Here is a 135,000-nt window from a genome sequence, read left to right as displayed (position 1 = left end):
CATCAGCCCCTGACCAGTTTTAAAGTGGGTGAGTATTTGCAGCAGTGTTTGAAATTATGTACAGATGGTGGTGAAGTTAGCTTCCAAGACACAAATCCATAAAGGATGATTCCACCGATTCTTTTAAGTCCTGCTGAAAACTTTAAGACTTAAACTCTTAAGTCTTCACTTATTTGAAAAAATGCAAATATGGGTCAGTTAGTAGGAATTTTGCCCATCCAGATCACCTGAGATCAGGTCATCCTGAATAATCCAGTCCTAATTTGAACTAAGTATTGTAGTTTTTTTTTGTTGTTTTGTTTTATTGATTTTCATATCCAGAAAATGAGCCTTATTTGCATTTTGACAAATAGAACAAATGTTTAATTAATTTTTAAAAAATGATTTATTCAGGAGCAGCAGGCAGGAACACTGATATCCATCAGTTTGTCATTTTCCCTTCCCCAAGGTTTATTTTTATCATTTCATTATGCAAACTGAAACTGGTTTATTTACTTTATTGTCTTACTTCATTAAAAAGTTTGTTTTTAAAGGTTTAACTTGTTTTCGTGTCCTGTCGGTGCCAGCCCACCAGTAGGTCAGGTCAGTTTTTAGTTAAACCAGGTTGTTACTCAGGACACTTTTCCTTTTACATTCAAATCAAAGCAACTTTATTTGTACAGCACAATTCAACAACATGGTGATTCAAAGGGCTTTACAAATACATTAAAAACATAAGAATATATGAAGCATAATTTAAAATAAAAAGACAAAAAGGGAAGAACATAAACTAAGCATGATCAAGTTAAATAAATACTTTTAAATACAAACCATTGAAATGAGAGTCCTGTCTGAAGGGATCTTTGGTGTCGTCTGCATCATGTCTTTGACTTTAAGTCCATACTGCTGGGACATTACATGCTACCACACTGCTGGCTTTAATAGATGAAAATAAGCTATAACAAGCTGATCATTTAACTTTACTAAAGTGAATTATAAGGACGGTTATCAGTAAGAAATATAGAGGCTAATGAGGACCATCATGTCTGATCTGTAATAAATGCTAGCTTGTTGGTTGAGATTAATCGTCTTTTATCTTGTCTTTTAGATCTCTCTCTCAAACTTTGTTCTTAAACCGTTTCAGTTAAAGAGACAGGAACTAGAAGGAATACTTTTAATTCTATGAAAAGAAGAGTGGCATCATCTGTTTGTGCTGTGTGTTGCGCGCTTGGGTGTGTGTGTGTGAATGTGTGTGAATGTGTGTGATTTCAAATGTAAAGTAGATAGCATTTGCATTATTCTACTCTTAGATTTTTAATATATGTTTTTACACTGTAAAGCACTTTGTATTGCATGACAATGTATGAAAAGGGCTATACAAATAAAGTTTGAATTTAATTGAATTGAATTAATATTTCCCTCCAAAAATGTATGAAATTATTGAGCTGGTTACACTTATTTAACCAGTTATAAAAGATGACTTGATCATCACTTAAATCAACATTAACATAATAATGCATTCAGTGCAAACGTGTATGTGTTTATTTGGTTTCCACCCTCATCGCTGCTGTCTGCTCCGTAGTAAAGTCTAGCAGCGCGGGCTTTGTTTGGAGGCTCCTTGACCCACGTGACCGCTCTTACAGCGAAGTCAACGGATGTCGCAACTCTGAGTTTATCGAGGGCTCTGGAACAGCCCTTTAAAACGAATCGGAAGCCAACTTCAGCGTCGGTACGTGGCCTGGTTTTATGTTGAAGGGCGGCATCGGAAGCTGCACGAGCTTAAATCCACCTCCCTGCTGAGCTGCAAGAGATTCCTCCGCCACAGAGTCGGTAAGTGGATGTGATGAATGTCTGCGCGCGTGAACTGAGCTTGTTGCGGCTCAGTTCTGGTTCTGTTAATGCAGCGGAGTCCTCCCACCTGAAGGGTGGCCAGGACGTGCCAGCTGCTGTGTTTCACTCACTGCTGCGTTTAGGTGCTGGTTTGTCTTTCACAGAAATAATTAAGATATGAAGAAAGTTTCAGATGTTTGTCACGTGAGCTTTGTGCGTGCCTCCAGGTGAGCCCATGGCGCTGCCAGGTGGGGAGTGTTAACTGTCAAATGTAAAAGCTGCATAAACTATCTGAGTTGAGACAAAGTTTGCAAGCAGAGCCCGAACTTAACGCGCTGTTTCTGAAGTTGAAAAGATTGGCCTCTTTTTGCGGGTTGAAACATCTGAGCTGAGCTTCTCCATCAGAAAAGAATAAAGCGCGTTTTTTCTTTCATGCACTTAACAGTTTTGTGACTTCACGTGAATTAATTATCTAGAAACTAGCCAGCTGAAGGACTTTAAAGAGGTGGTGCTGTCTAAACCCTGGTTTTTGAGCTGTGAGCGACGTATGGCTTTATTGTGGTGAAAACCAGCTTCTGCTGTTAAGTCTGTATTTTTAAAATTTCATTAATAATCGGGATTTTGTGGATCAAAAATTACTCAAAATGTGGACTACAGGGTACAACCAGTTTTTACAACTGAACCTGGTGCTCCTCTACGTCACCAGACCCCCCCCCCCCCCCCCCCCCACACACACACACACACAACTCAGCCCCCTCCCTCGCCTTGCAAACATAGAAAGGGGGGGGGGGGGGGGGGGGGGGGTTCACTGTTTAATCTATGCGATATGTGCCAATTCAGTTACGGTTTGTAAATGTTCAAAACGGGTTATTTTTGCTACTGTTTAACTGGCAGGAACGCTGCTGCTAGTTGTGGCAGGGCTTAAAGGTTGCACATGTTGCCCTGATACATCAGGTGTGTCTCCATTCAGGTGTGGACACTTCAAAGTCGAATTCGTCGGCCAGATGCTCCATCTTTTCCAACACTACTGTATTTAAATCCGGCTCCATCTGTGTACCAGGACTGTCCCACTACACTCGCCATCTTCTAAACCTCTGCCCTCCTTCCTCCAGTTGCATCTTGGTGTGATCCTAGTCTGTTCTCACATGCGATTGGCTGCATGCTGCGCCAACCAAAACCAAGTCCTGTCCCTGCCGGCATGGGTTCCTCAGCAGAGCTGAGAAAGTGGTGCTGCAGTTTCAGCTCTCCCTGACAGGAGTCGACTCTTCTTGTTCGCTACACAGAATCAGCTCTTGGAGCCGGCTTGTTCACAAACAACATGTCGCTGTCGATATCCATGATGTTCGCACATGACAGCCAACACCACGGCCCTCTGCAGAGGAAACTGCGTTTAAAATCTGCTAATGATTGAGCTTTGCCAGGCGACGGTCTTTTTAAGGTTTTCCTCTAGTTTTTTTTCCCCCGTTATTCAGTGTTCAGTGACAGCTGAGAAGTCATCCCAGTTTGGATCCATGGCGAATGAAGCAACACATGCAAGTCATGCACACTGCATGCCAGCGTTTCTGTTTCAGATTAAATGTTGAATAGATGCACATTTGGCCAAAATTATACAACACAGTTTACACAAAGGCATACCGCATGCAGACGCTCCGCATGCAGACGCTCCGCATGCAGACACTCCGCCTTCCCCCTCGTCTGGCAGGTAGTCCAATGTGCTGAAGCTGCTAAAATAAAGGACCTGTGGCTAATTAGGAGGGTTTCTTATGTCTTCTTTTTCCACTTTGGTTTGGAAGTGCACAGAGAGGCGACTAAGCAGCTCTCTCCTGCAGTAAACCATGAAGACTTAAGGTCAGTGAACCCGAGGAATTGTGGCAACACTGCTGCCTTGAACTTGATCAGTCTAATGGCCATGAAACAGATTTTACAGACTTATTCACTGGAAATGAGCTTTGTCTCTTTTTAACTCAAAACTGTCAACTTTGTTCAGTATGCCAGGGTTTGTCTGTTTTCCTTTACTGGTGCAGGTTTAATCAGAAATCAGAAATCAGAAATACTTTATTAATCCCTTGCAGGGAAATTCATGTTTTCAGTACAACCCACAGGCAGACTGACGGAGCAGCCGTTTCTACAGCGCTCCTTAATAGGACCTGCTGAGGACACTGATGCTTTGCAGATGTTTTCTTGTTAAGGATGTCATCTGGAAACCTTCCCACTCTGTCAGGATGCTGTTGGTTAGTTACAGGTTTGTCCAGTTTGTCTATTTTTGCTTGACATTGCATGTGCATGGTATTGGAAAGGTTGATCTATCAAACATTGTGTCCAACTTGATCAGGGCCCAGTTGTTTTAATTCGGATAAAAGCCACCTGGATTCGGGAATCCATTTTTCACAATGGAGGATAACCTAATCCATCTTACTTTTATCCTGGTTGTTCAAAGCAACATTGGATTAGATTACTCTGATCCAGATACTATACGATTAATCAAATTTTAATCACAATTACGATCTGGGTTTTCAACAATTATAAAAATGAAAGGATCCAATTATTTTTGTCCTTTGCAGTTTCCTCTTGTGCTGTTTTCAGTTGCAAATCGAGCGCAGCTGACATTGCAGTGCTCTGCTGCAGACTCCTCCCTCTGCTGCAGACTCCTCCCACTGCTGCAGACTCCTCCCACTGCTGCAGACTCCTCCCACAGCCCAGACCTCTAGCTTTATTCAGCGCGAGTTGCAAACACCTCGCCAGTTATGGGCTGGACACACGGGAGGCAACGTTGCTCCTTCATCATTTTCTATGGAACTTGTGCGATGAGGTGGAAATCATTGCCCTCCTCCAGCCAAGCAACAGGCGACATTCGTGCATGTAAAATTTTGCACTCATTCATGCAGACGAGCATATGGGGGCTTGCGACGCGACACAAGAAAATAGAAAAATGTTAAATTTTTGTGAGTCGCGACTAAATAATCCACCAGACTTATATGGGGTCAGTAAAAGATTTTATTTTAAGAGAGAGACAACTCAGACACTTTTTTTCTTTAAACAGCCAGCTGACCCATTAAAAATTAAGCTTTTTTAATGAATATATTTATAATTTTTCTTGTAAATACAACAAATGTGTTCAAAAGATAAAGTACATTTAAAACTCTTTGTTCATGATGACAGCAGCATGGTGAAGCTGTGCTTTACAAGCTGGATCTCTGGAGCCTGGCCTTGGTTTGCTCTAGCTTAGCAGTGATTTGTTCCTCTGCTACACAAATCTGACCTTCTGCTCTTGACTCATCATGTTTGGTTGGCAGTGGCGTGCGGTCAGGAGAGGCAGGTGAGGCCTCACCTGCCATGATAAAGAAAAAAAAAAACATAAAAGAAACTAATATTTTCCACTGATCTGTTTTAAATGCATTTTCAGTATGACTCTACAAAAATCGCAGAATATATTTCGCGATCAGATCCAGGGCAGAAACCCCGGGCGAGGCCGTGGCGAGCTGGGCCTCCTCTGACTGGTGATCCAATACAAACGGGGCTGCGTGGCGTCCGTTTCTGTTCCGCAGCATATCGCCAAGATGAACGTTACAGAAATGTGTTCTACACCATGACTCTCCACCGTCTGTGTGATGTCTTTAATGTGTGGGAGAATTATTCTTTATTGTACAATAAGGTGCAGAGAAAAGTCAGCAGGTGAGGCAGGCAGTACTCTGTCTCACCTGAAGGGGGCGAACTCGCACACCAACACTGTGTGAGCGTTGCCAACTTAGCGACAAGGTCGCTATATTTAGCGAGTTTTCAGACCGCTCTAAAGCGCCTAGCGACGAATCCAGCGACGTTTTCTGGTGTTACTGCAGACGTTTGGAGACGGACGTAATGAACGTCGTTTGCTGGGTAGGCGCCTCCCCGGACCCAAAGCAGCCAGAAGAGGCCTGGTCCTCACCAGCAGCAGCAGCAGGAGATGATCTGTTTCATAACCAGGCTGAAAATGAAACAGGAAAACTTTTAGAAAGTTAAAAGTGTTGTAAATGTTGCAGACTGCTAATTAGAAAACAACCTAATTAAACTTCCAAAAAAAGAAAAATAACCAAAGATTTTTCTATTATTATTATTTTTGTCTTTTTAAACATTCTCAGCTTGTCTTTTCGTCACTTTCTGCCTTTCCCACGACGTTCCCTCCATGACAACCTCCATTACAACTATATGTTCCAGGCTGTGATGCAGATTAGATGATGATGTCATTTAGTGACTTCTAGGACAGCCAATAGCTACGTTTCTCACTGAAGAGTTGGTAGCAGTGGGTGTGTGAGCGTTACTGAAAGAGGAATGCTGATGGGATATGAAGCATTACCAGTAGTTGTATGCTGGTGGATGAATAGTGAAATAAGACGCTTATTTCAGTTGGTACAGTGTAAAGGGGTATCTCGCCAGCCGTGAACCTCACCGCACGTCACTGTTGGTTGGCAAAGAACCTTTGAGCCTTTTTTCTGAGGTCCTGTTGCCCTGGCAACTGGCTCTCCCAGTGACGATCCACCTTCTTCTAATTAATCTTTGTAATGGCTGAAAAAACCAACTGCAAATTAATACCACCAGAAATCGCAGAGGCAGTGCTGAGCAGAATAGCTTCCATTCAAGCAGCTAAACAAACAAGCCAGCGAAGAAGAAGAGACTCAGGAGGGGAAGAAAAATGCAGATGAAGAACAAAGACGAGCAAGCTTTTGAATAAAGACTTTATGCAAGTGTTTGGGGAAGGTTGGGCTGTTGGAAATAACTTTACAGCGACACGTTACCCCTGCCAAAGTAGAGAAAGGAGATCCTAGACCTCCAGTCCTCACAAAGACCAGGAAAGTAGATCCTAGACCTCCAGTGCTCACAAAGACCAGGAAAGTAGATCCTAGACCTCCAGTGCTCACAAAGACCAGGAAAGTAGATCCTAGACATCCAGTCCTCACAAAGACCAGGAAAGTAGATCCTAGACCTCCAGTCCTCACAAAGACCAGGAAAGTAGATCCTAGACCTCCAGTCCTCACAAAGACCAGGAAAGTAGATCCTAGACCTCCAGTCCTCACAAAGACCAGGAAAGTAGATCCTAGACCTCCAGTGCTCACAAAGACCAGGAAAGTAGATCCTAGACCTCCAGTCCTCACAAAGACCAGGAAAGTAGATCCTAGACCTCCAGTCCTCACAAAGACCAGGAAAGTAGATCCTAGACCTCCAGTCCTCACTAAGACCAGGAAAGTAGATCCTAGACCTCCAGTCCTCACTAAGACCAGGAAAGTAGATCCTAGACCTCCAGTCCTCACTAAGACCAGGAAAGTAGATCCTAGACATCCAGTCCTCACTAAGACCAGGAAAGTAGATCCTAGACCTCCAGTCCTCACAAAGACCAGGAAAGTAGATCCTAGACATCCAGTCCTCACTAAGACCAGGAAAGTAGATCCTAGACATCCAGTCCTCACTAAGACTAGGAAAGTAGATCCTAGACATCCAGTCCTCACTAAGACCAGGAAAGTAGATCCTAGACATCCAGTCCTCACTAAGACCAGGAAAGTAGATCCTAGACCTCCAGTCCTCACTAAGACCAGGAAAGTAGATCCTAGACCTCCAGTCCTCACTAAGACCAGGAAAGTAGATCCTAGACCTCCAGTCCTCACAAAGACCAGGAAAGTAGATCCTAGACCTCCAGTCGTCACAAAGACCAGGAAAGTAGATCCTAGACCTCCAGTCGTCACAAAGACCAGGAAAGTAGATCCTAGACCTCCAGTCCTCACAAAGACCAGGAAAGTAGATCCTAGACCTCCAGTCCTCACTAAGACCAGGAAAGTAGATCCTAGAACTCCAATCCTCACTAAGACCAGGAAAGTAGATCCTAGACCTCCAGTCCTCACAAAGACCTGGAAAGTAGATCCTAGACCTCCAGTCCTCACTAAGACCAGGAAAGTAGATCCTAGACCTCCAGTCCTCACTAAGACCAGGAAAGTAGATCCTAGACCTCCAGTCCTCACAAAGACCAGGAAAGTAGATCCTAGACCTCCAGTCCTCACAAAGACCAGGAAAGTAGATCCTAGACCTCCAGTCCTCACAAAGACCAGGAAAGTAGATCCTAGACCTCCAGTCCTCACAAAGACCAGGAAAGTAGATCCTAGACCTCCAGTCCTCACTAAGACCAGGAAAGTAGATCCTAGACCTCCAGTCCTCACTAAGACCAGGAAAATAGATCCTAGACCTCCAGTCCTCACTAAGACCAGGAAAGTAGATCCTAGACCTCCAGTCCTCACTAAGACCAGGAAAGTAGATCCTAGACCTCCAGTCCTCACTAAGACCAGGAAAATAGATCCTAGACCTCCAGTCCTCACTAAGACCAGGAAAGTAGATCCTAGACCTCCAGTCCTCACTAAGACCAGGAAAGTAGATCCTAGAACTCCAGTCCTCACTAAGACCAGGAAAGTAGATCCTAGAACTCCAGTCCTCACTAAGACCAGGAAAGTAGATCCTAGAACTCCAGTCCTCACTAAGACCAGGAAAGTAGATCCTAGAACTCCAGTCCTCAGATCTTTACACTGTCTTCCTGTCTGTCATTTAAAGTCTGTTTTTAATGTGCTTGTTATTGCTTCCTGCACCCTGCTGTGTTGCTGTTAATGTTTTATGTAAAGCACTTCAAATTGTCTTGTACAAGAAATGTGCTGTACAGATAAACTTACGCATGTAAGGGAGCATAAATGGGTCTTTAGTTCTCTCTACTCTATTATTTCTGAGCTTCTTCTGCTGTCGCAGCATTGCTCCCAAAGGCAAACCAAACGTCATATTTCACGCTGGTTAGGTGATCCGTTCACGAACAGCTGGTTTAAATGAAAATCTAACCTCACATCATCTGAAAAACTTTAGAAGAAAAGATCAGACCGTGGCGGCGGTGTCAGTCACTAATCACTATTCTGATGGTCTATTAGTCACCAACTATTAAAACAACTAGTTGACCAATCAGATTATGTATCTCATAATTATTAAATGGATCTTATTTTAATTTCAGCTTTGAAATCTTGCATGAGGTTGTTATGTAAGTCCGATGTGCCTCGTCTTTAAATGTTTGAGCGTTGCAGACGTACTTGCGTGGTACACAAGGTCCGCTTTACAAATCTATTTACATGTATTTAATTTATTTTGTAAGTTTAATGTGAAGTTATTTCAGGCTTTTGACGTTGTCAGCTTTGCGTTTTGTTCCCTGGTTGGCCGCCTTATTTTTTCCCTGGCGGACTTTATTGAGCATGTGCAACTCTCAGCAGAGATAGGAAAGAAGACGATGTCTCTGTAGTATTTTTTATTTATTTATTTATTTATTTATTTTTTGCTGACAATAGAGTAAATTCATTGTTGACTATTTTCATTGTCAACTGTTGTCGACAACGTCGACTAATAGTTGCAGCCCTAGTGTCAGTGATGTTGTATTGCCGGTGCCTTGAGGCTAAATGGCTCAGAACATAACGGTGGTGACATAAACCACACAATTTAATGTACAGTGTTATGCCATTTCGATAGTATTACTAACACACGATGAAGGTTTCCTAAAACTTTACGGCTTTATAAAACAACTACCGAGCTCGTCTGAAATTGACAGGAAGAAATATATCCCGTGGTCACACATTAACATGTGGACCCCTAACCCTAGGCAGGGGCAAGAGGGGGCAATGCCCCTCAACACCTTACCCCTCAAATCAAATCCGCCAAAAAAGGCACAAGCTACCAAAACCCTCTCCCCTCCGCACCAAGCTGTGTACAGCATGTTTGCATTGCGGGACCCCCCTCTCTCCTCCCACTGAACACCCAATCAGCATTTAGTATGCAAATGAGTTGACAAGTAGCCCTGTCAGTGGGTGTCAGATTTCTGCCCCTCCCTGTGGCAGCTGGCTGAGCTGCAGCGGTAAAACTTTAAGGAAGTGAGGGAGTGAAGCTCTGTTTAATGCCTTGTAGTGATTTATGTCGTGAGATACTCATAAATGATTAACCATAAATAAAGAAGTGTATATAGCATCTGTTCTGTCAACGATTGGTGGTGTTCTAAGTGTGTGAGCCTGTCAATGGGAGCGTTGATCAATCGCACACCAGCACTGGATCGCTTCCACCAGGTGGATGCAGGTGTATAGCTCACTGCTAGATTCCTTCCCAAAGGCCTTGCTTGGTTCGGTACTGTGCCAAACTGCTCAAATCTTTACCTGAATAGCATAGATATTCAGGTGTGCTTGCTATAAATCTGGTTGTTTTAGCCAAGATTATGCAACAATATAATTTCCTGAACTATATTTAAGTCCTCCGTTAAGTGAATAAACCTTAAATTTAGTACATTTCCGGTTAATTCCAAAATATTCCCGTTAATTCCCACGGAAAGTTTCCAATTTGGAAAATTCCCAGAATTTTGCAACCCTACTTCTGAGTAGTGACAGACCTAACTCTTTCAGTTTTAGTTTAATATTTTAGTTCATTGTTCAATAGGACGCTTGTTATGTTGTTAAAACCTTGATGAAGGATATTTGATATTTTTATCTTTTTGTTTATTATATTTTCTGTTTTCCCCCTGAGGGATTGCCACCTTATTGTGGTCAGGAGGCAGATTCAGGTGCACACATTTCCAAGTCCTGTGTGATTTATAAAGGGGAGGTGCAGGTGTGCGTGGTTTTATCAGTTTTTGGCGTGCGCTATTTTCAGCTTTCTGGCATAAGTACACTTTTAGTGTAGGGTTATATGCATTTGTTTTAAGCGGTGGCGAACCATTGGACTCTAGTGACGTCCTTCACACCACCTTCATCACCCTCATCATCCAGGGCAGGAGACACGCCACTAACTTGGAGACCACATGGCAGTGATGCCGTTGGTCCAAAGTGGTGATGAGGTTCTTAAATCCAGGTTGTTCTCTGTGTTAACTGAGCGCTGGTCTTTGGCGAGAAAAAGTTCAGTTTGTTTGTAATGTTTGTCTCTCTGTGTCTCTGGGAGCTGCTGGATTATTTAATTGCGACTCTCAAAAATTGACCATTTTTCTATTTTCTTGTGTCGCATCGCCCTCGTATGCACGTCTATGTGAATGAGCGCAACATTTCACATGCATGACTGTCGCCTGGCTGGAGGAGGGCAGCCATTTTTGCCTCATCACCATACCATAGAAAATTAATGGAAAAGGAGCAACTCCGGCTCCAGTGTGTCCAGCCCATAAATTTGAAGTGTTGGCAACTTGCGTTGCCAAAGCAAAAAGCAAAGCAGGTGGGGCTGTGGGAGGAGTCTGCTGCAGAGCGCTGCGATGCCAGCGGCTCGATTCGCAGCTGAAAACAGCACAAAAGTAAACTGAGAAGGAGCAAATAATTGGATCATTTCACTTTTATGATCGTTGAAAACCCAGATTGTAATTCAGATGAAAATTCGAGTAATCGCCCAGCACTAACCAGAACTGTAACTTTGATGACGACCATACACAGAACTCCATTTAATTCCACTACATTGGTCAGATTTTGGCCTGTCGCGATAAGCAATAAGTCAATTAATTACATGGTAAGAAAAAATGACCATAAGTTTGCTGGCTGCGATAATTTTTTTTTCCATAGGTTGTATATGACAGTAGGTTTCACTATGGAGTATCCCGACTGAACGCTCTCGTTTTAGAGACATTATTTTCTATCATACTTATTGGTTTTAGTTGTGTTTGGTTTTCATTTGCTGTTAATGAGAGTAAGAGTCCGTTCTATTTATTGTTTTTGTTTTATTTTAAATTTCTTCCACTTCCAGTGTAAAATGTTCTTTAGAAATGAAAGTTTATTAATCTTTGAAAGGGTGTACTTGCATCATTATGTCATTGTCATTATATTAGTTAAAAATGGTCTCACTTTGCGCAATATTATCGCTTATCGCGAAATAATATAATTTCTGAGAATTTATCGCACAGCAAAATTTGTTATCGTGACAGGCCTAGTCAGATTGTTTGTAAAACATGACATTAGTTAAAGTGGAGCATTTAAATCTGAGGGCAATACTGTCATATTTGCTCCTACAAGGTTGTAGAATGTGTAGAATATTTTTCAGTTTGCTCATATCGGAGTTGTTGGATGCTCTAGCAGTAAAACTGTTGGGCTGGTCACTATTTTTGGGAAATGTCCTCCGGTCTATTATGTACTGAGACCACCAGCGATATGGCTGGGATCACGGTGTGGGGAGGGATGTGTCACAATACTGAGCTTATCACTGTAATGCCTGTCAGCCATTGTTGAGATGATAGAGATGAACGGATCGATTCTTTTGAACGACTCTTTTAAATGAACGGTGGGAACCGATTCACAGCTGTGAGCCGTTAATTTGTGAGCCATTCTTTTTATGTACAAATTTTTCACACTGCCTTCATCAAATCAAACTTTATTTATAAAGTGCTGTTCATGCCATAGGCAGCACAAAGTTCTCTACATGATTAAAAACATTTATGCATATTAGTTCATATCTCATTGTTCAATAAAACAAGCCTTTACTTACATCAAAGAAGAATTACATAAGAATAAAAACACTGAAATCTGTCAGTCACACACACACGTATAGACACACACACGCCAAGCACAATCTCCCCCCCCAGCTAAAAATGACTGAATGAATAAATAAATGAATAAATAATAAGTAGTACAGTTAAGTAAAATGAAAATAAAATAACATTTGTGACATCATAGAAGTCTGATGTCCAACACGCATCTATGGGCAGAGATTATTGTTTGGAAACAAATACTGTGAGTTCTATCCAAAAGCTGACTGCTCAGGTTTATCCTTTTTTTTTATCAATATTTTTCCTATAATTTTTTAATCTTGTATAGTAGATTTTATATATGTACATATTTTGATTGTTTGTCATTCTTATATATTGTGAAATTTTGTAAGATATTGTGACAACGAGCCAGTCTTTTATATGGCTCTTTGAAAGGAACCGCTCCTCAAGATCCGGCTCCCTTCAAAGAGCCATAAATCCCATCTATGAGATGATGGTATCATCAACCTATCATAAACGCTAAACAAACAGCTAGAGCAGCTGGTTGTGGATGACGTATGGTTGAATGAAGGATGAGCGTTTCCCTCCACTGGGTCATTTTATTTGAAAGTGCATGTGTTCACACTCTGGGTGCAGCACTTGTTTTTATTGAATTCTCATGTTCTCCACCCTCTGTTTCAGGGTGAGAAATTACCAGCAGAGGTTGCTTACATAAGCCTGTTGAATGTTGCATTATTGTTCTGGGGGCTCTGGTCCGGAGAGCTGGGGCTGGGCCTTCAGATGGGTCCGATGGGTCCTGCAGATTCTTCCTATTGGAAGCAGATGCTCTGTGAGTCTCCTGCTGAGGGACATGGCTCAGTTGTGCTGATGAAATGAGGCTCCACCTGTAGCAGAGATGGTTTTTTTGCATGTGTTTTTAGTCTATCTGTGTTTGGTGCAGCTCACTTGGAAGAATGGTTTGGATTGGGAGGGCTTGGTTGTCATGACATCAAATGGAAAACATGGAAAATGGGAATGATTTATAAATATCCAATCCTCAAGCCCACCTCTTTGCTCACCAACAGTGAAACAGTCACCCAGAATATTGTAAATATTCGTGAAAAACCTTGCATGTTGGTGAATTTGAAGTTAAACATGGTCATAACATTTCATAGTCAAAAGATTTACAGTGGATGTTTGTATTTTATCTGGAACGTGAAGAAAATGTGTCGCAGTAGGAAAAAAATCAGGAACAGCGAGCTATCATGTAACTGTTTCCTTTTTCAGTCTGTATTTATGTTCCAGGTCACATTCTGTTGCCTGACGTTTGTCCCCACATACTTGCTTACCTTTTTAGTCTTCAGATTTTTTTAAACTTCCACTCTAGATGGAACAGTCGTAACTCCCCATGCCCTTCTAGGGTTGTCAAAAAAAAAAAAAAAAAAAAATGAATACACCCACTGAATTTTCCAGGGACCCACTCAAATCACCACCTGTGGGTCTTAGGGTCTCTTTTCTGTGGCCACGGTTAGATGTTTTCTAACCACATTAGAATTTTTTTTTATGATTATTAATATTATTTTATTATTTTAATTTATTTATTTATTATTATGATTATTATTCAGAATTAATCAGAATTAATTATTTAGATTGCAATAATTCTGAATTAAAATATTCTCCTTTGCATTTACATTGAAAAAGTAATTCTAAATTGAGGTTTACATGAAAAACACACAAAACACACAAAAACCTATTATTCAGTTCTGGGGGTTTATTGAAAGATTTGGGGCTGGGAAGGGTTTTGATTGGATGGGGGCGGATGTGACGTATTTACATCTACCAGAAGAAAACAAACTCCAGTTCCTCCTTCTTTTCTTTGCGTTTTATAACATGAAAGACCACATAATAAGAACAATTTTAGCTCTGATTTTGATTCGGGTTTTGAAGCAGCAGCTCGACACCAGCATCCTACTTTACTTTGGTCAGCTGAGGAGGAGGAGGGAGGTAGAGGATCGTGTCGTCATGGCGACAGGACAAGGCAACAAGCATGCTTGGAATGACTGGATGTAATTTAAAGCGGAATGAACTTTTACATGATCAAGGAATTATTCAATTCGGATTTGAAGTGAGAATAAAGCAGGCACGTCGGATTTCAGTTTAATTAAGAATGCTCATTTTCATTCGGAATTAGGTGTTTACACGGCCATTTTTAAAGAGGATTTAAGTTTTTATTCTGAATTAAAGGGGAATTTAAACTCATGTAAACTTGGCCGTTGAAAACCTATCAACATCACTGCTAACCTCCTTTATTGTCTCCATGTCGTTTTGTTTATACCTTACCAATTTGGCAGCTTTGTCAAGTCTGAGTTCTCTAATGTGCCCCCTGGTGGAATCATCTGGTAACTAGTGTAGTACACGTGCAAGTATGTGTGTAATTACACACACAATTGCTTTAGTTGCCAATGCAAGCGTGAGGTTGAGAAGCATGCATTTTCCTTGATGAAAGCTGTCATTGTGCTGAATGCATTTCCATTTTCTTGGCCCTCGGGGTGCTCTGGACGCGCTGCAGTTTTCATGCTAAACATTAGAGGTCGCTAGTGAGACAATGATAGGCTGCAGGTGTACTGTAGAAGTCGCCCTACAAGTGGTACTTACAGAAAGCTAACTAAAGCCAAGCACATGTGGACAGTGTAGTGTTGTTGCTATGGAAACGCGTGAACTTTCACTGTTCCCCCTCAAAGTCCACTATATTTAACTGGGTAGATTAAATATTACTGTCAGGGATTGAGGCCAAGGATGAAGTGAGCACAGGAGTTAGGCACGAGGGCAACAGAAAACATCTTAAAAAAATGTATTTCATAACAGAACTTTAAACAATTTACTCATTAGGGAAACAGAAATCTAAATAATCACACTTCTACATAAAGAATAACAAAGTAATAAAAAAAAAAATAGAAAACCTAAACCCGTCTCCCACTACTCTCCTGTGGAATGAGTCCAGTTAGGCTGCAGCCTCGTTAAGGGAGATCCACATCCGCTGGGACTCTTTTCCTTAGCAGCTCCCATACACAGCAACTTTCTCCGGAACGGGCAACTCTGAGAAAACATGCATTAACTGACTGAAACCAAATTAACAAGGTGACAAGAATGAGCCAACTAAACGTGTGTACCCAGTTAACCACTCAGCCAAACCTGCTAATGAAAGGGTGAATCATGAAACAAATGATAAGTATTATAATCTGTTAACTGAAAAAGGAAAAAAGGAAACCAGAATGAACTCCGTGTGTGTGGCTGCCCAGACTTTGTCAGAATTGTGCTGAAACTGGAAAAATTGATAGAATTTTCAATTACTTGAATAATTATTTGCTCCTACCCTGAACACGGTAGTATTTCAGTTTTTACTGAGTCCGTGTAGAGTCCAAGTAGTCTGTGTAGAATCCATGTAGTCCGTGTAGAGTCCGTGTAGTCTGTGTAGAGTCCGTGTAGTCTGTGTAGAGTCCATGTAGTCTGTGTAGAGTCCATATAGTCTGTGTAGAGTCAATGTAGTCCGTGTAGTCTGTGTGGAGTCCGTGTAGTCTGTGTAGAGTCCGTGTAGTCTGTGTAGAGTCCATGTAGTCTGTGTAGAGTCCATATAGTCTGTGTAGAGTCAATGTAGTCCGTGTAGTCTGTGTATAGTCCGTGTAGTCCGTGTAGAGTCCATATAGTCTGTGTAGAGTCAATGTAGTCCGTGTAGAGTCCATGTAGTCCGTGTAGAGTCCGTGGAGTCCGTGTAGTCTGTGTAGAGTCCATGTAGTCCGTGTAGTCTGTGTAGAGTCCATATAGTCTGTGTAGAGTCCATGTAGTCCGTGCAGAGTCCAGTTTTTCAACTGGATTAATCTCTCCTGTCTGGACCCAGGCTGTTTTGAAGCTGCACCAGCAAACACGACCGTGTGTGATGCTCTTCTTAGATGATTTTGTACTCAGATCTTGTGTGTTAGCTGTGCGCTAAGCTTCTGCTTCTACTGGACGTGTCCGTCAGCATCAGGACATCTGTGTAGATGGACAGCTGCCTGAGACAGTCTGTCATGCCTGATTTCGCTCTGGTGCTTTAGAATTATAAAATGTGGTTTAACTTAGACATGTTGGTAGCTTCAAACAGAAGGAGCAGGTGAAGAACCAGGGCCGCGAACTGAAGGGAACGAACTTCGGAGTAAATGACCAATATCCCAGAGAGATTCTGGACCGACGGAGAGTCCTGTTTCCCATCAGGAGGAAATTTATCGCTGAAGGCGCTCGCGCTGTCATCGCGGTGGATAAATTATTTATTAATGGACAGCTGTACCGCGACCCGGACATCACTCCGTGGCTCTACTGACTTGGTATGTGCTTTAATTTTCCTGTTTTCTCACTAGATCATGTTATATCCATAAAACTGCCATAAAAGATAATTTAGTTAACAGTAAATCCACTGCCCGTCTCCACTACACTGCTCTCAGCACAGATGCGTTTTTTAAATGACTTTTTTCCTTTGGCACTGTCGCTCTTTTCACTCTTTACACTTCTTCTCTCCGACCCTTTAACGGTTAACGGTAACACTTGTCATTATATTATATACACATCAGCACTTTTCATGATTCACAGGAACACACACAGAACAGCACAAGCGCACATACATCCCTGTCACAACCAGCTGGCAGATATACATGCACGCAGAGAAGCAGTGGGATGCACGCACACACGCTTCAGTAATATGCATATAGCCTCATTTCTGTGGTTGGTTCATGAATGAACTCACATTTGTCACTTGGAATGTGCGTGGAGCTGGCACAAGGGAAAAGAGGTTAAACATTTTTAATCGTTTGTAAGAAATGAAAGCAGATATAATATTACTCCAAGAGACTCATTTATCAAACTCAACAATAGATCTTCTCTCAACAACCCACTTTCCACACATGTATTCAGCTTGTTATAATTCTAGGCAGAGAGGAGTAGCAACTCTTATTAATAGAAGGTTAAATTTTGACATAGATAATACAATCATAGATCCAGAAGGCAGATTTATAATAGTTACATTATCTATTAAAAATGTTAAGTTATGTATCGCAAATATATCTGGTCCAAATGTAGATGATCCCTCCTTCTTTCACTCCCTCTTCGCCTCTATGGTCACTCAGATAACACACTAATTATAGGAGGTGATTTTAACATTATACTGGACAAACAAAGTACCACAGGAGCTCATCGAGTCTGGAAATGCTCAGAAACTGTAAAACATGAAGGATTTTGGTCTCTGTGATGCTTGGCGCTCTCACCATCCCACACTAAGAGAATACACCTTCTCTTCAGTCCACCATTCCTATTCTAGATTAGATTATTTCTTAACTAGCAGCTCGCTGATGAATGACATGGCAGAAATCAGAATCCATCCTATTAGCATTAGTGATCACGCACCAGTATCATTCACTCTGAGAAGTAAGAGCAATAAACCAGCAACTAGAAACTGGAGATTTAATACGTCATTACTTAAAGATCCTGAGTTTATCAGCTACTTTAAAAGAGAATGGTCCTTCTATCTAGAAAATAACGACTTGCCAGAAACTTCAGCGTGTGTTCTCTGGGAAGCAGGAAAAGCAGTAATGAGAGGGGAAATAATGTCCTTTTCTTCTAATAAGAAAAAGAAGGAAACTTTGAGAATTTCAGAGTTAGAACTCAGAATTAAATCCTTAGAGGACGCTTACCATGTCTCCCCAGAAGAACACATACTAAATGCTATAAGGAAAGCTAAACTTGAACCTAATGAAATAATAGATAAAAAGACGCAATTCTTGGTGCAAAGACTTGGCTTGGAGAACTTTGAGCATGGCAACAAATCTGGAAGGTTCCTGGCTAATCAGTTAAAAACAAACAAGGAGAAAACAACCATCTCCTCTGTCAGAGATCCAGAAGGAAACATCAGCCACGACCCTGACAAGATAAATAACCCTTTCAAAGAATTCTATAAAACATTATATACATCACAACTAACTACAACAGATGACAATATTGATAAATTTCTTAGTAACATCAATCTTCCAAAATTAAAACATGAAAATAAAATGGTCTTGGATTCCCCCCTTTCAGTCTGCGAACTCCAAGAAGCTCTCCATTATATGCCCAGCAATAAAGCTCCAGCTTCAGATGGTCCAATTCCAGATGTTTACCCAGCAGAATTCTACAAAGAATTCTGGACAATGCTGGCACCCACTTTCTACAACATGATATTAGAAATAAAGGAAAAACAAAAAATACCTTCAGATATGAACCTAGCCAGTATTACTCTACTATTAAAACCAGGTAAAGACCCGACACTTCCATCCAGTTACCGTCCAATTTCATTAATAAATGTAGATCTCAAAATAATTAGCAAAGCTTTGGCCAGAAGGATAGAAAAAATAACCCCTCTAATAATACACCCTGACCAAACAGGCATTATTAAAGGTAGACATTCCTCTACTAACATGCGTAGATTAATTAACATCATAGATTATTCTACTCTACATAACCTGGAATCCACAGTCATTTCTTTAGATGCAGAAAAAGCGTTTGACCGAGTAAACTGGAAATTTTTATTTGCAACGTTAAACAAATTTGGGTTTGGGTCATCTTTCATAGATTGGATAAAGATATTATATAACAACCCAAATGCATGTGTGAAGACCAGTGATCAAACTTCTCCAAGCTTCTGTTTATAGAGAGGCACCAGACAGGGCTGCCCGCTTTCTCCATCACTCTTTGCTATTTTTATTGAACCCCTAGCTGCTGCCATAAGACAAAATGAAGAGATTAAAGGAATCCATGCCAAAAATATAGAACATAAGATAAGTCTTTATGCTGATGATGTATTACTTTTCCTCCAGAACTCACCGACGTCTCTCCCCCAGACAATCACACTTATTAACACATTCTCATCAATATCTGACTACTCTATTAACTGGTCTAAGACTATTGTTATGGCCATTAACTGTGACCTACAAAACACACCCAATACTACAATACAGTCTGGAAACATTAGATATCTATGCATAAACATTTCCCCCAGGTTATCAGAACTAACGAAGCTAAATTATGTCCAGCTACTTAAAGCAATAGAGGATGATCTCTCACGGTGGAGGCGCTTACCCATATCACTCATGGGGAGGGTTGCCACAGTTAAAATGATGGTTCTATCTAAAGTAAACTACCTGTTTTCATTGATACCCACTAAACCATCCTGCAGTTGTTTTAAGTCACTGGACTCACATATATCTAAATTTTTATGGAAAAAAATCCCGGGGTGTGCGGCTGGAACATCGGGGTGTGTGCTGGCCTACGTCGGGTGGCTGCCTGGGGGGGCCTGGTCCTCCTAGTCATGTTGCGGGCCCTCTGCCTTTGGGGGGTGGGGCGGCCGCCTCTGGGCTCCTGGGGGCCTGGGCCCTTCGCTTGGGCTTCCCTGGGCAGCCGGTCCCTGGCGGGGCCGCTGGAGTCGTCTTCGTGGTGGGGTGGCTTGGGTTGGTGCTCCGGGTCTGCTGCTGGGGGCCCGGGCCTCTGGCCCTGGCCTGCCTCTGGCCTCCGTGGAGGCTTGATCGCATTTGCATGATCTCACTCACCACTCTTCATCACTGATCACTCCTTGTTTCTCATGCTCTGCATGCTGACACAGTCACTGAGGGTCCAGTGGGTTTCTATACTAAGAGATAATTCTTCTTTTTAATTTTTTTTATTTTTCCTGTGAGTTAGTATCTGGTCGCTGTTATGTCTTTTTGATTTGGTTATTATTTAAAAACTCTTAATGACTAGCAACTCTGTTTTTTCTGTGTGTGTGTTTCTGTTTTTGTAAAAGTTGTAGGAAACTTTCTGGTGTGTTCATGTACAGGTGTAACAGTTTGTGGTCTGGTGATGGTGTGGATTGAAGGGTCGTTTCCTTCTGTCTGTGATCTTTTTGTCTCCTTTCTTCTTTCCCTTTTGCTCTTTTTGCTATTTTCCATCTTTTTCTGTCCCCTCCGGTCAGGTCCAGCAAGATTATATAAATTCCGTGATTCAAAGTAAATAAATAAATAAATTAATCAGATTATCAAGAAGAGCCTTACCCATAGGCCTCCCCGTGGCAGAGCAAATTTGTTCGGCATGATACAGCAACCAGATTATCATTTTGCTGCTATGATGCTGGACAGGACAAGTTAAAAAAAAAAAAAAAAAAAAAACTGCTATGATGCTGGACAGGACAGCTTTTTTTTTTTTAAAAAAAAAAAAAAAAAAAAAAAAAAAAAAAAAAGGAATCTCTTAGTTGACCACATCAGTAGTGAGACAATGTCTGCCTCCTCAAACAACCATTTAGCTGAATCTCATTCCCTCTGGTCCCCTGTGCTTAGCTCCATCACTTAGTGTAGGTGGAGGACTGTGACCTTGTTGCTATGGGGGTTGGGAAATGGCCGGGAGTGACTGGTGGTTGCGGGTTCTTTGTGGTTTCCCGTGGTGCGGGGCCGGGCTGCTCGGCGATGGGGGTGGCTTTGGGTCTGGCCCTGTCGGGGGTTGTGGGGGCCAGCGGTTGGAGTCGCCTCGTGGCGGGGGGTGAGGCCACTGGTGATGCCTGGGTTGGTGGGCGTCGGTCCTCGGCCGGGCTATTCTGGGGCGGGCTGGGCGGGGGTTCTGGACTCTGGTGCCTGGGGGTGGTCCTCCTCCCTCCGTGGTGGTGGGGTCCGTATGTGCCGGGGGTCTGGGCCTGCCCAGATGTGCTGCCGTGGTGTGGGTTTGGTTCATGCCCTGGTGTCTGGTTGCCGCCCTGGGACCCAGGGTATGGCCCGGGGGCAGGAGGGGTGTGGGGGTTGTAAGGAGGGCTGAGTGGAATTCGGGGGATTATAGGGGGAGGTGCTGGGGTGTGAGACAGGAATGCTGTTGTGTGTGTGTGTGTGTGTGTGTGTGTGTGTGTGTGTCTATACTTTGGATGATGTTTGTGTGTGTGTGTGTGTGTGTGTGTGTGTCTATACTTTGGATGATGTTTGTGTGGGTGTGGGGGTATGTTTGTGTGTGTGTGCGTATGCATGTGCTAGGATGCCAGGAGGTTCAGACAGGTGTGAGCCATGCTTATCCAGTCCTCATTTTTTCATATAAGACTTAATAATCTTTTAAAGCAGCTTTGGTCAATTGTTTTCAGCTTCATGAAGGTCTTTCAAAGGTTTTTTATTATTATTGTTATTATTATTATTATTATTATTATTATTATTATTTTATATTTTTATTTTATTTTATTTTATTTTATTTTTTGGACTTTTTCCACTTTTCTTCTCAGTTTTTTTTCAGTCCAGTCCTTGTAGCTGAAAGTTTTCATAACAATGCATGTTTTGTTTGTTAAAACAACAATATACAAGTTTCCAACCTTTAAACTCTTTGCTTCTGACTCATTTTGGTGGAGCACATTCCTGGAGCTGTCATTGCTCTGCAGCACCCTGAAACCAAAAAACTGCAAGATATTGGGCGTCATTCACCTATAAAGATCTTGAATCTTGAATCGAATGATTAGTTTTATGAGGACATCAAAGTTATGCCCTGGTCTCCTGGTTAATAATGATTTCATTTCATTCGAAGCAGCACTCGCTCCATCAGTGCACCACATCTTCAAATGAGGCCACAGCAGGTAGAAATTTGCTCTACAAGATGTAGAAGGTCCAGTGGGCCAGTGATTCCCAACCTTGGTCCTCAAGGCCCACTGTCCTGCTGGTCTTAGATGTCTCTCTGCTACGACACAGCTGATTCAGATTCATGGCTCATTAGCAGACTTGTACAGAGCTTGTCAGAGAACCATTTCATTTGAATTAGGTGTGTTGCAACAGGGAGACATCTAAGACCTGCAGGATAGTGTGACTTGAGGACCAGGAGTAGGCTATGTAATTAAAATGTACCTTTCCCTCCTTTAGCCACTACACCAAGATGATGTTGATCCTGACGTGCTTATGAGACCAGCTGCAGGTTACTCTCCAAGTTCAGGAGGAATTATTGACTCGTTTCTACAAAAAGCTGCTTTCATTTGATTTGAATCTCACCATGTGATTATTTATAATCGTGTATCACTTTAAAATGAGGGCAATCTGGTTTCAGTCCACATCTTTATAGTTTTATTTTATTCATTCTTGTGGCATTCAGCCTGAACACCAGCATTATTAAAACAGTGCTGGATCATCTGGACAGGGAACAGAACAAAAAACAGAAACATCCAAAGAAGCGTCTGGAGAAGGATTCCTAAAGGAGTGTGTTCAGCCCCAGACTACTGTCCCTGACCTGCTCCACCAACAGACTCAAAAACTCTTTCGTACCCCGGGCCATCCGGCTGTACAACATCTCGCTGAGGGCGCAGGGGTCACAACCACAACCATAGTCTGAATAGTTTTTATGGACATGTGCCTTTTTCTCATTTGGAAGCACATTTGCTCTTATCCCATTCTGTTAACACTGTCTCAGCAGTTTTTGCACATCCTGCACTTTTTCACTCATGCACCTTGTTTGGCTACCACCGTCAACATATGTACATACTTGATCACCTGTACAGTATATATGTACATAGACCATAATAATGGTCTTCTTTATCTACCGTTGCCTCTATTTAATTTTAAATTAGTCTAGTTATGCTTAACTACTAACCCCTAATGTCAAGTACTAACCTTTAATGTATGTATATGCTACTGGATGCTTGAATTTCCCTCGGGATCAATAAAGTATCTATCTATCTATCTATCTATCTATCTAAAGGTTACTTTCAGGCAGGTCTGAGAGAGTTCAGACTGCGTGAAATGCTGCTGCTTCAGACCTTCCTTCTGTTGGACCGTGTGCTCATGTAGGCCGCAGGAACAATGTTTCACTGTTGCTCGGTAATTGATGGGATTTGATATGTGGGGCCTCATTGGCTGAGATTTAAGGCTTGTTTTGTGTTTGGCAGCCACGAGTGCGGATACTCTGGAACAAAATCCCCTGCTGTTGATCAGAAGTGCAGAAAACTAAATATTTCAAGATTTGTTAATGAAAATGGAAAATATCATTTGGGTTTTTATTTGTCTTTTCTTAAACTATAATAGTTCATCTTTGAGTATTTGTCTTGTATTTGGTCTAAGAGGACAAAGCCAAACATGTTTTTGGACGTTGAAACACTAGTGACTGTTAATGATTTGCTACCTCAGGACAAGTTGGGTTAGAGGTGCAGGAGAAACACACACTCACACACACTGAGGGAGCCCTGAGGTGGTCCTGCTGTCTGGCCGGTCGGGCCCCTTCGGGTTCCTGGGCAGGGCTCTGCTGGGGGGAATGGGTGGCCCTTGGGCCTGTGGGATGCCTGCCCTCCGTGCGGCCCGCACCTGCTGGGCCTGCTCACTGTCGCCCTGCGCTGCCCGGTGCCCCTACCCCATCACGCTGGGGGGCTCCGGTCTGGGGGCCCCTCTGCTCTGGTCTGAGTGGCCGCTGCTCTGTCTGCTGTGGCCGTCCTGGGCTTGGTGCTCTGTGGACATGCTGGGCCTTTGGGGCCTCGGGCTCCCCCCGTCTCCCGCTGATGCTTCGGGGTGCGCCGTGATCACGGCCCCCTTGCAAGCACACATTTCTTCCTTGTTGCATGGCCACACACGCACGTTCACACGTGCACGCTCACAAACGTGCTCGTCTCTCCATCTGCTTCTGACTAGATGTTGCTGATGTTTGTGTGTTGGTACGTTTCTCTGCAGGTACGTTTGATGACTACTGTACTTTTTCATATCATCATTATCCTATTCTTCTTTATATATCATGTAGTACTGTAGTAGTTTATATAGTTTTTTGTGGTGTGTTCTAGGCTGCCTAGACAACTGTTATTTCCACATTTTAATTCTCTTCTTCTATCTCCCTGTCAGGTTCAGCACTGACATATAAAGACTAAAGAAAATAAGATTACAATAAAAATAATAAAAATATCAAGGGCAGCCATGTATATAACATGTCTTAGAGCAAATCTGTCAAGCAAAATATGGCACACACACCACCGTTCTGTATGTTAGTGGACAGGACAGGGTTAAAAAAAAAGTCGCAGGAGAAAGAAAACTGGAGTCATTTTGATGGATCTCTTTCTTTGGAGTCCCTCAGAAAGATGTTTGATGGGGCAGAGGGAATCATGGCGTCAGCTTGTAGCCAAGACGACATATTGTACATCACACAGAGACATATAAACGTCCACAGACGTGGGCTGACCTTTACTGGGCCTCTTGTTGCTTGGCTGGTCAGCCATGATGAGCTGAGTGAAAATGTGGTTCTGCAGACAGAATGCGTTCAGACAGCGTCTCATCTTCCACTTGTTATTTATTAACTATATTTCACTAACCTTTGTATTGTTAGTTGGGGTGTCCATTTTTCTGATGTTCTGCAAGGAACTCACTAAATGGTTTCTTTAATATAGTTCATTTTTTGCTGTTTTGTAAAGACATCAAAACTTTTCTTGCCAAGATTCTTAATCTTGCTTCAAGTAACATGACACATCACAGGTCCGCCTTGCTAGTACCAGGTTCAACCCCCTTTTATCTCCAGAACCACCTTAATCCTTGGTGTGATAGATGAAGCAGGTGGTGGAAACCTTTCTCAGAGGTTTTCTCCATATTGACATGACGGCATCACACAGTTGCTGCAGGTTTGTCGGCTGCATCCATGATGAGAATCTCCCGTTCCACCACATCCCAAAGCTGCTCTACTGGAGCAGTATATCTCTCAACAGTTCTAAGCACAGCTGAATTCTACCCAGCAGACATCAGGCTACTTTTAGCATTTACGGCTCAGTTACGGCACTAGCAGGTGTTGTGTGGGCCAGAAGTGAACCAGATGTCAGTTCTCAGCCTGGCTTGGATAATGGCAAGTCTTCTGTGGACCACATGTGGACCAGATGTCAGTTGTTGTCCTGGTTGTGTATTACATACAAGTATTTTGTGGGTCAGAAGGGGTCGTAATATGGGAAGCCTTTCTCTCCTTGTGGGCCTCGTGGCGGTCATGTGGCTGAGTTTTGGCAGCTACATTCACACTTAGTCAACTCTGTTGGTAAAGGCCAAATTTTTTTTTTTTTTTTTTTTTTTTTTTAAGTAAAAGCTAAATTTTTTTTTTCATATTTGAAAAAGAAAAAAAGTCTGCTTCCTGTATTTGGTCCCCTTGAAATGAACTGAGACCTGTGCTTGTAGGTGGACCGAGTCCACTTCTTTAATTCGAATCAGAATTTGTTTGCGCATTCATGTTCACAATTCCCCAAAACAAAGCAGATTTTCTGAGCCAACAGACTTAGATTTGAATGGAAAAGGCTTCTATCAGTTGGCCCTGAGTTTCCTGTTCTTAACTGGCAGGAGGCACCCTGTGTGGTCTTCTTCTGCAGCCCATCTGCTTCCAGGCTGGACGTATTGTGGTCCAGAGATGCTGTCCTGGTAGGAACCAGTGCTGATTGGACTTCCTGTTGGCTTTCTATCATCTCCAACCAGTCTGCCCATTCTCCTCTGACCTCTGACATCAACCAGACATCCTGGTCCAGACAACTGCTGCTCTGGATGTTTTCTCTTCTTCAAACCATTCTCTGGAAAGGGGAGATGGTTGTGGGTGGAAATCCCAGTAAATCTGGGATCTCAAACTCCGGTCCTGTGTTTTAGGAGGAGACATCTAAAACCTGCAGGACAGTAGCTCACGAGGACCGGAGTTGGAGGCCCCTGCAGTAAATACTCAGACCAACAACCATGCCACATTCAAAGTCTCTTAAACCCTCTTTCTTCCTCATTCTGATGCTCAGTTTGAACTTCAGCAGGTCGTCTTCACCACGTCTACATGACTAGATGTACTGAGTTGCTGCCACGTGATTGGCTGGTTAGATATTAACATGTTTTTTCTTTTCTTACTGCTGTTGGGCTCAGTTTAAGATGAAGAAAGATCTGCTGCTGAAGGCCTGGACATTTAGTCTGAATTGGTGGTCCTGGTTTGGGACATGGACTTACTGGGCTTGGATTTACTATTAACGCTGCTTTTCTTTGGCTCTCAGGAAGCTGATGTCCTGTCCTGTAAGGATGTCATGATGAATCAGAATTTGGCCCCATCGCTGTGAGAGAAGCTGATTTTGGGCATGTAGGTACCTTGCGACAGCAGTGAATAAAAAACCACTTCATCCTTATTTATGAAGTCTGAAAAAATGGAGCTGTGCGAGCAGCTGCGTGCTACGGCAGCTCTGCCTCCTCTATTCCTTTTTTTAGCGTTTTCTATGGTTTTTAGACGTGGTTTTCCTTTTTCCTTTACAGTAGTCAGTACCAAGTGCAATTCTGCTCATGGGAAGCCTACTTTCATTGATTTTCTATTTGGATTTCTGCTTCTTTTGGCACTTTTCCAAACTTCGGCGGGGAACACCTTTGGTTTCAGCCACGGCTCCATTGTTTACACCAGGGACCAGCTGTTAGCTCTGAGCGGCACTGCTCTTCTCTACGCGGAGAAGCCGGAGATTCCCGCGGAGATACGGAGAAAAAGAAGAGGCTGCAGAGCAGGAAGAAAGCTCCAGGAGAGGAAACGGAGGTACAGGCCATATTTACCCTCTGCGATTATGGGAAACGTTCGTTCCCTCTCTAACAAGACCAACGAGCTCACGGCGCTGACCCGGCTACAGTGGGAGTTCAGGGAATGTAGCCTCATGTGTCTAACGGAGACGTGGCTGAATGGACTTATTCCGGACTCTGTGGTTTCCCTGGATGGATTTAAACTTTCGCGCGCGGATAGGAGTGCGGCGGAGAGTGGTAAGAGGAAAGGCGGGGGACTCGCGGTGTATGTCAACGAGAGATGGTGCAACCCGGCGCACGTCTGTGTAAAGGAACAACTCTGCACCAGGGACATTGAGTTACTCGCTGTGGGCATGCGGCCGTATTACCTCCCGAGGGAGTTTTCACACGTTATACTGTTTAATGTGTACATCCCTCCCTCGGCTGATGCAGCAGCTGCTTGTGAGCTGCTCCACAGCGCAGTGACTCGGATGCAGACTCGCCACCCGCAGTCCCTCCTGCTCATCAGCGGGGATTTCAATCACACCTCGCTCTCTGCCACTCTCCCTACTTTCGTCCAGTACGTGAAGTGCCACACCAGGGAGAACAAGACGCTGGACCTACTGTATGCTAATGTGAAGGACGCATACACCTCCGCCCCCCTCCCCCCGCTTGGACGCTCTGATCACAACCTCGTACATCTGCTCCCTGAATACACACCCAGGGTGAGAAGACAGCTGGCACAGAAGAAGTCTGTGAAAGTGTGGACCAATGAGGCCAATGAGAGACTGAGAGACTGTTTCCAAACCACAGACTGGGAGACACTCTGCAGCTCTCATGGAAAGGACATTGATGGCCTGACCCACTGCATCACGGACTACATCAACTTCTGTGTGGAGAACACTGTGCCAACCCGGAGGGTGCGGTGTTTCTCCAACAACAAACCCTGGGTGACCCCTGAGCTTAAAGTCCTGCTGAACCAGAAGAAGAGGGCTTTCATTTCAGGGGACAGAGAGGAGCAGAGGAGAGTTCAGCATGAACTCCAGTACAAGATCAGGCGGGCCAAGGACAGCTACAGGAAGAAGCTGGAGGAGCGGCTGGAGCAGAAGAACACACGGGACGTGTGGAGAGGGCTGAAGGAGATCTCTGGATTTGGACAGAGTGGTGCCAGAGGGACAGTTGATGGAGACCAGCGCTGGGCCAATGATTTAAATCTGTTTTTTAACAGATTTGATTCTAACCCCACTCTCTCTGCCCCCCCCTCCCTCCTCTTCACACATCCCCAGTCCAGCGTCAACCATCCCCTTCCCCCGACCACCTTCATCTTCACCTCCACTTTCACCTACCCCCCATCTCCACTCCACATCAATGGACTCCACCACCAGCCCCCCACTGCCCTCCACCTCCCCCCTCTCCCTTACATCGGCCCAGGTGAGGAGAGAACTGAGGCGGCTGAAGAACAGGAAAGCTGCAGGACCAGACGGCATCAGCCCCAGGCTGCTCAGGACCTGTGCAGACCAGCTCTGTAAGGTGCTCAGGTACATCTTTAACCTGAGCCTCAGCCTGGAGAAGGTCCCTGTCCTGTGGAAGACCTCCTGTGTGGTTCCGGTTCCTAAGATATCACACGCTAAGGAACCGAACCATTACAGACCCGTCGCCCTGACCTCCCACCTGATGAAGACCATGGAGAGGCTCATCCTCGGTCACCTCCGCTCCGTGGTGTGCACCACGATGGACCCGCTGCAGTTTGCCTAAAGGCCAAACATCGGGGTGGATGATGCTGTCATCTACCTACTGCACAGGGCGCTGGCTCACCTGGAGACCTCTGGGAGCGTCGTGAGAGTCATGTTTTTTGACTTCTCCAGTGCGTTCAACACCATCCAGCCAGCGCTGCTGCGGGGGAAGCTGGATGGAGCTGGAGTGGATGGAAAGTTAGCTGCGTGGACCATCGTCTACCTCACCAACCAGCCACAGTACGTGCGTCTGCAGAACTGTGTGTCTGAGGTGGTAGTCTGCAGCACGGGGGCCCCTCAGGGAACAGTGCTCTCACCGTTCCTCTTCACCCTCTACACCTCAGACTTCACGTACAACACCAGCAGCTGTCATCTCCAGAAGTTCTCTGACGACTCAGCCATTGTGGGCTATGTGTCTGAGGGGAACGAGCTGGAGTACCGGTCAGTCATCATGGACTTTGTGGACTGGTGTGAGCGCAACCACCTGTGCTTAAACACCAGTAAGACCATGGAGATGGTGATTGACTTCCGGAGAAGGACACTACCCCACACACCGGTGAACATCCAGGGGAAGGACATTGACCGGGTGGACAGTTTCAAGTACCTGGGTGTTCACCTCAACAGTAAACTGGACTGGTCACACCACACAGACGCCCTGTACAAGAAGGGCCAGAGTCGCCTCCACCTCCTGAGGAGACTGAGGTCCTTTGGAGTATGCAGGCCTCTGCTAAGGACATTTTATGACTCTGTGGTAGCCTCTGCTGTCCTCTACGCCGTTGTCTGCTGGGGAGCGAGCAGCACTGACCGGGACAGGAAGAGACTGAACAAGCTGGTCAGGAGGGCCAGCTCTGTCCTGGGCTGCCCGCTGGACTCTGGAGGAGGTGGGTGAGAGGAGGATGTTGGCCAAGCTCACATCCATCATGGACAACACCTCTCACCCGCTGCACCACACTGTGGAGGGGCTGAGCAGCTCCTTCAGCAGCAGACTGAGACACCCTCAGTGTAGGAAGGAGCGCTACCTCAGGTCCTTCATTCCCACTGCTGTCAGACTGTACAACTTATCTGTATAGTCATAATACTGTGTAATATTTATTTATATTTTACTGTGCAATACCCCCCATTATCAATGTCATCATATTCTTCATATCCCACCATCACAATGTAAATATGTATATAGTCTGTGAAGTTGTTATATTTTATTTATATATATATATATATATATATATATATATATATATATATATATATATATATATATCTTTTATATTTATAATTTATAAATAATAATATAAATTGAATTTCCCTTTGGGATTAATAAAGTATTTTTCATTTTTCATTCATTCATAATGGTACATATTTTTGCTTTTCTTAGACTTTTTCTTGTAAATAATTTATATTGCACCTTCTTGCTGTGATGCATGTTCACCTTATTCTGTCTTTCTGCACTTTATTCTATAACAAGAGCTGCTGTAACAAGTGAATTTCTCCACTGTGAGATAAAGTCTAATCTAATCTAATCTAATCTAATCTAAGGTGGGGACAGCTTTCAGGCCTTACATTAAGATGATGGTAGCAGGATGACCCGTTTGTTTCTTTGTTCTGTGTGCGCTGATCAGCCCTTATGGTTCAGACATGATTTGTTATCTAAAGTGATGATATTGAGGAGTCTTTAAAGTTAATTAATCATGGTATTTAATACCGTCAGCATTTCTAGACTGAAATTAAAAAATGCTGTATGAAGAACTACAGGTGTAATTCCATCTGGAGCATAGCCTGACTTGACACACCGTCTATCTGCATTGATCTCCAGCCCCACGTTACCCAGCCGGTCCGGCCGAGCGTTCATGTACGTTCATGTGAAGCTCCGCCTCCTCCCTCCTCTCCAAGGCTCTGCCCTCCCTCCCTGTAAAAGGCTTCAGCCAGCGAGCAATGGCAGCGCATGTTTTTTAAACAAAATGGTGGAGAGCGGAATGATACATTGACCAGAAGACGACCAGGACATTCTTTCTAATTAAACAATGGCCATTGGTGAAGAAGTTTTTTGAAAGAAAGGGACAGAATTCTGATCGACCTTTTGTTTCCAGAGAGGAGAGCACTGCAAGAGCTAAATTTGACTCGGAGCTAGCGTCTTCTGGTCATGTAAGTAGCAGCATAAGTGTTATAAGTTACTTCGACATGTTACACATAATGGTGATATTGTTCTGCCCAGTGAAGGGGGGGGGGGGGGGGTATTACACCTGACCCATGTGGGTTAAAGCTAAATTTGGTTGTTTATTTAAACACTTTGGCAGGTGATGAATTAGTCGTGTGTTTTTTAATTGAATGAGAAAAGCTGACTTCCATCGGCGATGGAGCCTTCAACCAGTGTTGCTCATCACTTTAGTTTGATGCAGCCAATCGCATTCTAGGAATAGCAGGTATTCCATATGTAAAATAATGAAGGGGGCTGATGCTCCCGAGAAAGTGTGGTGGTACAGGCCAAGTTGACAGAGCAGCAGAGAAAACCTGGTTAGCTGGCCTACAAAGGATCATCACCAGCATAAAAAGACACCAGTGGGATTTAAGTAAACTCTGCTAAATTTAACTTTATTGTGATTTTTCTCTTTTTCTTCCAACTTTTTATTTTGAACCAGGAACCTGCTGTCATAAACTTAAAAACCAGTGTTTCCCCGACCTTTATGGTAGGGGGCGCCCCAATCCCATAACATTAATCCCTGCCACCCCCTAAAAGATTAGGTTTATTTTCTAATTATTCAATATCATATATTTTTTTAATTCAATTTTTTTGTATTCAAATATTATAAATTTTGTTCTATTTTCCACCCGATCACAACAGAAGTAATCTAAGGTCCTCTTTTTTTCCCTTTTTTATTGTAAAATTTAACAGCTAGAAATTTCTTTATTCTCATGTTGACATAATTTTTTCATGTCATGTCTCTACATGCTGCACTCGCATCAGCAGACAGAAAGACGTTAGAAAAAGTTGCAACAACCACCTGTAGAACTGTCAGAAACTTCTGCTTTAATAATGTCTGCTCGTATTTAATAAAAAGAGCAGCTGGAGAAGTTTTCTTGCTCTGGTGAACTAAGAACCTCATGTCCTTCGGGAAACATGCGGAGCTGAACAGTCGGTCTCCACATCATTGTCGTTATTTCTGTGGCAAATTACTGCTTAAAATAGACTTCTTGTATTTACTTCTATCTCTTAACGCTCATAACTCTGCTAGATGGCTAGCTGCATAAGCCTTGTGTCCACGCTTAAAACGCTGCTACAATACTCATTTAAATAAGGATGTGAAAAATCAAATATAAGAAAAACAATGTGCAAACTAACATGGAATTTAAAAAGTACAATAAAATGGCAGCTCAACTTTATTTATAAAGCCCTTTAAAACAACCACCGCTGAAACAAAGTGCTGGACATGGACGAAGCAACGCAACACAGAAAATACAACAATCAACAGGGAATAAATAACACAATAAAATAATTGTTTGAAATGGTTTAAAAACATCTTTAAAAGAATAAACAGACAAAAACAAATAAAAACAATGAAAACAAACCACAGCTCACTAAAACAGGAATGGGGTTTCATGCTGGGCTGATAGCCAGAGAATAAAAATGGGTTAAGAAGAGTTTTAAAACTGGACAAATGAGGAAGCTTGTCTGACGTGGATAAAAGCAGCAGAAAGCCTGGTGTCTAAGCAGACTCTTCCCAGTCTGCCAGTCCAGAGGTACCAGAGTTGGGTCACCGTTACCCGCTGCATCATAAGGGAGGTCTGGTTCCTCCCCTGAGGACTAGTTTGCCATGGGTGACCCTGAAGCATTAATCCCCTGACAACATAGCTCCTAGGATCTTCAGAACGCACAAACTTCGCCATCACGGTAAGGTGGCGGCTCAGGGAGGGGTCTGTTTAAATGTTAAACAAGTTAAAAAAAATGATTTAACAATTTTTTTTCTAGCAAAAATGTATAAAAATAAGGATGAACATGTACAGAATAATAATATAAAAAATCTTACCAGCACACAGACCTTTCACTGAATTAGACTAAAATAGAAGCGCGTAATACTAAACAAACAACCAGATATTTTTCCTTTTATTTTTCCAGATAAAGTTTTTAAGAACCATTTCTTATTGTCAAAAATGACCTGTACGGAGAAAAACAGACACGCATACATACGAGCATATAAACATATCAAACACAGTAGAAAAAACAGATCCTCTTAAGCTTGTAAAATTAACATAAAAATGGCACGACTAAGGAGAAAATGTGATAACCCTTCTATTATGTTACAGGTCGAATTGACCCGTTTTAAAGACTGAAGGTCTAGGAAAAATAGATTAAAGTATTTTTTTTCAGTATGAAACTTCTTCTGCTTATTTAGTGTAATCAACATATAAAATGAAAATGGTTCATCTCACATATTTTCATCCACCCTCTGCATGTTTATATCACATAGATACTGTTTGGGTCAGTTTGACCCAGCAGTCAAACTGGAGTTAAAAGGGTGTCAGAAATGTCAGACAAATTTTTTTCTTTGCAACTGTGAGACATCCACCCATATTTATTGGACTGGGGCAAAACATATAAAGGATTATCTGCATGGGAGTCCTACCAACATTACTCCTCCTTTACACCGGGTGCGTGTGCGTCACATTGCGGCTGCACCACGGTTTAGTTCCGACCTCCGTGGCACGGCAATTTTTATCGGTAGCATCCAGTGTGGAGCGCCCGCGAGTGCAGTCCACCTAGAAGGATCCGCGAGGTCACAAAACCACAAGATAAACGTCTCGTCATCTGACTGCTTAAAAATGTAATGTTTACATGGTTCAGCTGCGCAAATCTGCACGGGGACTTTTATCTTGAATAATACAGCATTTACACTGCTCCCGTGTCTGATTTCCTGTCTGCCCCTATCTGAACTGCAGAATTGAGGCACTCTGGGTACGTGAAGCGTCAAAAATAGACTCAGCGCTTGAATTTAGCGGAGCGCCATGACAACACACTTCGAACACGCTTCTGATATGTACTGCGGCGCACCCGGTGGAAACCAAACCGTTGACTAAAACGGCTGCGAAAATAGCAGCGGAGGTCGCGGCGCAGCCGTAATGCACCGCACACACATCCGGTGTAAAACGGCGGTTACACTCCGTCCGGCAGACCTTCACAAAATGAGCAGCAGAAGCAAAAAGATGACCGTCCAGGAGGCTCTGGAAGTCATCATGACAGTGAAATAGAGATGGATGTGTCTGAAGATGAAGACTATCTTGAGTGAAATTCTGATTCTAATTAATCTGATTTTGAACCAGATGAGATATTTGATATTCCTATTTCTCCAAGCAAGACATTCATGTCAAAAAATGGTGAAATACAGCGGTCTTCATTCCCAAATATGCTTCAGGAAAAACAGTGCAAAGAACATAAAGACAGCGCCAGAGCCGACCAGGATGGCAGTGACTCGTGTGACAGACATAAAGCATTTGAGCTGGTCATGCCTAATTCAATACGAAAATCATTCTGGAAATGAAAAATCTAGTAGGGAGGTGTGTTCATGAGAAGTGGAAGGAGCTGGACAAACACATTTAGTTTGAACATGTTTTTTTATTTTTTATTTATTCTTTTTGAAAAACAAGTAAATTATCCTCATTGAACCATTACCTGTGAGATGTAAGGAACACCATTGCACTAAATATTGATAGAATAGTTTGTGATGGAGTTAGTAATATTACCAATGTTTGTTAGGATTCTTTTGGTTTCTGACATCTTTTGGATAATTAAACATGCAACTCGTCAAATTGACCCAGGAACGTCATTGCTGTTCCTGACAAATGGACATAACAGGAGGGTTAAAGATGCACTGTATAACTTTCCTGCTCTACGTTCCTGCCTCAATTGATAGCTTTGTGATTTATTTTTTTACTTACATTTCTGGAGCTGTCCCTGCCCAGCAGCATCCTGAGGCTGAGAAACCACTTCTCAACTTTTTCTTTAGGGATGCTGCATCACTGCTTCACACACTAGCAAGCAGATAGAAACACAGCGCCCGTTTTGAAGTCCAGTGTGGCTGATTCAGCAAAGAAATGCAAGAAGACATTATCAGAGGCAGATAGCAAGAGAAAAGAGTCTAGATTAGACTGTCTTACTGTCTGGAGAGGTAGGGTGCTAGATATATGCTGGATTTAGCCGTTGATAGGGTCACTGAGAAAATCAGCAAAAGTTCTGCTGTGCATCTTTAAGTTAGAAGATGAAAACAAATGTCTGTATACACGGGTGTGTGTAATATGTGTGTGTGCTTGTATAAGTGTATATTTAGTTAAAAGTAGAATTTACCTACATGTATGTGTATGCATGCATGCATGCAGGATCTGGAATGATTAACAAGAGCCATGATCATTAATTCTTCCCATCACTGCGATAAGTAAAACACATTACTACATTTCCCAACAACTTTATTTCATGATGCATCAGCTGGCTGAGTGCTGACCTCAGTGTATGTAATTAATGAGCTACTGCCTGTACAAAGTGCAACTAAATAAGAGAAATTCAAATTAAATTAAAGCTGCAAACAGCGATGAAGGCCCTTGCACCTCTGGCGCTGCTCCGGCCTATTGCACCGCCCCATCAGCCGGCAACCTCCCTCCTACAGCGCGGCTGTATGCCCATTCTTCAGGAGGTGGTCTTTATTAAGGGGTGCTTTTCCTCATGAGAGGACCAACTTGCACCTCAGTCTGACCACTGATAACATCTGTGGCGTTCATGACCTTGTTTCTTACAAACTGTGTTGAAGTCTCACAAAACGGAGCATGGTTTTATCAAGAGGAAAATTCCACGTGGCCACTGGGTGGCGTTAGTCATTTTTCATGTAGGACCATGTTCAGTTTGGAACTTTAGTGAAAACAGGAAAATATCACCTCCATTGGTCAACAGACGGCAGGGTTTGATGAGACTACTAATGATCAGTAGATCATTTAGGCAGTGGACCCCAGAGACAATCAACACACTGAGCAGCTTCTTTGAATCTACAGATTGGAATATACTTGTGGACTCAGGGGGAGGAAACAGATAGAAAATGGGGCAAGGATCATACAACACAACCTGAAGAGGCCTTTGAGGCGGGCCAGGAGGGATTACACATTAAGCCTCAAGGGGAAATTTCAGAACAATAACACCCAGAAAGTATGGAGGAGTATGACAGCCATTACTGGCTGTGAGGAGAGGTGAAGTGTTGCACCTGTTAATGTGGACATGACAGTTGAGTTCAAGTGCTTCTAAAACAGGTTTGACTCTGTAACTGGCCACATACACACACCCACTGGCTGCTCCACCACCTCCTGCTCTGCCTTACCAGGCATCAGTTCCTCCTCTGCTGCTGTGACCTCCTGCACTGCTCCACCAGGCAACTTCTCCACCTCTGCTGCTGTGACCTCCTCCATCTCTGCCCCTCTCAGCGGCTAATAAACGGGGGCATGATTTTATCCAAAGGGTAATTCCACTTGGCCAGTAGGTGGTGCTATAGTCATTTCTCATGTACAGACCTGTTCAGGTTGAACGTCTAATGACAACAGAAAAATATCACCTCCATTGGTCAACTGACAACAGAGTTAGAGCAACTTCCTACTACATGGCGAAGGATTTAAACATCACAGGAAGTCATTTTAATTACAATGCTGCTAGAATTCGGTCACATTTTCAATCATGATTTCATGAAGGATGATACTGATGAGTTTGAATTGGTTTTACAGATATTAAAGGGTTAAAATGGGTGTTATGGCGTTGACAACATCTGGACATGAAGAGTCTTTTTGTTTGTCCTGGCATGTTATATAAATATGCCACATTTCATCAATGTCAGTCAAAGCAGTGGTTGGAGCTAATAGATTAAATATTTATTGGGGGCGCTATAGAGCCATATTACCAGCTTATGTCTATTTGAATCAGTTCCAGGCCTGACCACTGAGTTTAGTGGAGATCAGGAGTACACTGGGTCAGCTATAAGTACTTCCTGTTTCATGGCGGTGGACGCCATTCGCCATGGTTTTGCTTGACGAAGGAACTTGAGGGTTTTTTTCTGTAGTGTCATGAAAGGGTTTGACCTGATCTGAAGCACATTTGAGTGTATGAGGTTCACTCCTGAGGAGATGGCCCCCAGTGTCTGAAAAAGGCACTTCCTGCTGAAAGTGGGCGGGGATTAGGCCGAGACCAGAAGTGGTTATATGTATCTGTTCAGGAGCAGACCCTGATTAATCACTGTAAATGTGATGGTGATTGGATAAAAATTGAGGGATTTATACTGAATAATGATGTCATGGCGACTTATCCAAGTTCGCCATGGCGCCACGGTCTCGCCCTGCAGCGTAGAGCAACAGTTTTCACCTGGTATCATCATCAACTTGTTTTTTGCTGTCTGACCCAGTTTGGACCTGGTTGTGTCCAAAACGTCAAAGAAATGGGTCTTCGAGTAAAAACCATGACTTCCTGTCACCAAGGGGCGTGGCCAATTCATAATCCAAATATTGACATGTAGATGTGTTCAGGATGGGATTGGCATCATACATGGCCATTTTGTTTCCAAGATATTGTTTAATGTGGAAGTTATATCACTTTGTTTTTTTATCGCGAGACGTCAAAATTTGAGGCCCCGCCCCTTCTATGCCCTTTCTCCTATTAGAAATCTTTTGATAACTTTTAAAGACACATGCATTCTGAACATCCTGAGCCATTTTGGTGGTGGTACGATGAAATCTCTAGGAGGAGAATGAACATGTTGAGAGAGGGTTGTTATTGATCAGTGTTTTCATGAAAAAGCATTGAAAAAGAATTTAGAGAAACATAAGTAAATATTTTCAGTTGCACCTATAATCGTGGTTTTCCTTGAAATTAATGTTGGCTTATGGAAATTATGATTGACCAATAACTTAAGAAATCTACCAGCAACGCTGGCTGCTGATTATAAAAACCAAAAATGTTTAGAGTCCTTGGGACTCTGTATAAAATGTAAATTAAAAATAGAATGCAAGGATTTGTAAATCTCACAAACTCATATTTTATTCCCAGTAGAACATAAACAAGATCTCAGATGTTGAAACTGAAACATTTTACCATTTCATCGAAACACTATCTTGAATTTCATAGCAGCAACACAAATCATAAACAGCTGACGGAGCGTTTGACAACTAATCAGGCTAATTGGCATCAGGTCAGTAACATGAGGATATAAAAGGAGCATTTCATAGAGGGAAAGCCTCTCAGATATAAAGAGGGACAGATTTTCACCAATCAGACAAACTGGGTCTAAAAATTGTGGAATGATTTCAGAAAAATGTTCATCAACGTAAAATTTATCATCTGTAATATCAAGATTCGGAGAATCAGAAGGAATCTCTGCGTGTATGGGACAAGGCTGAAGGCCAGAATTGGATGCTGGTGACCTTGGGGTCCTCAGACACCACTGCATTAAATCAGACATGATTCTTTACTGGAAACCACTACAAGGACCCAGGAAGACTTCCAGAAACCACTGCAAGGACTCAGGAAGACTTCCAGGAACCAATGCAAGGACCCAGGAAGACTTCCAGAAACCACTGCAAGGACCCAGGAAGACTTCCAGGAACCACTGCAAGGACTCAGGAAGACTTCCAGAAACCACTGCATGGACTCAGGAAGACTTCCAGAAACCACTGCATGGACTCAGGAAGACTTCCAGAAACCACTGCAAGGACCCAGGAAGACTTCCAGAAACCACTGCATGGACTCAGGAAGACTTCCAGAAACCACTGCAAGGACCCAGGAAGACTTCAAGGAACCAATGCAAGGACCCAGGAAGACTTCCAGAAACCACTGCAAGGACTCAGGAAGACTTCCAGAAACCACTGCAAGGACTCAGGAAGACTTCCAGGAACCAATGCAAGGACCCAGGAAGACTTCCAGAAACCACTGCAAGGACTCAGGAGGACTTCCAGAAACCACTGCATGGACCCAGGAAGACTTCCAGAAACCACTGCAAGGACCCAGGAAGACTTCCAGAAACCACTGCATGGACTCAGGAAGACTTCCAGAAACCACTGCAAGGACTCAGAAAGACTTCCAGAAACCACTGCATGGACCCAGGAAGACTTCCAGAAACCACTGCATGGACCCAGGAAGACTTCCAGAAACCACTACATGGACTCAGGAAGACTTCCAGAAACCACTGCATGGACCCAGGAAGACTTCCAGAAACCACTGCAAGGACCCAGGAAGACTTCCAGAAACCACTGCATGGACTCAGGAAGACTTCCAGAAACCACTGCAAGGACTCAGAAAGACTTCCAGAAACCACTGCATGGACCCAGGAAGACTTCCAGAAACCACTGCATGGACCCAGGAAGACTTCCAGAAACCACTACATGGACCCAGGAAGACTTCCAGAAACCACTGCATGGACCCAGGAAGACTTCCAGAAACCACTGCATGGACCCAGGAAGACTTCCAGAAACCACTGCATGGACCCAGGAAGACTTCCAGAAACCACTGCATGGACCCAGGAAGACTTCCAGAAACCACTGCATGGACCCAGGAAGACTTCCAATAGCCAGGAAGACTTCCAGAAACCGCCGCAAGGACTCAGGAAGACTTCCAGAAACCACTGCATGGACCCAGGAAGACTTCCAGAAACCACTGCAAGGACTCAGGAAGACTTCCAGAAACCACTGCATGGCCCAGGAAGACTTCCAGTAGCCTGGAAGACTTCCAGGAACCACTGCATGGACTCAGGAAGACTTCCAGAAACCACTGAATGGACCCAGGAAGATGTCCAGTAGCCAGGAAGACTTCCAGAAACCACTGCATGGACCCAGGAAGACTTCCAGAAACCACTGCAAGGACTCAGGAAGACTTCCAGAAACCACTGTATGGACCCAGGAAGACTTCCAGTAGCCAGGAAGACTTCCAGAAACCACTGCATGGACCCAGGAAGACTTCCAGAAACCACTGTCTGTGAACACAGTTCACCATGGAATCCACAAATGCAGGTTAAAACTCCATCATGCAGAGAAAAAGCCATACGTGAACAGAATCCAGAAACGTCTTCTCTGGACCAAAGCTCATTTAAAATGGTCTGAGGCAAAGTGGATACCTGTTCTGTGCTGCTGTGATGCATGAAACCGGATACACTGACAGCAGGCCTGACTCAAACGGGTTACACATTTGATTGGAAGGTGTGTGCTGGTGAGAGAACCCCACCCATCTGTAGCCCCTCTTGGATTCAATCACTAAAAAGAAAATATCAATGTGACTAAGAAAACATTAACCCTCAGTGTGTGACATCATGCGGTGTTTCCAGGTGCTTACACCGCCGCCTCCTCAAGCTGACCTCCAGCTACATGAGTGTGGAGCTGACACACCTACACCTGCTGCTCCATCTGCCCCCATGCTGGAGCTTAACTCACCTTTTATAAGAAAGCATGCAGGATGCCTGAGATGGTCCGAGCACATGACCTTCGTTACTGAGCTGCTGAATGCTTGTCTCATCAGAGAAACCTCTGTTCTCCTTCTAGTCGGGTTTTTCTGTTGGACTTTGAGGATTTGTGTTTTTCCGTTCCTCTGAGTGGTCTTTGCTCATTGTTTTTATTCTGGTTTACTTATCCTTTCAGTACGTCTTACTTCCTGTTTTTTTTATTTTTTTTTTTAGCTGTAGCGGTTGCTCCCATGTGGATCAACCACACGTCATGACAACCAGCGAGGAAGCACGCTGCTACATCCAACCTGATTAGTCTCACAGGCATGACGAGCCCTGTGATATGAGTCAGTAATGGATGTTCTTCTGTTGGAAGTAAATATGAAGTCATTCTTCAGGCATTTGTGGCCTTTTATTGGCTCTGCCAGCTACATCTGCCCTCTCATCCTGATGCAATGAAGCTGCTTTTAGCTTTGAGATGATACAATTTTTCCCTTCACAAAATTCTTCTGTACAGCCACTTCCCCAAAAGGAGTCCCTCATTTTCATCTGGTAGATGTTGGTCATTTAAGTGTTGCACATCAGCATGTAGCTGTTTTTCTTCTTATTTTTGGATTGCCTTCTTAAGCTCGGCTGCATAAGAAGTCTTTAAAGACTGAAGTAAACTGGTCTCTGTACTGCTCAGGTTTCAGGATTTCCTTTCCTTTTTTTATGCTAAGAAAAAGGCAGCAATTTATTTTCCTTTTCTTTTTTCCTTTCCTTTGGACAATAATAAGAATCAATGTCCCTAAACAAATAGTCGAGATGCCAATCTATAAAATATTTTAACTATAGTGAAATTGTCAAAATTTGAAACCATGATGGGATACCAACCTATTAGTTTGTGTAGGAAATGCCAAAAGTAAGTGTTTACGAGTAACTGAGGCAGGTTTGTTTCTACAAATTGTTATAAAAGTCATTCTGGTCACTGAAAATTATTTTGCTTTACCAAATATGACTGCAGGTTGTTAAAGAATTAAAGCTACCCCAGGCCATACTTATATATATGTATATATATGAAAGCATTTGTAGTGGCATAACCAGTAACAACGGAGTATTTAGTGACGATCAAACCAGAGCTCAACCTAGCATTAATAGTTGCCTGCATTAGTGGTGACTGAAACTGGCTGCATTCTGAAATTTAAGAAATGGCTGGGTATTATGAAACCCAAATCACCAAGACCGTACCTTCTGAGGGATCATACAGAGCAGAAAATTATCTTTATAGTCATAAATGTTGCAGTTGTCATTGCTGCCAGAGTGGGAATTATGGGAAAATGCAACCCCTCCAGGACCCCACAATGGTTGGGTTTAGTATTTAACCAGATTTTTACTCTCTACGTCTGTGTAAGGTTGGTTAGGTCGGCGGAAGCTTGATGCACATCTCTTCCAGACCTGACGTACACTCCTGCTACGCAGCACAGTTACACAGAAGTACTCCCTTCTGATTGGTCAGTTTGTGATGATGTATTTCTGGATATCCTTGCTGAATAATCATCATTTTTATTTGTGCTGTAAATTTTTTAACAAAGAATTATTTCTTCTTATGCTTCCATGAGCTTGTGTAGCCATTGTACCACGTTGGCCACCATTGCTGTTCAAAAACAGGAAATGTCTGCTAGAACTGAAGTGATCCATCAAAAGAACTCCGCTCTGTAAAGTTACCAGCTGATACCAGCCTTACTGCCACCTTCAGTTCCCGAAGAGAAACTGCAACATGATGGCGTAGCTCTACTCTGGAGTGAGGACACATTTCCCCAGCTTGAGCTACACTGGCCCTTTGTACACAGATGAGGATAAATCCAGCTCAACTTTTACTTTCTGAAATATTCAGGTTTGAGGTTTATTAACATTTTAGATTTACCAAGGATCAAAAATACAACTTGCCTAATGATTGTACATGCATTGTATTTGATTTGGAACAACTTGAATATTGTAAGTTTATATGAAATTACATGATGCGTTTACAATAAAAAAATTTTAAAATTTCAGGTTAAACTGAATTATTTAGTCAATGCAAAAATACCAAGGTATTAAGAGCTTACATTTGCCAGATAACTAGCGGCTCACGCACAAAGCTTGTTGTGTTTTGTGGTCGTATGAGGATATGATGCACACCTGAGTGTGTTGTTGCAAAGTTTCACTGCCCACTAGACGCCTGGCATGCACACTGCATTGTTTTCGTCTTTGCATTTTCTTCTGCATAGTTTTCATTCCACTGTTGTGTAAATCAAAAATGTTTGCGTGGAAACATTGTCATGTAAACGGCCTTAAAGAGAGAAGATGTCAGCTTTCTGTTGGGGTTGGGTTAGGGACACAATGAGTTTTTGGAGCTAGGGCTGGGTGATTAATAGAATTTTAATCTCAATTACGATCATGAAAATGAAGTGATCTGATCTTTTGCTCCTTTCTCAGTTTACTCTTGTGCTGTTTCCAGCTGTAATTCGAGCGCCACTTGCAGGTCTGGATTACCACAGACAAGCTTCAAATGTCAGACTGGCTGCCCATCCCCCTTATTTCTCTTTCTCTCTCTGTAATTGTGTTAAATAATTGAGATCTCTGTTTCAATCAAAATAATCGTGATTATTTTGACAAATCACCCCTATGATGAAGCGAAAGCGAGGACCAAGGTTTTCCTTGCCCGGACGTGGGTCACTGGGGCCCCTCTCTGGAGCCAGGCCTTGAGGTGGGGCACTGAGGCGAGCGCTTGGTGGCCGGGCCTTTGCCCATGGGGCCCAGTCGGGCTCAGCCCGAAAGGGTGACATGGGCCTCCCCTCCCGTGGGCTCACCACCTGCAGGAGGGGCCATAGGGAAGCTTGGGGGGGGGGGAGGCTGGTCTTGGCGACACGCAGCAGCAGTGTGGGAGACGTGCCATTGTGGCTGAGTGCCTGTCTATGTATGTTTTTCTCGTTTTTAATTTTGAAGAAAAAAGTGTGGGGGAAATGGCGACAGGGATTTCTCTTACTTTGGTGGGCATCCTCTTCATTTTTATTCTTGTTTTTCCACTTTTTGGGAAACCTATTCAGTACAGTCGTGACTTCTTACTCATGCTACATGACTCCGGAATCGTCATTTTGGATTCCTCGGCAATCTACCAGCTGGATCCTTCCACGGGAAACCGGAGCCTAACCCTAAGAGGGGGCGACGTGGTAGACTGTGCCAGAGGCTGAAGCAACTGGGGCACCGTCGGATGCCCCTGACAACTGATATCCTAATGAATATTCAGTCATTCCGGAATAAAGTGGACGAACTTCAGGGCAACGTCAAATATCTGACTGAGTATAGAAATGCCTGTCTTTTGGTCTTGATGGAGACTTGGCTTAAAGAGCAGGATCCCCAGTCGGATCCGGAAATTGACGAACTTGGAGCTCCCTATTGCCTTGACAGAGACCCCGCAGTGAGCAGCAAGTCACTTGGCGGGGGTGTGTGTCTCTATGTCAATAAGATCTGGTGTAGAACGGTGGTTGTCAGGGAAACACTATGCACCAAAGACATTGAATTATCGTCCATATCACTGCAACCCTTTTATATACCCAGAGAATTTCCAGAGTTATTTATAACTCTGGTTTATATTCACCCGAAGGCCAACACTGACGTAGCCACTGTGGCTATGCTAAAAATAGTCCAGCGGCTCCAGGGGATGACGCCGGATGCACCAAATTTATTCTGGGTTTAATCGCTGCAGACCTGCAAAGTCCTCTCCTGACTTTTTTCAATATGTGACGTGTCCAACTCGACATGGGAAGTGTCTTGACCTCTGCTTTGGATCCGTGAAAGATGCATATAAATCTTTAAGCAGAGCTCCGTTGGGAGTGTTGGACCACAGTGTGGTTTATTTACCTGTTATGCTGCAAACAAGTGGAACAAACTGCCAGTGGAGATTAAACTTTCACCAAATGTAGACATTTTTAAATCCAGGTTAAAAACATTTCTTTTCTCATGCGTTTATGCATGAAATCTGCATGGAAACTTTTTAACTTATCTTGCTTTTAATCATTTTAATGTAATTTATTATTTTATTGTGATTATGTGTTGATCCCTTTTATTATTTCTAAATATCTGTAATGCCTTTGTTTTATGTAAAGCACTTTGAATTGTCCTGTACATGAAATGTGCTGTACAAATAAACTGCCTTGCCTTGCCTTTATTTAGTTCCGTCATACAAATCTGTCCTGAAGAAAAACAAGCCTGAGGAACGTTTGGTTCCGGTTTGGTCTGAGGAATCAATTCTTTGTCTTCAGGACTGTTTCAATTACACAGACTGGGACTTGTTCAAAGAAGTGTGTGTAGATCTTGACGACCTAACTGATGTTGTCTCTTATATTTCTTTTTGAGGCTTCTATCATACCGCGGATGAAATTTCTTTTTTTCAAAACAATAAACCATGGATGACAAAGCGTCAAAAATATAATGAACCAAAGGAACATTTGCTTCTTGCAGGGTGAAATTGTACAACAGAGAGAGCTTCATAAACAGTCAAAAAGGAGCTCAAACTGGCAAAGTACAGGTACAAGGACAAGGTGGAGAGTATCGCTGCTGTCGGGCAAAAACCTCCTATCTCCAAAAGTATAATTTTTCAAAAAGTGAAAAAAACTGTATGGTTTTGTAATAACTGGACATAATGTCATCCAACTTTGTATTGTGTTTTAATCATATATCTTTGTTGTTTTACAAATATTTAACCAGACAGACATAAAGGGTGACCAATAGTACTGATTTATGAAGGAAAACAAAAATCACAAATTTTGGACATAGGAGGTTTTTGCCCGACAGTAGCGGTATGCTAAGTGCAGGCAGCTCTCGGCCTGCATAGGAGGGGGTGAAATCCATGATGGGGTGCCACCAAAGAAATGTCATGTCTCCCTAAATGGAAGGTCTGACCTGGTGCTTTCCAATGAACTGAATAGTTTTTTTTAACAGTTTTATTGTCAATGTTTTTAGTGAAGAATTGTCTGTTTTTAGAAATATTGTCTCTTCTCAGAGTAGTGTTGTTGTCAATAGGAGCAACATTGTTAGACTTTTCCGTGGAGTTAAGGAGAGGAAAAGTCCTGGTCCTGATGGCGTTGGAGGTCAGGTCCTGAAAAACTGCTGTCCAGCTGGCAGATATATTTAGTTTTATTTTCTCAACATCCCTCCAGCTTCATAAGGTCCCTTCACTCTGGAAAGATTCCATCATTGTTCCAGTACCTAAATCTGCATCTCCCAAAACTCCTAACAACTTCAGACCTGTTGCACTAACCTCCCTGGTCATGAAGTCTTAGGTGTTGAGGATGCTGCAGGCACCCTGCTGAATTTAGTTTTAACCCATCTTGAGGGAGGAGGTCCTTCGTTCGTCTTTTATTTGTTGACATTTCATCTGCTTTTAACTGTATTAAGCCGCACGTTTTAGCAGAAAGATTAAGAAACTCCCATGACATTGATTCTGGTCTTGTAGCCTGGCTGGTCAACTTTTTACCAGAGCGACCACAATGGGCGAGAGTTCATGGTGTTCTGTCAGACACCCTCACCTCTTCCACTGGATCCCCACAGGGCTGCGTCCTCTCACCTTTATTATTTGTTTTATATACAAATGAGTGTCGCAGCCAACACATTATTAAATTCGCGGATGACTCAGTTATTGTGTCCTTGCTGAGCAGTGATTACCCTGATCACAGACCTTTTAGTGGAAGAATTCACTGACTGGTGCAGGTCATCCTACTTAAATATCAATATCAGCAAAACAAAAATGTGCATCGACTTTCAGACAAATCATCCGCACATCTCTCCTGTCAGAATTGAGAACGGGCAGTAGAGCTGACCTTTGACCTTCATGTGGACGCTGTGTGCAGGAAGCTCACCAGCACATGTATTTTTATCAGAAGCTTCATAGTTTTAATGTTGACAGGACTTTTATGTAAATGATTTATTTTTGTTTTATTGAATCACTTTTAACCTTCTCTTTTATCTGTTGGTACGCCTCCTTTCTCTCAGGAACAAGAACAGGTTACAGGGGATTGTTAGACTATGTAGGAAAATTGCAGGGATCTCCCTGCATCAAGCCAGAGTGCTAAACAGGGCTCGTTTAATCCTTGCAGACCAAAGCCACCTCTTGGTTCATGGACTTTTAATGCTTCCATCGGGGCGCAGGTACATTCTACCAAAATGTAGGACTAACAGACACAAATACTCTTTTGTCCTTGCACCCTGTTGAACAAGGAGTTATAATTTTTGTTTTTATTTATTATTTTATTATAGTCCTTTTAAATATGTTGTGTTATTTGTGTGTTTGCGACTGTTTTTACTGCTGGCTGTACAACAAATTGCCCTCACGGGATAATAAAGATTCCTTAAACCTTGATAGGGGTCAGGTGCAGTGTGAGTTGGGCGGCTGCCAGAGGCGGGGACCCTGGCTGTCTGATCCTCGGCTGCAAAAGCTAGCTCTAGGGATGTGGAATGTCACCTCTCTGGGGGGGGGAAGGAGCCTGAGCTGGTGCGTGAGGATGAACAGTTCTGGCTAGATATATTTGGACTCACCTCGACGCACGTCTTGGGCTCTGGAACCACTGCCCTTGAGAGGGGCTGGACCCTCTTCCATTCTGGAGTTGCTCCCGGTGAGAGGCGCCGAGCAGGTGTGGGCATGCTCATTGCCCCCCGACTTGGCGCATGGATGAAAGGGTAGCCTCCCTCCACCTTTGGGTGGGGGGACGAGTCCTAACTGTTGTTTGTGCTTATGCACCAAATAGCAGTTCAGAGTACCCACCCTTTTTGGAGTCTTTGGAGGGGGTGTTGGAGAGCACGCCTTCCGGGGACTCCCTCGTTCTGCTGGGGGACTTCAATGCTCACGTGGGCAATGACAGCGAGACCTGGAGGGGCGTGATTGGGAGGAACGGCCCCCCTAATCTGAATCCGAGTGGTGTTTTGTTGTTGGACTTCTGTGCTCGTCATGGATTGTACATAATGAACACCTTGTTCAGACATAAGAGTGTCCACATGTGCACTTGGCACCAGGACACTCTAGGCCGCAGTTCGATGATCGACTTTGTAATCGTGTCGTCAGACTTGCGGCCGCATGTTCTGGACACTCGCGTGAAGAGAGGGGCGGAGCTGTCAACTGATCACCACCTGGTGGTGAGTTGGCTCAGATGGTGGGGGAGGATGCCGGTCAGGCCTGGCAGACCCAAGCGTGTTGTGAGGGTCTGCTGGGAACGTCTGGCAGAGTCCCCTGTCAGAAAGAGTTTCAACTCCCATCTCCGGCAGAGCTTTAACCATGTCCCGGGTGAGACGGGGGACATTTGAGTCCGAATGGGCTGTGTTCCGTGCCTCTGTTGTCGAGGCAGCCAGCTGCAGCTGTGGCCTTAAGGTCGTCGGTGCCTGTTGTGGCGGTAACCCCCGAACTCGTTGGTGGACACCGGCAGTAAGGGATGCCGTCAAGCTGAAGAAGGAGTCCTATTGGGCCTTTTTGGCCTGTGGGACGCCAGAGGCAGCTGATGGGTATCAGCGGGCTAAGTGGAATGCAGCTTCAGTGGTCGCTAAGGCAAAAACAGAGGCATGGGAGGAGTTTGGAGAGACCATGGAGAATGACTTCCGGACGGCTTTGAGGAGATTCTGGTCCACCATCCGGCAGCTCAGGAAGGGAAAGCAGTGCTCCATCAACACTGTGTACAGTGGAGATGGGGGGCTGCTGACCTCAACTCGGGACTTTGTGAGGCGGTGGAGGGAATACTTCAAAGACCTTCTCAATCCCACCAACACATCTTCCGATGAGGAAGCAGAGTCTGGAGTAGCTGGTGCTGGCTCTCCCATCACTGGGGCTGGGGTCACTGAGGTGGTTAAAAAGCTCCTCGGTGGCAAGGCCCCGGGGGCCGATGAGGTCCGCCCAGAGTTCCTTAGGACTCTAGATGCTGTAGGGCTGTCTTGGGTGACACGCCTCTGCAGCATCGCGTGGAAATTGGGGACAGTTCCCCTGGACTGGCAGACTGGGGTGGTGGTCCCCCTCTTCAAAAAGGGGGACCGGAGGGTGTGCTCCAACTACAGGGGGATCACACTCCTCAGCCTCCCCGGTAAGGTCTATTCAGGGGTGCTGGAGAGGAGGGTCCGTCAGACAGTCGAACCTCGGATTGAGGAGGAGCAGTGTGGTTTTCGTCCCGGTCATGGAACAGTGGACCAGCTCTCCACCCTCTTCCGGGTTTTTGAGGGGGCATGGGAGCTTGCCCAACCAATCTATATGTGTTTTGTGGATTTGGAGAAGGCATTCGACCGTGTCCCCCGGGGACTTCTGTGGGGGGTACTCCGGGAGTATGGAGTGCCGGTCCCGCTTGTACGAGCTGTCCAGTCCCTGTACGACCGGTGTCAGAGATTGGTCCGCATTGCCGGCAGTAAATCAGAATCGTTTCCAGTGAGGGTTGGACTCCGCCAAGGCTGCCCTTTGTCACCGATTCTGTTCATAACTTTTATGGACAGAATTTCTAGGCGCAGCCGAGGTGTTGAGGGGATCCGGTTCAGTGGCCTCAGAATTGGGTCTCTGCTCTTTGCGGATGATGTGGTTCTGTTGGCTTCATTGGGCCGTGATCTTCAGCTCTCACTGGAGCGATTTGCAGCCAAGTGTGAAGTGGCTGGGATGAGAATCAGCACCTCCAAGTCCGAGACCATGGTCCTCAGCCAGAAAAGGGTGGAGTGCTCTCTCCGGGTCTGCAATAGGGTCCTGCCCCAAGTGGAGTTCACGTATCTCGGGGTCTTGTTCACGAGTGAGGGAAGGATGGAGCGGGAGATCGCCAGGCGAATCGGTGCGGTGTCTGCAGTGATGCGGACTCTGCATCGGTCTGTCGTGGTGAAGAAGGAGCTGAGCCAAAAGGCAAAGCTCTCGATTTACCGGTCGATCTACGTTCCTACCCTCACCTATGGTCACGAGCTGTGGATAGTGACCGAAAGAACAAGATCGTGAATACAAGCGGCCAAAATGAGTTTTCTCCACAGGGTGGCCGGGCTCTCCCTTAGAGATAGGGTGAGAAGCTCGGTGATCCGGGAGGGGCTCAGAGTAGAGCCGCTTCTCCTCCACATCGAGAGGAGCCAGTTGAGGTGGCTTGGACATCTGGTTAGGATGCCTCCTGGACGCCTCCCTGGTGAGGTGTTCTGGGCACGTCCCACCGGAAAGAGGCCCCGAGGAAGACTCAGGACACGCTGGACGGACTACATCTCTCGGCTGGCCTGGAAAAGCCTCGGGTTCCCCACAGAGGAGCTGGTGAATGTAGCCGGGGAGAGGGAAGTCTGGGTTTCCCTTCTTAGGCAGCTGCCCCCCTCGACCCGACTTGGATAAGCTGCAGCAATTTTTGACAAGTGTTCAAATTCAGGCAAGTTTGCATAATAATCTTTATTTTCACAGATATAGATTGAACATTTCCAAGTGTTTTACTGGACCCACCTAGAAGAGTAAAGTAAAATCTCAGTGAACCTCGGCACAGATTCAGTCCACTTCATCCTTATCTGAAAGCATCAGAGATGCAGGATGAGGAACTACTGTGGGGCTGCCGTTTTAGCACTTATGGCTGCAGCCATGTGGGAAGGTGGTTCCTCTCTGTGTCTCAGAGGGGCAGTCAGGGGCCTGCTGGAAGAAATAAAAGAAAAGAAAAGCTGCCCTCCCCATCCCTGCATCCCCTTTATCTCGACTGAGTGACGCCCTCTAAAGCCCCACCCCTCTGTCCTTTTTATCAGTTTTTGTTGTAGTTCACCAGTACAGGTTTCCATCTCTGCTCATGGCACTGCTGATGTCCGTTGGTGTGCAACAGCACAATTAACACCAGAAAACGCAGCCTGTGGTTTAGTGGGTTGTGGTTACTGGTGAGCCGCCTGTCCTCCAGTCTGGTCATGTGACTTCCAGGCCTTTCCCTCTGACTTACTCGTTATTCCCCATTCTGCTGTCGTCCCTTCAGTCTCTTTTTTTCTCCTCTCCATTGTTTGTCAACATATTGTGGATCCTTTTTTTCTGGAGATAATCGTTGTTCAGAGAACAGGAAACGGGATGAAAGGTAATTTTCATGTTGTCTGTCTTTTGGTTGACCATACACAGCAAACTGTCCGTCTCCAGCTTCGGGTTTTCCTCTTATGTCCTCTCAGTAATGTGCTTTGCAGTCGGATAGTCTGCCCAGACTCTGGCCGGCTGGCTGGAGATTTGGGTCTGTTAGTATAACTGGCACAGAGGAGTTATAGTGGTGCTGAATGATGGAGGTGAGAGGTGGAGAGGAGGCTGGGAGGGCTGATAAATGTGTGGCGGAGGTGTGTCTGATGGCTGCTGTCAAGATAAGGTGTGAAAACCACTTCGGGCTGGAGGAAATACTTTCTTTTATCATCTTATCTTCATTTTCTTGTTCTTTGGTTCACAGATGTTCCTTTTTTCATTTCCTTGTCTCTTTCTTTCACCACCATCCTCTGCAGCTCTTATCTGCTCATTTTGTCTATTTGTGGCCTCTGATGCGAGCTTGAAATGCGGGCTGCAGAATAAGGGCTCGGGCCAGGTCTGGTTCATGGGGCTGCTGGGATGGATCAGCGCAGATTGTGGAGCGGTGAGCAGCTTTGAGGCTCAGCTGGTTGCTCTTCATGTTTGGAAGAACAGGAAAGCTCTGATGTGGGTGTCTGACCATTTCATTTTAACAGGGGGTTTTATGGCTGGAAGCAGATCGAGGTTGCAGAAGCGCATCACATACTTGACATTCTGTGGGTGTTCTGGTTATTTAAAAAAATAATGCAGTTACAACACTAAGATATTTTAAGATGAAATTTACTGGCAGAAAAAAAAGCAAAGGAGGGGTCACGCACATCATTTGATAATCATGTTAAATTGAATTAAATTAAAAGTTTTATTTGAACATAACGATAACAAATTAAGAATACTAAAAATAAGGCGACTGGGATCGGTGAGTATTTCTGTCTAAACACCATCCGTTACCATGTAAACGGAATAATTCTTTGTGTCCTGCCCAACCCACACAGACAAGAAGTTACGCAGTCCTGCGTGACCGTTGTTGGTAGTTGAAGACGCAGCTGCGCATGAGTCATTGTTGTGCTAACATTTAGCATTAGCAGTATGTTAGAAATATGGCGTCATTACTCGTTCGAAAATCCTGCTAGCTAAACAGCGACATGCCTCATATGCAGGGCTGAAGTTTCCAGAGGTGACATAAACTCTGCCAGGTTTACCAGCAGAGAATTTATAAGCTTTTTGGTTGGAATCACAAGTTTGTTGCCTTAAAGGAAAAGGACCAAAACGAACCGCAGCAATAACAAACGCTGGTAAATGCTTTAAATAACATGAGAAATCTACAGCAGGAAGCCAGAAAGCCGCCGCAATAAGACGTCTTAGAATTTATTGTCCTGGACTAACAGCCCGGTTCTTGGTGGGAAATGTTCCCATACGTCCAGTTTCAGGATCGTTTTAACAAGAATTCTTTGATTCGAGTTTATTTACTCGATAACAGTTTTGTGGCCATCGTGGATTTCACTAATAAAATATGAATTATGTAAATAAATATTAAGACTGTCAGAAATAAGGCGTTAACAGCAGGAACTCATTTATGTCATTGTGTTAATTTTTTTAACCAGAATTAACACTCCCTCATTCCCCACACTTTTCCTAGTGAGAGGTTCAACACCCGAATTCTATCATTTAAAGGAAAATAAAAAAATGTTTCCTGCAGGTCTGTACTAATATGATCCTCCTCCTCCTCTCTCTCCTGCTGTTCTGTGATTGGCTGTCCGTGATCAGCTGATCGGCTTCTCTGGTGCTCTCCCCGTCTTTCTTGTTGCGCCTGTTTATTATTCATGTGAGAAGGAGGAAACTAGCGCTTTGTGGTTTGTCTTTTATTTAACCCAAAGTATTGTTACTGGACGCACTAGCAAAAGCAAAAATTGATCAGTCTCGTGTCCATCAGATCTACGTCACTGTCACGTGAAGCTGAAGAATCAAATAGAATTTATAGACCTCTTAATAAAATAACACTGGTATCAGATCCGTAGTTTGTATCGGCAGATACCTAAACCCCAGGTATCAGAATCGGTATCGAACAAAAAAAATGGTATCGGAACATCTTTGGGATCCAATCAAACCAGGAGCTATTCCACTCCACAACAACAGAGGGCGTCACCACAGGAGCCGCCCAAACCAGGGCAGACTGAAGCCCACGCTGCTACCGTTAGGCTGTGGAGCAGGGCCTCCAACCACCTGGACAAGGGCAGTCACCAGGATAACAACCCCGATGGCATAGCTCCTGGTGTAGAGGAGCCACCCATGAGGAAAAGACCTGAAGTTAAAATGTTAAAATTGATCAAATAAACTCCAAAACAATCATTTAAGATTAAAAACTACGTGTATTGAAGTAAACAAAAAGGAGTGTTTTAAAAAATGTACTTGGGTAAAATGATTTAATAATAAAAAATAAATTGAAAAAAGCTACAGGGATAGTATTTTAAATAAATAAATAAATATATATAGTGATGGAACGAGGCTTTGCCATGGGTTTTAGTTCTAACTTTAAGAACAGGTAAAAGGCCTGCACCTGAGAACAGGTCAGAACATTAAAATCGGTCTTTAAATACACGGAGGTCAATGTAGTGGTTAGTGTGTTTTTAAACTGGTGTAATGTGTTCCAATGCTCTGGTCCTCATCAGCACACATGAGCAGCTATTAAAGATCCTGCTCTTACGGCTTGTTTGTTCTTTACAGCTGTCTAAAGAGTCGAGCTGATGCTGTCTCGGTAGCGTCTGCTCTCCATCCTGTCCACGGATATTTGGGATCTGTTTTCTGTTGTTTAAAGCAGAAGCTGCTGAGTTGGCGTTTGCCTGCATGGCCAATGCTCCTCAGTGCGAAGCAGGGTAGGTTTAATGGCATACATATTTCCAGTGTTTCTGCATCCTGGGCCATTGGTGTGGTCTGTTAGCAGCTGTTTATGGGAAAACATCAGTTACGGTCTTTTTGCCCTCAGTTTTCTATGTTGTGCTGACATTTCAGTCTGATCAGGGTGTGTTAACAATCAGCATTCAGCTCTCGCTTAACAAGCGGCTAAATCTATAACACGTTTTCTCAGACAGGTCTCTGCTGTCTGTGGAAGAACTACTGTGTCTCTACTGCTAATTACCTCTGCTGTGACTAAACCCCGTTGTTCTGAGCACCAGGTCCAGAGCTCTGCTCTGAGCCCAGCACTGCTGGCTGGATCTGCTGAGGAAGCACTTAATGAATTTAAGAATTACAAACTAACCCTAACGTTCATCCTAACCCCAGCACCTCCGTCCAACTGGACTCACAACAGTCTGACTACAACTTAATGATGACGTCCCATCTTGTTTGAATTCTTTCTTGTGTTGTTCTTACCCTCAAATGTAAGTCGCTTTGGATAAAAGCGTCTGCTAAATGACTGTAGAATAGAACAAACCACTGTTTCTGTTGTGGTACCTTTATGTGACCACTAGGTGGTGCTGTAGACTGTCAAGCTTCAAGCTGTAGTGGAGACCAGTGTTTCTGTCCACTTCCTCCATGTGACCAGCTGTGCCTTGCTGTCTTATGTCTAGCATGTCTTTTGGTCAGTGTCCAGCCCATACTGAGCTTTGTCTGTATTACTTGGTCTTAGTGTGTGTGCTAGCTTTCCTTTCCTCCTCTCCATCTGAGCAGTTTAAACCACAGATTGCTGTAGTAGACTTGGACCCAGGTCTACAATCCATGTTGGAAACAAGACGATATATCTGCTAAAACACCAGCAGCTGATGGTAGAAAAAGCCACACAAATTGTGTGGACTCTGTTTTTTATGTCTTTAGATTAATAGAAATGGTGAAAACATAAAATATATTAGTTTTCTTTCTTTGGTCCCCTTTCAGGAAGCATTTTTTTTCAGGCAGGCGTTAAAGAAACTTGACTGAACTTTGGCAGGTTTTCATTTTAAAGACTATCCTGCCACTACTGTAAGATCTCTCCAGCCATTAAAAGTCAGTCTAATGGTCACTCTTTTCTCTTTCTGTATCCCTTTTTCTCTTTCTTTCTCCAGTAATGTCCACTTGTGTTCCTTTTTGATGAGTCAGCCATGGTTCAGGTTTTTAAACAGCCAGTGTGTTGATATCCAGTTGTTGGTGTTTGATGTGGTGGGAAAAAAAAGTGAATGTGAAGTGCGGTTTCTCAGCTTCGGGTATGCTATCAAAACAAGTCAGAAACACGTTAATAAGGTCAAAACGTTACACACTGCTGCTTAAACATCTGAGATAGAGCAGAGGGTGAGAACAGTTACCTCCCTGCTTTCTTTGGAGGCCTACTGTGGTTAAGATGCCATCACTATCAGTGTCCTCACATGGATTCAGGTCATTTTTATCACCTCGCAGCATGGATTTAAAGTGCTTATTAAAGGAATGGTCCTCACTCTATCACTAGTAGCTTCTGACTGTAACTACGTCCCCTGTTCTCAGTGTGATTGGCTTTAGAACCACCACTTGTTCATCATTCGACTGGTCTGGCCTGTGACTGGAGTGGGAAAGCACCGTTCTAAATTTACCTCCTGTCCTGCCACCCACTCCTCTAACCCATTCCGATGCGCACAGAATCCACCCCCCCAAAGGCTTGTAGATAGAAAGTGGGTGGAGGGTCTATCTTTGTGTCCCTGAAGTCTTGATCCACAAGTTTCTAGAGCTCTGACCTTCCACAGGGAGACAGAAAAAACGTCCTGCTGTGTGCGCTCGCAACATTTCAACCTCATTAAGGTTGAGAAGGTACTGAGGTATGTTTCTTCCACTGATGGCTGTAGATACACCGTCGCTGAGGGGCTTTTGTGTTTTAGACTGGGCATTTTGTTTGTGATGTTTGAAACCCTGACCTGGAACATGCTTTCTTAAGGATTAACCTCCACTCCAGGTTATGCAGAGATGGATTTACCTTGGACTGACACATACGGTGTGTTTCTGACACTTTTAATGAAGCTTTGTGACTCATCACATTCATGTGTTTCTGAAGATGTGCGGTGTGATTTGGTGTTTGTGTGTCAAAGAAATGAAGAGTGTGATGAGAAGCGTCTGTTGGACGGACAGAGGAGACTACAGTTGTGAATTGTGCTGCACCTGCTGTCCCTCTGTCAGGACACACAGACAGAAATAGAGTGCTGCCAAACAGGGCAACACACACACCAAATACTTTACACAAGTTTTTCCACTTACACTCATCCTGCCAATGTCAGCGTCCACAATCACAGCAAACTAGATTCAAAATGCTTCTCTAATTGGGTCTCCACTTGGAATAAATGTTATTGTTGGTGACCTTATGTTTGTAGCATAAAATGGTTAGAATAAAAGGGTTAAAATAATTCCAATAATTAGATATGAAAGGAGATTTAACATTGGCCATCCTGACCACGGCAGCTGTATTCTCCTGGATGTGCCATTAAGTAAGGAAGCTGTGTGATGGGTTTATTTTTAGACTCTACTCTAAATTTAGATGAGCCTAATTCAGAGTTACTCGGTCAGCCGAGGCGTGATCGCAGGGAGAAGATGAAGATCTGCCTGATGATGTGAGTTTCTCTGTCAGTTTTCTCAGCTTGTGGTGTGACTGGTTCTGATCCAGACTAACTCATCCTGGATGTGAGCATGACAAAGTATTGATGTGCTGTGAGTGGATAAGTATTTCAGTTTATTTCCCTTCAGTTCCTGGTAATCTCACAAGGTTACCAGGAACATATTAACCTTTTAAAACGTGAGGTCCACCCACTTGGGAAGACTTTGAGAACAGATGGTGTCAAAATGGTCATTTTGGAGGCTTCGTCTGAACTCTGTACTAAAACCTCTCTAATTTAGTTGCACTTTATAAAAGTTGGCATTTCCAGAGACGATGTTCAGAGAGGGATGCCCAAGTCTAGTCCTTGTGAGCTCCCGTCCTGCAGCTTTTAGATGCATCCCTCTCGTACACTCCCTCATCTGCATGTCATTCAGCTCTGCAGAGGCCTGGTAATGAGCCATTTATTTGATTCATGTGTGTTGGAGAAGGGATGCATCTAAAAGTTGCAGGATGGTAGCTCACAAGGACTGGACTTGGGCACCTCTGTTTACTATGATCTGATGGAGTTTTAGACCTACAGCTGCATCACTCCAAAGAGATGTTCATGTTCATGAAAGTGTTTTTTAGGTAAGCCTGAAATATTATTTAATTTCTGCCATGTTCTATCTTCATTTATTCTTCACCAGTAATGCATATATTAATATTTACATATCTTAGCAAATCTCACAAGTGTCCCATTTCCTACAATCCAAAAAGTATTCAAAAAGACCTTGTGGTTGCAGAGATACTCATATATTATAGGTATGCAATATTCAAGCAGAGGCATGAAAGTCTGAAATGAAACCTCAGCAGTGTATTAGAATCCATGATAAATATGATCAGTGTGATCAATAAATGATCAAATTAAGTTGGACTTGCTTTAAATCAGTGCATCCGGCAATGGTCTGGTCTAACTGGATCCTACAGACCGAGCCACAGAGAAAGCTCTACAGTGCCCCTCCTCTTTCAGAGGTCCTGCTTGTCCTTATGTCAAATCAAATCAAACTTAATTTATAAAGCCCTTTAAATGCCAAAGGCAATACAAAGTGCATTACATGATTAAGAAATGTAAGCACAATTAAATTCATGCATTTTAAAAAACAAAACAAGCCTTTACACATCAAAGAATTACATAAAAATTAAAAACACTCATTAGGATCTTTCGAACAGTCGCACACACTCACAAAGCAACCCCCCGCCACGACTCTTTAACTTCTGTCTCCAAGCTGAAAGCAGGTATAAAATATTAAAAGTAATAAATAAACAAATATGTGCACATTTACTTTCCCTGATGGCTTTTCTTTTATTTCAAAGACATCAACCAGGGTTAAAAAGAAACTAAAGATGATTTGTGGTGACAAAACGTCAGCATGAAGGATGTTGAGCTGAAGTTCCTGCCCTGATATCAGCTGTAGCTTAAAGTGCAGAAACGCCAACAAATCTCAGTATAGTAACACAAGACATCACAGTTTGGTCTGTTCTCAGACATGATTAGTATTTTTAATTTTTTCTACTAAAATAATCCTTTTGTGTTGAATATGCTTGGTCTTACTCCCTTTATAAAGTTGGTTGTGCTGAAACCAGGTCTAATTTTCTTTGGTTTCTGGGCTGTTTCAGCCACAGTTCAGACAGATTTTCTTTGCTAAATGCTTTCAGCAGACGAAGCGGAGTGCGTTAAGTGCCACAAAGTAAATGATCAAACATTGGTAAGTATTTGCTCATCGTTCCCAGGTACATCTCTCCAGGTTGATTCAGTTCAGCAGGAACATCATCTGCTCTGTTGGCTTTCCTCACTCTGTGGAGTGAAATGAGGCACAAAGTTTCTGCTAGTGTCTCTCCAGATGTTGACATCTCCTTGGCTGCACTTTGGGAAGGTCTCTGCTCACAGCTGACGACTGTGTGTACATATGTGTCCCCTTGGGCTTAGTTTGAATCAGACATCAGTGTTTAATAGTTCAGGTGTATGTCACATCATCATAACAGAGCCAGATGGTGCTGTCCTGACCTGGGTATCAATCTTAGCTGCAGTTATGGGTTGGTAAAGTTTGCGGGCACTTCACCACTGTTGAAGTTTTTTTTTCCAATGAATAAAATGGAAAGCAGAATAAGAAACTGTCTTTTGATGTTCTTACTAGAGAAACTTTGCTGTACTTTAATAGCAGATCTGTAGTTTTAGTGTCAAAGTTCATATTGTCCATCACCACCCAACATTTAGACAGAAATCCATCAAAGAGCATATAAATAACAGCACTTTCAGTAGATCAGAATGCAGTAAACCAGATTTAGTTGTCCACCAGTAGACCAAAGGCACCAATCACTTTAGACCTCTTATCTAAGTTATTTTGGGAAAGTCATACTGAGGCGTTTGTGGTTTTCATGGTGCTGACAGATGATTGTAAAAAAAAAAAAAAATGTTGTTCGTTTCTTTGTTTGTGTGAGTGTAAACTTTCAGAGACTTGAAGCAGTTTTTACAGGACGTCCATCACGAGGTGAAAGTGCTTTTCCAGGAGTGTCTCTTGATGTTTGAAGTGTGTGATGTCTGACCTGACGGACGGTCCAGAGGAAGAAATTGTGGTCCAGATGCACATTAATATTTGTGCCATCTAGCTAACACTATTAAGGCATCACTTTTCATAAGGGGTCACACTCCAGGAGCTGATATTGGATCAAGTGATAGAAGCAGGGCTGGTTTTATTCAGGATGAAAAAAGGTTTGAATTAGAAATGTTTAAATGTGCTGAAAGAGGATTACCATTAAGCAGTTTGCCATTATGAATAATGGGTTGAAGGTTTCAGAGCAGAACATCACTCAGTTCGGAGGTTCTCCTTGTCTCTTAAGCTGATTGTCAGCTTCTGAATTCTAGTTGCTAAATTTTTGGTTCTTTTTAACTTTCCATCCATCCATTCTCAGAAACTTACCTGAGGTTGGGTTGCAAGGACAATGGGTTCATGAGCTAGACCCAGATATCCCAGCAACACTCTCCATCTCTTTCTGGGGCATCCTATGACATTCCCAGGCAGAAAGGATATATAATCCCTCCAATGGGTCCTAGGTCTGGCCCAGGATGTCCTCCTAAGAGGAACTGACTGGGAAGCATCCTAATCAGATACCCGAATCACCTCAGCTGACTTCAGCAGCTCCACACCGAGCTCTCTCCGGATGGGTGAGGTTCCTCACCTGATCGTATCAATTTGACAAAAAATGGTGGAGCTTGGCACACTGTAATGGTCGAATGGTAGAAAGAATGATCACTTCCAAGTTCCTGTTTAACTTGGCACTAAGAACAAATTGGTGATTTTATCATCCTTTGTTTCTATGTTTGCTTTCGTCTTCCTTAAAATTAAAGTGTTGCACAGCTATGACATCATGGTATTATGTAGCTGGCACATCTATTGCTCTCCAGGTAAAGGTATGGTTGGCTCTGGAAACGCCACCACTCAAGGTTTACCAAGCCAAACCACACCAAACCGTCCTGTACAAGCCCAGACCAGCTGATGAAAACAGGGTTTTAGAAGGGCTAAAAATCTTGGTCTGAGAAAGCAAATATTCCACATCATCTGCAAAAAGGAGAGAAGCAATGTCTTCATAACTTTAATATTTTCAAATAGTAAATATTAGACCATAGTAGGTTCAGTTAGATTGAAATTCAGGGTCTAAACTCAAACTTTTAGCTAAGTCCAAGGATGAACTCTTTGGGGACCAGCTACGCTAAAGCTACATTCAGACTGCAGGCTGATACATATCTGATCTTTTGCCATGCAGCTTCATTCTGAACGATCTGGTCGCCTTAATCAGACCTACACGTCATTGATCACATTGATACAACATTGTTTATAAACTCTTATCTGTAAAGGATCACATGACTCTCCACCACTCATGGCTGCAACTCCGTACCCATGTTTCTCTGTACAGACGTTGCTGCCACTGCTCTACAAAACACCATGGCCACAAATCTGGATTTCCTCTTCTGTAATCTCCTCCTTAAAATGAGGCCATTGAAAATGTGCTGGCGACAGTTGTACAATAACTTTAAAACTGCAACATACGTGCCACTATTACCGTCCATGTTTACTTCCACAAACACGAACACGTCGCACGCACGCTCGCTGTCTCGTCCTCGTGTCTTCTATGCATGTGGGACACTTTTGTGTGCATCAGGTTCATACAGGTCACATTTAATTGGAAATATGAACAGACCCTCAAAAAAATCGAATTTCTGAAAAATCTGAATTGAGCATTTTACCCTGCAGTTTTAACGTAGCCTAAATAGAGCACATCGTTTTTAGACTGCTAGTAACACATTTATGAAAGAAACAATGGGCAAACAATGATCAATCAACAGACATTTGCATAGCAAAATAAACAGACAGGGGAATATGACAAGGGATATCTTGTAGTGGTTTTGACCAGATAATGGTTAAGTAATGGGATTGGTCTTTGGTGGGTAATGAACGGAGACCCCATTGTGTGAGTTATCTCAAAATATCAGCATCTGACAGTAGGAAGCCAAGCAAGTCACAACACCACTTGAGGACTTCTGATCCTGAACACAAAGCCTGTTGATTACTTTAGAAATAAACTACTGTCGTCAATGGCAAAGTTTTACTGAAACGAGATCTGTCTTGTCAGATGCTCAACATACCCCACGGAAAGTAACTTTCAGAGTTGTCCGGTCTTAAAAGCCTCGCACTACGAAAGAACTTAGCATTTCCTTTGCCACTGACATGGTTTTAACTATAATTATTGAAGTAGCAGCCAATAAAGTAAAAACTACTGCTTTACCAAACAAGAAAATTTTTCATCACATTTCTTTGTATGTTTTGTTGTATGTGTTGGGGTGCACGTGGGAACTGGAAAGGAAGGGCTTGGCATTATTGTGGTAGATGGGAAGGGGGCCCTACAGAGAAAGTTTGGGAACCACTGCTCTTGTGGTTCGGGCTCTTTTAGTGTCTGCAGAGACAGATGGACGCATGCAGAGGAACCTCTAAGGTCTCCATAAATCTGGATCTTATTTCTTAGGAGAACTTTGAAAGAGCTCAGACACAAGTCTTGGAAATGGTCTGTTTTTTCCCTCTTTTCCCATTCTTTCTCATTTTCCTGAAAGATTTACCAGCTGTGAGGGTGATGCAGGCATTTCTCAGAGCTAACCTGCAGGGATGCCTCAGCACATCAGGGGTCATCCTCCATGCAAACAAGGGCTCTTTGGAAATGTTTATCCAATAATGACCCAGTGACTGGCTGCACATGTGAGCTTGTTCAGCTTGAAATCACATCTACATCACATGAATATCTGCGGGGATAAGTGTGGAGGTGCAGCCCTAGTGTGTTATTAAGCTTGCTCTTGTTGCTTACAGTGGCTGATGTACTGGTTTACCAATAACTTTATAACAGATAACATATGATGGATTCTATGACCGGTGTCACAGACTCTCAGTTAATTGTCATTTTTGACCCTTTAACTGCTTAATCTTCAGTGGACTTTGCTCTCATATTTTTCAGTATTTCCACCTGTTTTTAGTTAATCTGCTGCTCTATATATATATATATATATATATATATATATATATATATATCTCATTGTCTCACATGTCTACATATCATTAAGAAACTGAAGGACTGATGCTGCATACTTTTCCCTCTGAATATCAGTTCATATTGTTATGAAACTTCTATTGTCCAGTGTTGGTGAGTGTGTGTGAATTGTAGCCTCAGTTTCCTGTTCTTAGCTGGCAGGAGGCACCCGGTGTGTCTTCTGCTGCATCCTGGTCCAGACAACTGCTGCTCTGGATATTTTCTCTTCTTCAGACCATCTCTGGAAACCCTGGAGATGGTTGTGGGTGGAAATCCCAGTAAACACTCAGACCAGCAACCATGCCACGTTCAAAGTCTCTTAAATCCTCTTTCTTCCTCATTTTGATGCTCAGCTTGAACTTCAGGTTTTCACCATGTCTACATGCTGTCATGTGATTGGCTGGTTAGATATTTGTGTTAACAAGCAGTTGAGCAGGTTGACTTAATAAAAAGAGAGTAGTTGGTGTGTTGGTAATAAGAGGTTTTGAACCGAGTAAATGATTTTTCATGAGATGAACTTGCAGAGTTTCTCCTTCAGATCAAGAAAAATAATTTTTATTAGCTCTGCTTCAGTTTAGAGTCTGATAACCTCAGCAGTGTTAACTCGGCTTGTTTTTCCAGTTTATCTGAAATGCTCTTTGGCTCTGTTTTAAACTGATCTGTGTGAATACAGCACTGCACATAAACACACATCTGTTACTGCATAGTTATCACTGATATTAACACTGTTTCATCTCTGTGGTGTTCATTCTTGTTCATGCTTGTTTTACACACAGGCTTTCTCAAGATCTTCAGACACATGAGCAGTGTTACATCACTGCAGATCTGTCAGGTCTTGTCCTCTTCTGGCAGATTCATCGTTGATAATAAGGGGGTGTGAAAGTGTCTGTGGTTTTGAAGGACTGACGTCATCCCTGCAGGACATGAATCAGAGAAACAACCATTACGTATTAGACAGGCAGATGGTTGGTAGGTGAGAGCAGTTTACTGATTGTATTTCAGGCTGTGTCATGTCTCCGATCATTTTCACAATATTCAGTAAAATCAGAATGAACAAAAAGTTGATTAATAAGCAAGTTCATGCCAATGGTTTTACAGAAAAAGAGACTTAAAGAAAAAAGCTGACTATATTAATTTTGTGAAAGGTTTGGTGAGAGATCCTGAGATTTGTCAGTAAGACAAAGAAGAGATTCAGGAGCCGATAAGAGATGCAGAGGTCTCCTCAGTGGTCCAGTTAAGTGACCAGCATCCCTGGTAAGCATCCTTCATCCAGCAGAAATGGAGTGAATCGGTTTGATGGCTGTTGGTATGTATGGTGTCTCTAAGCAGTCAAATAATTCCTGAAAGGTTCATGCTCAGGGTTCCCGTGAGGTCTTAAAAAGTCTTAAATTTAACTTGTAAAAACCTGTAGGAACCCTGCATGCTGAAATACGCAGGAAATCATCTGGTGTGTAAATATGATCAGCATCATGTGCTGTTAGATTAACACTAATACGTGACCTCATGTCTGTTCCAACATGTTAAAATGTCCTGTTGATTTCATGTGAAGCTGTTGTTACTACTAGCATTCTTATGATTTCTTATCAAACAGGCAGCAGTGTTTTGTTTGAAGCGGTGGGAGTCATCTCAGCGCCCTCAAGTGGCGAACTTGGATACAAAGCAGGGAGTCAACAGCCATGTTTACATGTGCAAAATTTCTTCAGTCCGGTTACAGTTCTGATCAGATTTGTACTGTCTTTACATGGATCCTGAAAGTTATTCTGATTGTGATGTGTTTTATTTTGACACAGCGTTGTGGTGGTTAGTACCGCGGCCTTGCAGCAGGAAGGTGGCTGGTTCGAGCCTCAGCTGGGGAGGTTTGAACAGTCTAAACCAAGGATCTCTAACTCCGGTCCTCGTGAGCTACTGTCCTGCAGGTTTTGGATTCTACCCTGATGCAACACACCTGACTCAAATCACTGGGTCATTAGCAGGCTTGGGCAGAGGTGTGTTCTATTAGGAGACATCTAAAACCTGCAGGACAGTAGCTCACGAGGACCAGAGTCGGAGACCCCTGGTGTGGAGTTTGCATGTTCTCCCTGTGTATGTGTGGGTTCTCTCCAGATTCTCCAGCTTTCTGCCACCGTCCAAAGACATGATGTTAGGTTAATTGGTGAATTTTTCTGTGGAGTGAGTGTAAATGGTTTTGTCTGTCTGTGTTGGTCCTGTGATGGACTGGCAACCTGTCCAGGGTGTACCTGCCTCTCACCTGCTAATTGTTGGGATAGGCTCCAGCTTCCCTTGATCCTGAATTGGATTAAGCAGTACAGAAAATGAATGAGTGATGAATGAATTTTGACATGCATAGAATTGTCTGATTTTTCAGAAACCGTAGAAGAAGAAATGTTTACGTGTAGCATTTTCATTCTGATCCGTGTAAACATGGCTAAGGAAAACTTGTCATCCCTGTTTTCTAGTCCTTGTTGCCTTGTGGCTGTAACTTTAATCTCACTTGGTGATATTTTATTTACCACGACAACAGCAGGGTTCTAATGATGTCTTGTCCCATTAAAAAGCAACATTTCTTGCATACTAAATTTACTGTGCTTATGATGGACTTTTATCATAAACTTGCCTTTTTCACAGTAACCAGCTGATTGGGCTGTTAGCTGCAATCTGCAGCCTCACCACCAGATGTCACTATAGTACACTCCAGCTGTGTGCAGGCTGGGCTTTTCCCATCCACCCCTTAGTTGGCAATTCTGTGTGTGTGTGTCATGAAGTCATCTGAGGAATCCAAACCACAAACACACAGCGTTTAGTCACAGTTCCTCACACCTGATGATACACCAGGTGCGCGTTGGTACTTTAGGTCCAGTCCAGGATCCAGGCTGGTGTTTACAGCTGTGTGATGTGAAAAAGGTGGTGAGTTTCCTGCAGATTTCTGCTCTTCTTGTTGGCTTCCTGCAGCTGCTGATGTGATAAATTTGCGTTGATGTGCTTTGTGTTGATGTGTGTGTTGCTGACGGCATCTCCTCTGCTGCTGAGGGATAAGACACACCTCTCTGTTTTCCCAGCAGTGTTGGGCCAGTGCCGGCCACTATGCCCTCTCAGGACAATAAGTGCATCACTGTTACATTGATGTGTAGGTTTGTGGTAACTCTTCAGTTAATCAGCCTTTTTTTCCTTTTCAGTGGCTCCTTATTTGAGCTTTCTAAGACTCTAACTTTTAGTGTATTGACATCATACCTCCCAAGCAGATCCAGCTATTCCCATTTCTCTTAAATCCGTCTTTCTTCCTGACTTTGTTCCACTGTTTGTGTCTCACCTTCTCTTGGCCTGTCCCTCCTCCTCCTCCCATCTGCATGCTGCTTCTTTCATTTTGTCCCTGCTGAGAGATGACTGGAATTTCTCATCTGACTGAGAGGGTCATTTCAACTTCATCCTCTCTCCTCGTTTCCTGCACACGTTATTTCCACTCCTGCCTCCAGACCCTGCACACTCTCTCTTCCTCCTCTTCTGACTCTCTGCACCGGTTTCTTTGGCATCCCACTTGTGTGTGTGAGCCAAGGGAAAGCAGTGCTCCCATGGGACACTCCTAATGCACACAGACTGCTGGCTTTTCCTCTTCCCTGCTCCTGCGAGGCTCGTGAAGCATGCAGGAGGACACTTCGTTTTCTACAAAGGGGACGGAGCCTAATTTTCCTGCTCTGGCTAATGAGCTTACCCTGTGCTGAGCAGCTGTCAGCTCTGCAGGTTGTCTTTGAGAGGAACCGGAGTGGGTCCTAGAGACAGCCTAGCAGCAGCCCCATTCCCTGCTCCTCTGTTTGCCACCCGGACCTCCTGTGCTCGTACCGGCACTGCGGCTGGAACAGCTATCCCCCCTCTCTCTCCTCTGCCTTCCTCTCCGTCTGTGCTGAATCACTGACAAAGTATTTTAGTAGCTGTATCACCTCTCGGGCAGCTGCCCCCATTTTCTCTTTCTTTCAAATCTTTTCTGTTTTAACCTTTTGCCTGACTGTTGCCAAAATGTATCCGAACCCGTGGATCTCAAATTACCTGAGTCACATCAAGTTTTGCAGCCAAGGTAAGAGCAGCAACTTGCGGCTTCGCAGCTTAGATTTGAAGCTTCCTTCTGCTCGTGTGTGTTGGGAATGTGGCAGCCAACAAACTGCAGACCTTCCTCCCTGTTCAGTGTCCTGCTTTCCAGCAAGCTGTCCTTACACTGCAGCTGCAGCCTCCAAGGACACATCACAGCAGAGATAAGGAACTCTAAGCTCTGCAGGGGGCTGGAAACTCTATCTATAGTTACTTGGGCTTTTATTTACAGGGGCAGAGTTTATATTTTTATATGCAGCCTTTGGTATGCATAGACAGACTGAACCAGATTTATAGACTTATCAACATTATGAATCTTCATTTATTCTTAGAAGAGTAATCACAGCTTTTAAAAAAAAGCTCCCTAGTCTCTTTCAGAAAAGCCTCAGCTTGATAACTGTTTATTCAAACTAAATTATCAGAAATTTTACTTGAAATCCAAGCAGCATCTTTTCCTCCAGATGACGTTTTAGGAGCAGACTTTTTTTTAATGTTTGTGAGAACATTTTTTGCTCAGGAATATTTGACAGGAGGAAAAACGAATTTGACATTAGTTGTTATACAATATTAATTTGTATATGAGTGAGTAGTAAAAGTGCTATCATAACATCATAAATCAGATGAGCAGCATGGGAAACATAGATAATAATAAATAAAAGAATAGAATAGATATAATATAGATATGAATGTGCAGAGCTTGGCTCCATGCAGTAGTTTCTACGTTATCAGCCTCAGATGGGCGATTGTGCCATGCTACATGCTTCTCATTCCCGTCCTCTTCTGTAATATTTTGAGATCTGGCTTCTCCATGCTGAACTGGTGGGGGATCCACAACAGGTGGTCCACAGTTTAAGGCTTTATTATGAGCACAGAGACTTGTTTGGGGGAGGAGGGTGTGTTCAGAGGCTGTAGGATAAAATGTGTCAGAGTAGCTTCCTTTCAGCCTCTGTTTTCCATCCAGAATTGTGACTGAGCTGCTTGTGTGCTTGCGAGTAGTTTAAGACATAATTGGCTTATTTGCTTTAAGTCCCAGGTTTGTTGCCATGGCGTCACCTAAACTCCTCTGCGTGTTTAAATTTGTGAGCTCTGAGGTTGCTGCTGGCGGAGGATGAGGAGGATGGCCGGGTTTGGATCCTGACGTGATGCATACGTGTTTCCGCTCAGGCTCGCTGTAATCTCAGGGAATCAAATTTAATCCTGAATCTCTGAAGCTTGGACACATGATCAGACCCTGACGCCTCCTTGGCGTCTTCACCGGCTGTTTTGTGGTGTTAGGCTTGAAGTTAACGTGTGGTGTTTGATGTCTTCATCTCACAGACTTGAGGTTGAAGTTGAAGGCATTTACACCTTTGACTTTTCTAATTTTAGAAGCTAAAGGCACTCACTGGGTCATGAGATGGTTTTCTCAGGCCGTGTGCTGCGAGGAATTCCTGCCACGTTCCCCTGCAGCTACAACAGCCATGAGTGTGTAGGTTATATCCAGCATCAAAGGCTCCATGGTCATTGTTGAGGGTTGTATGTATGTGTGTGGATGATGCATGCAATGAGGCCTTTTGTGAGGGGTCCCTCTGGGAGCCCACATATCTTCACATATATAATGCAGACACAGCACAATTCTGGGTTCTGAAGAAGTCTGTACTGGACCTGACAGTAGCGGGTCAACATTCACACATCTTGGATTGTATTTTTTAAACTTTCCATCTTTATATTAATTGTGATGAAACTTCACTGGATGCATGGGAGTAATGGATTGGGGATGGAGTGTGAGCCTTGTGGTTCCTTTGAACAACACAGATTAATCGACTGCTAATCCCCCCTCTAATGAGGCAAACACAGGAATAATCTGACCCTCTGATTAACACCTCGCTGTAGTGGATTCATCAAACCTCTGCAGGAAACCTTACCATCCTCACTTGTTAACATGATTAACAACGAAAAGATGATTGTTTGATGGCATCACACAGATGTAATTATTACTCTTCCAATTTTATCGTCATGGTACTGTAAGAAGGACAAAACCAGCAGAACACACACACTCAGGTATGCCCAAAGACTGAGCTATGTGTTAATGAGCAACCCCCACCCCAGCTGAAACAATACAGGACAACCCAGCCTTCTCCACCAGCGCTCTCCAAATAAGCCTTCTCTCCTCTCAGCTCTCAGATTTCATTTTGTTTAAGTAGGACGGAGTCGAAGCATCAAACCAAGCATCCTTAATGAGGATGAACAGATCTGGAGTGAAGGGGGGAGTCAGTAAGGGTTGGCTGGGTTGGTTAAGATGGAGCAGTAGGGGGGCAGGTGGGAGGCAAACTTGGAATGAGACTACATTTGAACTGAAGATGTGAGGCAGATGTTAAAGGAACACTCCACTGAACCACCTTCTGTTTTGGATGTGCTTGCTTTTCCTGCATTCACCCCATCCTCTGTGACCATCTGCTTTGACACCTTCCCAGCTCCACAGTGGTGCTTCTTGTGATGAGTCAGCTGGATTTTTTCTGACTCTTCTTTCAAAAACTCAGAGCTGTGACCTCACTCTGGCTGATACTTAAGATGGAGACACATGATTTGTGTTGGTGGAAGGGGTGACCCTTTCATTAACACAGCTCACTTGTTGTTGGATGTGATTGACTGTGGCAGGTTATTGTTTTCCACCTCATTGGTTTTCTCTGTGGAGGTCCACTTAATGACTGTGGATCAGAGCCAGGAGCTGCAGACAGGCTGCATACTTCACCTTCAGATGCCTAGCTGCAGGCAACCAAAGCCTCTGCTGCCCAGACTGGAATTAATGAATGAACAGAGAGACATTAGTAAATGTGCCATCCTTTCCTTCTGTCCACAGGATTTGGGGGTGAGACGCCTGTTAAACTCAACAAACCCAGGTTGCTGCAGAAGAGAGCACTGAGGTAGGAGCACACCCCAATCACTTTTAAAGACCAGCTCAATGATCTATGTGAGTTTGATTGCATCAAATCTTCTCTTTTGATTCAATCATCCAACCTGAACTGCAGGAGGAAACAGTGGAGAGGAAAACCTCCTTTTAACAAGAAGAAATCTCCAGCAGAAATAGATCCAAGGATGACCGTTTGTCTCGACCAGAAAGAAGGGTCGACGGCACCATAAATAAGAGCAAAGAGAGAAAAGTTCAGGGACATCACGGCGTGTCTCCCAGGCCTGTCGCGATAAGCAATAAGTCAATTGATTGCACAATAAGAAAAAATGAGCGCGATAAGTTCACTGGCCGCGATAAGCACCTGTGAAGCACCTGTGCGAGCTGGTACACCGCATTTCTTTTGCAGGGCTGCCAACACACATTGGCTGTGAGACTCGCGCATTTAAGTGGCTTCTCATGCTCACGCTAAACCTCCAGTTCTCATGCTGAAATATGGAGAAATAATAGCTGTGAGCACTTTCTGATTTGTTTCACTGCTCCCCACATGTATGCAGAGCACACACATGTAGCCTACGACGTCAGTACAAAGCCCCCACTTCCTGGTCTACCGTAATAACCCCTGTAATGCGCAGGCCCATTATACAAAGAGTCAGCCTATATACTACTGTATATGACAAAATACACATCAAGAGCAGTGCCAGGTAATGGGGAGTTTGGAGAGGATTCCCAGTGCACCGCATTACTTTTGGGCTGGTATCCCGGCGTGTCGCAGCGTGGCGTCGCAGCAGTGATGAGGGGAGATATTTCAGCTTTACAAACGATGCACAATATATATATGTATATATAAATATGTATGTGTGTGTGTATATATATATATATACATATATATATATATATATATATATATATATATATATGTGTATATGATGTATGTATATATATATATATATATAGATGTATGTATATATATATATATATATATAGATGTATGTATATATATATATATGTATATATATATATATATATATATATATATATATGTATGTGTGTATGTGTGTATGTATGTATGTATGTATGTATGTAATTTTTTTTTAAATAGATTTTTATAAGGCAGTTTTGTTTACAGAACAGACTTTATTATCTATCATACTTACTGTATTTGGTTGAGTGTGATTTTCATTCATTGTTAATGAGACTGAGAGTCCATTTTATTTATGGTTTTTGTTTTGTTATTTAAAATTTCTTCCAGTTCCAGTGTAAAATGTTCTTTAGAAATGAAAGTTTATTGATTTTTGAAAGGGTGTACTTGCATTATTATGGCACTGTCATTATATTAGTTAAAAATGGTCTCAAAATGACATTATTGCTTTGCGCAATATTATAGTTCATCACAATAATTTCTGAGAAAATTTATCGCACAGCAAAATTTGTTATCGTGACAGGCCTACTCCCAGTAGCCTATAACAGTGTAACTTAAGGCACAGATAAGGGTCACCAACATATCCATAACATATAAGTTTTAATCCTAATCTTAAAGGTAGAGAGGGTGTCTGCTTCCTGAAGCCAACCTGGGAGCTGGTTCCACAGACAAACAAATCAGTAAGTGTTTGTCATGCAGCCAAAGCCCACTCAAACAGGATTGGCCAATGATGGACTGCAGTCGGAAAGCAGTCAGCTTCTAAAAAATGGGGCTGCTTGCCTCAGAGTAGCCTGCTGGCTGAACTTGGCCTGGATTTGAGGAATCTTTTCAGTGTGCTTGAATGCGAGGAGCAGGGACTTCATGCCAAACTGCTGGGTGTGACTTCGATTTCATTTTCATGTTGAGGTCACATGTTGATACGTTGTGATAGAAAAGGATCTGATCTGCCTGTAAATACACTCTTTTTGGACCAAAGTAATCCTGTTTTTACCAAATTCTCGACTATTTCCTCATGTCAGATTTCTCTTGCCAGCTTTTTACGGTGCTTTTGCAAGATTGTGGTTTTGTAACAACTCCAGAAATGATTTCAACATGTTTCTGAGAGGAAAAGTTGCTGCATGTGTGTGGGGTGGAAGGTGTGACAGGGTTTCAAACGTTTCTACATTTCTACATACTGTAAATATTTGACAGCAGTTCAAACCAGTCCTCCTCCCAGCATTATTTTAATGATCTGACAATTTAATCAGATTCAAGTCTATTTAATGAGGCCCTAACAGCTGCCTCCACCATTGGCCCATAAACAAACCCTGTTTCCCACAGCTCAGTCCTGTTTCAATAACATTGGTATTTTTTCTCAGCTTCCAGAAAGAATTCTCCTTCGACGAAAAAGGCGATCCACCCAAAAGCACCAGAGATATAGATGTTAGTCTCTCAGCCAATCTCCCCAAAGGTCAGTAAGTTCAGGCTTTTCACTGTTTGATGAACGTGATGCTGACAGCATTTCCAATGATTCCATTAAGTGCTGTTTTGCAAATGGAGGCAGATTTATGTCCAGATTAGTGTATGAGATTCTGCAGCATCTTCTTTCCTAAATCCATTTAATCTGAAATTTGGGTCGATTAAGAATAAATGTTCCTCCACAGGTTTGTGGTTCTTCATGTCCAACACATCCGCTGAAGGCTCTGTGATGAGTTCTTTCTACTCTGTGACTTCTGATAGCAGAGGATTGTTTGTGAATGTCACATTGTAGAATAAGCACTTGTATTAGATTGAATTAAGGGAACTTTATTTTTACCCAGCATGTCAGAATACCTACGCACAACAAGGACCACACATTAGACCTTGTTATTACTTATGGACTGTCTACCAACATAACATCAGTTGTTGATTTAGGTATTTCTGACCATTTCTGTGTCTTTTTTCAGGTTGAAGGTCTTATGAAACAAGCTATCCCTAAACGGGCCATTAGGAAACGCTGTCTTAATGCTGAAGTGGCTGCAAACTTTACTGATCAACTTCACAGCGCCCCAGCTTTTATTTCACCCTCATCCTGTGATTTTATTGTTGACCATTTTAACAGTAAATTACATGCTACCCTGGACAAAGTGGCCCCACTAAAACTGAAGAAAGTAACAACAAAACCAGCTCCTCCCTGAAAAACTGAAGATATCAAAAAGTTAAAAAGGAACTGCAGAATAGCAGAGCGGAGGTGGCGAAAAAACAAACTAACAATAAATTATCAAATTCTACATGAACACTAATGTATTTACAACGAAGCTGTTAGAATATCAAGACAGGCCCACTTCTCCAAACTCATAACTGACAATAAAAACAAACCACGTGTTCTCTTCTCCACAGTCAACCGCCTAATTAACCCTGTTTTTAACAATCCTGCTGATACACCCACTGATGCCAGGTGTGAGGAGTTTGCAGCCCACTTAAAATAGAGAAAATCAGATCTGACCTGCGTCAACATCACATTGTAGATTTTAAACAGTCTGGGGCTTTGTTTACTTGTGAGGAAACACTGGAGAGTTTTGCCCTGGTTAATGCAGCAATGCTTAGGGATGTTGTTTCACAGTTAAGATCTGCAACTTGTTTTTAGATCCCGTCCCTACTGCCTTTTTTAAAACTGTCTATGGCTCTTGTGAGGAGGATTTACTGAGCATTGTGAACTGCTCTCTCCAGACGGGCGTCTTCCCTTCCTCCCTAAAGACAGCCATGGTGACCCCTGTTCTGAAGAAGAGCAATTTAGATGCCTCAGTCCTCAACAACTACAGACCAGTATCCAACCTGTCGTTTTTAAGCAAAATTTTTGAGAAATCTGTTTTTTATCAGTTAAATTATTTTTTAATCTCACACAATAAATTTGAGAAGTTTCAGTCAGGTTTTAGGACCAATCACAGCACTGAGACGGCACTGGTCAAGGTTGTGAGTGACCTTAGGCTCAATACTGACATGAAAAAACTTTCTGTCTTAGTGTTGCTTGACCTCAGCGCAGCCTTTGACACAGTTGACCACACTATTCTTTTAAACAGACTCCACGACATGGTTGGCCTCACTGGTACTGTTTTTAACTGTTTTAAATCCTATCTAATAGATAGAGAGTTCTTTGTTAGCATGAAGGAATCCTCGTCCAAGAGCTATAGACTGACCTGTGGTGTACCCCAAGGCTCAGTTTTAGGCCCCACCCTTTTTAATCTTTACATGCTTCCTCTTGGTGATGTCATCAGGAGATACGGCATAAATTTCCACAGCTATGCTGATGACACACAGTTATATGTTGCCGTGACTCCTGATGAGCACGGGCCCATTGATGCCTTGTTAGACTGTATTTTAGATATCAGAGGGTGGATGGCAGAAAACTTTTTGCAGCTCAACCAGGACAAAACAGAAGTTTTAATGATTGGACCTGAAGCTGAGAGAGTGAAACTGGAGGCCAAACTGAAAACAGTAGCACTCAACCATTTTAATCAAGTAAAAAACCTGGGAGTGATTTGAGATGCAGATCTCAGTTTTGAGCCGCATATTAAAAACATAACTAAGACTGCTTTTTATCATCTAAAGAACATCTCCCGCATCAGGCCGTTTCTCTCTCAAGCCAGTGCAGAGACACTGATTCATGCTTTTATCACATCAAGATTAGATTACCGCAGTGCTCTTCTTTCTGGTCTTCCAAAGAAGTACCTGAACCAGCTGCAGCTTGTACTGAACGCAGCTGCAAGTCTGTTGGCAAAGACCAGAAAGAGGGCCCACATTACATCAATTTTAAAGTCTCTGCAATGGCTCCCCGTCAGCTTCAGAATTGGTTTTAAGATTCTTTTATTGGTTTTTAAATCTCTTAATGGTCTTAGCCCACCTTATTTATCTGATTTGCTTTTATCTTATGAGCCCACTAGACCCCTCAGGTCCTCTGGTACTGGCCTTTTAACTGTTCCCAGAGTAAAAACAAAAACCCACGGCGAGTCCTCCTTTTATTTCTACGGCCCTCGTATGTGGAACAGCCTGCCTGAGGACGTGAGGGGAGCACCTAGTGTGGATATTTTTAAAAACAGACTCAAGACCCACCTTTTTAGTTTAGCATTTTAATCATTACTTTTATTATTACTATTGTATTTATTTATTTATTTATTCTTAACACACAGGCTGTATTCAGTTTCTATTTATTTATCATTTATGTATTTGTTTTATCATTTTGTATTCTCTTATTTCACAGGTTCTCTTATTTTATGGGTTTTAGCAATATTACTTTTATACCCAGGGTTGGTTTTTAGATTGTTTTAGATTTGGTTTTACACTGTTTTATCTCACCCCAGAATTTATGACAGCATTTCCTTGGTCCTTTTAACTTGCTTTTACCCTCTGTGTTGTGTGTGTGTGTGTTTGATGGGAAGGGGTGGGGGGTGGGCTTGCTGCTCTTGGGTTGGGGATCTGGGGTATTTCACTCTCTATAAAGCACCTTGAGTTGCTATTTTTATGTATGAAAGGTGCTATATAAATAAAGTTTGATTTGATTTATTCGATATTTGGGTAAAAATGTAGTGGCTCTACACACACCAACCACTTGATCAGGTCCACCTGTTCAGTTACTTGTTTGCACAAATGTCTAATTAGCAAATCACATGGCAGCAACTTAGTGTTTTTAGATGTGTAGCAATGGACAAACAGCAGAAGACCACACCGGGTGCCTCTTGCCAGCTAAGAACAGGAAACTGAGGCTACAATTCACACACACTCACCAACACTGGACAATAGAAGAAGGAGAAACGTTGCTGGTCTAATGAGTCTCCATTTCAGCTCCACATTCAGATGCTCGGCTCAGAATCTGCTGGAAACATCATGAAAACATGGATCCATCCTGCCTTGGATCAACGCTTCAGGCTGCTGCTGGTGTAATGGTGGGGGGAGATTTCTTGGCCCACTTTGGGCCCCTTAGTACCATCGTGGCCTGGTTTAGGCAAGGCAAGGCAAATTTATTTGTATAGCACATTTCATGTACAAGACAAGTGCTTTACATACAACATAAAAACATTACAGCAAGGTGCAGGGGAAGAAAAAAAAATACAAGTGCATTAGAAAAACAAAGATCAAAAAAGATAAAATAGATTACATTAAAACAGCAGGAAAAAGCTCAGATAAAGAAAGTTAAGATTTCAGCGTAAAATAACCAAATTCAGATCTGGACTTCTAAATAACTATTGAAATGCAGCAGAGAACAGGTGGGTCTTTAACCTGGATCTAAATAAACTGAGTGTTTCAGCTGATCTGAGGCTTTCTGGGAGTTTGTTCCAGACATGTGGAGCATAGAAGCTGAATGCAGCTTCTCAATGTCTGGTTTTAACTCAGTGGACTAATAAGAAACTGGATCCAGATGACCTGAGGGTTCTGGTAGGTTCATACTGGGTCAAGAGGTCTCTGATGTATGTTGGTCCTAAACCATTCAGAGCTTTATAGACCAGCAGCAGAACTTCAAAATCTATTCTCTGACGAACAGGCAGCCAGTGTAAAGACCTCAGAGCTGGACTGATGTGGTCCACTCTCTTAGTCTTAGTGAGGACTCGAGCAGCAGAGTTCTGAATAAGCTGCAGGTGTCTAACTGATTTTTTAGGTAGACCTGTGAAGACACTGTTACAATAATCAAGCCGACTAAAGATGAAAGCATGGACTATTTTTTCCAGGTCCTGCTGAGACATCAGATCTTTTACCCTTGATATATTCTTAAGGTGATAGTAGGCTGATTTTGTAATTTTCTTAATGTGTTTCTCAAAGTTAAGGTCTGAGTCCATCACTACACCCAGATTTCTGGCCTGGTTGGTGGTTTTTAGTTGTATAGACTGAAGCTCTGTGGTGACACTAAATCGTTTCTCTTTGGCTCCAAAAACCATCACCTCAGTTTTGTTTTTGTTTAATTGAAGAAAGTTCAGATACATCCAGTCATTAATCTCTTCAATGCATTTCCCAAGAGCCTATACAGGGCCTCAGTCTCCTGGTGATATTGTAATATATATCTGTGTGTCATCTGCGTAGCTATGGTAACTAATTTTGTTCTTTATAATCTGTGCCAGTGGGAGCATGTAGATGTTAAACAGAAGAGGCCCCAGGATGGAACCTTGGGGAACTCCACATGTCATTCTTGTCTGCTCAGATGTAAAATTACCTATTGACACAAAGTATTTTCTATTTTCTAAATAAGATTTAAACCAGAGTAGTGCAGCGCCAGAGAGGCCCACTCAGTTTTGCAGTCGTTTAAGTAATATATTGTGGTTGACTGTATCAAATGCAGCACTGAGGTCCAGTAAGACTAAGACTGACATTTTTCCATCATCTGTGTTCAAACATATGTCATTAATGACTTTGGTCAGAGAAGTGCTGTGGTGCTGTCTAAAACCTGACTGGAAGACATCGTAGCAGTTGTTTTGTGTTAAAAAGTCATTTAGTTGATGAAAAACGGCTTTTTCAATTATCTTTCTTAGAAAAGGAAGATTTAAGATCGGCCTGTAGTTGCTCATTTGTGTCTAGATTGTCCCTTTTTAGCAGAGGTTTGATTACAGCTGTTTTCAGAAGTTCTGGGAAGAACCTGAAATTAAAGATAAGTTAACAATCTGTAACAGATCTGGTTCCAGAGTTCTTGAGACCTTTTTGAAAAGGCCTGTGGGCAGGATGTCCAAGCAGCAAGAGGAGGAGTTCAACTCACTTATGATGTCGCCCAGATTTTAGCTGCTAATGGGATTAAACTGTGTCATGGTGTTTAAACTGGTTTTCAATGGACAAAGTATATTTCTTGAACCTGTTGTTTGTCTGATATTCTGGATTTTTTCTGTGAAGAATTTGGCGAACTCATTGCAGGCCTTGGTGGAACAGAGTTCAGGTGCTGTTGACACAGGAGGATTTGTTAACCTGTCGACAATGGAGAAGAAGACCCGAGCATTATGATAGTTTTTGCTAATAATGTCAGAGAAATAGGACTTTCTTTCTTTTCTCAAAGAAAACACAGTAATGATCAGACAGGCCCACATCACACAGTAATTTTAGAAAAGTTCAAACCCTTCGAGATCAGTAAATCTAGAGTGTGTCCTTTAGTGTGTGTGGCCCCTGTTATATGCTGAGTCAGCCCAAAGTTGTCCAGACTGTTACTCAGGTCTTTAGTCGCTTTATCCTGAGGGTTGTCTACATGGATGTTAAAATCCCCAACAATAATTACACAGTCAAAGTCTACACAGATTAAAGCGGCAGTTCACTAAACTCATCATGAAATGCTGCGCAGTACCCTGGTGGGCGGTATATATCTAGAAACATTGATCTATTTTTAGCTTTTAGCTGAAGAGCCACATATTCAAAATAAGTAAAATTTCCAAAAGATAGCTGCTTACATTGAAATGATTCATTAAATAAAACTACTCGTCCTCCTGTCCTGTTCAGTCTGACCTCACTGATAAAACTAAAGTTAGGAGGGGTTGACTCTATCAGAGTGGCTGCGTTGTTATCTTGGTTTAACCAAGTTTCTGTTAAAAACATAAAATCAAGGTTGTGTTCAGTGATAAGATCATTAATTAAAAATGTTTTCCCTGCTAATGACCTAACATTTAATAAAGCTAACTTAATGGGTTTGGAATTGTTTACCCTATGTTTGGGGGCACGCTGTGGCTCACAGGGTATGTTAACACTACTTAGAAACCTTTTAGAAAGCAGCTCTCTGTGTTCTGACCAAGCTGCTTTTCTCCTTCTGTTGCCAAACAGTACAGATATTTTTGAACCTTCTAATAAACAGGGATCCAGCTTGTCCTGGGAAAAATTTTGACTGCCGTTATCCACGCAGCCTGGACCCTCCACACATCATACATTCGAAACATGAAGCTGGCATGGTGGTACAGGAAGGGCTGGGCACCCCCCTTTAGCTGCTCTAGTGGGGGGTTTATGGGGGACAGAAACATATTGGCCTGAGGGGTAGATCTGAGTCCGGCATGGACCCGGTCCATCATCTCTTTAGTGAATTTCAGATGAGGGGGGGGGGGGGGAGTATGGGCGACAATGACCTGTTTGGGGTTTGGTGGGGTGAAGGATCATTGTCCTGGTTTCTGGTGCTGTTGAGGGGATTGGGGGCAAATAAAGATCCATCCTCTTGCCTCCGCTGATGTCTCTGTTTTTCAAGGCAGAGTGGGGGCAGATGCAGCTCCTCCTCTGGGTTTCCACTGGGTTTTGTTTGGTCTATCTTATGAGATAACTCCTCTTGTATCCCAGTCTTGGCACCGAATACAGAGGGATGACGCAGGAAGTGAAAAAGGTTGGAGGTGAAAAGTTTCACCCCTGACTCGTTCAAATTTAATCCATTTGCCTTAAAAAGATGTTTGCGTTCCTAAAAGATGTAAAAATTATTAATAAAATGCAGTTTGTTGTAATTGCATGCCGAAATAAGCCAGTTATTTAGTGCCAGTAATCTACTGAATCTTTCCTCTTCTGATGGGGGGCACAGGTCCACTGATAAAAACAGCTGCTTTCAGAGAGCTCGCTGTGTTTAACAGTCCAGTAAAGTCCTGCTTCAGAACCTCAGATTGTTGCTTGGACACATCATTTGACTCTGTATGTAGAACCATGGTTCTCACATCTGGGTAATCAGCCCCGGCTTCCAGAATCCTCTCCTGCAGGTCACTGATCATATCTTTAGGAAAGCAGAGGACTTTGGTGTTCTTTCCACACATCCACTGAACATCATTTACAGTAGAATCACCAATAATGAGAGTTTCAGGCCCAGCCTTTAGCTTTCCCTGGGGCCTTTTCCTTTCTGACCGGCTTTTAGTCCTCACCTCGCAGTCCTGGGATAGATGGTCGTCCAATGAAGATCCTGAGTCATCTGATAGTGCAGCAAATCTGGTCTGTAGTTCCACATTCAGGCGCTTTGGAGGTTTGTTGTTAACCTTCCCAGTCTGGGTTGTCCTGTCCTGTTTCCTACCATGTAGAGGGGTAAAAGAGGTCCTTTGTTTGTCAGTGGAGCATCCTCTGATGCTACTTCCAGCATGATAATGCACCATGTCACAAAGCTCAGATCATCTCCACCTGCTTTCTAGAACATGACGATGAGTTCACTGGACTCCAACGGCCTCCACAGCCACCAGATCTCAGTCCAGTAGAGCAGCTTTGGGATGTGGTGGAACGGGAGATTCTCATCATGGATGCAGCCGACAAACCTGCAGCAACTGTGTGATGCTGTCATGTTGCTATGGAGAAAACCTCTGAGGAAGGTTTCCACCACCTGCTTCTATCTATCACACCAGTATTAAAAAGGTCCGACCCGGTACTAGAAGGCGGAGCTGATTGAGAGGACGACCTGGTACTAGAAGGTGGTCCATAGTGACCAGTGAGTGTTTAAATTGCATAAAATGATGCAAGCAACAACAGAAGTATGACAGACTGAGTGAAAACTGAATGAAACCACCACAAAAGATGAAACAGATGTATCCCAGTCACATTAGAAGACACTATCATCAATATTCACACACTTTATTACAAACACTTTCTGTCAAAGCGGAAGACTGGTAACAATATGAGCTATGATGGTCCCAGTGCTAGCAAGGTGGACCTGATTAGGTTGGTAGTTTAGACTAATGGGAGATGTTCATAGTAAAGCTGTCAGAGGTCAGATGTGTTGTGGTGGTGTCCCTTTTTTATTAAATTAATGGGTTATCTTTTTTCTTTTGTTTTTTAAGTCTCTGAATTAAGGAAACGGTTTGAAGGCATTACCACAAGTGCAAGTGACTGTGAAATGAACAGGTGAGACCATGACCCGACTACAAAACAAGGTTTTTGTGGTTCTGATGTTGAGCACATCTTTCTTTCATGATTGTTTTTAGAAAGGAGCGAATTGTTCGACGCCTAGAGGGCATCGATGGTGAGGTGCATCCCTCCCTTCTGCCTAGCTTGGTAGCTAACCGGCTTCTAGAAGAGGACATGCCGCGGTACACTAGGGCCTCTGACCCTGGTGCTGGTAAGATGAGTGCACAACTAGAACAGGTTGTTGGCACTTTAAAGTTTGATTTTACAGACAGTCTTTTCTCTGTGAAGTGACAGTCCAGAGGTATGGCATGGAAGGATTTGAAAGCCAAGACATGCCGCTGAAGTCACCCGATCACGAGTTCAGAGCTCGCTGCAGGCCTGAGCCTCAGTCGTCCATCCACATGGAGCCAGTCCACAATTCAGGTTCTACCACCCATTCCCTGGAGCTAGAATCCAAGGCTGAACGCATTGCCCGCTACAAGGCAGAACGCCGCAGACAACTGGCTGAACGCTACGGCATCTCTCTGGATCAAGAGTCTGACTTGGACCATTCCACTTGCTACACCCACACCCGCAAGGAGTCTGACAGCTCAGAAAGGCATAACAGAGGGGAACCTGTGGGGGAGGAAGGCAGGGACATCACCCTGAGTGCTTACACCAGCCTGAGACCTGGGGGCCCAGCACCACTGCAGAACCACCCTGACCTGGGCTATGATGTTGCTCAAGCCAGGCTGGACTCGCTGTCAGAGAGAGAGAGGCTGATGAACCTGGAGAACCAACGCAGGGCTGCTCCCCCTGAGCCTCCATCCTCCTCATACATGGACGTGACCTCATTGTCCTCTGTTCAGGACTCCTCCGTCACATCTATGGCATCCCACTCTCCAAACATGACCAGACATTCATCCCTGTCCTCCCCCAAACAGGGAGCGTCTCCAGGGGATCTGCTCATTGAGCAACAGGCCCACAGCATCCTCAGCCGACAGGGGTGAGTTTATCCCTCATCTTCTGCTTTCATCCACCAAGTAGAAATCATTTCCTTTTTATATTCTTCTGATTAGCAGGTCTCCTCTGCTCTTTGGTGTTCAGGTTCCTGCCAGACACAAACTGTTTGGGTCTAGATCAGCTGTGACTCTGTTAGCATCAGACCCACTCTTCTTATTCACACACTTCACATACATACAGAGAGCAGGACTGTATTTCTCAGCAGGTCAGTGAATCAACAACCAGTTTATTAATACAGCTGACCACTTACAGTGTGTTAAAGTGTGTGTTATTGGTTTTTCTCAGAGATTTTCTAAGTAGATATGTTGCAACGAGTTAAACGATTCCTTAAGGAGGTGTTGGGGATGAAGCTGGCCCTTGTTCCAGGATTCAAACAGAATATCTGCAGTAGTAACTGAACCAACTCTGGGTGTTTAAGTGCTCCTTGAGTAAAAATCCTCTTTTGTTTTTACTACCCCTGCATGTTACATTTACATTTTGATAAAGTTGTGTTTATTTATTTAAAAAGCCAGGTGAGCATCATGAAGTTAGTTACCCATCTTTGGGTCATATGCACCTACTCTCACTTGAATGTGTCTTTGCCTAAAGTGCAGCATAGGGACAAGTTAAATGATGGTAAAACGGCCTTGTACAATTAAGAGTTTGGCTTTCTGAGCAGCAGTGGCGTCCAGATGATGCAGTCTGTGCTTAAAAACCCAAAGATGTGTTCCATGACTCTAAACCAGGCGGACCCAAGGCTGTGCTCCTGTACTCTCCGTCTCTCCCCCTCCTCAGCATTCCTCTCATGTTTCAGAGCTTGGCCAGGATGTGTTTGAGGTGCAGGTCTGGTGTTGTCTTACCGATCAGCTCAGTGAGACTCCAGGGTTACATCTCTGACCCACAGCTGGGTTTGATCAAGACCGGCCGAGCCTGAGGAGAGAGAAGCAAACAGGAGCGCCTACCCCCCTCTCTCGCTGTCACTGCACAGCCTCTGAGGGGTCCAACATAATGAGCTGCATCTGAAACCTTCCTCTGAAACGGCTCTGTGAACATCAGTTCCCATGAAAACTGTCTGTGCAGTCATCACAGTCAGCCCAGTTATGAGAGTGTTCCTGCTGGTTTCTCTTCATGTGTAGTTAACCTGAGATAACAGAGATGACTGGATTTTATTTCTTTACAGCAGAAGAAGAAATAAAGTGGCTGGTAATTATAACCACTTCCTGTCCATCAAGACATGGACCTGACCCACAGATAATGGGACATGTCACATGATCAGAGTTCATTTCAACTGTGTGGTTAAACTGTCACCCAGACTGGAAAACTGACTGGAAAACCATGTCCCACCTGTTAGTGGTGGGTTCAGTCAGTTATCTCCTTCGTACGTCCTTGGTCAGCTCAGAGTTTCTTAGAATCAAATCCAGTTGTTTCTGACTCTGACATCCTGTCGCATTGGACTTCTTGATGTCGAGCTCAGACCCAGCTGAATGACATGAATCAGTTGGTTGGTGGATTCAGCTGATGCTCAGCTGCAGCAGAGAAGACCTTGGTCAGTCAGACTTCAGGAGCCTCAGAGGGAGCAGAGGATCCATTACATGGATTCTTCCACATAAGGAGGTTCTGTCTGGCCAGGTGTGAGTCATTGAAGGTACACTGTAAACATTATTGACATCTCTCCTAAACATAAACTAGGAGATTTATTGTTGTGGGTTACAACAACAGGAACAGAGCAGGTCTGGCGATGCTGATGTTAGTTATGGATTTGTAGTTTCTGATTTGCAAGATGTATGAAGGGCAATTCCACTGCTTATTTGGAGACCTTGACCATACAATATCAGGTCCTGATTAAAAACTACAAGACTTGGACTCTTCAGATCTGGACTAAATTATTCTACACAGCATGTAGACTCATTAAAACACAGCCTCTGATTTGTAAAACCTTTTATATTATTTGTAAAAATGCAAATTTTGTTAATTTTATTAAATTTGGTTTTAAAAACTTTACTCATTTAAGCCTACCCACATTTGTCAATGCATTCACTTCCAAATAAAAAAAGGCATTTTCTGTAGAAGAAAGGAACATCTTAAGTTTTGTAGTTTCTGGCAGCATCTGCTTTGGCTGCTCTCGTGTCTGTTCGAAACATGCGTGATTGTTTTTAGCAGCTTCCTAATCATTTGCCTGCCTTGATTATTTGACTAAAACAGTGAAATAAATAAAATCCGGAGTTTTCTTCAGAAATATGAGCTAATATGGAGCAAAATGAGCTGATGTTCCACAACTTTCCATCAGACGAACTAACTGACCACCTTGTCCCTGGAAGAACTGGGAGACGTACTGTCCACCCCTCTGTTCTCTCTCCAGTCTCAGCTTTTTTCTTTTCTTTTTAAACTTACTGATTTTTTTTAAGCATCCTGCCGTCTTAGCATACACTCGCTGTCTGTAGCGCTGATGGAGCAGGTGATGGAGCAGGTGAACAGAACCATTTATAGGAAATATTGGGGGGGTGTTCATAAACGTTTCCAAAACAAAGAAACTTAGTGATACCAATGCATTGTAGCTAAAATGTTTGCGTGATTGTAAGTTTATCATTGAGTGTCAGATAATTTTGTTAGTATTATAATTGCATTGAGGGCCCTTCTGGGCTCCTGTCAATCATGGGACCCTAGAGTCTTTCTCCTTTTACCCCATTTTCAGTACCCCAGCTCCTGACTGTTGATCTCCTTAAATGTGGAGCCATCTGTGGATAGAAAATGGCCAAATTGAACTAAAATCTTTCACTCAGCCTCATTTTGCACTTGTTGCTCTTTTCCTTTCCAACCACAACTTGAAATAATGTGAATGTTTCCATGGCGATGAAGCTGTCTGTACACTGACTCAAACACATCACAGGTACAGTTTCCTGCATCCAAGAGAAATGCTTTTTTAAAATCAAAGTAAACTAATTTCTTCATTGTTTCAACAAAAGAAGGTAATCTGAGTGGTCTGCAAAGTTTCTCTGTAAAGCTGCACCCCAACACTGAACATGAGTGCAGGTTAAACATGAGTAATGGGATTTATTGATCATTAGCCAACAGTAGACATGTTCCACTCTGTTTGGACTGTTCTGTCAGACCATCAGATGGAGGTTCTGTTCTCTGAAACCGGACTTAGACCATAAAAGTTTTGGTGTTGATGCAGAAGACATTACATTTTCCTTTTAAACAAAGCTGCATGTAGTTATACCATAGACTGAATGTAAAAGATGGGTGGAGCCTCCGTGATGTCACCCGCAGGTTTCTGAAGAGCAAAAGTGAAGATTGTTGGGCGTTTCCACCGTCACCATCTTGGTGGCGTCACGTGTGTCGTTAATCTCAGAAAATCCAAAAATGGGCAAAGAGGAGCTGAGAGGGGGACTGTGAATTTGGGGGTGAATGATTGACACCCATCAAACTCCAAACTGCCTGTAGCTAAGAGCTAATCAAGCCAACCCCGAGCAATGGTAGCTAACCAGCTAATGTAGGTAGGCGGACTAAAGCTAAGGCCAGCTAAAAACCGCGGTTGTGCTGCACTCTCCCTTTTTGCCGCGGATATTGGATAACTGTCAATTAAAAGGACATGCCCCTAATTATGCTGAATTTCAAGATTAAATAACATCCAAACGGATGAGTTAGAAAAATAATCACAACCCTCACAGTTGTCATGAAGGTGAACTTGACCTATTAACCTATCCATTCATCCATTTTCTTCCGCTTATCTGGAATCGGGTCGCAGGGGCAGCTGCCTATGCAGGGAAACCCAGACTTCCCTCTCCCCAGCCACATTCACCAGCTCATCCGGAGGGATCCAGAGGCGTTCCCAGGCTAGCCGAGAGATGTAGTCCGTCCAGCGTGTCCTGGGTCTTCCCCGGGGCCTCTTTCTGGTGGGACGTGCCCAGAACATCTCACCAGGGAGGCGTCCAGGAGGCATCCTAACCAGATGCCCGAGCCACCTCATCTGGCTCCTCTCGATGTGGAGGAGCAGCGACTCTGCTCTGAGCCCCTCCCAGATCACCGAGCTTCTCACCCTATCTCTAAGGGAGAGCCCGGCCACCCTGCGGAGAAAACTCATTTCGGCCGCTTGTATTTGCAATCTTGTTCTTTCAATCACTACCCACAGCTTGTGACCATAGGTGAGGGTAGGAACGTAGATCGACCGGTAAATCGAGAGCATTGTCTTTTGCTTCAGCTCCTTCTTCACCACGACAGACCGATGCAGAGTCCGCATCACTGCAGACGCCACACCGATTCGCCTGTCGAATGAGGGAGTCCCCGGAAGGAGTGCTCTCCAACACCCCCTCCAAGGACTCCAAAAAGGGTGGGTACTCTGAACTGCTGTTTGATGCATAAGCACAAACAATAGTCAGGACCTGTCCCTCCACCTGAAGACGGAGGGAGGCTACCCTTTCGTCCACTGGAGTAAACCCCAACGTACAGGCACCAAGTCGGGGGGCAATGAGCATGCCCACATCTGCTCAGCGCCGCTCACCGGGAGCAACTCAAGAATGGAAGAGGGTCCAGCTCCTCTCAAGGACAGTGGTTCCAGAGCCCAAGCCATGTGTCGAGGTGAGTCCAACTATATCTAGCCGGAACCGATCAACCTCAAGCACCAGCTCAGGCTCCTTCACTGCCAGAGAGGTGACATTCCACGTCCCTAGAGCTAGCTTCTGCAGCCGAGGATCAGACCACCAGGTCCCCGCCATTGGTAGCCACCCAGCTCACACTGCACCCGACCCCTATGGCCCCTCATGCAGGTGGTGAACCCACGGGAGGTGGGGCCCATGTCACCCTTTCAGGCTGAGCCCAACCAAGCCCCATGGGCAAAGACTGGCCACCGAGCGCTCGCCTCCAGGCCTGGCTCTAGAGGGGGGCCCCGTTGACCCACGTCCGGGCAAGGGAAACCTAGGTCCATGATTTGTCGTCATCATAGGGGTATTTTGAGCCACACTTCCTCTGGTCCCTCCTCTAGACACCTGTTTGCCATGGGTGACCCTACCAGGGGCATAAAGCCCTCGACAACATAGCCACTAGGATCATCAGGACATGCAAACTCCTCCACCACGATAAGGTGGCGGCTCAGGAGGAACCTATTAGTCCTAAAATGGATTTTTGTACCAGGCTTTAAAAATGTTTATTTCTGCTGTGAAGTTGGTCTTTTTTAACATGGGAGTCTATGGGGATTTGCTCTGTTTTGGAGCCAGCCCCTAGTGGATGAAGGGGGAACTGCAATTTTTTGCACTTCCGCATAGGCTTCACCTTTTACTGCCGAAGGCTGCGGCTTGAGTTTATACCAAGTGACCTGTAGTGACTCTGCCTCAAGTTTCTGAAGGAAAAGATTTGTTAAAAACTGAAACTTTTGAGGAAGAAAATATTTAAACTAGTTTGCCGAGACCTGCTCTTTCTTTCTGATCATGATATTCAAATTTTAACTGCTCCTTTGTTTCCTTAAAGAATCAAAGTTAGAGAGAGGCTTGCCAAGGAGAAGGGCCACCAGATGACCTCAGAGTTAGGAAACATTACAGAAGCTCCAGTATACAGCAGACAGCTTCAGTACCAGCCCCAGACTTCTGCTCGCTACCACAGAGACGTGCTGCAGGTCTACTCCCACCATCATCCTCACCATCATCCTCAGGCTCAGCTCAGCCGCTTCAGTCAGCAGGCTGGACAAGATGGCAGCAGTTACCCCAGCTACCTGTCCATGACCTTCGCTTCCACAGCTGGGCAGCAGGAGGAGATGCAGGAATTTGAGGATGTGAAAACTGAAGGTCTACTGAAGAGCAGGAAAGCTGTCCTTCCCTCAGAGATCCGACGCAGGGAGAGGAGCACTGAGGACCCCCGAAGAGGAAGAACAGAGGAAGAGGTGCAGACATCCAGGGTTAGGGTTAGCTTCAGCCAAACAAGAGAGGCTGCAGAGGAAGCTGCACAAGTCACAAACAGATCCAGGAGAGAGGAAACTGAGCACATCTCCTATCTGCAGGCAGCAGAGGGCAGATCTGGAGACGGAGAAAACACCATTTACATCCACAAAGGCCAGACTGCATCCTACATCCAGCCCAGAACATCACACATGGGTCCAGGTAGCTCAGCCTCCATGACTGCCCTGAACTGCCTGGTGTCAGAGGATGGGGATCCACAAGGGTCCAACCAAAGGAACCAGCACCTGTTGCAAGACTACAGGGAGGTCAGGGAGGACGAAGGGGTTGGCCTCCAGGACAGCCGGGTATCTGTGGCCCAGCTCCGACATTCCTACATGGAGAGCACCAGTACCCCTTCAAGCAGGCGCAGGAATGAGCTGTAGGTGGAACCACTGTTGGTAGACCGCTGCCTGGTACCACCAGCTAACCTGCTGCAGAGCAACTAACCGGTAGCTAACCTGCTGCGGAGCTACTAACCACCAGCTAACTTGCTGCAGAGCAGCTAACCAGCAGCAAACCTGCTGCTAAGTTAGAATGAAACATGGCTATGGTTTCTGATTATTCCACCTGACATTTGTGCTCTGATCACCTAACACCGGGCTGGCTGCAGCTCAAGCTTTCCACTTTCATGGATCTGAGCTGTTTATTCTACTTGGGCCAGATAAGTGTGTGTGTGTGTGTGTGTGTGTGTGTGTGTGTGTGTGTGTGTGTGTGTGTGTGTGTGTGTGTGTGCATGCAGGCTTAACTGCTGATAAACCTGCATGGCTGTGTTGATGTCTGTCATTTAAAAACCTGAGGTGAAGCCGAGTTACCTCTGCTTTTAAATCTTTGTGTGGTCCCTTTCTACATCTCCCTCACTACGATGTGTCTTCTCTCTCCTTTGGCTCCTTTTGTGCTCCCTCCAGCGAGGATGAGGAGGACAGGATACTTGGGGGCTACCAGGCCCCATGGAGAAGTGAAAAAGAAAGGGGGCGCAAGCCCCGGCAATATATCCGTCTTGAGGAGAGTAGAAAGACCTCAGAGAGGTTTAGGACACAGCCCATCACCTCTGCTGAACGCGTGAAGACTGATAGGTACTGAAGAGTGCATGGCTCAGAGTGAGGAGCGCTGAAATGTTCATGATCATGCATGATGTAGGTGTAGCTTGATTCTTTTAAAGATTCTAATAATTTTGGCTAAATGTTTTCATTGATTATCAGCTCTTTCCTGTAAATCAACACCAGTATAATATGCAGTAGGAGTGTAATCAGATTAGTCCTGTGGGCTGAAAGGAGTCACACACACAACATGAACACACTCGCTCTCCTCACTTCAACGACATTAGCAAACAATGAAGCTTAAAGGCCAAAGGTTCCTCTGGTCGGGCCTTGGCAGCAGGCAGGACATGTGATCACGGTGAGGGAGCATGAATCACCCTTTGTCGGTGATCAGAAACCGTTTCATTCTTCACCCTTTTCTGCTTCACCATTTCCTTTCTTCGGCTAACACCAGCAGAAAAAGCTGCATCTCACTGCACCCTAACCCTCCATCACCTCCACCTGATTCAGCACTGCTGCATCTCTGCCAGTAATTTCTCTGACTGTCTTCTTTTTTTTTTCAAGGTCTTGTGTGAGTTCAGACTTTCCCTCCACAGAAGGTAAGTGGTTTCTCTCCTTTTCAGTGTTTTGGAGGAAAGATGTCAGTTGATGTAAAAAAAAAAGTATATTTAATTATAAAATAGTCTGGATTTCAGCTTTTTTTCCAATCACTCAAAAGCAAGTGTTCCAGATTATTCTGCATATGCCGTTTTTGTTCGTTTTCCCTAAATAGCCAGTGCGAGTTGCAGTTATTAATTATATCAAGTTATATAATAATCTGGATTTTATAGAACAAGCTGAACGGCATTTCCCCAAATCACAAAATCTAGAGTTGCAGATTATTCTGCAGATCCGTTTTCAAACATTAGTCTGTAAGGAACTGAAAATGTTCTCCTCTCATGTCTTGTCATTACGTAGAACATAATTTTTCTAAAAACAAATCCAAACCTGTTTCTATCAGATCCAGTTCCATGTTATCTCTGATATCACCTTAACAACTCTCTCATCAGTGAACCTGGAAGTTCATGGATAGTGTCTGCCTGGATCTCATTGAGGAGACCAGAATTTCCTCCCAAACTTGATGTTTGGAGGCCTACTACTTCCCACCCTCACAAATCTTCTTTTTAAGGGTGGTCCACAGGTTGTCAGTGGGATGAAGGTCAGAGGATGATGGTGGCTCCACCATGGGTTTTTCTCCAAAGCTTCTGCTGGAGGAGTGCAGCATGGGATTGAGCGTTGTCTTTACTGCAGAAGGAACGCTTCTTTCTTTTCTACCCATTTTCTCATTATTCCAGCCCAAACCATCACTCCACCACCACCTTGCTGATGTGGCAACCTTGTTGGGCTATATGGACCATCCAGACCTCCATCCATCTGGACCATCTAGCATAATGCGGCTCATCAGTAGAAAAATATTTAAAAATTAGTTTTCATGTTTTTCTGAGCCAATGAATGTCCAATATTTTCATTGCCTTCACAAGTCTTTGTTGTATTTTATATTTTTCACTAGCTTAAAGATCCTTCTTTTTCCCCATCATGCATAGAAAACTTGATTAATAATGTGGAACATTTTCCTTCAGTAGTTTTCCTTTAAACACACCTGGAAACTATTCAAATCTGTCTGAGAGTATCAGTGATCTAAACAGACAGGAGAAACAACACAAGCTAAATCTAACTCCAAAAACTAAAACCCAAATTTTTCATTAACTAAAATCCTACATGCAGAATAACTTGGGGGCGGCGTGGCTCAGTGGGTAGAGTGGTTGTTTTGTAGCCCAAAGGTTGCTGGTTCAATCCCGGCCCAGAGGGCTCATGTCGAGGTGTCCCTGAGCAAGACACCGAACCCCTACTTGCTCCTGATGGGTCGTGGTTGAGCACCTTGCATGGCAGCTTCCACCATCAGTGTGTGAATGGGTGAATGTGACATACATATAAAGCGCTTTGGATAAAAGTGCTATATAAGTACATACCATATACCATTTACTTGGGACACATTGTAATGAAACCTGCCTCTGACTCCATGTTGCTCTACAATGCTCCTCAGTTTTTATGCTAAACCACTTGAAAGGTTTTAAATGTGTGTGTGGCTGCATTACTGATATGATCTGATGTTAATGCAGCAGCCAGTTAACTGCTTCACTTCAGCTGCTTTCCTTGTAAACTGAACCTGCTTATAGCTGCAGTAATCTGCCAATCAGTGGTCAGCTCCAAAGAAAACAACGTGACTACAATTAACAGCCAGCAGCAAATGACTAAAATGTGACTTCAGTGGCTTCATATCAGTAATAAACAAAAACGGAGGCCAAACATGTCAAATCTCCTTTTTAAGAAGCTATTTTCTCACAAGAAAGCACAACATTTGAAGAGAAGTTTAGAAAGATGTGAACAGAGCTCCCAGCAGCTCATCTGCTTCCTGTAAACACACGCGGCCGGGACACACACCGGTCACTGTGCAGCAGAGGAAATGGTTGTTTGGTGAAGTCATGTGTGTGTCAGTGCCACTCAACCCGCCCAGCTTCTTGTAGTTTCTTTAGTCACTGGTTTAAAGCTTCATTAAATTAATAACTGTGATGGTCCTATGGAGCTGTCAGGATTCCTCAGAGCTGCACTGATGTGATGTAAATATAAACCACTGTGATCATTTGGATATTTTTATTTTTGGAGGAGTCCTGCTAGCTGATGTGACTCCATATTACAGTTAAATATTGTCTATAGATGGCCTGCAGAGTTTCTGATGTCCTCTTTTTGCCTCTGCAGTCGATGAAGAGAAGCTGGACGAGCGGGCCAAGTTGAGTGTTGCAGCCAAGCGCTCCTTCTTCAGGGTAGGTTTGTCTTCTGCCCGATTTCTTCAAAATGCTCCAGATACAGAACTTAAAGAAATGTGCTTCCAGTCAAAGACACAACCATTGACTCTGTGGGACGTTTGCATTTTGTCCACCTTCTATTAGGGATTGAGAGATGGGACTTTGGACTTAAACTTGCATCAAATTAAACAGGTCAATGATCTTTAGCCTAATAGCATCATTGCTTGAGTCAAATGTTAAGGTTTTATAAGGAATGATAAACAGAATCAGCAGTGTAAGGAACAAAGAGTCAGGCAAGTATTACAGTTTAACCAAAATATGACATTTATGTTATGAGGCTATGAGGCTGTTTTGTAGTTTCATTAACCTGAGCTCAGGCCCATTATTCATGCCGATTCTGAATGCTAATATTTTGAGCTTTCAGTTTGGACCCTTCTACACATTTCTCTGTTCATCTTGACTTTCCTGCTGGAACAGTTGTCCACCTGCTCATGTTTCCTCCAACGTGTCCATGCAGGAACTGGAGAAGAGCATTGATGTTGGAGCTCCCAAACCGCGGTCTAGGAATGCAGCAGGGGACAGGAGACTACGACGGACTCAGGTCCGATGCAGAACTCAGCCAGTCACCACTGAGGAAGTAGTCATAGCAACCTCGTAAGTCCTGTTTGCTCGGCTGGTGTTGTTCTGAGAGCTGTCAATCATCAGTCTTCACCTAGCAGACCAGATTAACGGTAATTCTTCACAATATTGGAAAGTTTTAAAGTCTTAAATCATTCACGTGTGACTGGAAGTTTAATGGCACATTTCCCTGATGTGTTGAACTCAGATTTCCAAACTTTATGTACAGAAGAGTGTTTAGGATTGTTTCATCAAAGGACAATAATGAAAGTGAAGAGATGCAAGGTAAGCTTATCTTGACATGAGACCCATGTACAGGGGTCAGTGTAAGATCATGGCAGTACAGAAGATCTTTGCGCACACTTGGAAGCAGCAGTCCTAACATGTAGCACACCAACATGACAAATAATCTCAGCTAAAAGACTCTACCAAGCACTGGTATCCCAACACATTTCACACCCCAAACAATTATATGGCAATGTAACAAAACCCTGAGAACATCACATCCACTTTAGAGCTTCTGTTCGTATCTCCACTTAAAGAAAAGCCAAGCTAAGCAGCCAAAGACTAGCAAGGAAAAAAATCACAATCATATTTTACTTTTAGTGTTTTGTGGTCAAAATTTTTATTCCAGTTCTAAAAAACTCTGCTAACTTCCAGGACTCGTGAAGGTCAGCTCAGGTTTCATAGTGAAGGATTCACCCCTCCTATCATAGAATGTCTTGGGGTTCACTTCTTTTTGGATCCCCGTTCTGCTGCAGATTCCTCCCACAGCCGCAGCACTCTGCTGCAGACTCCTCCCACAGACTCCTCCCACAGCTCCACCCACTTTGCTTTTATTCAACGCAGTTGCCAACACCTCAAGTTTATGGGCTGGACACATGGGCGCTGGAGTTGCTTCTTATCCATTAATTTTCTATGGTATGGTGATGAGGCGAAAATGGTAGCCCTCCCCCATCCAGGTGACATTCATGCACTGGTCCAGATTAATAAACAGGCTAACCTAGGCTGCAGTCTAGGGGCCCCCACGTGTGTAAGGGGCCCCTATTGACATCCATTGGTCCTCCAACAAACAGAAAACGAAAAAGATGATTTGGATTGGACACCTGATGTCTGGGATCCCTCGAATGGGCTGTGCGAGAAGTACTCCTCACCCATAAAAGCCTGCAATCCCCCCCCCCCCCCCAACAAAAAAAAACAACAGAAGAACAACAATACAACTGCTGAGCAGAAGAGAGCCAAAAATGTCCAATAAACAGTGTGACAGTGGGGCACAAAAACACAAAGCACAACTGCAGAAACAAGTTCGTGATCAAGATCTATTCACGAAGATTCCTAAATTGATTGGATATTTTAAGGCAGCCGCCGAATCTACATCTAGTCATCAACAAGAAGATTTACAGGACTGTCAGCTAACGGCTAACGCTGGAGCCGCTGAAACGACTGCAACTGCGTACTTTGCCGAAACTTTAGCCACAGCAAAGACTTCAGCCTATCTGGGTGGCACAATGCCTCACAGCCATCTAACCCAGGTCAGGGTTCTGAACAGACACTTGACCTGCATGAAAAACTGGTGGGTTGTGCCCCCACCACTCCAGAAGTTAGCCATGACCCACCCTTCGTGAGTCCTTATGTGATGGCCGCTTCACCTGCTGCAGCTGAAGGAGCACCAGAGAGTGACAATTCTGTCACCTACAGTACTGATGCTGGATGCTGGAATAAAATTGATGAAGATATGCGGATATATTGGATTAAAATGGGTCCCGAAGCTTGTCAGAACAAAGATGTGGATGTTGCAGCTTTAGAGAGACAACACAAACACCAGAAAAGGTACTTTTCTAAAACCCTATTTAAAAGGAAACTGGCAAATGGTGAAATGATGCCAAGGAAATGGTTGCTTTATTCCCCCTCACAAGGTACAGTGTTCTGTTTTGCATGTAAACTATTCGGGGACAGTGATCAACAGTCTGCACTCACTGCAGGCTACAGCAACTGGAAAAAAGCAGCTACGAGTCTAGCTGAACATGAAGGATCAGAGAGCCACAGAAAGGCCATGGTTACTTATGTTATGTGCTGTGCTGATGCTGGATGTGTCGATTCAGAACTGACAAAACAGTTTGACAATGAATGCCAATACTGGACCGAGGTGCTAAGGAGGGTGGTTTCAGTGGTAAAGTTTTTGGCAGAGAGAGGACCGCCCTTCAGGGGACATAGCGAAATTTTTGGGCAACCTGACAATGGAAACTTCATGGGTATTTTGGAAGTCATTACCGAGTTTGATCCATTCTTGAAAGTGCACATAAAAAAATATGGTAATGCCGACAAGGGAACGCCCTCTTAACTTTCATCATCTACGTGTTTAGAGTTTATTGAACTGATGGGGGAACAAGTCCTGACAAAGATAATCAGTCAGATAAAAATGGCAAAGTACTTTGCAATTAGTGTCGATTCGATTCCTGATATTACACACACAGACCAGCTCACATTCATAATGCGGTATATGTCACCAGCTGGTTGCGCTGCAGAGCGTTTCCTTAAGTTTGTGCCTATGCACAGTCACTCAGGAGAGTCACTTTGCCAGTCTGTTCTCGATATTCTACAAGAAATGGGACTTGATATCAGTAACTGCAGGAGCCAGTTTTATGATAATGCTGCAAACATGTCTGGTATTTACAGTGGCCTACAAGCGCACATCAAAGAGATTAACCCTTTGGTCGAGTGGGTGTCGCGCGCTGCGCACACACTCAATTTAGTGGGGCTGAACAGTGTTAATTGCTGCACTGAAACAGAGGTGTTTTAAATTTTCTACAGACATTGTATAATTTTTCATCTAAATCCACGTCCCGTTGGCAGACTATTACAGCAGGTTTACAGCCTAATGAAAACCACAGGATAGACTTTAAAAAGTCTGTCTGACACTAGATGGTCAGCACACGCACTAGCGACAAAAGCACTATGCCAGAACTACGGCAAAATTCAGGAATCACTGCAAAAGTTGAGTGATCACATAAATCAAAATCTAACTGCTCGTAATGAAGACAGAACACTACTTGAAGATGGAAAAACTGGAGAATGCCTCTGCAACATGTGGAACAACATATTGCAACACTTTCATAAGACAAGTGCTGCTCTGCAGGCAGTTGAACTAGACTTATGTAATGCTGTTAACTTGATCAGTTCATTGAGATACTACATTGTATCACTCAGACATGATTTTGACAGCTTTGAAAGTGATGCAAAAAACATGTCTCCAGCTGTGTCCCAAAACTACAAAGTGGACACACAAAGGCTGAGAAAAAAGAAAAAAACATGCAGGTGAATCAGATGAACCTGAGAGTGAGCACAACAGTTTTTATTGCCACCATAGACAGACTCGCTACAGAACTGGATCGGAGGTATTACTCCTACACAGACATTCAGCAGACATTTGGGTTTTGAACAACATTGCATCTATCTCCACACAAGATCTACGCACAGGCGCGGCTAATCTCCAGAAGAAATATCCAGGTGATTTGGAGGAAGACTTTGTGAATGAACTTGGACAGTTTAAACAGCTTATTAAAGAAAATGAGGACACATCAGCAAGGGCACTTCTACAGCTTTTAAGACGAAAATGTCTATCTTCAGTGTTTCCAAATGTTGACATAGCACTGTGACTATTTATGACTCTACCTGTAACTAACGCCAGCGGAGAGCGATCTTTTTCAAAACTAGGACTAATTAAAAATAGACTAAGATCTACAATGGGCCAAAACAGTCAGAATGACCTGTCTCTGATGTCCATTGAAAGTGATATTCTTCGCAAACTGGATTTTACCAGACTGATTAAAGACTTCTCCATCAGAAAGGCAAGAAAGAAAAAAATCTAAAAAGGTAGAAATGAATATCTGACATTGTGTAGCTGTTGCATAATGATATGGTGAGCTGCTTGTCTGTACTGCTGCAGATTATAATGCCTTTTTTTTTTTTTTTTTAAATAGTTTTATTTTGGTATTGCACAGTGCAGTTCTGTCTGCCTGTATGGTGTAATTTTGTCTCACTAGTGCCACAGATGTTTGTATTCAAACTTGAAAAATAAAAGTTTTAAGATGTAAGATGTACTCATAAATGCCATTTCATACATGACAAACATGGGGGCCCATTCCCAAAATTAGCCTAGGGGCCCATGACCATCTTAATCCACCACTGTTCATGCAAGTGAAATGTTGCGTTCGTTCACATAGACATTTCATTGACGTACGTACGAGGGCGACACGACACAAGAAAATAGAAAAATGTTAACTTTTTGTGAGTTGCAATTAAATAATTCAGCAGAGAGACAAACGTTATCAACAAACTGAACTTTTTCTCTCCAAAGACCAGCGCTGAGTTAACAGTGAACAACCCCGATTTAAAGACCGCATCACCACTTTGGACAAACGGCATCACTGCCATCTGGTCTCCATGTTAGTGGGTGGTGTGAAGGACATGGCTACAGTCCAGTGTTTTGCCACCACTACGGACCTGTGGTCAAGCCGCACCATAGAGCCGTATCTAAATCTCGCTCTACATTTGTGTACTGTGTGTTTGTGAAGGTGGCTTGAGCCTCCAGCTCTAAACGGCGCAGACATACTGCCTTATCAGCTTCAATTTCCATCCTCCTGATGTCAAGCTGCATTTGCCATTGTTGGGCTTTCTCCTGGGCTTCCAGTTGTAGCTGGGCCAACCTGACAAAACGTCAAACGTCAACTCGAGAGGCACCTTAGCCACTTCTAGAGAGGAATGGATCAAACCAGGGAAGAATGACAGGAGTTGCTGGCCCATCACCTCCCTCAGAGTCCTTCTCAAGGCTGTCTGAGCCACACAAATCCCCTTGCTCAAGTTTGCTAGGTCCCGCCTCTCCAGATAGACCACCACAGGCGACACAACCGGACCACCCATAGCGCCAACGTCAGCCACTTTCAGTATGTCTTTCCACTAGACCAGCCACCACAAACACCCTCATTTCCTTCTTAATTACCTGTTTCAGCATCAGAATCTCATAGTGGTCTGCAATTACAGCCAAATCATCTTTACAACATAAATCTGTTTAATCCAGTGACGGGTTCTCACAGAACCGCACAAGATCAAATTTAGTCATTATCACAACTCACCTCAATTCCCAACACAATGCAGAAATGGCGAACAGAAAAGATTCTCTCAATCAGTGAACATGAATGGTAACAATTACCTAACTAAGCTAATTTAAGTCAATTAAATCTTAATTAACTCCCGGACGAGCCCCCATTTTGTTACGAATACCCCCCCCCCCCCGCCCAAAAAAATGGTTTGTAACAAACCAGGCCGGAGTCAGTTTCAGATGATATAAATCAACATTTTCTTTCTGATAAAGTCAGATACAACTGTCCTATAAACAAAAAAAATCACAAAATGGCTCAATATCAAATTAACGGAAATTATCCTACAAAAACAAAATACCATAACCGCCAATTAACTTAAATTTGATAGTGAATGTAACACAAAGGACACTTTAACACAAAATGTCATTTTTCAGGAATACGCCCACGACGGCAATTTACAGTTAATACAAAACAATAAGTGTCAACCAGGTAAGTAATCACTGGGACTTCACAAAACGCTCTAAACAAAACAATGTTCTCAAGTATCTCCTAAAGAGAGCGTTGATAATCTGAAATTGCACAAAACTCAAAAGCTTCCCACAAAAGGCTGAGAGCGTCTTTTATATAAAGCCAAACAATCCACAGATAGCTCTTACGATTTTCACAGTCAACAACAAACCCACACAGGGTGAAACACTCAAGTATAATCCCAAATTCTGGCCAACTGTGTGCCTATGGTATACAGCTGCCATAAATGATGGTGATGCAGGCTTTTATGGGTGAGGACTCCTTCTCGTACAGCCCATTCGAGGGATCCCAGACATCAGGCGACCAATCCAAATGGAGGAGGGCGGAGTTGTGGTGCAAATCCCACAGCCAGTCCTCAGGTTGCTCCAGCTCAGCAACATTTGCATAAACGGCTGCAGGCTGACAAGCCTGGGGCCATAACACGTGGATTTGAGCATTAAAACAAAATGTCTCCAGACTAATTTTTTTTCCAGATCACACCGGTCAGAACATAGCTGCTGGTCTGAGACAAACTAGAGCTACTGGGACCTGGAGGAAAGATGCTAGTCTGAATTACCACAGACAAGCTTCAAACGTCGCACTGGCTGCAGAATGATTGGCTTCACTATGGCTAGCTGCCTTGAGTGGAAAAAACTGGACTTTACGACTGCCTTTACTTGACTATGAAACTTAAAGTCAGAATTTTGGGTATACCATTTCAGACAGGAGCCAGAAAAAAATGGGCCTCGTCAAGAAAAAGTTAATGATGAACCATTAGTCAGAGCTGATCATCAGTTTCACTCTGCAACTTTCATTTCTGTGAGAACAAGATAGAACATCATGTCGTAAAAATGTCTTTGCTTCAGCATGGCAGTCACCTGACTCATTACCCCTGTCACCTCTGTGTGTGTGCGTAGCATCCCCTCTGGTGTTCCACACATGGTGATGGGTTATACTGCTGCAGCGCGTGCTGACAGCCCCACCCTAGTTTGCAGCGATACCCATCCCTACAGGTACATGCAGGTGCACGCATGTGTCTGCTCATGACAGCCTGCAGTGACTAACACTGGTCCAGACTAGAGATGCTGATCCACCTCAGGGTGGATCTGTGTGCAGTAACAGTGTTCCCTCCTGTGTGATCATTGGAAACTACATTACTCAGTTGCTGGATGATGCAGTTTCAATTGACTCACTGTGCATGTGTAACAACATTCTTTAAACCTTCTGTTGAATAAACACAGACCACAGCTCTGTCTGAGATGTAGCTTAACACATGTAGACTTGCATTAAGTTTCCTCAAATCCGATCTGAAGTCACCTTTTTGTTGTTCTTCTTTGTCTATGTGGTGTCATCCTCCCATCAGCCTGAAAGTGTCTTCACAGCAGAGCTCTGCTGGCCAGGAGCAGGTGCAGGAGATCCGGCAGGAGGTTTGGATCAACATGCAGATGTCTACAATGGAGGAGAAGCAGAGTCAGGGTCAGGAGGAGCCCGACCTCTGCACCCTCAGCCTGGCAGAAAAGATGGCACTGTTCAACCGGCTCGCACAGCCTCCAACCAGGGTGACCCACAGCAGAGGAGACACCCGGCAGCGCAGAGCCAATGCTCGCTACCAAACCCAACCCATCACTCTGGGAGACATGGAACAGGTGAGGAGGAGGAGCATTTCTAACCTGCAGATTCATCATTCCTGCTTAACTGACTTCATGCTTCTTCACATGATAGACTTCCAGCACACATTAAAACATTCTATCTTCATCTTATAGAAAAGAGGAGGTGAAGAATGTCATGTCAGAGCAGAGAAATTTACTCACATAGCTATTTATTTAAGTGAAAACAATCTTAATGTGAATAAGATGAAGAGAAAATGCTTTCATTTTGATGCTACAACCCCAGTATAACATGTAAAGAAAAACAGGCTGCAATGATTTACAAATCGCATCAACCCATATTTTTTTCTTAAAAGAACAAAACAACATCTCAGATGTTGAAACTGAGACATTTCATGGAAAATAGTAAATCTGATACAGCAACACGTCTGTAAAACGTAATTCTAAGGTGATGTTCGGCATGGTGTAAAAAGTAGTTCCAGGGTGATGTTCGGCACGGTGTAAAAAGTAGTTCCAGGGTGATGTTCGGCACGGTGTAAAAACGTAGTTCCAGGGCGATGTTCAGCACAGTGTAAAAAAGTAGTTCCAGGGTGATGTTCGGCACGGTGTAAAAACGTAGTTCCAGGGCGATGTTCAGCACAGTGTAAAAAAGTAGTTCCAGGGTGATGTTCGGCACGGTGTAAAAACGTAGTTCCAGGGCGATGTTCAGCACAGTGTAAAAAAGTAGTTCCAGGGTGATGTTCGGCACGGTGTAAAAAAGTAGTTCCAGGGCGATGTTCGGCACGGTGGAAAAAGTAGTTCCAGGGTGATGTTCCGCATGGTGTAGCATCTCTTCTTCTAACATGTCTGGAAACATCTGGGAAGTGAGGAGACCAGTTGCTGGAGTTTTAGGAGAGGAATGTTGTCCCATTCTGGCCTGATGCAGGATTCTAGCTGTTCTACAGTCCAGGGGCGTGTTCCACCAACATAGCTAAAGAAAGCCAGGCTGGATCTGGAAAGCCTCGCTTGAACTAACACCATCTCTGAATTAAGGCTCAACCCCTTCCACTAACACATTCCAGCTGCATCTACCTGAGGCTAATCCAAGCAAAGCTAACATAGCCTGGCTATGTGGGAGGTCCTGAGGAACGTAGGAAGCCCTGACAAGTGGATGGTGGAAAAGAGGAGCAGCAGAGAAAGAGAGCAATACGAGAGCTTCATTTTCTCAGCAGCTGAACAAAGAATGCTGATGGAGATCAGCAACGTGCGGTGGGTTCATGGCTGGTGAGGCACCGACTCCTCTGGAGTCACATTTACATTGTAAGAACAAAAAAGAGCTTCTTATTTCACTATTCATCCACCAGCATGCAACTACGCCCCCTTGAGGTGAGGCAGAGTACTGCTGCCTCACCTGCCTCTCCTGACCGCACGTCACTGATGGAGATGTATGAGGACTTCTAAAGTGTCATCACTAGAAAAGGTGATCGAGCCTGATTAATAACGTGAGGGAAGCAGCAAACAGCTGCTGACAGACTACTTGTGTAAGTTATACGAGTTTCATTGTCATTGTTCCATGTTGATTTCACTGTCCTGGTTCATTTCTGACCTACATTAACTCTGTTCCACCAGCAGCAGCATCTTACCAGCAAAGCGAACCTGCAGCAGGTGGAAATAAAGAACCAGAACATGTCTCAGAGTGGGAGGTATCTTTGAAGAAATGTTTGTTCTAAACGTGTTGAGCTGTAAACATGTTGCTCTGTAGATACCAGGACAACGTCAGAGACCACTGCTACTGGTGGTCCTCCCCCTGAAAACCGTGGGTCTGGTGGTCTGAATGAGCTTTGAATGAAGCGTGCGCCCTCTGCAGGGTCATTAATAAAAGGCCAAGCCATGGTAACCAGAAAGGAACCCTGTCTCTATCTATATCTTTCTCCGTCCATCTCTTTAGACCAGCTTTCTCTCTCTCTCTCTCTTTAAACACCCTCGGCCTGTATGGACGGGGCTCAGCTGATCCCAGTTTTACTGTTAGCCAACCAGAGGCAGTGGAGGTCGGGTTCCTGAACCTGGGGAGGGTTAATAAGGTGTTAATTAGTTTTAATGAATACCATGTTCTTTTCATTTAATTTCATGTTCAGTACGTGTATAGTCGTGCTTCTTTAGTTACATGGCGCTGACAGGTTTATTGCTTTTTCCAGATAGAGACAGTGGTGACATGATAAGTTTTATTTACTTATTTTTACTTTTATATCAGAATGAGGCGGAGCAGCTCTACCAGGTGGAACTTTCTTTAGGGAATCTGTATCAGACCTTTGAGACACAGCTAAGCTAAATGTTAGCCTGCCCCCGAGCAGGCTAGTCCTGGTGCATCGGTTACCATGGTTACTCAGCAGCATTCACATAAGCCACGTTGATGGACCGGAACTCTGGCTTAAATGAGCCAGACTTATCAAGATAAGCCCGGCTTTCCCTTCATCCAGATTTGTGGAATACTCCCCTGGACCTTGGTTGCTGGATTTCTGCTTCCATGATGCTCCAGATGTTGTGTATTGGTGAAAGGTCTGGACTGCAGGCAGGCCAGTTCAGCAGCCAGACTCTTCTCCTGTGAAGCCATGCTGCTGTAGTGGATGCAGGATGTGGTTCAGCATCGTCTTGCTGAAATCTGCAAGGCCTTCCCTGAAAGCCTTGAGGAGCATTTCACTGACAACAGCCCACGTGAAATGTGGAGAGGCATCAAAACCTTAACAGACTACAGGAATAGCAACCAGCAGATCAGCCATGACCCCACCCTACCTGACACCTTAAACAGTTTCTTTGCACGCTTCGACACACCTGGCAGCAGAGACACTGTTTATCTTCCACAGCGTGAGGAGCAGCCTCTCGTCCTGCAGCAACACCAGGTTAGCTCCACCCTGAGGAGGATCAGCACTAGCAAAGCAGCAGGACCAGACAAGGTATCAGGTCGGGTTCTGAAGCTGTGTGCACAACAGCTGGCTGGAGTTTTTCTGGACATTTTCAACCTGTTTGTACCTCTTCCCTCTGGAAAGAGATACAGAAACATCAAAGCCCACACCAACAGATTGAAACACAGCTTCTTCCCCAGAGCTGTGAAATCCATCACCCCATCTCCACCCACCCCCCATCCATAGACTGAACACTAAACTCCTGCAGACAGGCAGACACACTCAGACTGCACTGCACTTTGGGACAATATGCTGCAATATGTGGATCACTTCCATGCCAGTCACTTTAAACACTTTAAATACTTGTTTGATTTGCACTGTTATTCCATTTTATTCCTTTTACTCTTTTATATATATATATATATATTTATCTAAAGGTATATTGCCTTTTGCCTTTCCATACTTTTATCTTCGTGTGTTACAGTGTGCCTTTTAAGCCGAGAACTTCTGAAACAAAATTTCGTTGTGCCTTGCACAATGACAATAAAGACTCTTGATTCTTGATTCTTGATTCTTCTTGAAAGAGACGTCGTCTGGATGGGAGCAGATGTTGCTCTAAAACAGGAGTTCTTAAACTTATTTTTCAAAGGTCCATATTTTCTCTCCATTTGGTAGAGCGTCGTCTTGTAACCCGAGGGTGGCCGGTTCGATCCTCGGCCAAGTCAAGTTCATGTCGAGGTGTCAACACTGAACCCCTAACTGCTCCTGACGGGTTGTGGTTAGTGGTGATTTCATGTATAAACAACATACAAAACTATTAGAATAACAACAAAAAATATTAGAAATAAACATTTAATATAAATTAAATTCACCACATTCTGGAGAAAATTCAGAATGAAGTATAAAGGGAAAAATGGCAACCTAAACATGAACATCTGACTATTTTTTAAAATTAAATTCTTAACTTCAGCTGACATGAAGTCAAAATTAAAACAGTTCAGCTGCATCCAGCCTGGTAGGAGACATGGCTCTGGTTTCAGTTTTTATAAATGGCCGCCCTACTCTGCCTCTGATTGGCTCTAATGTCACAAAACCCCTGTGTGCTCATAGGCTACTGGTATAGCAGCTCTGCTCATGTCCTCCTGCTTGGTTCCCAGACAGGGCAGGTCGGCTGCCACCATGCAGTCCAGGTGTCAGTTGTTTTCACCATGAATAATATCCAGTTAGACGTTATTTCACATAATAAACTTTTTATTTATTTATTTATGGAAGATTCATTTTGATGAAGACTTAGGATAATAGCATTTTGTAATTCAAACATAAGTTGGGCTGGGTCCGGACTGACATGCCTCGCGGTCTAGATCTGTACTGGAGTCCGGACTTTGAGGATCCCTGCTCTAAAACGTCCATGTACGTTGCAGCATTGATGGAGCCTTATCAGTTTTCAGTTTTAACATCTGATATGTCCTATAGGAAATGAAATATAGGTTTATGACATTAATAAATCACTGCATTCTGTTTTTACTTGTATGTTACAGTTTCCCAACTTTTTTGGGAAAGTGGGGTTGTAAGTGCACGTGATGATTGAAAAAACATTGGCTGTAAAATCTCTGGTAGTGACAGTGAAGCAGCTTAAAGCTCATGTTTCTGCTCCAGGAGCTTTCAGACGTTGACAGTGAAGATGAACAGGAGCTGTGTGACAGCCTGGCTGAACTCCTCCATGTAAGCTTTCTCAGACTAGCCACTCTGCACTTGCATTGGAGGATGACGCAGCCAGAGATCTCTTATCAGAAATGACCGAACATTTCTGCTGTTTGTTGTGATTTCATCATGAATGTGTCATGCATGACTTGGCTGCTCACAAACCTCTCAGTCAGCGCTTGCTGACTGTTTGCTGGACATATTTAAGACTGGCCAATGGGCTTGAAAGACGCCTCTGTGGAGGAAGAACGAATGATGTTCAAATCTGTTCAACTCTGTATGAAAGCAGCTCTTTGTCATTGCTCGTTTGAAACTAGAAGCAGCTTCAGGGAGAAAGAAAGAGGAGTTCAAGGACTTGGTTTACATCCTACGTGTTGCAAGAGTCTTTTCATGGCTGGCTGCTGTTGCTTTGTACGTGTAAGTCAGCAGAAGTGTCAGGTCAGTCCAGTAAAGAAATGCTTTGTAATGCTGGATGCATGGCTTTGTGATGTGGGTTTGCCTTTTTACGGCTGCCCTTTGATGCTCAGGAAGTGCAGTGAGTCAGATTGTTATTAGTCAGCATGATTCTCTTGTCTGCTTGTCTGTGCCCTTTGCCCAAACTGTCGTCTTCTCCGACACAAACTGACCCCCTTCTCCATCCCACCTCCCGGTTATACAGCTTCAGAACGGTTCTGCCTCTCGGTTCGGACATCTCCCTTCCTCATCAGCCTCCTCTGCACTCAGAGCAGGAGGCACCGTCTCCACCAACACTGCTGGAGACATCCACATACCCAGAGCAGCAGCCTGCGTGGAGCCCACCCCTCCCAGCCTCGACAGGCCTCTGCAGCCTCGTCACCCAGACGGAAATGCCTTCAGGTCCCAGGACTACTCCTTCTCGGACCACCACAGGTACCACATCTCACACCAGGAAGAGGACACAGCTGATCTGAGAGCAGCCAAGAGGAAGCTGTCTTCTCCAGAGAGAGCTGTCAGGCAGCCGGCTCTGCCCCATCCCCAGACTGAAAGAGAGAGGTGGGAGGAAGAGGAGGAGGAGGAAGAGAGGGTGGAGAGGCAGGGAGCCGTGCAGAGCTCAGAGAGCCATAAGTTTCAGGAGAGCCAGGAGCACAGGGGGTCTCTGAGGGAGGACGGACCCCAGACAGACCGAGCCGTTGGTGGAGGTGAGAGCGCCAGTTTATGTTTCTTCTTCTCTGTTATCAACCTTTCTTTGTCCCGTAAGTTTATTCTATCCAGCAAGAACCTGCTCAGGTTCAGTGCTGAAACTTTCTGCAGGATTTAAGTTTCCTTTTACAAAGGACTTAAAAGGCTTCCTGGATGTGTGAATTAGGATGTTGTTAGTATTTAAATGTAAAGTGTTTTATGTATTTGCTGTTCAAAAAGACCAAAGGAAGTCAGAAGTTAGCTGAATCTTGTTTTTCATTAGTTTATCCTCAAAAGTGAAAATTAATTTATCTGGTGAGTTGTTACAATAAACCTGCACGTAATGATTTAAAGTTTAACAGACTGATCAGTTTCAGTTTCCTGTGTGAGCTGTGTGAAAATGTTGCTTTGCCATTCTAGTTTTTAGGCTTCCTTTGTGTCTGCGCAGCAGAACATCGAAACAGACATGTTGTCTCAGAATCTGTCAGAAAACACTTGGATGTCTGTCCTCCGAGTCCTGCCTCCACAAGCAGACCCAGTCTTTATGGCTTTTTTATTACAGCTGTGGCAGATGTTAGAAGTGTGAGATGGGATCTCTGTCAGCCTAGAGGACTTTTTCTCCCACCATATTTTGTGCTGCTGAATCTGCTGCAGGAGAGCAATGATTGGATGTTTGATGAAATGTCTGGGTTACTATGCAGACTGTCATTACTCATCTGAGTCCAGTCCTTCATAAAACTGGAACATTTATGTATTTTTGTCAGGTTATTGATTTTACTGTGTTCACTTCTAGAGTCTGCAGTTATAACATCCGAGCTTGCGACCGGCCTGGTTCAGCCTGGTCAGGAAGACGAGCTGAGTAACGTGATGGCGGCTCGACACATGTCCATCAAAGAGAGGTGAGCATAGCGGGCTGATGGAGGAGTCGTTCTACATGGCTGAATGCGTTCCATCTGTGAGTGTATGGAAGCCTTGTAAACCTGAGGATTTAACTCAGGTTTACAAGAGCAGGATTTATTTCTCTCAGACTGAAGGAGAGGGTCTTTTATGTGCTGTTTGAGATGTAGGTCAGATGGGGATCATGGAAAATTAGTTCATGAGGACAAGGCAAAGTGAGTTTGGTTATTAATTTTTCTTTTTCCTAAGGGTTCCCATGGATGAAAAGTGGAATATTAAAGAAGCAGTATGTTAATTGTGACTGAGATGAATATGTTTGCTCATATTTGGTGCTCATGAATGATTCTAAACCTGCATAAGACTTTAGGATTTACATCGATGATGAACTTGTTCATCAAAATTTCGTCAGCTTTATCTGCTGAGTGATGAAAAGCATCTAAATCTGATCTAAACTCAGCCATGTGTGTGATTTTAATGTGCAGTGTTGTGTAAGTTCAGTTATGTCACACCATGTTAATTGGCCTGCCGGGTAAACGGGTCAATGCCGATCTCGCTCCAAATTGATTGATGACATAATGAAGTTACATGTGAGATTGTGTCAGAGGTGTGAGCTTCGTATCTTCGGTCACATGGATCACATTCATATTCAGAGCTGCCGGTGGGGGCTGGTGGAGCCATGGTAGAGCTGTAATTCAATTCATTTCAGCTTTATTTGTATAGCGCCAATTCACAACAACGTCTTCACAGACAAAACAATTTGAGCCAATTTATTGTGATTTTATCAGTATTCATAAGAGCCAACTCATAATAAATAATAGTCTAGTAAAGGAAAACCAACAGATTGCATCAAATCTTGACTTCGATCCCCCATCCTAAGCATGCAAGAGGACAGAAGAGAGGACAGAAAAGAGAGAACAAGAGACACTGCAACTTTTATCCAGGAAGACCTGCTGAGAGAGGAGAAATGCGTTAATGATGCCAATACTGTGCCAAACAGAGAGCTGGTTCCATAAGAGGGGCCTGATAGCCGAAGGCTCTGCCTCCCATTGTTCTGTTAGAGGCTCGGGGAACCACAAGTAGACCTGCAGTCTGAGAGCAAAGTGCTCTGTTGGAGAATATATTGAAATATGAGATCTTTGAGGCACAATGGAGTCTGGTCATGGAGAGCTTTATATGTGAGAAGAAGAATTTTAAATGATATCCTGGATTTAACAGGAAGCCGATGAAGAGAAGCTAAAACTAGAGAAATACAATCTGTCCTGCTAGTTCCCATCTGAACCCTCGCTGCAGCATTCTGGATCAGCTGAAGACTTTTCAGGGCGTATTCAGGACAGAACATTAATAAGGAAGTAATCCAATCTGGAAGTAACGAAAGCATGGACTAGTTTTTCTGCATCACTCTGAGACAGGATGTCCCTAATTTTATCAATGTTGCGTAAGTGGAAGAAGGCGGTTCTAGAAACCTGTTTTAAATGCCAGCCAAAGGAGAAATCTTAGTCAAAAATAACTCCAAGGTTCCTCATTGTACTACTGGAAGCCGAATTAATGCCATCCAAATTAATTCCATAGCTAGAGAATTTTGTCCTGATCCTGTTTTTCAGGTCCAGAGACAACAGCCTCAGTCTTATCTGAATTTGGAAGGAGAAAATTTAGAGTAATTTAAGACATCTTTGTAATCTAACAGATTGACACTATCAGGCTTCATGGTATATCTTCAAGTATATCTGAGTGTTATATGCATATTAATTATACCATGATGTCTAAGGATATTAATATGTAGAACGTGAAAAGTGTTGGTCCAAGTACAGAACCCAGAGGAACTCCATGACTTACTCTGGTGTTTGAGGAAGACTCTTTGTTTACATTACCAAACTGAAATCTGTTAAATACGACTTAAACCAGCCTAATGCAATTATTGCTTTGGCGAAAACAAGGTGGAGATGTAATGCTGCCGTGGTGGAGCTCCCAGCTGTGAGACGACCTCTGCTGTCTCTGTTTTCCTTCTTTCTGTCCTCTTAATCTTCCACCTCCAGCCACTCTGACAGTGTTGGTCCACCTGTGGTCCATCTGCCAGCAGCCTGGTTCTGATTGGTTCTGGTGTGTCTCTGCTGTCTGTTTGCTGTTGTAACAAGGCTGAACTGTGGGAACGTCCCTGTTCCATTGGTGACAGGTTTCCTCACAGTGATGCTGCCTTGTGTATAAGGTTTCCATCATCTGACACTGTATCTGTGTGATGACAGCTTAGACTGATCACTGTACGTGTGCATGTGAGAAGGGAGATCATCTGTGGCTAAAAGTCCATCTGAACACAAACTAGTGATGGAAAGGGAATCTGATTACGGTGTCGGGAAATATGAGTCCAGGTAAGGATGTAGACAGCCTGTGGTTTCTGCTCGGTGGACAACTGACAGCTGTGTGATGCTCCTGGATTCTGCTTCATACTAGAGTGGAGTGTATGGAGAGCAAAGAAAGAGTGTATTTTTGTACAGAGAAGGTTAGATGTGGACCTTGTCCTTTTTTCTGTGAATGCAACTGCTGGTTTTGTATGAATGAAATTCCTTCTGTTCCCCTCAGAGTGGCCTTGTTGAAGAAGAGTGGTGAGGAAGACTGGAGGAACAGGATCAATAGGAAGCAGGATGTGGTGAAGGTTGCTGTGGGCGAGCAACAGGCTCAGCTCTTGGAGGTGGAGCAGAGCTTCAAGAAGAAGGTAACCACCAGCTGAGCTTCCTCCAACTGAACAGGATCTTCAGAGTCACCTTCCTCTCACACACAGAGCTGAGCAGCAGAGTTAATCTGCATGCCACGACTGAACTTTTCCGTCTGATCGAACCTGTCGAATCAAAGAAACATCAGATCAGTTCCGGCTGCTGAAAGCACCTCTAAGCAGAGAGGTTGTGTGTCATCCTGTTGTTCTTTCTTCTGTTTCTCCATCAGTTGCTGCATGTTTTTCTTCTTTGACATGACATGATCTGTTTTTATTCCAGTCCTGGAAGTTGAGCTGATATTGCAGGACCAGTCAGACATGCTAATCTCACGAAGATCACATGCAAAATAAAATCACCTGGCTTTGATTCTAGACTTTTCCAGCTCACCTGCTTCTCTCTGTTGTCAGTCTGCCTCCTCTTCATCATCTTCATCCTTTGTTCTATTCTATTCTATACTACAGTCATTTAGCAGATGCTTTTATCCAAAGCGACTTACATTTGAGAGGAAGAACAACACAAGCAAGAATTCAAACAAGATGGGACATCATCATTAAGTGGTGGTCAGTCTGCTGTGAGTCCAGTTGGACAGGTGCTGTCATGTAGTGCTAGAGGCAGTGCAATTTTTTTTTTTTTTTTTTTTTTGTGTGTAAGTCATTTTGTTTAAATACAAGTTCACGAATTCATCAAACAATATCATCGTGCAGCAGCTTATTCAGTACTTGGTTGAACCAAAGAGCTCGACAAATCTTTCTAACTCATTCTGAGTAGAAGAGTTAAGCTAAGTGTGGAAATGCTCCTTAAACAACTGAGTCTTTAGCTTGCTTTTAAAAGTGGATAAGGACTCTGCGGATCGGACGGAGTTTGGTAGATCGTTCCACCACCGGGGAACAACAGAGGAGAAGAGTCTAGCTACTGATTTTATTTTTTACTTTGTGTTTATGTGTCACCTGTCCTCAGGTGTGTAATAACATTTTATCATAATCTGGGTTAATTTCAGCCAATCATAACCAAGGACTGCAAATATCTGAAGCATATCTATGAATATCTCATATTTAAATGTTAGAAAGTTGCAGAGGATTGTGTGAGACTCATTAGTCATCACCTATGAAACAGACCATGAAGGGAACCAGTAGAACGCAGGTTTTCCAGTTTGAACATCCGGTTAGTATTTCTACTGCCAGCGGTTAGTTTTTACTCTGATTTTATTTTAAATGTAAAAATTAATGGATTTGAAGCATTTTCTGTGTTCAAGGATTTAATGTCCGTATTTTCAGCAGCAAATGTGATGTTTGATCATCAAACTTCCTGAAAGCTAATCTGTAATAGGTGGAGCCTGAGTTTCCTCTCGGTTGCATGTTCCTGTCTGTCCTGTGTCGTCTGATGTTTGCATGTCCTCCTCCTGTAACAGAAATAAAGCTGCTTTCTGTCTCTGCATGCTGACTGTGTTTCTGTTCCACCATCCACAGGATGACACTGTGCATCAACCTCTCTGTTTAGATGTATTCTGCTGCTGCACAGCTTTATTTTTCCCACTGCTTATCACTGTTTGTGCAGCTCTGATCTGATCTGTCTGATTTTAGCTTGTCAGTTGATTTGAGATCAGGCAGCGCATTGCTGTAATTCCCATGGGACTGATCAGACACTCTGGCTTTGAAGAGGTTTTTCTGGGTCGTGTTAAACAAAGGCCACGATATTTTATTCAGGAAGATCTTAAACACTTGACCAAGTGTCGGAGCAGGTCACCGGAAGGGCCGGCGAATGTAATTCAGCACATTTCGTGTTTTTAAGTCGGAGTAAAGATGATCCTGTTTCAGACACACCCCACATATTCATCCAAACCAAAAGCAGCTGTCGGGAGGTGAAGCTGAGGTTGTCATGTGGTTTCTGCTGGGACCTCAAAACATGTCCCTTTTCTTCGGCTGCTGTCTGTAGGACGATGAAGCTCTGATGAAGATGATCGGTGATTTTGCTGTGTCTGACCAGCTGTGGGTAAGATCAATGTGCAAACAATCACACACAGCCATGTTCTGCTCCTAACATAAAACTGTGTGTGTGTGTGTGTGTTGATGTGGTGGTAAATGGGATGTGCCTATATTACACTTTAATGCTCTTATTGACAACTCAAAGCACTTTTACACTACAAGTCATATTCACACACTCACACAGCATTTGTCAGTATTAACCTTCAAAGTTAGGAATTTGTAAAATGGATTAGGGATCACAACAGAATATTAGATATTATACAGACCGTTCAGGCTCCATAAACGAGAAAAGCTTAACTTTTAGAAGTCTTAACTGCGTATTTTTCATTCCTACTCACATCTAAATTCAGACTGACATCAGACTGGAAACATTACTCAGAATTAATTTAACTTTTCCATCAGCACACGGAGCAGCTGATCCTACTGCTGAGACGTGAAACATGAAACATTGCTTTCCTGTTTCCTAACTCCCAGATGTCTTTCTGCTGATGATTCCTCTCTGTGTATTTCCCTCTTCTATACTTCCGTTTTGTATTTCCTACTTGTGTTTTTCCTCTTTTTGCCCTCTGTGTATTTCCTCTGTATTCCCTGTCTCCGGCCTCCATAGGAGCCGGTCTTTACTGCTACCCTCCGTCCTCCCTCTGAGCCTTCTCTCCACGCTCCTTCCTGCGATGACACACTCGGCCAGGTATGGCATGCTTGTGTACCCACCTGCATCATTAAATTAGATCAAATCTATTCTAACTTCTAGACTGTGTCAGCTTTTCTTTTTTACAGTATGTTGCTGAGCTCATCCTAATGGCTAATTAGCTCTGCTGCTTTCACAGCTTCCTGATTACCGCTGCTCTGTTGCAGTCCCAGATCTTTGTCTTTGCTTGGCTAGCATTGCAGCCCCTGCACTATTCCTGCTTCCGCAGAGTTTGGACATTTTCTTCCTTCATGTTTTCATCCTTACTTCTCAATTTTCATCTTGCCCTATTTTCCTTCTTTGACCCTTTGGCTGAAGGCCACCAGATCTCCAAGGGCCATACAGGCGGATGAAAGACACCCCTGGAGAAGGAAGGTGACCCGTCTATCCCACCCTGCTGTTCTCTGGAGGAAGCCTTTACACACACAGAGAGACACACAAACAGATCAGTCAGAATCAGCAGAAAACGAGCTGCAGTAAAATCATCACCTTTAACATCATGACTCACTACAACATACAAACATAGTGACAGGTTACATGACCTCAGGTATTAATCATGCAGACATGAGTGTGCTAGCTTTGTTTTACCACTTTATTTTTGTGAAAGTAAAATATTCTACATTTAGGACTCACCTGGATCTGATTGGATGAACAACCTGATGTCTAATAATGTTCTGATAAAGATTACAGTCATTGTGGTGGACGGGATTTAAATAGGGAAAGGGGGAATGGATGTTTTCAGTCACTAAATTGATCTGGGAATGATGATATAAGACAGTAAGAGCATCGTCAGTAGACGGTGGTAATGTCTCTTCCCCGTTTCCTCAGAGAGTTGCAGACAGTCACACAGAGACGATAGAAGCTCACATGTCCATCCAGGAGAGGAAGCAGCAGATTGTGGCCCAGGAGGAGGCCTGGAAGACCAAAGGCCACGGAGCTGCCAATGACTCCACCCAGTTCACCGTGGCAGCACGCATGGTGAAGAAAGGTCAGAGGGCAGACTGGACACACACACACTGGAGAGGTCTCATTACAGGATGGTTAACTTCTTATTTCAGCCTCAGCTCTGCCTTAATCTGACTGGTTTCCGGGTATAACTTCTGTTTTCTATTAACACAAACATCGATTACAACACAGATACAACACAGACAGATATGCAGCAAGCAGGAAAATTAAAATCCAAACCCACACAGATCTGCTTTGCATGGATCAAAAACAAGTTTAACCATCATTAATTAAAGAAAAAACAGCTCAAGCATCATGAACTTTTCTCTTGTGTTCCTGCAGGTCTAGCCTCTCCTTCTGCACTCCAGTCCCCAGTTATGTCCAAACCAAAGAACAGCAGCCCTGCCATCTCCATGCCACAGGAAGGTCAGTTTCACTGCTGTCAAACTCTGCTGAGTCTTTGGTTTTCTGTTATGTCGTCCTGTGGTGCCCTCAGGTTTAAGAAGCTGCTGCTTGAAACCTCAGCTTTCTGCAGACACCATTTCTAAACAGGTTGAGGATCCACTTAATGAAATGTTCTGTTGGAGGAATGGAAACTGTGTGTGTTTGCAGAGATCAAAGCTGTGCCAGATCTGAACCTGGAGTCGGACAGGAAGCTGGATAAACTAGAGTCATTCCTGGATAAGCTGCACAGTAGAGGTGAGTAGTACTTTTTAAATACATACAGGCAGAACGACGAGAACAAAATTAAGAAGATGTTGATATTTAAAACCTAAAAAAAGAAAACATCTATGTGTTCACTCCCACTTCTGTACAGTGTCCGGACTACCAGAAGCCACCATCACTGTAACCGGGAAGAAGGTGAAAGAAGTGATGACCCTCGAAGATGAAACTTTTTCCAAGTTCTACCCCCAATTGGATGATCTTCCTGCCAACACCAACAAGGTGGCAACAGATGATGACTTTGATGCCATATTCGACCCCCAGATGCCAAAGTAAACTGTCACTGTCAGAAGTTGCTGTTAAAATCTCAAGCCGATGCGTGAGAGTGAAAGTTTGAGTTTAAACTCTGCCTCCTCACAGGCTGACCTCGGAGATGGTGCAGCACAAGCTGGCGGTGCGTCCGACCCGCAACGTGCAGTCGTCCAGGAACCCTCTGAAGATGCTGGCTGCCAGGGAGGACATCCGGCATGAGTACACGGAACAGAGGCTCAACATCGGTCTGCTGGAAAGCAAACGAATGAAGGCTGAGAAGAGTGAGTGAGGATTTAGCTTCTTTTCTGAAATAAAATAATAATAAAAATCTAAACAGGGGTTTTCGGTTCAGTCAGGCCTAGTTCACGTACAAACTTTAGTGTGTTGCAGTCTTTGGTATCATAGGAGGTGTAAAAAGACTTCCTGTGTCTCTGTATAGGACAGGAATGAATGACCCCGAAGCAGCTATCTTGTCCTGTAATTTAATCATCAGTTATTTCCATCTGAAGATTACAGCTAAAATGTTAATCGTGTTTTTTTCCTCTTCGTGCTCTGTTCTGTGCAGTTAATAAGAGCTCTGCTCTTTCTGAAGTGGCTCTTGCCGGTCTGGCCAGCACAGAAAACTTTAGCAACTTCAACCTGCGCAGCATCAGCGTCTCCGAGCAGACATCCAACAACAGCGCTGTGCCGTACAAGAAACTCATGCTGCTGCAGGTCAAAGGTCAGTTGAGTGAAGCTGCTGTGAACGTACTGAACGTCTTGTGGTTCTGATGCTGACGGGAGTGTGGACATCGTTGCAGATTTCAGGAAGCTGAGAGGATGCTGCTCCAAATTTGTCCATTAAGAGGTTATTTAAAAAAGGAGATGAGACATGGTTTATTTTGGTGTCTTTGCTCCTCCTCCATGTTTGTTGGTGACAGCTACGGCTTTAAATCATTGAAGCCACGTTGCCTCACCCTGTGTGGGACTGATCTGTCTCTAAAACTCTGCTGCCTGTAATCCAGAGCAGAAGGTTATAATATAAAAAGGCACAAATGTATAACGTAAAAGTAAAAAAGGCTGATGATCCGGGCCTGCTGGATCAGAGCGCTCGCTGATGAGCCACCTCTCTGTGTGTTTCTGTTGGAAACAGGCCGCCGACACGTCCAGACCCGGCTGGTAGAGCCCAGAGCATCCTCGCTAAACAGCGGCGATTGTTTCCTGCTCGTCACACCGCAGCACTGTTTCATCTGGGTCGGAGAGTTTGCCAACATTATTGAGAAAAGCAAGGTGAGCAGCACTGAGTCAGGCTGGCTGTAAGAAAGCATCCTCCTGTACCGAGCGCCGGCTCTGTGTGCAGGATGGAGACTTGTAGCAGTGTGTGTGATGCAAGCACACACGTGTTCTTGAAGAAACAAATAAGCCCAAACTGAAAAAGGCCCTTTCTGTGTTTTACAGTAATGCACTTATTTTACATTCAGGTTTTTTATAACAATAAAACTGTCCCCTTGACATATCGATGGTCTAACAGCAGTGTATCATCTATGTCCTCCTGTCAGGCTTCGGAGTTGGCCAGTTTCATCCAGAGCAAAAGAGATTTGGGTTGTCGAGCAAACTACGTCCAGGTCATTGAGGAGGGCATCCCCACACGCAGCCATGCTGAGTTCTGGAAGGTTCTTGGGGGTCACTCGGATTATCAGAGTAAGGATCTAATCTGGTCACACGGAATGAAGCATCCCTGAAGGTCTGAAAACTGACCTGATGGCCTCACTTTTCCTCTGACAGCTGCTGGGACTCCAGATGAAGACGAGCTGTATGAGGGTGCCATCGTGGAGACAAACTGCATTTACCGCCTGATGGATGACAAGCTGGTTCCAGATGATGATTTTTGGGCCAGAATGCCTCGTTGTTCACTGCTGAACCCAAAAGAGGTGTGAAGCCAGAACATTATTTTATTTAAGTAGAACCACAACAGATCATCTCAGGGCTCTGTCTCTCATTCTACGTTTAGAACCTCTAAAAACCACAAGTAAACCAGCAGTCTGAGAGTGAATCGCTCTGTTGGGAAAATCAGGAACGCTGAGATTTTTTTAAGATCCAGTGGCGCTTGGTCACGAAGAGCTTTATATGTAAGGAGAAGAATTTTAAATTCTATTCTGGATTTAACAGGGAACCATTGAAGAGAAATTTAAGCTGGAGAAATATGATCTCTGTTGAGAATTCTCATTAGAACCATAAGAACCTGTGGGATAGCCCAATGAAGAGTTGCAAAATAACAAAAGCATGGATTAGTTTTCTGCATCACTCTGAGACAGGATGTGTCTAATTTTAGTAAAAGAAGGCAGTCCTAGAGTCAAAGACCAGATCCTGGTCCAAAATAACTCCAAGGTTCCTCACTGTAGCACTGGAAGCACAGGTAATAGCATCCCACGTAATTACATGGTCGCAGCCACACAGTGAGCTCATACACCAGGACGGTCAGTAGGGCTATAGAAAGACTCCAGAGTTGTAGAGGTTGACAGTACCTCTGTGTTTTCATGTTTTCTGTGCAGGTTCTAGTGTTTGACTTTGGCAGTGAGATGTATATTTGGCATGGGAAGGAAGTGACTCTGGCTCAGAGGAAAGTGGCCTTCCAGCTGGCGAAGCATCTGTGGAATGGCACCTTCGACTATACAAACTGTGACATCAACCCACTGGACCCGGGAGAGTGCAACCCACTCATACCAAAGTACGGAAGCATTTGCAACGTGGTCCTCTTTCCTGAATCATGTAAAAACAGAACATTTCTTGAATGCATCTGAAACCCTGCCACCGTGTCGTCATGTACCTCTGTAGAAAAGGCCAGGGCCGACCTGACTGGGCCGTGTTTGGCAGACTCACTCAGCACAATGAGACCACCCTGTTCAAAGAGAAGTTCCAGAACTGGAATGAGTCCAGGAAAACACCCAGTCCCACAACTACCAACGATCATATGACTGATCACAAGGTAACAGAAAGTCAGATATCAGAGCATCTTTTGTCAGTGATGTGATGATCAAACACAGATTCAGACTCTTCTCCACCGTCTCTCCAGGAGCTGCCCACTTCCTACAACACCTCCCTGATGCTGCCCCTCCATCATGCTCCAGTATGCACCAAGCTGGATGGGTTTAATGTGGGCCGGGGCTACGGCCTGGTGGAGGCAGAGGAGTGGCGGAGCTATGAGGTCAGTACTCTGGCAGTGGAGGTGTGGCACATCCTGGAGTTCGACTACAGCCGCCTGCCTCGCCAGAGCATCGGGCAGTTCCATGAAGGCGACACCTATGTAGTGAAGTGGAAGTACCTGGTCAGCACGGCAGGTCAGTACTCGGCTCATACTTGCTCCCTCTTCTCTGATTTATTAAAGCAGAACAAGTTGGTTTGTTAAAAATGAAGTAAACTATTTCCAAGTTTACAGAAGGTCATACTAAGACTGAAGAGTAGACAGCTCATGCGAGTGGTGTTTATGGAGATGATTCATTCTTAGATCAGGTTGACATTCAGCTTGTAGTCCTTATTCATCCATCTGATGGCTCAAGATATTTCTGCGTACCTGCAGCAGAGCACAGAATTGACAGGCTGATGTTGCGGGACTCACCTCTGATCACTGCATCTCCTGCTGTCTGTCGTCAGTCGGGAAGAGACAGAACCCAGAACAGATGAAGACAGCAGGAGCTGGAAAGGAGAAGTGTTGCTACTTCTTCTGGCAGGGCCGCAACTCCACCGTCAGTGAGAAGGGAACATCTGCACTCATGACGGTGGAGCTGGATGAGGAGCGAGGAGCACAGGTAGAGGAGTCTGTTCTCATGGTGCACTCATGGACACGTGGTGACACTGTGACATACTCCAGTTGAACTCATCTTCTTTCAGGTCCAGGTCCAGCAGGGGAAGGAACCTCCATGTTTCCTGCAGTGTTTCAAAGGTGGAATGGTTGTCCACTCAGGAAGAAGAGAGGAAGAGGAGGAGAACTCACAGAGTAAGTTACAAAAGACACCAAATTTATTTATTTTTTTTATATTTATTGTTTTTAAGGAATAAACACAACATGAACTTTGGGTGTTTTCTGTCATAGTATTACAGGGAATTAACCAGGCAATCCAATTTAAACTTGAAAACAACAAAAAAAAAACAAAGCCCTAAACAAAAGAAGGGCGTTTCTGGGAAATGTACATTTTCCAATGCTTCCAAATGTCATTGAATTTGGATTGCTGTAGCCTCATTGAAAAGTGATTCTTTCCATTACATACAAATCATAAATAGTATCATACCATTTGTCTATAGATGGGACATCTGGTTTGAGCCATTTCTTTGTAATTGCTTTTCTAGCAGCTAGACTCAGTATTCCAAATAAATATTTATTTTTTACACTTACATTAGCTGAGTGAACCAGCCCAAAAAGAAGTTCGTCCCAATTAAATGTAATGTCAGAGCCAAATATAGTTACTAGTTCTGAATAAACCTTGCGCCAGAAAATGTTAAGTTTTGGACAGGCCCAGAACAGATGTTAGTGATTGGCTTCCTGAGAACGACACAACCTCCAACAGCTAGAAGATCCTGTATGGTAGCCATGCTGAGCAGGAGTAATGAAATACCTAATGAGACACTTCCATCCAAAAACCCTCCATGAATTTGAACATGATATCCTCCACTGAAATTCGCAGTATCTAATCCAGGTATCTTCTAAAAGACAGCTATTAGTTTCCATGTCCCATTTTTGTTTTATATATGTGGTATTCACTATTTTTATTTCCTGCAGGCCTCTATAAAGTCTAGAGATGACTTTGAGCATAGAATCTGTTCTATAGGCACTAATAAACACTTTTAATAAGCTATTTTCAAATGCCTTTTGATTTTTTAGCATAGTGCTGTTTAGGTGGTGACGTACCTGAAGAAATCTAAAGAAGTCTCGATTGTTGACCCAGGCCAACCCATCTCCTGTAGTTGGTATCCATCTTATTTGGAGCAAAATCCAGATCGTAGCAGCACCATTTCAGAATCTTTACCTCTTCTAGCATATCGTTTCTAGTGATAATGTTTAACCATACTTTCAATGATAGGTTGATCCATTTATTTCCTGTGTCCATCAGGCATTTAATTAGTCTTTTATCTCCTATTCTTGCTTGGATTGGTATCGTCCCCGATATATTCTCTTCAATTTCCTTCTATCTTGCCTTATAATCTGAGACGCACCAACAGAACAGGATCCTTAGTTGGGCTGATATATAATAGTCTTTTAAGCAGGGAAGTGCCAATCCACCCTTACTCTTTGCTAATTGAAGAGTCTGGAACCTTCTCGGTTTTTTTCCCCTGCCAAATGTAGCGTGATAATAATTTATCCCAATCCTTAAATTGTTTATCATTAATTTCAACTAGGAGGGTCTGGAATAGATATAACATCCGTGGCAGGATGTTCATTTTTATCGATTCAATCCGAGATTCAAAACTTAATATTGGAATGAGATTCCATCTCTTTATGTCTTCCTTTATTTTTTTTTTATTTAATAGGCCAAAATTTAAGTTATATAACTTTAATAGATCTTTTGGGATGATAACTCCCAAATACTTCATGTATTCTAGGTCCCATTTTAATGGAATTTTAGAGATAATGTTTTGGCTAGGTTTGTAATTGAAGTTTAGTATTTGAGTCTTTTGGATGTTCAATTTATAACCTGAGACAGAGCCAAAGGTATCTAGGAATGATAGTAGTTCCAAAATTGAATTTTCGGGGTTTGTCAAACTAATTAATACATCGTCAGCGAATAATCTTGTAATCTTGATCTAATATTTTTATACCAGTAATATTATTGTTCTGAATAATCCCCTGACTTAAAGGTTTGATAAATAATGCGAACAACAATGGGCTCAATGGGCAGCCCTGTCTGGTCCCTCTTTTCAAGCCAAATGAGTTTGAAATTGCCCCATTTATTTTAACTCTAGCGTTTGGTTTATTATATAGTCCTTTAATAATATTAATGAAAGTTTGATGAAATCCAAATTTGTCCAGTAGATGAAATAGGAACTCCCAATTAACCCGGTCAAAAGCCTTCTCGGTGTCAAGGCTTAACAATATTTCCTGGAGTTTATTTTTGTTTATCTCTTCAATGACATGTAGCGTTTGGCGAATGTTATCTTGTGTTTGTCTTTGCCGAATAAAACCTGTTTGGTCCAGACTTATTATCTGAGGAAGAGTATTTTCAATTTGTTTTGCCAAAATATGGGTAAAGATCTTATAGTCTTGATTCAAAACACTTATCGGCCGATAGCTTTCACAGTCTAACTTGTCTTTCCCCTCTTTTGGAATCAGGGAGATCAAGGCTTCTTTCCAGGAAAGAGGAACAATACCGGTTTTAAGCACATGGTTGTATGTAGTTTTCATTCTAGGGATGAGTAAGTCCTTCATCTCTTTATACCACTCTGCCGGAAATCCGTCAGGTCCTGATGCTTTACTCGCCCTTGAATGTGATATCGCCCTTTTAATTTCTTCATCTGTGATTTCATCAATTAGAAACTTATTTTGTTCGTCACTCACTTTGAGTAAGTTTATGAGTTTTAAGAAGGCCTCTATCTCTTCTCCATCTGTTTTAGGTTGGGTATATAAATTTGTATAGAATGTTTCAAAAGTTTGTTGGATATCTTTTAATTTGTAATGTATAGAGTTGGTAATGGGGTCCTTTATTTTATGGATTGTGTTTTCTGCCTGTTGCTTTTTTTAATTTGTAAGCTAACAGTTTAGCTGATTTACTTCCGGTTTCATAGTATTTTTGTTTTAGAAATGTTAGTTTTTTTTTAATATCCTTTAAGTACATTTCATTCAATTCATTTTTTTCTTATTTCCATTTCTATTCCTGGGTTTAATGTCTTTTAATGTGCCTTTTCTAATTTTTCCAATTCTGACTGTAACTGTTCAATTTTTGCTTTTCTCCTATTTTTTTTTTTTCTTCAAATTTGAGCAGTAGCCTATAAGTTTACCCCTTAAGACCACTTTGCAAGCATCCCAAAGAGTTTGTGGGGACACTTCGCCATTGTCGTTTTAATCAAAATATTGCTTGATGTCTTTTCTTATTTGTTCCCACATTGGCTCTAGAATCTCTGTATTTAGATTCCAAGTGGTCCTCTTTTTTTCGGTGTCTAATGTTACATTTAAGTAGACTGGTGCATGATCAGATATATCCATAGTCCCAATACTACAGTTTGTAACCCTATACGTATCCCTTTGACACATAAAGTAATAATCAAGTCTGGAGTAAATCAGATGCGGGTGAGAAAAGAAAATGAAGACTTTTTTTGTCGGATTTACTTCTCTCCAAATATCACAGAGACCGAGCTCCCTCATCATTATTTTTATATTTTTGGTAATCTTCTTCTCTCCTGTGTGGCAGGGTTTTGAAGTGTCTAAGGTTGGATGTAGTCTAACATTGAAGTCTCCGCCACATATTAGGGTACCCTGCTCTTCCGAAACTAATAACTCAAAAATTTGTTTAAAAAAAGTCCACTCAGATAGTGGGGGCGCGTAGATATTCAGGAATGTAACCAAAGCACCCTGCAGGTACCCTCGTACCAGAATAAATCTCCCCTCCAAGTCTTTCTTTTCATAAATGCACTCGAAATTTAATTTCTTAGAGATTAGGATTACCACCCCTCTCTTTGAGCCCTGTCTATAGGAGGACGAATATTGATTAAATTGTCATCTTGTTAGTTTTCCATGTTCCAAGTTAGATAAGTGTGTTTCCTGGAGGAGAGCTACCTCTACTTCTTCCCTCTTTAATTTTGCCAAAATTTTGCTTCTCTTAATTGGATTGCCTAGACCATTCACATTATAAGTAATAAGCTTAATTGACTTGGTACTTTGCATTATATATCCTTTGAGTATAACTGAATCCCTGAATGCCTAGATAAAAAAGGAAAAAAAGAACTTTTACACCCCTGGTGCTGTGGGTAACAATAGCACCAACACAAACATTAACTATAACAAAACCCACATTGACTTCCAATGATGAGGCATCTTTCATGGCCTCATAACTCAGATGGAACATGAGTTTAGAGGGAAGGTCTCTTCCATCTAACGATAAGAGAGGGCCCTCTTCAGCCTCTAAGCTGATAAACAGGTCCACAGTGTCCTGTAAAATGTCCCGACTTCACATATTTACTTCTTATGCCCTTAAAATTGTCTACTTAATAGGTATAGTGCTGCACAAATAATCTCTCAGAGTATATCTATTTGTTGTATACAGTTCTCTCGTAATAATGTCAGGTTACCTGGAAAGATAAATATGTAATCGTTGCTGTATCATTACTTATCAAGTGTCCTGATGTCGGAATCTTTGAAGATGCTCCTTGACGCTGTGTTTGGCGCTCATGTTCTCCCAGTTTCCTCGCCTTCCACTGGATCGCCAAGATAGCTGGCTGATCTGATCCAAAAGAGAGGTTGGATTTTTCAGAACCGTCACTGGTATCCCCCTCGTTGCCATGTCTGCCGTTGCTGCCTCTGCCGAGTTGTAGGTCACCGTGCCTTCCTTGTAGTGTACCCGCAGCTTGGCCGGGAATGGGGTCTGGAACCATATGTTTCTTTCCTTCAGCACAGCCTTCCCCTCCGTGTAATCCCTCCATTTCCTCAGCAGCTCCGGTGCGTAGTCATGGTCCATCTGTACCTTCTTCCCTTGGAAGTCGAATCCCTTTCTTTGTCATGTTCTTTTGAGAACCTCTTCTTTCATTTTAAAGCTCGAGAACTTGACCACGATGGATCTCGGAGGGGCCCCAGCCGGGGGTTTCGTGTTGAGCACCCGGTGTGCCCTCTCGATATTCAAGGCTGTAGCGGGCGGGAGCTCCAGGCCTTTAAGTAACAGATCTTCCACGAACTTAATCATTGTTGCCGTGCCTTCTTCAGCTCCCTCCCCCACTCCATATATTCTGACATTCTTCCGACGGGATTGCCCCTCCAAGTCCATCAATATGGCCTCTGTCCGGGCCTGAAGTTTCACCAACTCAGCCAAAACCTCCTCTGAAGACTGTATTCGTGTCTCCGCGGTGTCTATACTCTCCTCCGTCTCCTCCACTTGTTTGTAGATCTTAATATCTTCGCGGATGTCTGTCAGTTTCCGGCTTGAGTCCTTCCTAGATTCTCGCAGCTCTTTCAGGATAGTAGCGAGATTAGCATCATGGCTCTGCTCCGAGTCCGCCGGTTGAGAGTCCGCTAGCATGTCGTCGCTAGCTTGTGACTGTCGATCTTCTTCCATGTTGTCGTTTTCCTTCCTTTGTGTAACACTTTTCTTAGTTTTTCTGGGCATAATCTTTGGCTCATTTCATTTGCATCTATATTTTCATGTAGCAGAGATATTACGAGTCGAGCCGAGCCAAGTTTAAATTTTACCATCGGGAGCCTGTTGGTCTATGCCGCCATCCCTTCGCCAGCCAGACCGGAAGTCTCAAAAGACACCAAATTTAATGTTCAAACTGACCGACCTTTTTTTTTGTTTTTCTTTTTTGCAAATATTCATTCATTTTTAATTTGATGCCTGCAACATGTTCCAAAAAGACTGAGACATTCACATTTACTGCTGTGTTGCATCATTTTTTCCTTGCAACAACAATCAACGAGCTTTTAGGAACTGAGAAGCTTTGTAGGTGAAATTCTTTCCCTTTTTGTTTGATGTGCGACTGCAGTTTCTCAACAGTCCATGGTCTCTTCAAATATTTTGTTCTTCATTAGGCACCATAGTGGGAGAGGGAGATAAGTCTGGACAGCAGGGGGCCAGTCTGATACCCTCACTTCTACTACAAAGCCAGGCTATGTGTAGAATAAGTAGGAACATCAATGAAAATGCCATGTCTTGGATGGCATCATGTTACTCCAAACCCATATGTACCTGTCAGCATTGATGGTGCCCTTACAGATATTAGGTAATTGTACTACTAATCGATTAGTTGAAATGATGCATAAAGTTGACAACTTTTAAAAAGTCCACTTTGTGTTTGGAGTTCCGTATGTCTCAGTGCACAGAGACATGGTGCTGTTTGCAGTGCTGTTTAAAGAACAGTGTGGCCTCTTTAAGGTCAAGCTAGAGATGGAGAGAGGTTAAACACTGAAACACAGGTAAATGCACAGGTAGGTGAGGCAGAGCTGGGACATTTGAGCAGAGTTAGCTGTGAGAAACTGTCTATTAAGTGGTGAATGAATAGGCTCCAACTTCCCCATGACCCTTAATTGGACTAAGCAGAATAACAAAATGATGGATGTTTTTGCTACAAGCTTTAGCAATAAACACCCCACAGCTCTTCTAGTCCCACAGCAGAGTCCAGTGTCCTCACAACTGCTGAGTAAAGTGAAGAGAGCTAAGCCTGAAGGTAGCTGCAGCTTCACCCAGGAGGAATGACCACGCCTTCACCTCCCAACCTTGGTTTGGATGATCATGAAACCACCACAGAAATGTTGCTTCAGGAGCAAAAATACCAGACGGAAGGATGAGAAAAGTAACAGGTTTTGTTGTTGCTGAACTTTCCCTGTCGCCGCAGTGTTTGGTTCACCTGGCATAGCAGCCATCTCATAAACGCAGCCAGATCAAGTTCAATCCTGAAGTCTCCCTGACTAAAATGTAGACTTGCCAGACCACACTTTTCCACTTTGCATCAGTCCATCTCAGATGAGCTTGGGTCCAGAGTAACAGTAGCAGTGTTTCTGGGTGTTATTGACGTCTGGCTTTTGCTTTGAATGGTAGAGTTTTAACTTGCACCTGTTGATGTAGCAATGAACTTTGGTAACTGACTAGTATTCTTGAGCCCACATGGTTACATCCTTTACAGAGTGATGTTGCTTTTTAATGCAGCACTGAGATTTTTAGTTTTCAGCCTTATATGCTTATATGCTGATATTCCTCCAGATTCTCAGAATCTGTCAATATTATGGATTGTAGATGATGAAATTCATGAATTCTTTGCAATTGTATGTTTAGAAATCTTTTTTAACTGTTGGACTATTTGCTCATGCAGTAGTGTACAAAGGGGTGAACCTCACCCGATATTTGCTTGTTAATGACTGAGACTTTCAGGGATGCCCTTTCTATACAGAACATGAGACTCACCTGTGGAATGATCCAAGGAGGCCTGTTCTAAGCTTTCCTCAACTTCCCCATTCTTTTGCAGTGTTGCAGTGTCTTTGGAACATGATATAGGCATCAAATTCAAATTCAATGAATATTTGCAAAAAACAAAGTTTATCAGTTTGAATTTTAGTGTCATTATAGTGCATTCAATTAAATATAGGTTGAAAATGATTTGCAAATAATTGTATCCTGTTTTTCTTACATTTTGCAAGATGTCCTAACTTCAGTGGAACTTTATTTGAAAAAAACAAAAAAAACAAAAAAAATCTCTACTTGTGCTCCTCTTTGTCTCAGGTGATTGGTGTCTGTACGCTGTGCGTGGGGAAGTGGAGGTGGAGGGCCACCTGCTGGAGGTGGCCTGTCACTGCAGCAGCCTGCGCTCCAGAATTTCCATGGTGCTGCTGAGTGTTGGCCAGGCCGTCATCTACTTGTGGCATGGCTGCAAATCTCAGACACACATTCAAGAAGTGGCTCGAACCGCTGCCAACAAACTCAAAGAACAGTGAGTGGAAACTCGGCTTTCTGTGTTTAGGGAGCTGAATTGATGCAGTTGAACAACAACCTGTGTTTTTCTGCAGCTGTCCTCTGGAAACGGGCCTCCACAGCAGTAGCAAAGTGACCATTCATGAATGTGATGAGGGAGCCGAGCCAGTGGGATTCTGGGAAGCTCTCGGCAGGAGAGACAGAAAAGCGTACGACTGCATGCTTCAAGGTGGGACATTTGATGGTCTTTGCATTTACTGTGTGAAGTCAGATTTCTGCCGCTCATCTGAAATGTGAAGCAGACAGAGAAACTGCCTGGGATGGACAGCAGCTGCAGGTCCTCCTCCCATTTGCTGAATTGAGCTTTTCAGGAACCATCAACCACTGGTGGTTTTTGGAGAAGCCACAGTCGTCACTGCAGAGTTCCGTTTAGGAGCTGAAAGTGATGGTGTTCATCCTTCATGCAGCTGATGTTGAGATGTCTGCATGCTCACATTAACATCCAGATGTCAGTGATATTTCTCCAAGTGTACAAACTGAATGGGTGACAGTAAAGTACATAGATCACCTGACACTTTAGTAGAAAGGAACTGTTTTTGTTTTGTGTGAACATTGGATTTCTTTCTCTGCTCAATACAGACATCAGTGAGTGCTGGTATTGTGTGTCAGAGTGAGTTATCATGGGCAGATCCAGCACACTGTAACTGATCACTTCTACAAAGGTACCAACACCTTGATTCAGTGCTTCAGGGTCTGAAGCCATCAGTTGTCTCCATTTAAAGATGGACACTTTATAAAAACAGAGTCTGGATATGAAGAAGTCAGGTCAGCATCTACCGGCAGGAACTGAACTGGTGCTGTTTCTACAGAGAAAGGAGGGTTTCCATCAGAGTAGATGGCAGCAGACTGAGTGGTGTCATGTGACTCATGGTTTAATTTGACCCGTCAGATCCAGGCCGGTTTAACTTCACCCCACGTCTGTCCCAGCTGAGCAGCATCTCGGGGGAGTTTGCAGCGGTGGAGTTCCTCTATCCCGCCAGAGTGCCAAACCTGGTCAACTCTATGCCCTTTCTACAAGAGGACCTGTACACGGCTTCCCAGCCTGGTATGCACACACAAACACACACACACACACACACACACACACACACACACACACACACACACACACATATTCTGTAGCAACAGAAGATCAGGTGCACAGGTTATTTCTATGAAATGGTCCTGAACCCATAAATGAAATGTTTGTGGACCCTCCAACAGTCGATGCTTCAGAGGACTGAGCTGATACACAACGAGCATCATTTCAGTCTGCTAAAGAAGTTCCACTGTGATCTATAGCTGATCCAAATCTGAGGAGAGTCTGAATGTTGGAAAACTATCCTTTACCCTTTCTCTAACGTGTTGTTTGTCCTGTGGGAAGCTCTGTTCCTGGTGGACAACCACCATGAGGTGTACCTGTGGCAGGGCTGGTGGCCTCAGGACAGTGACAGCACGGGCTCGGCCCAGATCCGCTGGGACTCAGACAGGAAGTGTGCCATGGAGACGGTGTTGCAGTACTGCAGAGGTACAGATCACATTCGTATAGATTCATCATGCTTCTGTCAGAAGGAAACACTGAGCATGTTGTTTGTTTCACCAGAAAAGAATGAGAAGAAACCTCCCAAAGCGTACCTGATCCATGCAGGTCTGGAGCCACTCACCTTCACCAATATGTTCCCCAGCTGGGAGCACCGAGAGGACGTCGCTGAGATCACTGAGAAGGTGTGGATCAGCTGCTTCCTCACAGCTTCACAGCATGCTGGCAGCCTTCATAAAACAACCACCATCATACAGGTGGAGTCCAGGTGGAGCCACCGTCCTTTCTGTTCTTACATAAGCAGCGTGTCTTTGTTTTCAGGAGGCAGACGTGTGTAACCAGATCATCCTGGTGGAGGATGTGTTGGCCCGGCTCTGTAAGACCACGTATCCCCTGGAAGACCTTCTGATCCGGCCGCTGCCTGAGGGTGTGGACCCTCTGCGGTTGGAGGTCTACCTGTCAGACCAGGACTTTGAGGTGAGATGTTCTGCCTCGGATTAATGATGTCTGCTCACACCGTCTCTGTAATCACTGAAGAACCAGATCATGGACATCATTTCTGTGTCTGGACCCGCTGCATTAGACATCAGTGTTGTTATAGTTCTGCTGTTTTAAAGCTGCAAAGTTTGATGTGAAGAACTGATCAGTGCTGCTGATGAACCAACAGATCAGCTATTCTGGGTCAGCCTGACTTCTCAGGACTTCCTCCTCCCGTCCTCTCTCTCTCTGAGCACTTACATACATCTTTAAACACGTCATCCTCTGGTATCGTTTATAAACTAATGACTTTCACTCCTTCCGCCCTGCAGGGCGTGGGGGCTTTATCGAAGGTAAGTGGACAGGTTTGAGCATGGAGACTCAGACTCATCCTGCATCCTCATTCAGTCACCATTGATGCCTTCATTAGTTCGGTATGCTGTTCACACGTGTGTGGACTGAATCCTGCAGATTTGAATCACTACAGTCTGGTTGCACTGACATTTTTATGAGAGCTTTGTGTTTTTCTGCAGTGGAAGAATGATGTGTGTGTTTCAATAAATGAAGCATGAGTGTGTTGTGAGGTTTCTCAGTCACCATGGAGGCTGCAGGACTGGTTGACTGGGTTCAGACTGTACACCATCATGTGACCTGTGCCTGTGCTGCTCCACAGAAAGCTCTGCAGTTAAACAGAGAGGAGTATGGAGCTTTGCCCGGATGGAAGCAGGTGAACTTGAAGAAAGCTAAAGGACTTTTCTAAAATCACCAGAGACCCCCTGCAGGATGCTGTTCAGGCCTCTGTCTTGTTTCCATCTGCTGCAGCAGAGGATGCGCCTGTGATCAGCCTGGCTGAGGACGGAAGAGAGATGGAGGTCAGCCAGCCTTTTAATGCTGCACATTTTCATCTTGGATGTTGGTTCTTACGTAAAAAACGTATGCAGCTGCAAACATCTTTGAGTGTGTAAATAAAGTTTTAAACGTGGTCTATTGATGTATGTACATATGTACTATTTGTGAGAGGCCAGTGCCCCCTAACAGCGATCTGTTGGAGTGTTAGCAGGTCTGTCAGCCTGATAAACACACTTTCATATACATGTGTGCATCTTTGTGCATTACAGATAATTTATATTTATAATAAACCCACAGAGGAATTAAGAACAGTTTCTAGTATAAAAGATGATGAAAATATAAAATTGATACTAAATCTCTGCTGTACAGATCACATTTTGCCATTTATTAATAAAGCAGCCTTTTCTGCAGGTATCTTTGTTTCAGGCAGTCACAGAGAGACAGAACTTATTAAAGGTTCAGGCAGCATAATAATGATGATAACATGTCTGCATGGTGCCTTTCTTTGTGTACAGTTTCTATACAGATTCTAGTCTGCATTTGCAAGGCTTTTGTGATATAAAGAACTATTAGAGAAATAAATGGTTTAATATCAGCATGTCTGTTTCACAAGTAATTTCTACATCATATCCAGTTTTAAGGTTTCCCAAAGAACTGTCACTATAATGTCACCTTCACTCCTGTGGACACTTGCTAACATTTTTACATTTTCAACAAAGCTAAGTCCTAATTTCCACATATGTGGATCTCAAAGCGACATTCTAGATCAGGGGTTCCCAAGTTCAGTCCTCAAGATCTACTATCCTGCAACCTTTAGATGCAACCCTTCCGCAACAAACCTGAATCAAATGAATGGCTCGTTACCAGGCATCTGCAGAGCTGAATGACATGTGGATGAGGTGTGGAAAAGGGTTGCATCTAAAAGTTCCAGGATTGTAGAGCTCGAGGACTAAACTTGGGTACCTCTGTGCTAGATCTTTACTGTTAAAAACCTATGTCAAATTTGCATGCCATATTTAACAAACAACACTAATATGCATAACTTAACTAGAATCAACAATTAAATCTTATTAAATTTTTCACCTTGTTGATGTTTTGGCTGGGTGTGGCTGCCAGACTTTTCCAACGTGTTTGCTGCCATCTTGGAATAAGTCTATTGGGTGTATTTCTCTTCTAAAAACACTAGATGGCAGTATCTACATTTCTGTTACACACACTTCATTATTAAGGTGCAGATAACCAAAAATGTGCTATCCACATATGTTGTTGCATGACAAACTTCTCTCCAATCAGTCCTCAAAACCTAAATGAGATCATTGGCCATCTGAAAACCACCACTTGCTGTCTTGATGCCACACAACAGGGCTTTTTAAGAATGTTTCAGGATGCATAGTCTAGGAAATTTTAGAATGTAAACACATCTCTGCTTTCAGGCATCTTCCCATAGACACTAAAAGCAGCCGTCGTCAAGCCACTACTGAAAAATAAAAACAAAGACTCGTCCCTCATGAGCAGCTACAGGCCAATATCAAAACTCCCCTTTCTTAGTCAGATTCTAGAAGAAGCTGTCTTCCTGCAGCTACACAACTTCCTGACACTAAATACCTGTTCTGATGTCGACCAGTCAGATTTCCGGCCACACCACAGCACTGAGATGCTCTAGTTCAGGTCTTTAATGACATCCGCCTGAGCACAAATAGCAGGAACATTTCAGTCCTGGTACTGCTGGTTCTCCGTGCTGCATTTGACACGGTCGACATGAACATCTCACTAGACTGGCTGGAAAACTGGGTGGGACTCTCTGGCCCTTCAGTTAACTGGTTTGGTCCTCTTTAAAAGACAGGGACCACTTTGTGTCTATAGTTCTATAGGTGACTATAAATCTGAGCGAACTAAATTAACCTGTGAAGCTACCACATACTCAAATAATGAAAAACAAAGTATGTTACTGTCACTCAGGTGGGCAGTAAATGGGCTCTCTGCAGCAGGTAGATGACTGTAGCCCCTTTCTAACTGTAGGAACCTCTTGAAGTTTTATAACCTTTTCAGGAACCAGGCCATTATTTTGCGCATTTGGACATATAGGGACATATAGGAACTAGGTTTAAAGGCCCTCAGTTCCTATAACCGTTTTAGCTCCTACTTCGAGGAAGGGTCTTTTCAGGGTTCCATAGGAACCTTCATGACGTAGGTGTTTGGGGATTAGTAGCTACGCCCCAGATTTCCGCTTCTTGTGTCCCCGCCATATTTAAACTACGGTTGCAGCTACGGACAACAACAGAGCATGCAATAAATGGACCGACGAGGAGGTCAAAGTTTCTGACTGTCTACGCCACAGAGGATATTCAGAGAGATTGTAATGGTTCGCAGCAGAATATAAAAATATTTGCAATGATCAGTTCTCAGTCAGAGAACACAGAGATTTATCACAACGCAAACCAGTGCATGTAGAAAACTCTCACAAGACTACAAATAAATTGAAGACCACAACAATAGGAGTGGGACAAACAGAAAAACCAGAAAATTCAACAACTTGGACCGCCGTCCTGTCTACTCAGGCAACGCCATAGGAAAAGACTCCTGGGCGGGGCTTTTGGAGGCGGGGCTTCTGGAAGCGATCATCCGCAGTGAAAACAGCGCATCTTCAGAGGAGTTTGAAGGTTAGTAAAAAGGACTAGAAGCATTAAAGCTTCTGTATAGACCTATGAGTTGTTCTCAAATACCACCCAAATAGCTGAGCTGATCTACTTTACCTGTTTTCCATTTGTTGTATATATAATCTAGTTCTGATCCATGTTTACTTCATAAGAGTCGAACAGCATCCTGGACGCTCCTGCTGTCACCACCTTGCTGTATCGATAAGGTATATAAAACAGCTTTAATGCACAAAAAATATCTGGTCTTCATTTAACAATAATAATAATAATATTAATAATAATTCTATTGTACAATCATTTAGCAGACGCTTTTATCCAAAGCAACTTACTTTTGAGAGTAAGAACAACACAAGCAAGAATTCTTTTTTTTTTTTTTTTTTTTTTTTTAAACTTGTCCTGTCCAGCATCATAGCAAGCAAAATGATAATCTGGTTGCTATATCGTGCTGAACAAATTTGCTCTGCCAAGGGGAGGCCTATGGGTAAGGCTCCTCTTGATAATGTGATTAATTTATTTATTTATTTACTTTGAATCACGGAATCTATGTAATCTTGCTGGACCTGACCGGAGAGGACAGAAAAAGATGGAAAATAGCAAAAAAGAGCAAAAGGGAAAGAAGAAAGGAGACAAAAAGATCACAGACAGAAGGAAAACGACCCTTCAATCCACACCATCACCAGACAACAAACTGTTACACCTGTACACATCAGAAAGTTTCCTACAACTTTTACAAAAGCAGAAACACACACACACACAAAAAACAAACAAACAACAAAACAAAAGAAAAAAGAAAAAACAAAAAAACAGGGCTGCCAGTCATTAAGAGTTTTTAAATAATAACCAAATCAAATCAAAAAGACATAACAGCGACCAGATACTAACTCACAGGAAAAATGCAAACATTTTTTTTAATTTTATTTATAATTATCGCTTAATATTAAAAACCCACTAGACAACTCAGTGACTGTGTCAGCATGCAGAGCATGAGAAACAAGGAGTGATCAGTGATGAAGAGTGGTGAGTGAGATCATGCAAATGCGACCTCGCCTCCACGGAGGCCAGAGGCAGACCAGGGCCTGGGCCGGGCCCTCAGCAGCAGACCCGGAGCACCAACCCATGCCACCCCACCACAAAGACGACTCCAGCCCCACCCGATGGGCGGCAGAGGAGAGCCCCAGCAAGAGCCCCCCACGGTCCCGGGGCACAGGCCCCAGTGGGCCAAGATCAGCACCACCCAGGGCAGCCCAAGCGAAGGGCCCAGGGCCCCAGGAGCCCAGAGGCGGCCGCCTCACCCCCCAAAGGCAGAGGGCCCGCAACATGCCTAGGAGGACCAGGCCCCCCCAGACAGCCACCCGGCGTAGACCAGCACACACCCCGATGTTCCAGCCGCACACCCCGGGAACCAGGGTGCTATCGGCCCCCTCCCCCCACTCCCCATCTACTTCAACCTGCACCCCATATAACCCCACACTCACACCCTCCCCCGTGCCACACCCACAATCACTCACCACCACACAATCACACCACACACAACCCTCCCACCATGCCCCGTGGGGGACACCCCAGGCGGACCAGCGGACAGCGAGCCCCAACCCCCATAGAGCCAGCAGCCCACCAGCGCAGCCACCCCGGGACCCCCCCAACCCCCGACAGGGCCAGACTCAGAGCCACCCCCACCGCAGAGCAGCCCGGTCCCGCATCACGGGCAACCACAAAAAACCCGCAACCACCAGTCACTCCCGGCCATTTCTCAAACCCCCATAGCAAAGAGGTCACAGTCCTCCACCTACACTAAGTGATGGAACTAAGCACAGGGGACCAGAAGGAATGAGATTCAGCCGAATAGTTCTTTAAGGAGGCAGACATCGTCTCATTACTGATGTGGTCAACTAAGAGATTCCTAAACTGCTGAATACACAGATTATTTTTGTTTTTCCAGTTCACAAGGATAGTTTTCTTTGCGATGCATAATGCTGTGCGTATCATGTGTGCAGAGTTAATTGCCATATTAATGTCACCCAAGTCACCTAGTAGACATAGTGCGGGGATTGTAGGAATATTACATTTAAACCATGTTGACATGTCCACACATACCTGAAGCCAGAACCTGCGGACAGGTGTGCAGGACCACAAGGCATGGAGGTAGTTATCTGGTGTGTTTTCATTGCAGTGTGTGCAGATGTTTGATTGTGACAGACCCATCCTGAACATCCTTTGTCCTGTATAATGAGTTCTATGCAGAATTTTGAATTGTATTAGTTGCATATTTGAATTTTTAGTCATTTTAAAGGTGTTTAAACATATTTGTGACCATTTGTCTTTATTAAAGTTACTGGATAAGTCACCCTCCCATTTTGAAGTTGGAAGACAGATTGAGTCTTCTAGTTTAGATAATAGTCTATATGTTTTTGATAATAGCTTTGGGGCATTGAGATTCATGAATTCTGCCACCCTAATAGGTAGCTGTAAGTTTAATTGATTAATGGTATATTTTTTACATATAATAGATTTAAGCTGGTGATATTCTAAAAATGTTTTGCTACTGATTCCATATTGTGAAGTGAGGATATTAAATGATAAGAAGTTTCCATTTTCTATTATATGTTCTAACTGTTTTATTCCTTTATTTTTCCATTGAGTAAAATTGATAAGCTTTTTGTTTTGCAGGATGTCAGGGTTGTTCCAGAGGGGTGTAAACTTACATGGAAAAAGTGAGGATTTGGTTATTTTTAGAAAATCCCACCAAGCCACTAAGGAGGAACTGATATTGATGCTTTTAAAACACTTATGTGTTTTGATGGTTGAGCTGATGAATGGCAGGTCAGAGATAAACACATCCTCACACAATGCTTGCTCTACATCTAACCATGTTTCATCCAGACTGCTAGGTTTAAGCCATTTGGAGATATACTGCAGCTTGTTAGCTAAGAAAACATGATTAAAGTTGGGTAGCTCCAATCCGCCTCTATCTTTAGTCTGTTGTAAAGTTTTTAGACTGATACGTGATGGCTTATTTTTCCATAAAAATTTAGATATATGTGAGTCCAGTGACTTAAACCAACTGGAGGATGGTTTAGTGGGTATCATTGAAAACAGGTAGTTTACTTTAGATAGAACCATCATTTTAACTGTGGCAACCCTCCCCATGAGTGATATGGGTAAGCGCCTCCACCGTGAGAGATCATCCTCTATTGCTTTAAGTAGCTGGACATAATTTAGCTTTGTTAGTTCTGATAACCTGGGGGAAATGTTTATGCCTAGATATCTAATGTTTCCAGACTGTATTGTAGTTTTGGGTATGTTTTGTAGGTCACAGTTGATGGGCATAATAATAGTCTTAGACCAGTTAATAGAGTATTCAGATATTGATGAGAATGTCTTAATAAGTGTGATTGTCTGGGGGAGAGACGTCGGTGAGTTCTGGAGAAAAAGTAATACGTCATCAGCATAAAGACTTATCTTGTGTTCTATATTTTTGGCATGGATTCCTTTAATCTCTTTATTTTGTCTTATGGCAGCAGCTAGGGGTTCAATAAAAATAGCAAAGAGTGATGGAGAGAGTGGGCAGCCCTGTCTGGTGCCTCTCTGCAAACAGAAGCTTGGAGAGGTTTGATCATTGGTCTTCACACATGCATTTGGGTTGTTATATAATATCTTTATCCAATCTATGAAAGATGACCCAAACCCAAATTTGTTTAACGTTGCAAATAAAAATTTCCAGTTTACTGGGTCAAATGCTTTTTCTGCGTCTAAAGAAATTACTGTGGATTCCAGATTATGTAGAGTAGAATAATCTATGATGTTATTTAATCTACGCATGTTAGTAGAGGAATGTCTACCTTTAATAAAGCCTGTTTGGTCAGGATGTATTATTAGAGGGGTTATTTTTTCTATTCTTCTGGCCAAAGCTTTGCTAATTATTTTGAGATCTACATTTATTAATGAAATTGGACGGTAACTGGATGGAAGTGTCGGGTCTTTACCTGGTTTTAATAGTAGAGTAATATTGGCTAGGTTCATATTTGAAGGTATTTTTTGTTTTTCCTTTATTTCTAATATCATATTGTAGAAAGTGGGTGCCAGCATTGTCCAGAATTCTTTGTAGAATTCTGCTGGGTAACCATCTGGACCCGGAGCTTTATTGTTGGGCATATGCTGGAAAGCTTCATGGAGTTCGCCGACTGAAAGGGGGGAATCCAAGACCATTTTATCTTCATGTTTTAATTGTGGAAGATTAATGTTACTAAGAAATTTATCAATATTGTCATCTGTTGTAGTTAGTTGCGATGTATATAATGTTTTATAGAATTCTTTGAAAGTGTTATTTATCTTGTCAGGGTCGTGGCTGATGTTTCCTTCTGGATCTCTGACAGAGGAGATGGTTGTTTTCTCCTTATTTGTTTTTAACTGATTAGCCAGGAACCTTCCGGATTTGTTGACATGCTCATAATTCTCCAAGCGAAGTCTTAGCACCAAGAACTGCGTCTTTTTATCTATTATTTCATTAAATTCAAGTTTAGCTTTCCTTATAGCATTTAGTGTGTGTTCTTCTGGGGAGACATGGTAAGCGTCCTCTAAGGATTTAATTCTGAGTTCTAAATCTGAAATTCTCAAAGTTTCCTTCTTTTTCTTATGAGAAGAAAAGGAAATAATTTTCCCTCTCATCACTGCTTTTCCTGCTTCCCAAAGAACACTTGCTGAAGTTTCTGGCAAGTCGTTATTTTCTAGATATAAGGACCATTGTCTTTTGAAGTAGCTGATAAACTCAGGATCTTTAAGTAGTGACGTATTAAATCTCCAGTTTCTAGTTGCTGGTTTATTGCTCTTACTTCTCAGAGTGAATGATACTGGTGCGTGATCACTAATGCTAATAGGATGGATTTTGATTTCTGACATGTCATTCATCAGCGAGCTGCTAGTTAAGAAATAATCTAATCTAGAATAGGAATGGTGAACTGAAGAGAAGAAGGTGTAGCAAGAATTCAAACAAGATGGGACGTTATAATTGATAGAATGCTGCGAGTCCAGTCGGACCGAGGTGCTGTCATGTAGTGCTAGATGCGGTGCGTATAAATTTTTTTTTCTTTTAGTTTTTTATAGTTTTTTGTGAGTAAATAGAAGATCACGATTTCATCAAACAATATTAACTTGGGCATAACAGCACACAGCTTCTTCAGTACTTGGTTGAGCCAAAGAGCTGGATAAATCTTTCTAACTTATTCTGAGTAGAAGAGTTAAGCTAAGTGCGGAAATGCTCCTTAAACAACTGAGTCTTTAGCTTGCTTTTAAAAGTGGATAAGGACTCTGCGGATCGGACGGAGTTTGGTAGGTGGTTCCACCACCGGGGAACAACAGAGGAGAAGAGTCTAGCTACTGATGTGGCACCACCTTGTGGTGGGAGCACTAGGCGTCTTTCACTGGCAGAGCGTAACTGTGGAGAGGGAGTGTAGCTCTGGATTAAGGAGTGGAGGTAGACTGAAGCCGTTTGGGTTTTTGTTTTGTAAGCCAGAAGCAGAGCTTTGAATCTGATGCGCTGCAACTGGAAGCCAGTGGAGAGCGATTAGCAGTGGAGTGACATGAGCTCTTTTGGGCTGGTTGAAGAGGGTTAGTGGGCGCTTAATATAGTAGATTGAAATCTGGAAAACTTCCATATCTGTATCTATAGAACTGATTCTGGGCTTTGACCCCTGTAATGATTTTTTCCAGCCACTAGATGGTAGTAGACACCAAGGAATGAGAGTTTGGGGTTGAAATATAAAATGGGTTTTTTGGGGGTACCGGGGTGCTATTTTCACGGTGTTTTTTTGGGGCTGTACTCATGTGGCCCCGCAGAATCCACTTTGTGGTGAAACGGACCCCAATAGCAAAAAATTGATCGGTGGTTAAGGCCCTTCGCGGTGTGGGCCTTCGAAGGGCCCCTCCTTAAGGTCCGGAATGTGAAAAAAATGTTCAGCTAGGGCCTACGGTTTTGGCGCCAGGGGTCGCCAAACGTGGCCAAAATGGCGACTTTGCAGGGCCGTAGCTCGGTGCAGGAGGGGACATTTTGGATGGGGACAGCAGAGTTGGGCATAGCTGGGGGCCCCCTTGGAGGGCCTCCATGAGAGAGCGGGCTGGCAGGACTCGGGACGATTTTTGCTTCTGACCTCTGGGCTAAGTACAGCCATGAATGGAAAATAAGCCTGACAAGGGGTTCGGTGGTCCAAAGCAGGTGTGAGTTTGGTCCCAGTCACTGTTGGTCTGGGGATCCCGAGAGGGCCCCAAGAGGTGGTGGAGAATGTGCAAAAACGGGGGCCCCGCAGGCCCTTGTTTGGGAGCTAGGGGGCGCCAATCTTTTGCCAGAGTGCAAATTTGTGGGCCCCGTAGCTCGGTGGGGGAGTAGAGTTTTTGGACGGGGCAAGTGATGTCGGACAGTGGCCGAGGGGCCCTCTGCGGCCCCAAAATTGGGGTCGGCAGAACCTCAGCAGAGGGGCCTGGGGTTTTGCGGGGTCCCGGGCCATGGTAGTGCCCCCCAAGGGGGTTGAGAATGCATAGGAATGAGGGCCCCGCGGACCTCGAGCCGGGCACCAGGGGGCACCGAATCTGTCCAGAGCCCACCTTTTGGGGGGCTGTAGCTTGGTG

General features: G+C 43.5%; 1 protein-coding gene across 11 annotated transcripts; it reads left to right on the top strand.

Moving 5' to 3' along the window:
• The first annotated feature begins 49,940 nt into the window (after nt 1–49,940).
• svila (supervillin a) lies at nt 49,941–126,323 on the top strand. Of its 11 annotated transcripts, XM_041967704.1 has the most exons (42): nt 64,405–65,128; nt 67,979–68,042; nt 70,307–70,398; nt 78,650–78,713; nt 78,794–78,927; nt 79,005–79,701; nt 85,161–85,569; nt 85,687–86,003; nt 86,530–86,697; nt 87,226–87,260; nt 89,458–89,522; nt 90,022–90,158; nt 96,646–96,741; nt 97,092–97,374; nt 101,871–101,936; nt 102,574–103,072; nt 103,846–103,951; nt 106,524–106,656; nt 108,587–108,643; nt 109,244–109,324; nt 109,643–109,699; nt 110,153–110,312; nt 110,612–110,695; nt 110,882–110,968; nt 111,087–111,264; nt 111,353–111,525; nt 111,810–111,965; nt 112,377–112,513; nt 112,783–112,924; nt 113,009–113,154; nt 113,776–113,951; nt 114,059–114,209; nt 114,297–114,561; nt 114,875–115,029; nt 115,112–115,217; nt 122,632–122,839; nt 122,916–123,049; nt 123,770–123,925; nt 124,244–124,387; nt 124,463–124,584; nt 124,721–124,876; nt 125,550–126,323. In XM_041967704.1, exons 1-42 carry the CDS (start codon nt 65,071–65,073, stop codon nt 125,634–125,636), a joined length of 6,741 nt encoding a protein of 2,246 aa, XP_041823638.1. In that variant the 5' UTR covers nt 64,405–65,070; the 3' UTR covers nt 125,637–126,323. The 11 variants fall into 11 exon arrangements, with proteins under 11 accessions (XP_041823634.1, XP_041823633.1, XP_041823638.1 ...); XM_041967700.1 differs by lacking the exon at nt 64,405–65,128 and adding an exon at nt 49,941–49,962 and having other exon boundaries at nt 85,161–86,003; XM_041967699.1 differs by lacking the exon at nt 125,550–126,323 and adding an exon at nt 125,209–125,543 and having other exon boundaries at nt 64,403–65,128; nt 85,161–86,003.
• The last annotated feature ends 8,677 nt before the right edge of the window (nt 126,324–135,000 follow it).

Source organism: Melanotaenia boesemani, chromosome 18 (genome assembly GCF_017639745.1).
Source record: "Melanotaenia boesemani isolate fMelBoe1 chromosome 18, fMelBoe1.pri, whole genome shotgun sequence".
Taxonomy (NCBI): Eukaryota; Metazoa; Chordata; class Actinopteri; order Atheriniformes; family Melanotaeniidae; genus Melanotaenia; species Melanotaenia boesemani.
This window is presented reverse-complemented; position numbering and strand designations above follow the sequence as displayed.

Excerpts from the sequence above, each read along its gene's own strand:
- svila (XM_041967698.1), top strand. The coding sequence starts at position 65,071 with ATGTATCCGAACCCGTGGATCTCAAATTACCTGAGTCACATCAAGTTT. Across the intron at positions 68,043-70,306 it reads CTGCAGAAGAGAGCACTGAG|CTTCCAGAAAGAATTCTCCT; the intron begins GTAGGAGCACAC and ends ATTTTTTCTCAG. Across the intron at positions 114,210-114,296 it reads ATCATATGACTGATCACAAG|GAGCTGCCCACTTCCTACAA; the intron begins GTAACAGAAAGT and ends CCGTCTCTCCAG.